Source organism: Chrysemys picta, chromosome 15 (genome assembly GCF_011386835.1).
Source record: "Chrysemys picta bellii isolate R12L10 chromosome 15, ASM1138683v2, whole genome shotgun sequence".
Classification (NCBI taxonomy): Eukaryota; Metazoa; Chordata; order Testudines; family Emydidae; genus Chrysemys; species Chrysemys picta.
Window position 1 is genome coordinate 1,699,887 of NC_088805.1, and position 143,111 is coordinate 1,842,997.

The 143,111-nt window shown below is 51.6% G+C and overlaps 1 protein-coding gene across 1 annotated transcript; it reads right to left on the reverse strand.

The window, feature by feature from the left end:
• Window positions 1-38,120: 38,120 nt before the first annotated feature.
• CABP7 (calcium binding protein 7) lies at window positions 38,121-113,793 on the reverse strand. The gene is made up of 5 exons (XM_005278821.4): window positions 113,101-113,793; window positions 57,861-58,004; window positions 46,759-46,871; window positions 44,562-44,715; window positions 38,121-39,667 (listed from the first exon to the last, which is right to left on the reverse strand). Exons 1-5 carry the CDS (start codon window positions 113,207-113,209, stop codon window positions 39,540-39,542), a joined length of 648 nt encoding a protein of 215 aa, XP_005278878.1. The 5' UTR covers window positions 113,210-113,793; the 3' UTR covers window positions 38,121-39,539.
• Window positions 113,794-143,111: the final 29,318 nt, after the last annotated feature.

Consider the following 143,111-nt stretch of genomic DNA (forward strand, 5'->3'; position numbering starts at 1 on the left):
TCTGTTGCCCAGCTGTGTGTGATGTATCACCATACCGGTAGGTGCTCAATATAAAAGGCAAAATGTGGCCTTGTACATAAAGCACATGTGCTGTCTGCTATGAATTGTTTGATTCACTGTGAAAGAGTCTCCCTTTTGTTCTCAGAAATGTATCACCTTAAATTTTACTCTCCCTTTTTATCCCCCACTCAGGTGCAAATGTTTCTATGTTCCCCCTATCATCTCCACCCCAGAGGTAATCGCAGATTAGAAGGCGAAAAAAACGCACTTGCAATGACATGTTTTCAGAATTCATGCAGTCCTCCTGCACTGATAGGGCACAGCTTAATGCATGCAGGCATTCAGTGGCAGAGTCAGGAAAGCATTAAGTGAGCGCAATGAGAAGAGGCAGGATGGAATGCTGAGGCTAATGGGGGAGCAAACGGACATGCTCAGGCGTCTGGTGGAGCTGCAGGAAAGCCAACAAGAGCACAGACCGCCTGCCCTCCTCCCCAAGTTTCATATCCTCCTCATCCAGACGCCCAAGAATGCGGGGAGGCTCCGGGCACCCAGCCACTCCACTCCAGAGGATGGCCCAAGCAACAGAAGGCTATCATTCAAACAGTTTTGAGTTGTAGTGTGGCTACAGTAAGCAATGTGGCCTTGTCCTTCCCTCCTCCCGCACCCCACCCTACCCCACCCGGGCTATCTTATCAGTTATCTTCCTTTTTTTTTTAATTAATAAAGAAAGAATGCATGGTTTCAAAACAATAGTGTCTTTATTTCCTTTGCCAGCTCTGATCAAAGGGGGGAAGGTGGTTGGCTTACAAGGAGTTAAAATCAACAAAGGGGGCAGGTTTGCATCAAGGAGAAAAACACACAACTGTCACAGCGAAGCCTGGGCAGTCATGAAACTAGTTTTCAAAGCTCTCTGATGCGCAGTGCACCCTGCTGTGCTCTTCTAATCACCCTGGTGTCTGGCTGCTCAAAATTGGCCAGGCAATTTGCCTCAACCTCCCACCCTGCCATAAATGTCTCCCCCTTACTCTCACAGATATTATGGAGCACATAGCAAGCAGTAATAACAATGGGAATATTGGTTGCGCTGAGGTCTAATCTAGTCAGCAAACAGTGCCAGCGCGCTTTTAAATGTCCAAAGGCACATTGTACCACCATTCTGCACTTGCTCAGCCTATAGTTGAACTGCTCCTTACTACTGTCCAGGCTGCCTGTATATGGCTTCATGCGCCATGGGAGCAAGGGGCAGGCTGGGTCTCCAACTATTGTCATTTCAAAATCCCCAATGGTAATTTTCTGGTCTGGGAAGTAAGTCCCTTCTTGCAGCTGCTCAGATAGCCCAGAGTTCCTAAAGATGCGAGCGTCATGCACCTTTCCCGGCCATCCCATGTTGATGTTGGTGAAACGTCCCTTGTGATCCACCAGTGCTTGCAGCACCATTGAGAAGTACCCCTTGCGGTTTACGTACTGGTTGGCAAGGTGGTCCGGTGCCAAGATAGGGATATGGGTTCCGTCTATCGCCCCACCACAGTTAGGGAACCCCATTGCAGCAAAGCCATCCACTATGGCCTGCACATTTCCCAGAGTCACTACCCTTGATATCGGCAGCTCTTTGATTGTGTTGGCTACTTGGATCACAGCAGCCCCCACAGTAGATTTGCCCACTCCAAATTGATTCCCGACTGACCGGTAGCAGTCAGGCGTTGCAAGCTTCCACAGGGCTATCGCCACTCGCTTCTCAACTGTCAGGGCAGCTCTCATCTTGGTATTCCTGCGCTTCAGGACGGGGGAAAGCAACTCACAGAGTTCCAGGAAAGTGGCCTTATGCATGTGAAAGTTTCGCAGCCACGGGGAATCATCCCATACCTGCAACACTATGCAGTCCCACCAGTCTGTGTTTGTTTGCCAGGCCCAGAATCGGCGTTCCACTGTATCAACCAGCCCCAGTGCCGCCATGATGTCACAATTGCCACACCCCGTGCTTTCAGGCAGGGCCGCCCAGAGGGGGGGGGCAAGTGGGGCAATTTGCCCCAGGCCCCGCAGGGTCCCCCACTAGAATATAGTATTCTATAGTATTGCAACTTTTTTTTATGGAAGGGGCCCCCGAAATTGCTTTGCCCCAGGCCCCCTGAATCCTCTGGGCGGCCCTGCTTTCAGGAACGTCGGTGTCCATGTCCTCCTCACAATCGTCCTCGTGCTGCCTCTTATGAAATAGATATTCAAGCCTGTCTGTAAAGGTCTATACTTTAAGAATGTAGGTGTATGTTTTCATTTAGCTAGTTCTAGAGGTATAAAGGAAAGAATCTGTGATAGGGCCTTCTCCCACTGGGACAGTCTGAGGCCCTGTTCTTAGGCCAAGGCCTTTGGCTAAGCAGCAGAGGCAGCCATAAGCTGGGAAGTGAACGGTCACATCCTCACATTCCAACTAGTCCCATGGAAATAAGGTGCTCTGGGGCTGTTAGACAGGTGATCCGATCTATCACCTCCAGAGAAAGGGAAGAGCCTAGAATATGTAAAAGAAAATTTCGTTTGATAGTTTTCTGTCTGGTAAGAACTCACTTATCAATAGATACCGCTGGGAAACCCTTATGTCTGTATAGATCAGGGGTCGGCAATGTTCGGCACGCAGCTCGCCAGGGTAAGCACCCTAGCGGGCCGGGCCAGTTTATTTACCTGCTGACGTGGCAGGTTCAGCCAATCGCGGCCCCCACTGGTCGCGGTTCGCTGTCCCGGGCCAATGGGGGCCGCAGGAAGCGGCATGGGCCGAGCCATGTGCACAGCCCGGGACGGCGAACTGCGGCCAGTGGGGGCCGCGATCGGCCAAACCTGCCGCGTCAGCAGGTAAATAAACTGGCCCAGCCCGCTAGGGTGCTTACCCTGGCGAGCCGCGTGCCGAACGTTGCCGACCCCTGGTATAGATGTAGTTGTGAAATCCTCACTTCTGTATTGTTTTGTCATTATAGTTCCCACTTTGCTATGTTTATTTGCACGGTCTCTGTCTGGTTCTGTGATTGTTTCTGGCTGCTGTATAATTAATTTTGCTGGGTGTAAACTAATGAAGGTGGTGGGATATAATTGGTTAGCTAATCATGTTACAATGTGTTAGGATTGGTTAGGTAAATTTTAGTAGAATGATTGGTTAAGGTATAGCTAAGAATATTACTATATAAATTAGGGGCAAACAGGAAGTAAGTTGGGATTCGAAGATAAGGAAAAAGGAACTTGTATTTAAGCTTGCTGGAAGTTCACCCCAATAAACATCGGATTGTTTGTACCTTCGGACTTCGGGTATTGTTGCTCTCTGTTCATGCGAGAAGGCCCAGGGAAGTGGGAGAGTGAAGGAATAAGCTCTCTAACACTGCCGTCTCTTAGCCAGATTCTGCACATAGTGCAGTATAATGCGTGAGGTGTTTACAATGCTCGCAACAGCAGCGGTGAGCTGAGCGGGCTCCATGCTTGCCGTGCTATGGCATCTGCACGGGTAACCCAGGAAAAAAGGCGTGAAATGATTGTTTGCAGTTGCTTTCATGGAAGGAGGGAGGGGAGACTGACGACGAGTACGCAAAACCACCCACGACAATGTTTTTGCCCCATCAGGCATTGGGAGCTTAACCCAGAATTCCAATGGGCAGCGGAGACTGCGGGAACTGTGGGATAGCTTCGATGCTAGCCACAGTAGTGAGGGCGCACTCCGCCGACTTAATGTGCTTAGTAGGAACATACACAATTGACTGTATAAAATCGATTTCTAAAAACCGACTTCTATAAAATCGACCTAATTTCGTAGTGTAGACATACCCTAAGATAGCTGGAAGAGATGGTTAATGGGATATACCTAAAACAAGGCCTAACAGAGTCTGCCCAAAAAGTAGTACCATGTCAGCGGTGTGTTCCATGGAATATTGGGGAACAGAAATTCAAATATTGGACCTGCTGTAGTCTATAGCAATTTGTCCTGTAAAACTAGCATTACGGAGTTCCTATTGTAACACAGATTTGGAAATTTCCTTTGAGTTGTTAGTTAAATAATAACCCATTATGGAGTTTCCTCTTTTGTGTATAAACTGAGCATCCTGTAAGGAGAATGATATTAAACTTAAAATCTTTAAATAATGCCTTAATTGTAAAACCCAGGAAACCTGCTGCATGGTCTGATGTGGTGATAACGCCAATTTCTGTAAATTCCACATGGTCAAGAAGTCCTTGGAATGGTCAAGGGAGATCTATTCTTGTATTTGGTTGGGTAGAATTAGAGTTAAAGGCAAAGTTCGTTCCTGTTGGGTGCATACATCTGCAGAAATCTTCTATAGTTGCCTGTAGCTCCTGTGATTTAGGTAGGTGACATTTGCAGAGAAGGTAGATGACTCCTTCTTGCCATCTCTATATAGCATTTATAGTCCCCAGCACAAATTACACATGAAGGGGAGAATCCTCCTATTTTCTGCAGGGTATCCCTGCTAAATGGATATTTACTGAGTGTGACATTCACCCCTTTGCAAAGGCCCATGTACTACTCACACCCTATTATAGTGGAGTGGAAGCACTGCTATAGTTAAGGTTGAGACTTGTTTACTGTTTAACAGCCAGTTTTATTAAGTGCCCTAAAACCCACGTGCTCATTTGGATTTTCTTGAAAACTGCTTTGCCTCCTGGGGGACTGAGCTAGGCTTAGTGGTCCAAATCTGGGGTTGTTTGAGCAACAGATTCCTGAGATACTGCCCTCCTAAAAAGTCAGGAGAGCTCAAATTTTATTTAAGTAGGACATAAGTGCTGCATAAATCTTGCACAGATGTGAATGCCACCCTCTCATAGATTCTGCCACTGGTGTTATATTCTTGGGAAAGTTCCTAACTTCTCCTGGGGATGTGAAGGTGGACTTCTGGCCACTGAGGAATATTTCTAGAGTAGTTGGATATAGCCAAGTGAATCTAGCAGACTGAAGGCTCTACCTGATCTCTGAATTTCACCCGCTGTGGCTGGGCATCAGTGGAGTTATCTGGAAATATAAACATGCTGTGACTACCTACCAGGGGTGATCAGTGAGGATTAACCTGGGCCTTGTTGCCCTAAAAGCAAGAGCATTTTTCAGGGCTGCCTTGGATGCAGCAGCAGCTCCCTGACCTCTACCTTCCCTGGGAGGTGGCAGAGAAGTCTTAGGGCAGCAATGTGTGGTGGTGGTGGGGAGGAGTAAGTACTGCCCAGTCCCAGGCAAAGAAGTGCAAGGCTGGGGGGAAGCAGGGAAATATGGCTTCTTGCACAAGGATGAACCAATCCCATAGTGGATTCACTGTGATGGGGTCGCTTATGAGAGTGACTGATACAAGTTTTTGTATAGAAACCCTGTCGGTAGAGGATCCTTTTTGGAACATTACAAATACTTTCAACACTTAATTTATTTGAAATATTTAATGATGGGAGATTACAGAACCTGCTGCTCTCTCAGGACACTGGTTACTGGTTTGCTGCCCATTAGTTAACATTGATGAGTTATTTCATGCTTACTTGTGACTATGCCGTCAGTTCTTTTATTGTAGTACTACAAAATGTATGAGTTTACTCATATATAATGACAGAGCATATTTCTCATCTGCTGTTCCATACAATGTACAATTCTCCTTTTTGTCTGAGCCCCCCTCTCCTGTCATATTCCTCTGCATCCTGTTCAGCTACATTCAGAAAGCAGGAGTTAATGTAAGTTCTTTAATATGTATAGCTGTAACTCATCAACTTCAAAAAGTAATAGAAGTTCTATGTGAGAGTGTGACTCATAATGCATTGATTAGGTCAGTGGTTCTCAAATCATTTACCATCTGCCCTTCTTTTATCAAAGGAAATAAACTAGGAGGGAGAGATGGTAATAGGGAATTGACGGCAGTTCCCCTCTCTCAGGGGTGAGCTGCCAGGAAGAGGCGTGCATTTATGTGTGCATTAAAGATTGACTTTTCAACCTGAAATTCTCACATGCACACTGGCAGAGGGGAGTTAAAAAGTCAAACGACAGACTAAAAAACAGATTTGGTGGGTTTTTAAAAAAAATCTTGTGATTCGGAGGGGCCAATCTCATCGTTTTGGGGGTCTGATTCATGGTTTCTGATCTCTTAAGGTTGGCCTTGTGACGTTGTGCAGTCGATATGGTTTTATAAAAATATGATAAGTGAATATAATGTAACTGGAATATGCTTCATGCAAAAGATCTCTTGTAAGGTATCATTACAAAGCTTATAATCTACTGAGTGTGATCATCCTATTTGTAATAATGTACCACTCTTGTATCTAAAACTAGAAATATGAAATATAACTCTGAGGGCCTATTGTAATTATGCAAAGTGTGGGCCATTAATGGTGCTTTGGAATCTTGATGACTCCCATTAACCAGGACCATTGTCTGCAGATGGCTGTGTTTTACCTGTGAGTCTTCCTGTATACATGTGTGCTGGCAAGTAGGCAATGAAGTCTTGCAGTGACATGTGATCATGTCACCTGAACTGGAATCCATCTTTAACCTGGTGTCTTTCCATTGAGGAGGAGGGGGTAGGAACCCAAAGAGGGACAAAGGGTTCCCGCCTTATGCAAAAGATATATAAAGGGGTGGAACAGAACAAAGGGGGAGAGAGGAGCCATCATAAAGAATCCCCTAGCTACCACCTGAGCTGGAACAAGAGCTGTACCAGGAGAAAGAATTGTGCCCAGGCCTGGAAGGTGTCCAGTCTGATATATATATAAAAAAAAAAACTTACTGAAGATTATCTGTATTCAGTTTGATTAGACATAGATTTGCACATTTTATTTTATTTTGCTTGGTGACGTACGTTGTTCTGTCTGTTACTACTTGGAACCACTTAAATCCTACTTTCTGTATTTAATAAAACCAATTTTTACTTATTAATTAACTCAGAGTATGTATTAATACCTGGGGGAGCAAACAACTGTGCATATCTATCTATCGTGTTATAGAGGGTGAACAATTTATGAGTTTACTCTGCATAAGCTTTATACAGGATAAAACGGATTTATTTGGGTTTAGACCCCATTGGGAGTTGGGCATCTGAGTGCTAAAGACAAGCACACTTCTGTGAGCTCTTTTCAGGTAAACCTGCAGCTTTGGGGCAAGTGATTCAGACCCTGGGTCTGTGTTGGAGCAGACGGGAGTGTCTGGCTCAGCAAGACAGGGTGCTGGAGTCCTGAGCTGGCAGGGAAAACAGGATCAGAGGTCGTCTTAGCACATCGGGTGGCAGCTCCCAAGGGGGTTTCTGTGATCCAATCTGTCACTGGCCATACTATGATTCTGTGCATGCTCAGTTTTATCCAGCTATTTTTAAAGCACAGAGGGACTCCATGGACTGAAAGAAGAGGGCTTTCCTTCAGTCCCTTCTGGTAGCCCAGTCACTCTGAGATTTTCGCTTCCTCTTCAGTTCTCAAATTGATCATCCAGTTGGCTGCCAGTTCTGTTTCCTCTGCCATTTCTCCTGTTGATTATCTCTCTGCATTGATTCAGCTCACAGGGTAGCAATCTGTTTTTCCATTTTCTGGTACTTCTGCTATCACAGAGCTCATCTTTTCTAACTTCTTGTCTGCTTGAGCTTCCAGTTTGGCAAATGGAGAGTCCAAAATAGTTGTAAGGCTGGTAATTTCTACTACGGTTTTCATGGCTGGCTGAGATGTAGCTAGTTCATTATTAGCATTTAGTTTTGTTGAGACAGCCCCTAGGTGCCCTAGTCCTGGACCAGGGCCCCATCGTGCAAGGTGCTGTACAAACACAGGGCAGAAAGTTTCTGACTCGAGTAGCTCACTATCTAAGTTCATCCTAAATGGCTCCATTATTTTAATGTGCTTTGTTTTTCCCTGTTTTGGAAGTTTCTGCCTGATGTTGCTTGTGTTTGTGTGAAATGCCAGCAATAACAAAGCCCTATCTAGCCAAAGGGCAAATAGGACACTGTCATGCCTAGAAAAGGGGGGTGGGAGAAGAGAAAATGCCACCTTAGAAACCACAGGACCCCAGAAAACTATCTAAATAGTCACCAGTTACTGTAGATCAGTATCAGATATCACTTGACATCATCTTCAGTATCACTGGGTAATTTGTGTGTCATTGACATAAGAACAGCCAGACTGGGTCAGACCAAAGGTCCATCTAGCCCAGTATCCTGTCTTCTGACAGTGGCCAATGCCAGGTGCCCCAGAGGGAATGAACAGAACAGGGAATCATCAAATGATCCATCCTCTGTCACCAGGGCCAGATTAAGGCAGGGGGTTTAGGGACTACAGCCCAGGGCCCCAGCTCATGGGGGGCCCCACAAAAAGCAATCACAGGCAGCGATCTCCAACTCCGGGCTGCTAAAAGTCCCGTGGTGCAGCAGGGCGCTCAGGCAGGTTGCCTGCATGCTGTGGCCCCACGCTGCTCCCGGAAGTGGCTGGCTGCTAGCATGGCTCTGTGGCCCTGGCGGGGGGGAGGCGGCTCTGCGCGCTGCCCCCTCTGGCCTCCACCACTTAGACAGATGATGGCATGCTGGCTGCGCTCTTTTTTGTTGTTTTATTTAGTTCTTGTTTGGGACTTGCCCACTTTCCAGCCGCCGTTGGCAGGACAGCTCTGCTGATGCCCCTGAATCCTGACCTGCAGTAGCACCTCGTGCTCTTCCAGTCCTGAGCCTCCTATAGCTCTGCCAGTGCTCTTCAATCCTAGCCTGCAGCCACTCTTGCTATGACACTCCAGGGCTCCCTGCACAGCACTACTAATGCCCCTAAGTGCGGATCTGCACCCTGGCCCTGAGTCCCGCTGTGTCTTCCAGTGCATCCCAATCCTCCCACTGTTCCAATCTGGAGCCCCGAAATCTCTGCCAATGTACCTCAGTCCGGGTCTGTAGCACCATGGCCCCTCAGGCCAGTCCCACGGCTGTGCTAATGCCCCTCTGTTGTAAAGGGTTAATCCCTCCTTTACCTGTAAAGGGTTAAGAAGCTCAAATAACCTGGTTGGCACCTGACCAAAAGGACCAATAAGGGAAAAAGATACTTTCAAATCTGTGGGGGGAGGTTTTGCTTTGTGCTCCCTTTGTTGTTCTCTCCAGGACAGAGACGGACCAGGGCAGGAAAAACCATCTCCTAAAACCCTGCCTGAAATAAGCATCCAAAATTACAAAAATTGTAAATAATAGCAAGAAAATGTGTTAGATTATCTTTTGTTTTAGCTTGTGAATTTTCCCTAGGCTAAGAGGAAGATTTATTCCTATTTTTTGTAACTTTGAAGTTTTTCCTAGAGGGGAATCCTCTGTGTTTTAAATCTTATTATCCTGTAAAATTACCTTCCATCCTAATTTTACAGAGGTGCTTCTTTTACTTTTTTTTCTTTATAATAAAGTTCTGCTTTAAAAAATCTGATTGGTTTTTATTGTCCTAAAAACACAAGGGTCTAGTCTGTGCTCACCTTGTTTACCTATTTGGTTGGTAGATTATTCTCAAGCCTCCCCATGGAAGGGGGTGAAGGGGCTTCGGGGGATATTTTGGGGAAACAAGAACTCCAAGTGGTCCTTTTCCTGAATCTTTGTCTAACTCACTTGGTGGTGGCAGCAATACTGTCCAAGAACAAGAAAAAAGTTGTGCCTTGGGGAAGTTTTAACCTAAGCTGGTAAAAATAAGCTTGGGGGGGTCTTTCATGTGGGTCCCCACATCAGTACCCTATAGTTCAAGGTGGGGAGGAAACCCTGACACCCTCTGTGCTGCCTGGTACCATCCCCTGCTATTCCAATGAGTACACTGCCCCAGCTGAGCCCTGAGACACCCAGGGCTGGCTCTTGATTTTTTGCCACCCCAAGCAAAAAAAAAACAAAAAAACCTCCGAGATCACAACTGCCGAACCCCCCCCCCTCTGAGAGCGCCCGGAATGTCGCCCCTGAAATTGTGCTGCCCCAAGCACATGCTTGGTTTGATGGTGCCTAGAGCCAGTCCTGGAGACACCAATCTTCCAAAGACCCTGTTTCCTCTGGTGCACTGGACTGATGCCTAGATCCAGACCCTTCACTTGATCAGCTGGCAGTTGATTTTTGCACCGTGTATTTCCAGTGTGTTGTGCTTCCCTTGTCTTTCCTCTTTGATATTTTAATGGTGATTCCAATCATGAACTATACATGGAGAACACAGGGAGGTGGAATTAACACTTAAAATTATGTTCACTGCTTGTAGAGTTTGCCTTAGTTTTATTTATTATTTTAATCTATTTTCCATTAAAATGCCTTTGGGGTGGGGGTTAGGGGAAGATGATGCATTAGGCTGCAATCGGAAGTCCCTGTGGAGTGTCTGTAGAAATGCCATTTTCAAGTATTTTACATAAACGAGACATTCTTTTCATTTGTGAAACACTCTAGCTCTGTTTCAGTACACATTTGCTGGGAGACTATCTGCAAGCAGTTCTATACAAAAGGCACTGGGACAGATTCTGGTTAGCCTGGTGTCAATCTGGAGGGGCTCAATGGGACAGCTACAAAGGCCCCGATTCAGCAAAGCACGTAAGCAGGTACTTATCTTTAATCACATGCTTCAGTTCCAGGCAATTAAGCCTGTTTCAGTGTTTCTCCAAACAGAGATGGGCGTGCTCCTGTGCAAAGTTAAGCACAGGCTTAGGTGCTTTGCTGGACTGGGGCCTAGTTCTGGGGTAACTTAATGTAGGGTGACCACACGTCCGGATTTTCCCGGACATGTCCGGCTTTTGGGGCTCAAATCCCCGTCCGGGGGGAAATCCCCAAAAGCCGGGCATGTCCGGGAAAATCGGAAGGGCTCGGTGGTGCTCGGCCGGGGCCTATTTGGCTGGTGTCGGGGCCGGTGCGGGGCCGGGGGCATGGTGCCGGGCCGGGGTCCAGGAGCCAGGCGCGCGGTGCCGGGCCGGGAACCAGGGGTGCAGGGCCGGGCCGGGTCGGGCCGGGCGCGGGGCTGGGCGGGGAGCCGGGGGCGCGGTGCCGGGCCGGGGGCCGGTCCGGGAGCCGGGGGTCCGGGCCCGCGGGGCCGGGAGCCGGTCCGGGAGCCGGGGTCGCGGGGCCGGGGAGCCAGTCCGGGCCCGCGGGGCCGGGGAGCCAGGCCCACGGGGCCGGGAGCCGGGGAGCCAGGCCCGCGGGGCCGGGAGCCGGGGGGTGCGCCGGGTCGGGCCGGGGACCGGCAGTGCTGGGCGGGCCGGGCGTGCTCGGCCGGGGCCGGCACCCCAGGGCCCGAGCCAACCCAGGCTGGAGCCGCCGGGGGGCCAGCCTGGGCCGCGCCTCCTCCCCCCACACTCCCCCATACCTGCTTCAGGCTTCTCGCGAATCAAATGTTCGCGGGAAGCAGGGGAGGGGGCGGAGACTTTGGGGAGGGGGCGGAGTTGGTGAGGGGTGTGGGCGGGGCTGGGGGCGGGGCCGGGGCGGGGCCGGGCCCCCATGGAGTGTCCTCCATTTGGAGGCACAAAATATGGTAACCCTACTTAATTGGGCTTGATCCTCAGCTGCAAACAAAGGTGAGCTTGGCACAGCTATGAGAGATGCAGTACTGGTCCCTGGTGTAATTTAGAGCAGCATCAGGATTGCTCTACATTATGCCCAGCTGACCAAGGGACCATTTCAGCAGGGAATGGCTGGAATACAGAGGCAATACAGCTTCGCCTATCTTTTGCCCCAGGCGGCTGGGACAAGAATAAAAAAATAGAAATTAAGAAGGGGGAAGGGATAGCTCAGTGGTTGAGCATTGACCTGCTAAACCCAGGATTGTGAGTTCAGTCCTTGAGGGGGGCCATTTAGGGATCTAGGGCAAAATCAGTACTTGGTCCTGCTAGTGAAGGCAGGGGCTGGACTCAATGACCTTTCAAGGTCCCTTCCAGTTCTAGGAGATAATTAAGATATCCTAATAATAAGAATGGCATAGAATGGGCTATCTTGATGTTAAGCCAGCTGGGGATTTGGGTGATCCTTCACAATATCTAGTAGGTTTGTATTTTCTATTCCTTTAACCTTGCATTCCCCCCCACCCTTCCCTCTCTCTCTCTTAAAAATCAATATGTTTATTTCTTTATGTCCCAGTTAACAGCCCTGGCAGTCTCCTTAGCACGTTGTTCCTCTGCCCACAGAGACGGGCCTCAGTGATTTCTCAACACTCCGACTAGAACATTTCCATTTGTCTTTTTAAAGATATTATTATTTTCTAGAAGCTGATAAGAGGCCTGTGAAGGGAATTATCTGTTCCACTGACACAGGTTCTTTTGACTTTATTAGTATCATTCAGCGCTGCCTTCTTAAGCTGCAGAGCCAACCAGCAGCTCTCACAGAAGCAGTTTGGGGCAGATGGGTCTGTCTCAGAGCAACTCCATTGCTTCACTAATGTGATGAATTTCCAGATCCTAGCTGCAGTTGTGCTGAAATATTATGCTTTGAATATTGTGGCCTGATATCAAGGCCTTGCAGGTCAGATTCCCTACAGAGGAGCAATCAGTGCTGTGGAGTCTGGTTCTATTCTTAGAGAAATTTGTGCATTTACAGTATATACACCAGTCCTTGAACAGCGGTGGGCAAACAGCACACAGGTGATCACTTGGTTTGTGTAGGAGGGCCGGACTCACCCCTGCGGCACCTCCTGCTGATCATCCAGGGAATTAGCTCACCAGCCTCTGGAGCACCATCTGCAGGCCAGTGATCCGCCTTGTCCTCTTCTGTACTGGCCCCTGTGTCCCTCCCAGGGCCCCTTGCTCTGGGTACTGCCCCCTGGCAATACCCACACATGCTGGGTCTCCCCTCTGTGGGGAACCCCCACCCACTATCCCCACCTTGTTTCAGCACTAGGCCACTGCCAGTCACAAACTAGCCCCCACTCCCTGGGGCAGACTGCAGCATAGGCCACTCATCACTGGCAAGATTGGGTTTGGACCTGCTGCCTTGGCCTAGCCCTGGGCTGCCCTCTGCAACCCCCAGTACCCCTTGGCCTATTACCAGGCTGCAGCCCAAGGCTCTCCAGACTGGAGCTCCCCAGCTCCTCAGCCTTTCCCCAGCCCTGCTCCACTACAGGTACCCTGTGTCTAACTCCCTGCAGCCAGGCCTGTCTCTCTCTGAAAGCAGAGAGAGACTCTAGTGAGCACCTGGCTCCCAGCCTCTTATATAGGCCAGCTGAGGCCTGATTGGGGCGTGGCCCAGCTGCAGCTGCTTCCCCAATCAGCCACCAGCCTTCTCCCAGGGCTGTTTCAGGCCCTTCCAGGCAGGAGCTGGTGTCCACCCTGCTGCAGAGCGTGCTCAGTGTTCTCTTGCTGCCTTTCTGGCTGGAGCTCTCCTTCCTTCTCCTCCTCTCCACCTGCCCTGTTGGCTGGAGCTCCTTCTCCCTTACTCCCTGGGCTGCTGGCTAGAGTGTTCCTTCCCTGAACTGCTGTCGCTGCCACTGAGCGAAGGGCCTTGCCGGCCAGCCCCCCCTCCCCACCATCTCTGGAGGGAGAAGCCAGGACTTCACCATCACCACTACCACCTGTGGGGGGGGTCCTTCCTGCCTGGCTGCCAGGGTTGCTGCTGCTGCCGCTGCTGCGTGTGTCCTGGGGAGCTGCTGGAGCCTGGAGGTGGAGGAAGAGGACTACAAAGACCATTGGCTGCTGGGGGAGCGCCCAGGACTCTGGAGACCACAGTGGAGGGGGCCATTCAGGACAGTAATTTTTGAACTGTGCTCTAGTGGTGGGGGTCTAGACTGTGTTTGTGGGGACACAGGGGGTGTGGCGTGGAGCCCGTGGGTACATTGCATCTACCGTTGCCGGCTGGGGAAGTTGTGGCAGCACCGGAGGATGCTGCCATCCATTCTCCGCGGTCCCTCCTCGCGGAGGCCCCCGTTGAAGCCCCTCCTGTCCCCTTGCCATCTGTATCGGCTGTGCTGCCCGAGGGAAGTGTTGCCTCAGGTGCTAGCGGAGAAGGCCCTGGGGTGGTGGGAGGAGAGCTCCCTTCTATTTATGAGGAGATCGAGGCCCTGGGTCTGACCCCGGTCACCCAGGGGGAGGACGACCCTCTGCCAGCGGGCCTCGATCTGGCCGACCTCACCCCAACCCCCCCTTCTCCGTCTCCTGTTCCCCTGACCGCTGCTCCTGCCTTAGAGGAACCCCTGGACTCTTTGACCTGCCCGGCTGCGGGTGACACCTCGCTGATGGCCGCCGAGCCTGTTCAGGCAACGGCCGGTGCCTCGCGGCCGGGACCCGAGTTACCAGGGGTATCCCTTGTTGGCGTGGGGCAACCGAGTTCCTTCCCGGGTGTGGGCCCCGTTGCAGATTGTTCACCTCCTGCTGCCATGGCTGTTCCATCTGCCGTAGAGCCTGAGCCCGGCATCCCTGGGGACCCCCTCCCTAACCCTCAGACCCCTGGGCTCGACCGAGAGGAGCTACCTTCCAGCTGTCCAGCTCCTGGGGCCCAGGATCCCACCTCTGGCCCTCTTCCCGACCCTACTCCTGCCCCCCGGCCCTACCCCTACTCCTGACCCCGGCCCTATCCTCTCCACCTCCCACGATGCCATTACCGCCTCTGGGGATGTCTCTTTCTCTTTCCCAGAGGGTGACCCCCAGAGAGCGGCCTTTGTGTTCCCCAGTCCCGACCCACTAGGGGCTGCTGTCCTCCCTCCGCCGCCGCCCCCCATTAAGCCGGGGTCTGAGGCGGACCGTGTGGCGCCGGTCCATCGGGCGCCACGTTGAGGGTCCGCCCCTTGCCTGCCCGTCTCAGTGGGCCACGAGGCCGTGCCAGGGGCCCCAACGGGGGATGATCTGAAGCCAGTGACCCCACCCCCCCATACGCTGCGAGAAGAGCTGCGGGAGTTTTTAGAAGATGTGCGTGGCTCCCGCAATAAGGTGTCGCTCGCTCTCCAGCGATGAGGGGATTTCCACCAGATCCTCCGGGCCGCGAGGGCCCTCATGGGGGAGGGTAAAAGGACCGGGAAGCAGGGTGCTGCGGCTTACCAGCGGGTCCGCAGCTTCCGTGACTCCTTGCTCACCTTTGGGGTGGGTCACGGTTTGCTGCGCGGCCCAATGGGGGCCGTGAGCGTCCCTGCCAGCGAGGATCCCCCCCAGCCCTCCTCATGCCACCTATCACTTTTGCAACATTGAACATCCGGGGCTGTAGGGTGGGTCTCCGCAGGTGCCAGGTGCTCTCCTTCCTTCGGGAAGGGGGGTACTCTGTGGTTTTCTGCAGGAGACCCACACGGATCCAGCCGCCGAAGACAGCTGGCGGCTGGAGTGGGGGGACAGGGTCTATTTTAGCCATCTCACAGTTCGTACGGCTGGAGTGGCGACCCTGTTCTCTCCCGACCTATGGCCCGAGGTGCTGGGGGTCGCCGAGGTTGTGCCGGGCCGCTTGCTGCACCTCCGGGTCCGTATGGAGGGGCTTGTGGTCAATCTTGTCAACGTCTATGCCCCGACATCGGGCCCGGAGCGGCTGCCTTTTTATTAGCAGGCATCCGCCTTCCTCGGCTCCTTGGATCCTCGTGAGTGCCTGGTCCTGGGCGGGGACTTCAACGCTACCCTCGAGGAGCGGGACCGCTCTGGGACCGAGCAGTGCCCGGCCGCCACGGACGTCCTCCGGGAGATTGTGGAACGTCACTCCCTGGTGGACGTCTGGCGCGACCACCACCCGGACGACGTCTCCACGTTCACCTACATCCGGGTGGAAGCCCATCGGTCGTGCCACTCCCGGTTGGACCGCATTTACTTGTCACGTCTCCATCTCTCACGGGCCCACTCCTCCGACGTGCGTCCGGCCCCCTTTTCAGCTCACCATTTAGTCACCGTGACGGCCTCTCTATGTGCGGAGAGGCCGGGGCCGGCCTATTGGCACTTTAACAATAGCTTGTTGGAGGATGTGGGCTTCGTGGCGTCCTTCCGGGAGTTCTGGCTGGTCTGGCGAGGGCAGCGGCGTGCCTTTCCCTCGGCGCGGCGATGGTGGGACCTAGGAAAGGTGTGCGCCCGGCTCTTCTGCCGCGATTACACCCGGGGCGCCAGCCGACGGAGGGATGTGGCGATAGAGCAGTTGGAACGGGAGGTCTTGGAGCTAGAGAGGCGTCGGCCGCCAGCCATGAGGATCCATCCCTTTGCGGAGCGTGCTGGGAGAAGCGGGAGGAGCTCCGGGCCCTCGACGATCATCGGGCCCGGGGTGCTTTTGTTCGATCCCGCATCCGCCTCCTTCGGGAGATGGATCGCAACTCCCGCTTCTTCTATGCCCTGGAGAAAAGGAGGGGGGCCAAGAAGCACGTCACCTGCCTTCTAGCAGAGGACGGCACCCCCCTTACGGATCCGGTGGAGATGTGCCAGAGGGCCAGGGCCTTCTACGCACACCTTTTCTCCCCGGATCTGACCGACCCTACCGCTTGCAGAGTGCTCTGGGACGGACTCCCAACGGTCAGCGCGGGCGACCGGGACCGGCTGGAGTCGCCTCTCTCCCTGGCCGAGTTCTCGGAAGCCCTCCGCCGCATGCCAACCAATAAATCTCCGGGCATGGACGGGCTGACCGTGGAGTTCTACCGCGTGTTCTGGGACGTCCTCGGCCCGGACCTAGTCACCGTCTGGGCCGAGGCCTCGCGGAGCGGGGTCCTCCCTCTTTCGTGCAGGCGAGCCGTGCTCGCCTTATTCATAGAATCATAGAATCATAGAATATCAGGGTTGGAAGGGACCTCAAGACGTCATCTAGTCCAACCCCCTGCTCAAAGCAGGACCAATTCCCAACTAAATCATCCCAGCCAAGGCTTTGTCAAGCCGGGCCTTAAAAACCTCCAAGGAAAGAGACTCCACCACCTCCCTAGGAAACGCATTCCAGTGTTTCACCATCCTCCTAGTGAAATAGATTTTCCTAATATCCAACCTGGACCTCCCCCACTGCAACTTGAGACCATTGCTCCTTGTTCTGTCATCTGCCACCACTGAGAACAGCCGAGCTCCATCCTCTTTGGAACCCCCCTTCAGGTAGTTGAAGGCTGCTATCAAATCCCCCCCTCATTCTTCTCTTCTGGAGACTAAACAATCCCAGTTCCCTCAGCCGCTCCTCATAAGTCATGTGCTCCAGACCCCTAATCATTTTTGTTGCCCTCCGTTGGATTCTTTCCAATTTTTCCACATCCTTCTTGTAGTGTGGGGCCCAAAACTGGACACAGTATTCCAGATGAGGCCTCACCAATGTCGAATGAAGGGGAACGATCACGTTCCTCGATCTGCTGGCAATGCCCCTACTTATACAGCCCAAAATGCCGTTAGCCTTCTTGGCAACAAGAGCACACTGTTGACTCATATCCAGCTTCTCGTCCACTGTGACCCCTAGGTCCTTTTCTGCAGAACTGCTACCTAGCCATTCGGTCCCTAGTCTGTAGCAGTGCATGGGATTCTTCTGTCCTAAGTGCAGGACTCTGCACTTGTCCTTGTTGAACCTCATCAGGTTTTTTTTGGTCCAATCCTCTAATTTGTCTAGGTCCCTCTGTATCCGATCCCTACCCTTTAGTTTATCTACCACGCCTCCTAGTTTAGTGTCATCTGCAAACTTGCTGAGAGTGCAGTCCACACCATCCTCCAGATCATTAATAAAAATATTAAACAAAACCGACCCTTGGGGCACTCCGCTTGAAACTGGCTGCCAGCTAGACATGGAGCCATTGATCACTACCCGTTGAGCCCGACGATCTAGCCAGCTTTCTATCCACCTTACAGTCCATTCATCCAGCCCATACTTCTTTAACTTGGTGGCAAGAATACTGTGGGAGACCGTATCAAAAGCTTTGCTAAAGTCAAGGAATAACACATCCACTGCTTTCCCCTCATCCACAGAGCCAGTTATCTCATCATAGAAGGCAATTAGGTTAGTCAGGCACGACTTCCCCTTCGTGAATCCATGCTGACTGTTCCTGATCACTTTCTTCTCCTCTAAATGTTTCCTAATTGATTCCTTGAGGACCTGCTCCATGATTTTTCCAGGGACTGAGGTGAGGCTGACTGGCCTGTAGTTCCCCGGATCCTCCTTCCCTTTTTTAAAGATGGGCACTACATTCGCCTTTTTCCAGTCATATTGCTGAAGAAGGGGGACCTCCGCGACTTACGGAATTGGCGTCCCGTCTCACTCCTCAGCACGGACTACAAAATCGTAGCCAAGGCCATCTCGCTGCGGCTGGGGTCCGTGCTGGAGGACGTGATCCACCCAGACCAGACCTACACCGTCCCGGGCCGTAGCATCTTTGATAACCTCTACCTGGTCTGGGATCTTTCGGAAGTTGGGTGTAGGGATGGTCCGTCGTTCGCCCTCCTGTCCCTGGATCAGGAGAAGGCGTTCGACAGGGTGGACCACAGGTATCTCCTGGGCACTCTGCAAGTGTTAGGCTTCGGACCCCAGTTTGTGGGTTTTCTCCAGGTGCTGTACACTTCCGCAGAGTGTCTGGTCAGGCTCAACTGGACTCTGACCGAGCCGGTCAGCTTCGGGCGGGGAGTGCGGCAGGGGTGCCCCCTCTCGGGCCAGCTGTACGCTCTGGCGATCGAGCCCTTCCTCTGTCTCCTCTGCAGGAGGTTGACGGGGTTGGTGCTTCGGGAGCCGGAGCTGCAGCTGGTCCTGTCGGCGTACGCCGACTATGTGCTCCTCGTGGTCCAGGACCCGGGCGACGTGGCGCGGGTGGAGGCTTGCCAGACCGTGTACTCGGCGGCCTCCTCCGCCCGGGTCAACTGGGTCAAGAGCTCTGGCCTGGTGGTATGGGCCGGGTGGCAGGCGAGCTCCCTCCCACCCGCGCTTCAGGCCATCCGGTGGAGCGCGGGTCCGCTGCTCTATCTCGGCGTTTACCTTTCTGCCACGCATCCGTCTCCGCCGGAGAACTGGCAAGGTTTACAGGGCAGGGTGATGGAGCGGCTCCGGAAATGGACAGGACTACTCCGGTGCCTCTCCCTTCGCGGGAGGGCACTGGTACTCAATCAACTAGTCCTGTCCATGCTCTGGTACCTTCTCAACACCCTGGTCCCAGCTCTGGGCTTCCTGGCCGACCTCCGGAGGGTGATTCTGGAGTTCTTTTGGCCAGGACTGCACTGGGTCTCTGTGGGGGTCCTCCATCTGCCCCTGGAGGAGGGAGGGCAGGCCTGAAGTGCCTCCGCACTCAGGTCCATTTCTTCCACCTCCAGGCCCTGCAGAGGCTCCTTTATGGTGCAGGTAGTCCGGTGTGGAGAGTACTGGCGCACGCCTTCCTGCGCCGCTTCCAAGGGCTCCGATACGACCGGCAGCTCTTTTATCTCGATCCGAGAGGTCTTCCGCGAGACCTCTCCGGGCTGCCGGTCTTCTACCAGGACCTCTTCCGGACCTGGAAACTGTTCTCAGCGACCAGGTCCGTGGCGGCCACCCTGGGGGCAGATCTCCTCGCGGAGCCCCTGCTACACAACCCCCTGCTTCATGTGCAGGTGGCGGAGTCCCCCGCGGTGCGCCAGAGGTTGGTCCTGGCAGACGTCACCAGAGTCGGAGACCTCCTGGACTACGACCGGGGAGTCTGGCTGGATCCCCTGATGCTCGCTCGGCGCATGGGGCTCTCCAGGCCTTGTACTCCCCTGCGCGTACTTCAGGATGTGAGGGCCACTTTGCTGCTCGGGTCTACCTCGACCAGGTCCTGCACGAGGGCACGCCCCGCCCACCCTCCAGCCCCTGGTCCTCCGGACCTTTTTATCGGGCCCCTGCCCCGTGGACCCAACCGGCCTCCCCGCCCCTTCTCCGTGAGCCGGCTGCACGACTTGCAGCCAGTTCATTTCCTGACTGCGCCAAGGAAACATCTATACACGCTCATGCTCCACACTTTTCACTTCCTCACCCTCGTGTCCCACCCCGATAGGAAGTGGTGGGACCACCTGCAACCTGTCGAGGGTGAGATGCCCCAGTGGGCCAGCCTCTATTCCACCCTGGTCCCGAGGCCCGCCGGAGATATCAGCTGGCAGCTCCTTCATGGGGCCGTGAGCACGGGCGTGTACTTGGCACGGTTTACCCCTGTCCCAGACAGCTGTCCTTTCTGTGGCGTGAGGGAGACCCTGGTCCACGTTTACTTAGAGTGTGCCAGGTTGCAGCCCCTACACCGTCTCCTCACCAACATTATGTTGCGGTTTTGGTTGCACTTTCCCCCTCTCCTTCTCATTTATGCACTCCCCATCCGTGGCCCCACAAAGTCACGGGACCTCCTGGTCAACTTCCTCTTGGCCCTGGCTAAACAGGCCATCTATAAAACCAGGGAGAGGAGGTTGGCCGATGGAGGTTCCTGTGACTGTGGGGCCTGTTTCCGATCCTCTGTCCGTTCACGTATCCGGGCAGAGTTCCTCTGGGCGGCGTCCACTGGCTCCCTTGACGCCTTTGAGGAGCAGTGGGCGCTGTCCGGAGTTCTCTGCTCGGTGTCCCCGTCAGGTTCCCTTCTTTTGACCCTTTGACCGCACTCCTGTCCCTGTTTTTTCCATTAGTTGCCCCCCCATAATCATTTGGGTTTTAGGCCCTGTGGGTCCTCCCCTTAGGCTGGGGGCGGAAATCCTTTAGCAACTTCGCCCGCCCACTTCCTGGAACCCAATATGTATAGTTTGGTAATCTCAGCCCAAATTTGAGTGGTACTGTGACCCTGTGCAACGGAGGGAGAGCTGGACTAAATGTGAGTGGTGTTGTGACTCCATGCACCAGTCAAAATAGCACTCGCTGTGTCACGATGGAGGGCAGCCAGGTCAAATTTGAGCGAGTGGCGTTGTGACCTGGCGCACAGTGTCAGGATGCCACTCAAATTGCATAATTATAAAAGTTGTGGTGTCTGCTAAAATTTGCAGCTTCTGAAACAAAATCGTGAGCCCACAATTTTCTTACAGCCTCAATGCTCAGATAATAATCCTTCCCTTCCTCTAGCCCTATCTGTCTGAGGATCTCAAAATCATGCAGGCATGCAGCCTCCTAAGTCCCAGTAGGAAAGTGGGACTCCTCATTGTGTTTCATAGGGCAGGGTTGCCAGGGGAGGAGTTGCCTATTGCCTTGCTCATTGGGTAGCTCGTCCACTTGGAGTCTTCTATGTGTGAGATGGGAGGGGAACACCAGACACAATCCCCCCCCCCCCCCCCCGGTCCCTGCGGTGGTAGGATCTGGCCCCTGTGATGAGAATCACCTTCAATCAGTGACCCCAGGAGAAACCAATTCCAATGAGCAGCTGTTGTCTTGGAGGCTAATAAAAGAGGTTGTTGTCTGGGGGACAGCGGGGGGTTCTCCAGTGCTGCCCCCTCCATGACTTCCTGGGATGCAGCTCTGTGGAGCCAGGATGGAATAATAGCCTGCTATTGCCTTTTCTCCATGGCCAGGAGCAAGATTTATTGAACCAAGAAGGAATTTTGACCAAGGGGAAGCTGGGTTTCACATTTACTCAGAGGCCGAATGTATCTCGATAGTGACTGAAAGGAGCAGCAATCTCTGAATGGGGGCAGCGGTTCCATTGGAAATGTTAATGGACAGAAAGCCGTTAGTTTGTCTGTGTGAGCCGGGAGACATTTTGTCGGAGGGCGTGTCGGGCAATGCAATGAGTGTGATGGCTTCACCTGAAAACGTGTTATGCTGCACCCTTGGGTGGGTTATTGGCAGCCGGCATTGGCCCTCTGACCTCTGGAGCTAAACCCACGGGCCTCTACTGCCTGAGCTAAAAGACCCACCTGTGTTAGCCAAGGCGGCCCCTCAGCCTGGATATATGACCCAGCCACCACTAGAAGGGGAGAGAGTGGATCAGAAAGGCCCAGTGTGTGCCTGAGGGGCACAGGCTGTGGGAGAATTTGTGCAGCAGGAAGGAACAATTCCCTCCTGGAGCTCCCAGGTGCAAAGAGGGAGAAGGTGCTGATGTGTGATCCAATTGGCAGCTGGCCAGCTCTGGGGCTCTTTGGGGGGTGCTTAGTGTTCCTTGGGGTGTTAGGACGGAGCAGAGTCCTGCACTCAGGGGAGGGATTGCTGTTCTGCCTGGATCCTGCTCTCTGTACCTGCCCCAGCCTCAGGCACCTTCTTGCTCTGGTGCAATAGGTGATGGGTCAGAGGCTCTGCTTCTGTAGTGGTCCAAAGACTATCATGGACTAGTGCAGTGCTACTGCAGAGCTCTGCTCGCAGTCTCAAGACAGCGGTTATTGCTGGGGATGAAGTGCGGATGAGAGCTGGTGTCATGTGCAATCCACGAGACTGACCCGCTGCAACAAGGCCCTGGATCACGGTGGCAGGGCTGCCTGGGGTTCTGTGGCAAGCTGGGCATTCTCAGCATTGGGGGAATCCTCAGGTACCTTGAAACGATGCTCCAAAGTGCACGGGGGCTGGGGGCTGGAGGGGGGAGGAGAGGGCAGATCTAGAACCCTGCCCCAGCCAGCCAGGCGGGAAACAGATGGAGCAGGAGGCTAGATGGGCTCCAGAAGGTAAGAGGGAATTATCACATATACAAATGGATCCAGCCAGGTGCTCATCATATGTTCTTTTGCATCCCTTCTCATGCCCTGCACCTGCATGGCTCCCTGGCAGGCAGAGTGAGGACAGCAGAAGAGGCTGAAGCCCTGTCTTGCAGGGAGTAGGGCGATGATTGCAGGAGAGGAAGGCTGCCCTGTGGTGCTCCCTGGCTGCACAGGTCCCTAGCCCTCTTCTTGAGGGGTTTCAGGAGCTCCATCCTGGTTACATCTTGGATCCCTTTCCAGGCAGATGTAGAACCATGGTGGGAAGGGGTGACTAGAACCTGAAAGTACTGAGGTCAGTAGAGCAGTGCAGAGTGCGTGTGTGAGCATACATGTTTGTGTGCATATGTGTGAAAGTGTGTCTGTGTAGGTGTGTGTGTGTGTGTGTGTGTGTGTGTATAGGTATCTGTGTGTATGTCTGTGTACGTGTGTCTGTAGGTGTGCATGTGTCTGGGTGTGTGTGTGTTTATACCACAATCTGTCTTCGAACCAGAATGGAACTAGAGGCAAGCACATCTCAGGGTACCTGGTATAGTGGTTTGTGGGGGAGATGGTCCTTGGTTCCATCCACATGGATTCGCACGTCCCATGCTGCTCTGTGGATTTTGGATTCAAACAAACTCAGAATCATAGAGTGAAACTGTGCTGATGCTGTGGAGTCCAGCAGGTTTGGTTTTTGCGGCTGAGAAGGTGCCAGTGGCCTCCTAGGATTTGTATCTCTGCCCCAGCTCTGGGATGTGGGGCAGGGGTGGGTGTCAATGAACCTCACAGCGCAGAGATTACATGGGGGTAGTGGGGAGGATAAGGGTCTGTGCACAGGGCTGGATTAATTTTTTGTGGGCCTGGCGCCAAACATATTTGTGGGCCCCCATGGGGCAAGGTGCAGGGGGGCGGGATGGTCAGTCTCCAGCGTGAAGAGCGAGCTGGGGGCAATGTTCAATATCTTCATTAATGATCTGGAGGAGGGCATGGACTGCACCCTCAGCAAGTTTGCAGATGACACTAAACTGGGAGGAGTGGTAGATACGCTGGATGGTAGGGATAGGATACAGAGGGACCTAGACAAATTAGAGGATTGGGCCAAAAGAAATCTGATGAGGTTCAACAAGGACAAGTGCAGAGTCCTGCACTTAGGACGGAAGAATCCCATGAACTGCTACAGACTAGGGACCGAGTGGCTAGGTAGCAGTTCTGCAGAAAAGGACCTAGGGGTCACAGTGGGTGAGAAGCTGGATATGAGTCAACAGTGTGCCCTTGCTGCCAAGAAGGCTAACGGCATTTTGGGCTGTATACGTAGGGGCATTGCCAGCAGATCGAGGGACGTGATCATTCCCCTCTATTCGACATTGGTGAGGCCTCATCTGGAGTACTGTGTCCAGTTTTGGGCCCCACACTACAAGAAGGATGTGGAAAAATTGGAAAGAGTCCAGCAGAGGGCAACAAAAATGATTAGGGGGCTGGAACCAGTGGCGTAGCCAGGATCTAAGAGCAGGGGGAGCAAACATAAAAAAGGCACCCCCCCCTTGGCGGCTCCTCCTCCGGCCGCTCCGCGCCCCGCCCCCTTGGCTGGCTCCTCCAGCTGTGCCGCCCCCCCATTTGGCTGCCAGCCGCCATGCTGCTCCCCCCTTGCTTCTCCGGCCACGAGCCGCCCCCCCCCCCCCGCGACCCCCTCACCCTCCGGCAGCAGAGCTTCACCAGCAGCGACTTGGGCACGATCTTGGCCACGAACACCTGCTGGCTCTCCAGCTTCATGATCTCTAGTAATAAATGGTGAAGCCACCCTTGCCCAGGAAGCGCCCGTGCATGTAGCTGCGGCGGGTGCGCGGAGCCACCAGCACTCCTGGCACGGGGGGCAGGGCCCCAGGGTGTTTCTGGGGCAGGCCTGGCCCTTGCACTGTGTCCGTGTCAGGTGCAGCCTCACTGCCAAGTTTCCCCCCTGCCCCCACTTCCCCCATCCCCTTCTCTTCCCCATCCCATGCCCTTCGTCACTGCTCCGTCTCCTCCCCAGGCTTGGGGGGCAGGGGGAAACCGCACCCCAGCATGAGCCGGCAGAGCGGGTTGGGGCCAGGTCACTCCACTTCCTGCCGCCCGGTGAGTGCAGGGTGGCCCCAGACCGCTCCGCTCTGCTCCCCTGGCTCCCAGCATTGGGACTTGTGGGGCAGGGGGGAACCACCACCCATCACTTACCAGCGGTGTGGCTGGGAGCCAGCGGAGCGGAGCAGGCTGGGGCTGGGTTGCTCCACTTCCCGCCACCGGTGAGGGCAGGGTCAGGTCTGACCCCTGCTGCAGTCCTCAGGGGAAGGGGCAGAGTGGGGACGGGGCTGGGACAGAGCAGGGATGGGAAGAGGCAGGACAGGGGAGGGGGAGGGGCAGGGGCAGGAGCAGCTTTCTGGGCCAACTCAGTTGGCCGGGGGATCGGGCCCCTTCTGACTCTGGGCCTGGCACAGTACAGTAAACCCGGTACTGTCTCTGCAGGTGGGAGATTAGACCCTATAGCACCAGTCGCTAGCTCAAGTAGCCTGGGCATTGCCGTCAGACCAGGGAGCTAAAGCTCCTCCCTGTGCTCCGCCCTGACCTCACTCCAACCAGCTGGAAATGCTGAAGCAGAGACTCACTGAAACCTGCGTCCTGAAATCCATCAACTGAGGCAGAGGGGCTGAGCCAGCGAACCCACGGCAGCTGCTCCCGTGACCTCTCCTACAGCCAGGGCTGGCTCCAGGCACCAGGCAACCAAGCACATGCTTGGGGCGGCACCTGGTAAGGGGCGGCGGGGGGAGCGTGGCGCGGCATTCCGGGGGGGGCGCTCCGGTGGCGTGGCGCTTGGCGGGGGGGGGGCGGGTTCCGGCGGCGTGGCGCTCGGCGGGGGGGGGGGCGGTGCTGGGGGGGTTCCGGCGGCGCTCGGCGGGTGGGGGGCGGGCTCCAGCGGTGCGGCGCTCAGTGGGGGGGGCGGCGGGCTCCGGCGGCGCGGCGCGGCACTCGGCGGGGGGGCGGGGCTCGGGGGGGCGGCGCTTTTTTTGCTGCTTGGGGCAGCAAAAAAGTTAGAGCCGGCCCTGCCTACAGCTATTGAGCCATTCGTCGTGCTGAGGCCTGGGCAGCCAAGCCAGGGAGCACACGGACAGAGGTCTGAGGCTTGGCACAGCCCAGCAATCCAGAGCTGCTCAGCAGGTGTTAAAATGAGTGGGATCATGCGGGAGGTCAGGTCACCTCCGCTCCCGCCCCTGACTGGCAGGGAGCTCTACTCCCCCAGAACTCCTCCTACTCCCTTAAAGCTGCCCTGGCTGGTGGGATGGCCAGGGCAGAGTTTCTTGGTGGAGTGACCCTGGCAGCTGCTGCTGACCTGTGGAGGGGGGGGGGGGTGATGGCCTGGTGAAGGGGGAGACCACCTGAAAGCTGTTCAACCGTCTGGGCAGGAGATGTAAAGTAATGCATATTGGAAAAAATAACCCCAACTATACATACAATGTGATGGGGGCTAATTTAGCTATGAGTCAGGAAAAAGATCTTGGAGTCATCGTGGACAGTTCTCTGAAGATGGCCGCGCAGTGTGCAGAGGCGGTCAAAAAAGCAAACAGGATGTTAGGAATCATTAAAAAGGGGATAGAGAATAAGACTGAGAATATATTATTGCCCTTATATAAGTCGATGGTATGCTCACATCTCGAATACTGCATACAGATGTGGTCTCCTCATCTCGAAAAAGATATACTGGCACTAGAAAAGGTTCAGAAAAGGGCAACTAAAATGATTAGGGGTTTGGAACGGGTCCCATATGAGGAGAGATGAAAGAGGTTAGGACTCTTCTGCTTGGAAAAGAGGAGACTAAGGGGGGATATGATAGAGGTATATAAAATCATGAGTGATGTGGAGAAAATGGATAAGGAAAAGTTATTTACTTATTCCCATAATACAAGAACTAGGGGTCACCAAATGAAATTAATAGGCAGCAGGTTTAAAACAAATAAAAGGAAGTTCTTCTTCACGCAGTGCACAGTCAACTTGTGGAACTCCTTACCTGAGGAGGTTGTGAAGGCTAGGACTATAACAGCGTTTAAAAGAGAACTGGATAAATTCATGGTGGTTAAGTCCATTAGTGGCTATTAGCCAGGATGGGTAAGGAATGGTGTCCCTAGCCTCTGTTTGTCAGAGGATGGAGATGGATGGCAGGAGAGAGATCACTTGATCATTGCCTGTTAGGTCCACTCCCTCTGGGGCACCTGGCATTGGCCACTGTCAGTAGACAGGATACTGGGCTAGATGGACCTTTGGTCTGACACGGTACTGCCGTTCTTATGTTCTTATGCATTGGTCTATCAGTACCCAACTGAGCTAGGGACAGGATGGCCCCAGAGAAGTCATGGGACTAGGCAGCCAGCCCCCAAGGCAGCCTCTCCTAACACCAGCCCTGTCTGGGCATGGAACTGAGCTAAGAGTCTCTCTCAGGTTGCCTTGCCCCTGATTTTTCTTGATCATTTTTGATCATGCGTTGACTCCAGGGTTAGCCTCCTGCCCGGAGCCAGGATTTAGTCATTAGCATTGGCAAATGCTCCCTCTCTCTAGTGGTTTGCGCTGCCTGTTCTTCGGATTTAGTACTTTGTAAGGCAAATAACCCTAAAATCCTAATAGAATGTCAACAGAAAATGCCAGGGCACAGGATCAATAGAGGAACAGCCAAAGTACAGACACTAAGGGTTTAACCCTCTCACTGCTGCTCCTCGATGGGGAATGAACAATCAGTGGAATGCCCGGCAGCAGATGTGTTCTGACCGGAGCTCACCTGGCTTGATAAGCAACACAGCAGGTTGGGTGCACCTGGACAAACTTAAGACATTTGGGAGCACATTTGAGTTCCTGTGTTCAGAGCAGCAGAAAAGTAAGGGAGGAGACAACATTTATTTTAACTAGATCAAATGACTCCCGTTTCATAGTGAATGTTATTCCAGGGGTGTGTACCCTACCAGTGAGAGCCCTGGAGACACAGCGTGGGCAGCACAGAATCCAGGCACGGGCAGCCTGGCTCAGAGCCAGAGTCCATCGAGTCCAGCATCCTGTTTCTGACCGTGTCAGCACCATGTGCTTTAGAAGAAGGTGCAAACTCCCTGCAGGCACAGCAGATGTTGGACAATCCGCCCCCACATTAGGGTCACCCTGTTCATTAGAGATTGATCCTGAAGCACCAGGTTTAATAGCCCTGCCAGCATTTGTTGTGATAAATGCAGCAATGCACGATTCCCACACGTCGTCCCCCATCAACACACCTCAGCCTTGAGCTGGAGCGGTACAACAGGAGAAGTGAGAGGGGAGTTCAGCCTCTGTGACCCTTGGGCTTTCTGCTGCCTGTTGTGATGGAGTGAGCTGGTCTGAGACCTACAAGCTCATCTCACCCAGTCACTCAGATGGTGGATAGCTCAGCTTTTGCTCACTGATGATCTGCTTGGAATCAAACGGACAGTGTAAAGCTTCCTGTCACTGAGACCTGGCCCACTGAGCTATCCCTCTCGTCCTTACACCACTGAAAGAGAGAATTTCCATGGCGCCTTCAGCTAGTTCCTAAACAACCCAGAGTGCCCTTGATGGGCTGAGTCGAGGAATTTTGCAGCTACAGCTAAACTCTGACCCTTGGAAACACATGGTGCTTTTTATAGTTCAGGCTCTTCTGCTTTTGGAAACCATTTCTTGCTTCCTCTCTTTCTTCTGGTGAAGTGGAGCCAATTTTCTATGTAAGGGTAAAATCTGCAGCTGGAGGGAAAATTAGCAAGACCTAATGAACCACATAGCTGGGATGCTGCACAAGAAAGTAACAGCTAATCAAAGGACCACACACTGCTGTCTTCCCTGGGGACGATTGAGGGCAATATAGGGGAAATAGCACCCCTGAAAGCCTGTTGCAAGAATGGTCCTGGATAATGGAATCTAACTATGGTACTTATATCATAGAATATCAGGGTTGGAAGGGACCTCGAGGTCATCTAGTCCAACCCCCTGCTCAAAGCAGGACCAATTCCCAACTAAATCATCCCAGCCAGGGCTTTGTCAAGCCGGGCCGTAAAAACCTCCAAGGAAGGAGACTCCACCACCTCCCTAGGTAATGCATTCCAGTGTTTCACCACCCTCCTAGTGAAATAGTTTTTCCTAATATCCAACCCGGACCTCCCGCACTGCAACTTGAGACCATTGCTCCTTGTTCTGTCATCGGCCACCACTGAGAACAGCCGAGCTCCATCCTCTTTGGAACCCCGCTTCAGGTAATTGAAGGCTGCTATCAAATCCCCCCTCATTCTTCTCTTCTGGAGACTAAACAATCCCAGTTCCCTCAGCCTCTCCTCATAAGTCATGTGCTCCAGACCCCTAATCATTTTTGTTGCCCTCCACTGGACTCTTTCCAATTTTTCCACATCCTTCTTGTAGTGTGGGGCCCAAAACTGGACACAGTATTCCAGATGAGGCCTCACCAATGTCGAATAAAGGGGAACGATCACGTTCCTCGATCTGCTGGCAATGCCCCTACTTATACAGCCCAAAATGCCGTTAGCCTTCTTGGCAACAAGAGCACACTGACTCATATCCAGCTTCTCATCCACTGTGACCCCTAGGTCCTTTTCTGCAGAACTGCTACCTAGCCATTCGGTCCCTAGTCTGTAGCAGTGCATGGGATTCTTCCGTCCTAAGTGCGGGACTCTGCACTTGTCCTTGTTGAACCTCATCAGGTTTTTTTTTGGCCCAATCCTCTAATTTGTCTAGGTCCCTCTGTATCCGATCCCTACCCTCTAGTGTATCTACCACGCCTCCTAGTTTAGTGTCATCTGCAAACTTGCTGAGAGTGCAGTCCACACCATCCTCCAGAAAGCTGGCTAGATCGTCGGGCTCAACGGGTAGTGATCAATGGCTCCATGTCTAGTTGGCAGCCAGTTTCAAGCGGAGTGCCCCAAGGGTCGGTCCTGGGGCTGGTTTTGTTTAATATCTTTATTAATCATAGAATCATAGAATATCAGGGTTGGAAGAGACCTCAGGAGGTCATCTAGTCCAATCCCCTGCTCAAAGCAGGACCAATCCCCAGACAGATTTTTGCCCCAGATCCCTAAATGGCCCCCTCAAGGATTGAACTCACAGCGCTGGATTTAGCAGGCCCATGCTCAAACCACTGAGCTATCCCTCCTTCTTCCCTTTTTTAAAGATGGGCACTACATTAGCCTTTTTCCAGTCATCTGGGACCTCCCCCGATCGCCATGAGTTTTCAAAAATAATGGCTAATGGCTCTGCAATCTCATCCGCCAACTCCTTTAGCACCCTTGGATGCAGCGCATCTGGCCCCATGGACTTGTGCTCATCCAGCTTTTCTAAATAGTCCCGAACCACTTCTTTCTCCACAGAGGGTTGGTCACCTTCTCCCCATACTGTACTGCCCAGTGCAGCAATCTGGGAGCTGACCTTGTTCGTGAAGACAGAGGCAAAAAAATCATTGAGTACATTAGCTTTTTCCACATCCTCGGTCACTAGGTTGCCTCCCTCATTCAGTAAGGGGCCCACACTTTCCTTGACTTTCTTCTTGTTGCTAACATACCTGAAGAAACCCTTCTTGTTACTCTTAACATCTCTTGCTAACTGCAACTCCAGGTGTGATTTGACCTTCCTGATTTCACTCCTGCATGCCTCAGCAATATTTTTATACTCCTCCCTGGTCATTTGTCCAATCTTCCACTTCTTGTAAGCTTCTTTTTTGCGTTTAAGATCAGCAAGGATTTCACTGTTTAGCCAAGCTGGTTGCCTGCCATATTTACTATTCTTTCTACACATCGGGATGGTTTGTTCCTGCAACCGCAATAAGGATTCTTTAAAACACAGCCAGCTCTCCTGGACCCCTTTGCCCTTCATGTTATTCTCCCAGGGGATCCTGCCCATCTGTTCCCTGAGGGAGTCAAAGTCTGCTTTTCTGAAGTCCAGGGTCCGTATTCTGCTGCTCTCTTTTCTTCCTTGTGTCAGGATCCTGAACTCGACCATCTCATGGTCACTGCCTCCCAGGTTCCCATCCACTTTTGCTTCCCCTACTAATTCTTCCCTGTTTGTGAGCAGCAGGTCAAGAAAAGCTCTGCCCCTAGTTGGTTCCTCCAGCACTTGCACCAGGAAATTGTCCCCTACATGTTCCAAAAACTTCCTGGATTGTCTGTGCACCGCTGTATTGCTCTCCCAGCAGATATCAGGGTGATTAAAGTCTCCCATGAGAACCAGGGCCTGCGATCTAACAACTTCTGCTAGTTCCCAGAAGAAAGCCTCGTCCACCTCATCCCCCTGGTCTGGTGGTCTATAGCAGACTCCGACCATGACATCACCCTTGTTGCTCACACTTCTCAACTTTATCCAGAGACTCTCAGGTTTTTCTGCAGTTTCATACCGGAGCTCTGAGCAGTCATACTCCTCTCTTACATAAAATGCAACTCCGCCACCTTTTCTGCCCTGCCTGTCCTTCCTGAACAGTTTATATCCATCCATGACAGTACTCCAGTCATGTGAGTTATCCCACCAAGTTCTGTTATTCCAATCACATCATAGTTTCCTGACTGTGCCAGGACTTCCAGTTCTCCCTGCTTGTTTCCCAGGCTTCTTGCATTTGTGTATAGGCACTTAAGATAACTCATCGATCGTCCCTCTTTCTCTCTCTTATATGTCCTCTACTCCCTGTGATGGGTTCGACTCACCACTGCAGCGCCTCCTGATGGTGTTCCTGGAGATTAGCTCTGTATGCCAGTGTGCCCTCCTCTAGTGGCATCTGCCACCGTCACTTAGAATCATAGAATATTAGGGTTGGAAGAGCCCTCAGGAGGTCATCTAGTCTAATCCCCTGCTCAAAGCAGGACCAACACCAACATCCCAGCCTGGCCTTTGTCAAGCCGGCTTGACAAAGCCCTGGCTGGGATGATTTAGCTGGGAATTGGTCCTGCTTTGAGCAGGGGGTTGGACTAGATGACCTCTTGAGGTCCCTTCCAATCCTGAGATTCTATGATTCTATGATGCCGGGCCTGAAAAACCTCTAAGGATGGAGATTCCATCACCTCCCTAGGTAACGCATTCCAGTGCTTCACCACCCTCCTAGTGAAATACTGTTTCCTAATATCCAACCTAGACCTCCCCCACTGCAACTTGAGACCATTGTCCCTTGTTCTGCCATCTGCTACCACTGAGAACAGCCGAGCTCCATCCTCTTTGGAACCCCCCTTCAGGTAGTTGAAGGCTGCTATCAAATCCCCCCCTCACTCTTCGCTTCTGCAGACTAAATAACCTCAGTTCCTTCAGCCTCTCCTCATAAGTCATGTGCCTCAGCCCCCTAATCATTTTCGTTGCCCTCCGTTGGACTCTCTCCAATTTGTCCACAACCCTTCTGTAGAGGGGGGGACCAAAACTGGATGCAAGACTCCAGGTGTGGCCTTACCAGTACCGAATAGAGGGGAATAATCACTTCCTTCCATCTGCTGGCAATGCTCCTACTAATACAGCCCAATATGCCATTGGCCTTCTTGGCAACACGGGCACACTGCTGACTCATATCCAGCTTCTCGTCCACTGTAACCCCTAGGTTCTTTTCTGCAGAACTGCTGCTTAGCCAGTCGGTCCCCAGCTTGTAGCGGTGAATGGGATTCTTCCTTCCTAAGTGTAGGACTCTGCACTTGTCCTTGTTGAACTGCATCAGATTTCTTTTGGCCCAATCCTCCAATTTGTCTAGGTCACTCTGGACCCTATCCCTACCCTCCAGCATATCTACCTCTCCCCTCAGTTTAGTGTCATCTGCGAACTTGTTGAGGGTGCAATTCATCTCATCATCCAAATCATTAAAGATTTTGAACAAAACCGGCCCTAGGACCGACCCTGGGGGCACTCCACTTGATGCCAGCTGCTGATCACTACCCGTTGAGCCCAACAATCTAGCCAGCTTTCTATCCACCTTATAGTCCATTCATCCAACCCATACTTTTTTAACTTGCTGGCAAGAATACTGTGGGAGACTATCAAAAGCTTTGCTAAAGTCAAGATATCACATCCCTTGCTTTCCCCATATCCATAGAGCCAGTTATCTCATCATAGAAGGCAATCAGGTTGGTCAGGCATGACTTGCCCTTGGTGAATCCATGTTGACTGTTCCTGATCACCTTCCTCTCCTCCAAGTGCTTCAAAATGGATTCCTTGAGGACCTGCTCCATGATTTTGCCAGGGACTGAAGTGAAGCTGACCGATCTGTAGTTCCCAGGGTTCTCTTTCTTCCTTTTTAAAAATATGGGCACTATATTTGCCTTTTTCCAATCGTCCGGACCTCCCCCGATCACCACAAATTTTCCAAAGATAATGGCCAATGGCTCTGCAATCACATCAGCCAACTCCCTCAGCACCCTTGGATGCATTAGATCTGGACCCATGGACTTGTGCACGTCCAGCTTTTCTAAATAGTCCTTAACCTGTTCTTTCACCACTGAGGACTACTCACCTCCTCCCCATATTGTGTTGCCCAGTGCAACAGTTTAGGAGCTGACCTTGTCTGTGAAGACCGAGGCAAAAGAAGCATTGAGTACTTCAGCTTTTTCCACATCATCTGTCACTAGGTTGCCTCCCCCATTCAGTAAGGGTCCCACACTTTCCCTGACCTTCTTCTTGTTGCTAACATACCTGTAGAAAGCAACAGAGGGTACTGTGGCACCTTTAAGACTAACAGAAGTATTGGGAGCATAAGCTTTCGTGGGTAAGAACCTCACTTCTTCAGATGCAAATAATGGAAATCTTACCTTAAGGTAAGCCATCTTACAGCAAAAAAACTTCAGGACCAGACTGCAAAGAGAAACTGCTGAGCTCCAGTTCATTTGCAAATTTGACACCATCAGATCAGGATTAAACAAAGACTGTGAATGGCTATCCAACTACAGAAGCAGTTTCTCCTCCCTTAGTGTTCACACCTCAACTGCTAGCAGAGCACCTCACCCTCCCTGATTGAACTAACCTCATTATCTCCATACTGATTTATACCTGCCTCTGGAGATTTCCATTACTTGCATCTGAAGAAGTGAGGTTCTTACCCACGAAAGCTTATGCTCCCAATACTTCTGTTAGTCTTAACGGTGCCACAGGACCCTCTGTTGCTTTTTACAGATTCAGACTAACACGGCTACCCCTCTGATACTTGATACCTGTAGAAAGCATTCTTGTTACCCTTCACTTCCCTTGCTAGGTGCAACTCCAATTGTGCCTTGGTCTTCCTGATTACACCCCTGCATGCTCTAGCAATATTTTTATACTCCTCCCTAGTCATCTGTCCAAATTTCCACTTCTTGTAAGCATCCTTTTTGAGTATAAGCTCACCGAAGATTTAATTGTCTTCTGGTCGCCTGCCATATTTGCTATTCTTTCCGCGCATCGGGATGGTTTGTTCCTGCACCCTCAATAAGGCTTCTTTAAAATACAGCCAGCTCTCCTGGACTCCTTTCCCCCTCTTCTGCTCCAGGGACCCACGTCCAGGGCCGGCTCCAGGTTTTTTGCCGCCCCAAGCAAAAAAAAAAAGGGGGCCAGAGTGCTGCTGCCAGAGCAAAAAAACAAAACAAAAACGACTGCCACCCCTTGAAAAGTGCCGCACCAAGCACATGCTTGGAACGCTGGTGCCTAGAGCCGGCCCTGCCCACGTCACTCCCAGGACTGCAGCGTTGTCTTCACAACGTGAACTGTGTCACACTCTGTTTCCCCCACTTGGGCCCTCTCACAATTCTGGGTCCTGGTCCAGGGACTCTGAAGATGGCCTCCACTTGCTCTGTCCCCTCCGACTCCTCTGTAGATCTTCCTGGGCCATTTCCCCAGTACCTTCTTTGCCCTTGCCTCAGGGCCTCAGCCTGCAGATCCCTACAGGCGGCCAGGAACTGTCTTTATCTCCCTGGGTCTCTGCCTGCAGCACTGCTCTGTCCAGGGTGCTTGCTGCCCTCCACCTGCAAGGCAGCCAGTCCACCTCCCTCCTCAAGCTCCAGTGAGTGACTGAAATTTATATGGGCTCTTCTTATATGGGCCAGCCCAGCTCTGATTGGCTGCTCCTATAAGCCCTTCTGTGATTGGCTGCCTCTTGCGCAGCCTCCCTAGGCCTCTATTAACCCTTGAGATTCCAGTGTGGGGCAGGTGCTCCATCACACTCCCATAATACCTGAGTGCCTCAGACTCTTTGCTGTGCTTACCCTTGCGACATCATGTGAGGGAGGGAAGTCTCCCCAGTCTATTCCTGGGGAACTGAGGCCAGAGAGATTAAGTGACTTGTCCCAGGGCACACAGGGAGTCTGGGTGGGGGCATGGATCAGTGTTCACATCACGCTCCCTGTCAGTACCCAGCCCCAGCCGGGACAGCTAATGACCCAACCAGCGGGCCAAATTCGGTGATTAAGCCTGGTCACGTGCCACCTGAGCCATGTTGCTCATACACTAAGAAGTAGACAGGGAATTGAATCCAGCTTTCTTAATTATTATCTCTCGATTAATACCCTAACCACTGGGCCACCATATATTATTACTGGGGAAGCTGGCCATAGAGGCTCTTGGAGATCTCAAAGGGGCTGTTTGACACATGTGTGTGTCTAACTGGGGTTCTCCCTCTGTGTCCATTTGCCCCCAGGTGGGATGTTTGCCCCTCTGATCCTTCTAAGGAACCCTCTTTCTTCTAACCCAGGAATTCTCCCACAATAGTGCATGTAAAACATAGTAAAAGAACCAAAAAAGTGCCACCATGGCTAAACAACAAAGTAAAAGAAGCAGTGAGAGGCAAAAAGGGCATCATTTAAAAAGTGGAAGTTAAATGCTGTTGAGGAAAATAGAAAGGAGCATGAACTCTGGCAAATGAAGTGTAAACATGTAATTAGGAAGGCCAAAAAAGAATTTGAAGAACAGCTAGCCAAAGACTCAAAAAATACCAGCAAAAATATTTTTTAACTACATCAGAAGCAGGAAGTCTGCTAAACAACCAGTGGGGTCACTGGCCAATCAAGATGATACTCAAGGAAGATAAGACAATTGCGGAGAAACGAAATGAATTCTTTGCATTGGTTTGGAACAAACTGATAAATTAAACAGTAATAAGTCACCAGGACCAGATGGTATTCACCCAAGAGTTCTGAAGGAACTCAAATGTGAAATTGCAGAACTATTAACTGTGATATAAATAAATTAATGGAGATATCCCATCTCCTAGAACTGGAAGGGACCTTGAAAGGTCATTGAGTCCAGCCCCTGCCTTCACTAGCAGGACCAAGTACTGATTTTTGCCCCAGATCCCTAAGTGCTCCCCTCAAGGATTAAACTCACAACCCTGGGTTTAGCAGGCCAATGCTCAAACCACTGAGCTATCCCTCCCCCCCTCTAATCTATCATTTAAATCAGCTTCTGTACCAGATGACTGGAGGATAGCTAATGTGACGCCAATTTTTAAAACGGGCTCCAGAGGTGATCCTGGCAAATATAGGCCGGTAAGCCTGACTTCAGTACTGGGCAAACTGGTTGAAACTATAGTATAGTAAAGAAAAGAATTATCAGACACAGAGATGAACATGATTTGTTGGGGAAGAATAAACATGTTTTCTGTAAAGGGAAATCATGTCTCACCAATGTACTAGAATTCTTTGAGGGGGTCAACAAGCATGTGGACAAGGGTGATCCAGTGGATATAATGTACTTAGATTTTCAGAAAGCCTTTGACAAGGTCCCTCACCAAAGGCTCTTAAGCAAAATAAGCTGTCATGGGATAAGAGGGAAGGTGCTCTCATAGATCAGTAACTGGTTAAAAGATAGGAAACAAAGGGTAGGAATAAATGGTCAGTTTTCAGAATGGAGAGAGGTAAATAGTGGTGTCCCCCAGGGGTCTGTACTGGGACCAGTACTGTTCAACATATTCATAAGGATCTGGAAAAAGGGGTAAACAGTGAGATGGCAAAATTTGCAGATGATACAAAACTTCTCAAGATAGTTAAGTCCAAAGCAGACTGCAAAGAGTTACAAAGGGATCTCACAAAACTTAATTCTCTGAAAACATCCACGCAATGTGCTGCGGCAGTCAAAAAAAAAGCAAACAGAATGTTGGGAATCATTAAGAAAGAGGTAGATAACAAGACAGAAAATATCATATTGCCTCTATATAAATCCATGATATGCTCACATCTTGAATACTATGTGCAGGTCTGGTCACCCCAACTCAAAAAAGATATATTGGAATAGAAAAAGATACAGAAAAGGGCAATAAAAATGATTAGGGGTATGGAACGGCTTCTGTATGAGGAGAGATTAACAAGACTGGGACTTTTCAGCTTGGAAAAGATGACTAAGGGGCAGGGTGACCAGATGTCCTGTTTTTAAAGGGACAGTCCCATTTTTTGGGACTTTTTTTTATATAGGTGCCTATTACCCCTCACCCCCTGTCCCGTTTTTTCATGATTGCTATCTGGTAACCCTACTAAGGGGGGTGGGGGTATGATAGAGGCCTATAAAATCATGACTGGTGTAGAGAAATTAAATAAGGAAGTGTTATTTACTCCTTCTCATAACACAAGAACTAGGGGTCACCAAATGAAATTATGGTGGGGCAGGTCTCTGGCCTGTGCTACACACAGGGCTGGCTCCAGCTTTTTTGCCGCCCCAAGCAGCGAAGCAACAAGAAATTTTTTTTAAAAAAGCCGCGATTGGTGGCACTTCGGCGACAACTCTACCGCGCTGCTTCATTCTTTGTAGACAATTAGGAAGCGGGTCCTTCCCTCCGAGAGGGACTGAGGGAACCGCCGCCAAATTGCTGCCAAAGACACCTGCTTCCTTCGCTGGTGCCTGGAGCCGGCACCGGCTACACAGGAGGTCAGATTAGATGATCACAATGGGCCCTTCTGGCCTTGGAATCTCTGCATCTAAGTTACTTAGCTGCTGCCACCATTAGCCATAACTTGCCTGGGCAGGATGGAAGCTGCTCCCAGTTCCTCGCTGATGCTGTGGTCTGGGTTATATTTTTCTGCCAGCCCCCAGATCTGCGCACACGAAGCCCACGTGGGTCAGGATCCTGGGTCTATGGGAGGTCTTTTGGGAGTGGCAATGAGAAGAGCACAGTGTGGCCAATGCAGCTTTGAAGGTTGTATGTGAAATGATGGCCATATATTCCAGCCTATGGCATGGCGCTGGGTGTCTCTGGGCTGGGCATGAGCGGAAACCAGCCTCACTGGTGCTGCCTGAAGAGTTTGTCTTAAGGGAACATTGTTTTCCAAGGTGGTGTCTCTAAAGACACCTGCCAGTTACATAGAGCCACAGCTAACTCCAGCCCACCCACCCTGGGTACACCCACCTCCCTCTGAACCCAGCCATGCCCTTACCCCATTCACCCCATGTCCCACCCACCTCCCTTTGCAATCACCCCCAGCACTTAGTCACCCCAACACACCCCTCAGCTCCACCCACTTCCCTTTGTAACCACTCAGACTTGACCTACCTGTACCCAGCCCCTCCCCACTCCCCACCCAACACACCCTGTACCCCCCGACACACCCATGACTCCCACCTATAGCTCCAGCACCAGCCACCCTCATTTCCCAGCCCCCACCCCTCACTCACCTGGGGCTGCACATGGCCCCCTTGTGTCCCATAGAGAGGCTGCCGGGGTGCTGGGGTCCAGTCCTGCCCCAGCACCTTGCAGGATTTGTCCCAGGTCAGGATCGCTCCCAATCACAGCTGGACCTGGCCACACTCAGATCAGTTTATAAATTCCATTTTTATTTGGATTGAACATAAAAAAAAAAAAAAGGAAACCCAAACCCACACTGGTCTGATGCTACATCCAGGCTGTAGAGGTGTGAGTGCATGTGGTGGTCAGGGACGGACACGGGGAGGGAGCACACAGAGGTGACATGGGACGAGAGGGCTGTGTCAGGAAGGCAGTTCAGAAGTGGCTCTCCAGACAGGACACAGAGGGGCTGAGAGCTGAGGCAGCCCCCCTCTTAAAGAGGGGTGGTAATGTGATCAAGGACAGACTATGGCCAGCTACATTCCGCAATGGATGACTATCTTTGGGGCCCAGAGGGTTACTGGGCTAATAACCCAGCTGTTATACAGCACTTTTAATCAGGGGAAGCATCATTATCTCCATTTTACAGCTGGGGAAACTGAGGCACAGAGACTTACTTAAGTTCACCCAGTAGGCCAGTGACATAGCTGGGAATAGAACCCAAGTCCCAGTCCATTGGTCTGTCCACTAGGCCACACTGGAAGATGGGGGCAATTGGGCATAGTCTATAGGACAGTCCCAGAGGGGGCTGAACAGGCCAAAAGCAGATGAGTCACGCATAGTGTGAACTCCCTCAGCGAGCCTGGATGCCCCTTTCTGATAGGGAGCTTTATCCACACCCTGGCACGAGCAGCTAGGGAATGTCTCACATGTGGATTTTCTGGTGGCAATGGGGCCTGAGTTGCAGTACAGACTGAGTGTAAAACCTGACGATTCCTGCAGCCTGTCTTTGCCAATGCCCCCACACCCAGGGCCATATATAACAGGCTTCCTGATGACAACAGCACACAGCTGGGGTGAAAAGTGTGTGGTTTCTGGGACATGTGGAGATGGTTATGGGGAGATGGTGCTACAGCTAGTGGTGGAATCCAGCCCTTGTTATTGAGGTCCATGCAATGCCCAAATCTCAAATAGAAAATCTCGATGAGTGTGTATTGCTTACGGGATGATTTGGTTTATCATAAATATAGAGATATAGAATATATTATATATCTGATAGGCCTCTAATCTCCGGTTATAAAAGCACACGCTATTGCATCACTCAGACTGAGGGGGGGACTCCATGCACGGTACATGCACTTTTGTTTTAATCTAAATGTTCCGCAAACAGCCATGCGAGTCCAGGTGACCTCTCTTGCCCCGAGGCGAGTGGGAGCCGCCCCAGGGGAACCCATGCGCTCAGCAGACACGATGGCCCCATCTCCTGGAAGGGCGCTCCCAGCGGAGGAGGGGAAGGGCGGATGTGGGTGAGGAGTTGGTGGGTGTGCACAGGACACGTTCCATGGAGGAATAATTTGGTTTTTTCCTCCCCTCTTTGTGTATATATTCTATAATATATATATATATATATATATATATATTTATATATGTCTGTCTTTGTTCTTCTGGTAAGCAGTCTGTCTGTCTGGGCTACTTCATCCCGCTCCTCAGCACCTGATTGGCAGCAATCAGCATGACGCTGATGATGAAAGCGATGGCGAAGGCGCAGATGAGGCTCTTCCGGACGCACGTCTGTCGGATTTGCTGGTTCGAGCAGGCTGTGGGGGGGAGGGGGAGTAGAGAGAGGAAGGGGAGATGCAGGTTAGTTTGGTGTCCTCTGTCACTCCCCTAGTCCCAGGCTCATCTGAAAGATTCACCCACACCCTTCACACACAGTGACTTCAGGTAGCCTTCTGCTTCCTTCCATTTGCTCTCCCTGCTTGCAGCCCTTCTGGCTAGGAAGTTTCTGTCCTGGCATCCCCTTCCTGGGATACCGCAGGTGCGGGAGTCACTGTGCAGGCTCCCTCCTCGATGCCCTGGCATGGTGCTTTGCCACTTAGCATGCAGAGCGGCAGCGGCCCTCAAAGCACCCAAGTGGCCTCCTGCTGCATTAAAATTCCGAGCAGCCCAGAGCCAGAGTCACTTTCTTAATTAAAATTTTAAAAAAAGGAGTAATAGGGCTCAGTCTCTCTAGATGGCGCAGTCCCTGGTTCCTCAGGGAGAGGCATTGGGCAGCGTGTCAGCGCCTTTCCTCACCCAGAAGGCCTGTGATGTTGGGTACTCGCAAAAGTCACCATGTACTAGATGCACAAAGATCCCAGTGGTCTCTGCAGTGGATGAGGGTAGAGACTGTACTGCTTTTACTGAATCATAGCCTTTGTGGGGCAACAACATCCACAGGCCATGTGGGTGTGGAACCCGGTGATCTCCACCAGCCACATGTGCATGGAATGTGGTGATCGCCAGTGTGTGGGGATGCTGTATGGTAATATTTGTGACCTCTGTGGTTTACATGTGACTAGACAGGGTGACGTGTCTGAAACATGAAGTATATATGGGTAGATGTGTGTAGAATACGGGGAGCTCAGAAGCTTCTATGTGTACATGCCCAGAATGTGATGACTTGACAGTCTCTTGGGTGTACTGGGGAATAGGGCGTGGACAGGGGAGCCGCATATTAATCAGCCATATTTGTTGGCCTCACATTGAGAGCAGTAGCCAATCAGTGCAGAGGAATTTACTGCAGCTAATCAGAGCAGATATATTTGCATAATTGTAATCTATCTACTCAAGAAAGTACAAAGCCCTACACTGTGATTGCCTAACAATACTGTGATTGTCAGCCAATCAGAACACTGGGATTTGCATACTGTACCGTGACTGATAAATAACTCTATAGTCATACAACTCAGAACTCCTCAGCCAATCAGAGTGCAGGGAATCCCCTAATGAGAGAGGAGTGTACAGTTAGAAATCAGTAAGTGCACTTTGATTCCCTTAGGCAATTACATTGCTGCATGATAAGACCTTACGTTACCCATTATCAAAATGCAGCCATCTCTGGGGCGGAACAGGCCAGCTGTCCTTCTAGACATTAGCTTCTGCCATGGCCCCTCTTATTTGTCTCCTCTCTAAACTAAACAGCCCAAGATCCTTTCAATCTCTCCTTATATGGGATTTTCTCCAGGGCTGCAATCATTTTTGTCATTCCCTGTGCTGACAGGCTGTATACCTTGTCCTGGCTCTGAAAGGGGGATGTGAGCCTGGGAGACCAATTACCTTGCCTGGCTGCACCTGGAGGGTGGACCAGGCCTTATTAAGGGAGAAGCCTAGCTGGGGAAGAGCTGGGTGATGACTATAAAGACAGGAAGCCTGCAGCAGCAGGGGGGCCTGCAGGGAGTGAGGGAAAGGAATTTAGCAGTCTAGGACCAGAGATTGGTGAGACTGTGGGGAACAGGATGGCTCCTGCAGGCTGATGAGGAAGCCTGGTGGGGAACCTGGAAGACACAGGTCTGGACCCAAAAGCAGGCACTGGACCTCTGGGGAGAAGCCCTAGATGGTGTGCAGTGTTACAAAGAGCCCAGAGAGGTGCTGGAGCAGAGGCTTATGACAGCAGGGAGGCAGTGGAAGGTGTTTGAAGGGGGTATTGTGGGGCCCCTTGATGTTGCTATTTAAAAGCCAAACGGCCTTCCAGGAGTCTGGGGCTAGACAGACCCCTGGAAAATCTTGTATTTTAAGTGTGTTAAAGAAGTAAAATTTGGTTCTGTCAGTATTTTGCTGTGATTTCTATAAAGGATGAAAACAGCTCTGCTGCTGTTGCTCTGCTTAGCATGGATTAACCTGGGACCTCTCTCTGCCTTCCTGGAAACAATTTGGGATCTCTTGAAGAGCGGTTGTGGGTGGGGGGGCAAACATCCCCTCTGCCTTGGCGGTGCTGGTCCTGGTCCAGAGGGCGGATGTGAAAAGGCCACTCAACTCAGACTGCACAAAACCTGCCTGTAGCTCAGAGCGCTGGGCAAAGCCAAGGACCCCCACCCACGCATGGCTTGACCGTCTCATGCTCCCGGGTTGCCCTCTGACCTGAGAGGGGGGAGTCGGGCCGGGGGGGCGGGGGGGCTTGGAGAGGGACAGCCCAGAGTCCCATGGAGGATGGGAAGTCCCGTATTAGCTCATGATGCATCACAACAAGCCCACTGGCCTGCTCCCTGCTTCTCCAGACAACTCTGTAGGGGCAAGGTAGCTGATGAGGGCAGGTGACAGGGGAACAGGGACTGCAAGTATGGCTTGCTCCTTACCATGGTCTGGCTGCAGGGCTGGCCCCCAACATTTTGGCACCTGAGGCGGGGAGCTCAAATGACGCCCCCATGCCCCCTCGCTTAGGCCAAAACTTTGAAAGGTCTCAATTCTGCCTTCTTCCTGATCTACTTCTCCCATGGTACTGCTCTGCTGCCAACCCCAATAAAGGAGAACTAACAACTTAAAATGCCTTGTTCAAAAATTTTAAGTAACACTTAACTTTCAAACGCTTGAACAGCAAATGTAACTTTTCTTATCTGCATAGTAAACACTGGCATTTTTATCTGTTTGAATAATCAAAGTGGTGCTTTCCGTGCCTTCTTGGTTGCAAAGATTTGAACTGTTTCCTGCTGAAGGTCCACAGTCTGGGCCAGCTCATGCTCTACTGAGATGGTTGCAAGGCCGACCAGCCTCTCCTGTGTCATTGTGGAGTGTAGATGTGTTTTTATTAACTTCAGCTTGGAGAAGCTGCGTTCTCCATTGGCAACTGTTACAGGAAGGGTTAGAAGTATGTGCAGAGCAACAAAAGCATTTGGAAAGAGGGTGGTCATCTTATTTGTGCACGTATATTCCAGAACAGGCTTTGGAGTTGATCCTGCTGGAATGTATCTTGAAAGGGCTTTCAGTTCATCACCTAAATCACTCGCATCAATATCGCGCAGGTCATCATGTGTCAGCACTGTCTCTAGTGCCCTGCATTGCTGGTGTAGGTCTTCTTCAGGTATAGTGAGGAGTTTTGGAATATCATATACAACATCCCAAATATACTGCTGTGTTCCTTGAGCTGCATGAAACGTTCTTCAACTGAGTGTATCACACAATCTAGCACCTGGTTAAAGAATTCAACTTTGAATTGTTGTTTGGGGTCCCTTATGGGATTATCCCGTGCCTCGTAATCAAAATGTCTTCTTCTTTGGTGACTCTTGTATTCTTGAATGGGTGGGAAAATAGCTTCAGTGTGAAGTTCCTCTGCCAACTTCTGTGCACTCTTCAGAATGTTTTGAAATCCCTCATCTGACCGGTAAAACTGTAGGTATGACTTTGCTTTGTCCAGTTGTTCCATTGCTCCAGATATATCAAGGTCAATACCTTGGAGTCTCTTACTTACAACATTTATTTCAAACAGTATGTCATGCCACAACATTAAGCCACACAGAAATTTGAAGTTATGTATGTTTCTGGTGATTCCATTTCCCTCTGCCAGTGTTCTCCCATGAACAGTTCCTGTCATAGCATTATCCTCCATACTGGCAACTATGGCATCATCTATCTTCCCAATTTGGTGTTTGATAGGTTTTATCGCCTCTACTCAACTTTCCCATCGTGTGGCACTCAGTGGTTTCAGTGTCAGAGAGGATGTTCCCAGATGTTGCTTCAAAATTTGCCATCAATGAATTGATGCAGAGAAAAATACATAGATGCTTTGAATTACATTAAAAAATTCAGCAGCCTCGGTAGAAACTGATGCTGCATCACTGACCACCAAGTTCAATGAATGAGAACTGCATGGGACAAAAAAAACTCGAGGGTTTAACCACTCACATCCTCACTGGGGCCGGAAGGCTCAGCGTGAACATTTGTGTCTATATATCTCAGGAGAGCTCCTTCCTGCTTAGATAGAAAAGCTTCCTTTGCTTTCTTTCTTTTTCAGAGGGGCGTTTTCTTCTTTCACTCATGACTGCGGTTCTGTGCCAGCTATAGTGGCTCTCAACACTCAATTGAAGGGGACAAATAAGCAGGCTGGTAGCAGGGCCTGAGTGAGGGAAGATATCAGCGTCTTAAGGGCCTAACTGGCTCCTACTACTTCAGTTGACTGCCTGTTCTCCTCAAGTGGGTTCAGGGAAGCAGCAGGAAACAGGAAGGTCCCTGAGAAGCTGGTGTGAATCAGTCCACGCTCCTGGGAGTGCTAGAGAGGTACGTAAGAGGCTCCTCCTCCTCTCTTTCCCTGCAGCTCCTGCTGCTTTCTGTTATTCTCTCTCACCTTTTCGCCTGCCTGCCTATGTCTCTTGTGCCTCCTTTCTCCAGCACAGCACTCCACCATCTCTGTGCATCTGGAGCAGAGAGAATACATATGCACCCACAGCAGACACAATTTTCTACACTCTGGGTCCTAGTGGCGCCCTCCCACAGTCTGGCACCTGAGGTGGCTGCCTCAGTTCGCCTCATGGTAAGGCCAGCCCTGTCTGGCTGCTCCAAGCAGCACCAGAGATGGACAGCAAGCCCCTGGATGCTGATTGTAAGCTCCTTGGGGCAGTGTCGAGTTCTGTGTCTGTATGGAGCCTAGGACCGTGAGCTTGGGCCACGCTCCTAGGCGCTATGGTACCAATAGTGAGCGGCAGTGCCTGGGGCTGCCAGGGCTGGGGAAGGGTCACTTACGCTCCACATCGACGGGGCACTCCTCGGCATTGCCCATGTGGCTTTCCTCCTCCGTCATGATGATGTTCTCAATGTCCTTCATGGACAGGTGTTCGCAGAAGGTGTCGTAGAGCAACCGCTTCAGCTCATCCACCGTCAGCTTCTGCATGTCGCACTGCGGCAAGGGGAAGCAGCACACAGACCCCTCAGGGGGGGATTGCAAGAACCGCCCCATGTTCATGTGATCTCCCCTGGGCATCATGTGACTTCCAGCTGTGTGTCATGGGGAGCAGCGCCTGGCACGGCTGTCACTGATCAGTCACCACCACACACCTCCGGTCACGCAGGCCGCAGCACAGCAGCTACTGATCTCACACGGGGCACAGGACTGGCATGTTGCCAGCTGCCCCCAGAGAGCACAGGCCTGGCACCGTGGTCCCCGAAACCTAGCCGTCATGCAGCACGTGTGGTATCATGGCTGTCATGTGACCTCACCATTGAGGGCAGGGACACATTGACCCCCGTGCTGGCAGTAGGGAGGAAGGGGAGCCAGGGGAGGCCCACAGTGTGGTTGACAAGCATGATGGCAATGTCACAGATAGGCAGCTGCCCTGCCAGAGTGATGGCTGGAGCAAAGACTAGACTGTTGTGCCCTAGTCACACTGACACCAGGAGCTCTTTGCTCCTATAGGGCTGGAGTCACGAGTCAGGGGCCCTGAGTCCAGTTTTCCCATCAGGATCCTGACTGTCTCCTTTTTAAGAGTTGAAGCACAAAAAGGAAAACCCCCCAACCAGGAAAATGAAACTAAGCCCTACCCTGGGTTCTGCAGTGTGAGCGTGCAGCAGGTGTGATGTGTCCAAGGAGGGCTGATGAGCCACCCAGAGGAGAGGCTCCTGGAGATGCTAAAGATGGGCGAATTGGGCTCCTGGGGAGCAGTGCAAATCAGAAAGAGGCCAGGCTGTACCCTGCTGTAACCCCACTGAGACTAACAGGGCTGGGCCAAAGGCAGGGTTGATCCAGAGGCAGCAAGTGACAGCTGCTCATGTCAAAACAAAGCTAAGTAACATTAAAGAAGATGCTCCCCTAAGGTGTTTCTCTCGTGAGCAAGGGAGGAGTGGGCATGAGGCAAGCCCGTGGCTTGCTCCTTCACTTTTCTGGTGTACAGAAAGTAGATCTGGCTTTCCAGAAAGGAGGCATGGTCAAGGCCAACTCCCTCCCACCCCCAAATCCCTTCCAAGAACAGCAAGTGGGGTTTTCAGTAGACACAGGTGCTGGATGGGGTGGGAAATAGGGTCACTGCTGGAGGGGTGGGACGGTGTATGGGAAGGGTGGGCTCATTGATGGGGGGGCGTGTGGTGGAGGGAGGAGGTCAGTGCTCTTGGGGGGGGGGCTCTCTGGCTGGGCTTGTGGCAATTGTCATTGCAACGTCTGTGAAACACAACCTGTGCTGCCTAGTGTCACCACTAGGGACTCCCTAAGACCAGGCGTGGACAGGGCAGTCATGGCAGAGTCTGCTGAGCACGCTGCAGTGACACAGGGCGCATCTGGGGTGTGGACGATGCGCTGACAATGGCCACTAGTGGATGGTGTATGCACTGGAGTGCTGGCTGTTGAGTGTCCAAGGCAGTTACACACCTTGCTGGGGTACAAGGCTGCGGTGTGTCCGTGCTGCACCACAGGCAGGGTAGGAGCAGTGGGGTCAGCACAGGTTCCCTGGGGAGTCACATGAGCATTCCTTGGGCATGTCAGTTGTTACCTCTCCTGCCTCCGCCTGCGTTCCCTTTAACCGCTCCTCTCCCCCTCAGGCTGGCTGCTTATCTGATCGCACTGACCCCATCAGCTGCCCCTTGGTGCTATTTGGAATAGAGAGGGTCCACGTTGGAGCCTGCTGTGGCTGGTGCAGGCAGTGGCTGTTTGCTGGGGCCCCCGTAAATGAGGAACTCACACGGGTGCTGTCCTACCAGAGCCTCTTCTCTGTATGGTGCATCTGCCCGGCCCCCACCCTGACCCCCCAACACTGACTGCTCCTTCCATGGCAGATTCCCAGGGGCCTGGGGGGAGAACAGGGAGCAGTCTGTACCTCTTGGCCTGGAGTAACTTTGGGATCTGCTCTCCCTCTATGTCCATGATTCCCCCACCCCAGGTTTGGGGATCTCAAGAGGAGGTGTCAGGGCGAAGAGAGGGTGTGGAGAGGGCCACGGATGAGGCACCAGTTACCTTCCAGAAGACGGTGTCGAAGTCTGTGCCATGGAACTTCTTGGGGATCCCTGAGGTGGAGAGCTTGGGCCCCAGCAACGTCACAAACTCCTCAAAATCCACCTGCCCATCCCCTGGGAAAGAAAGAGGCACGAGTTACCTCCCCCGGGTGCTCTGTCTTCTCTCCCCCTTTGGTGCCCTGTGTATACGGTTTCCAGCCAAACCCAAACTGGAACATTGTTTTCAAATAAAAGTCGAATTTCCTTCTGAGAACATCGACAAAATGATTTCCCCATGTTGTCAAACTGGGGGGGGGGGGAGGGAAGGGCTCCCCTGTTTTCTGACCCATGCTAATGGTTTGCCCTGGGGGGTGGCAATCACGGACCCCCTGGGGCTGCTGATCCAGGGGCTCCATGTCTGGCATGGGTATGTGGCCAGTGTGATTTGCTGGGCGTGGGGAATCCTGCCCATTCCCCAGGCCTTGCTAGAGAGATCCACCCCTCCGCCCCCTCTGTGCTGCCTCTTCCCATCAACCACCAGCAGGGGGCACCAGCACTAGAGGGCCTGTGGAAAGACGGGAACGGGCCAAATCCCTCCCTAGCCTCTCCTCTCCTCCCACAAGTCCTATGGGACCCAATAGTCAGGGCCGGTGCAAGGAAGTTTCGCGCCCTAGGAGAAACTTCCACCTTGCACCCCCCTGCCCCCCAGCTAACCCTGCCCCCCCGCGGCAGCTAACCCAGCCCCCCACCCGGGGAGCCCGCCACCTCCCCGGTCCAGGGAGTCCCCCCCTGCAGCAGCTACCCCCCCATCCGCGGCAGCTAACCCCGCCCGGGGAGACCCCCCCCCCAGAAGCTAACTCCGCCCGAGGAGCCCGTCTCCACAGCAGCTAACCCCACCTGAGGAGACCCCCCCCCCACGGAAGCTAACCCCGCCCGGGGAGCCCGCCTCCACAGCAGCTAACCGCACCTGGGGAGACTCTCCTCTCCCCCGCGGCAGCTAACCCCGTCCGGGGAGCCCCCCCTCTGCAGCAGCTAACCCTGCCTGGGGAGACTCTCCCCCACGGCAGCTAACCCTGCCTGGGGAGCCCGCCTCAGCTCACCTCCTCGCCTGAGCGGGCTTTTAGGTGCCCCCAACCACTAGGCGGCTGCCTAGTTTGCCTAAATGGTTGCACCGGCCCTGCCAATAGCTATGGAAGAAGAACTGAAGAGGAGAGAGACAGAGGGTGGTAAAGGGAGAATGGGATAAAAGGAACTTGTAAGAGAATCAGGTGTGGGGGCAGGGGAGACTGGTCCTGAGCAGAGCGAGATACCGGGGTATGTGGAGACAAGGGCCTGATTTGCATTGCCCAACACCTAGAACTGTGCAAAGGGGCATGAAATGCTCCCGGTCAGATTGAGTAGCTTTTCCCACCCGCTCTGTGCTGGTGTCGGTGAGAATCAGGCCCAGGGAGGGGAGCAGTGGAGATGGGGACTGGCAGAAAGGCAGCAGAGCGTGGTCTAAAGAAAAGAGGCTGAACTTGGATGAAAGAGTGAGGAGCTCAGGGCTCAATGGCCAACAAGCACTCTGCAGGGGCAGCCCGGGGCTGTGAGGCAGGCGCACAGTCGGAGACAGGGGCAGTGAGATTCGAGTGGGTGAGAGGTTGGCACAGTTTGAACAGAAAGGTTCATTTTCAATGAAAAACTGACACTTTCCCCAAAATGACTAGTTTTTTCAAGAAAAATCATCAACACTGTCAAAATATTATTTGTGCTGTGGTAGTGCCTCAGAACCCTGGCCCTGGCCTGGCGTCTGTTGCGCTAGGCACTGTACACACCCAGAACAAAGGGGCCGTCCCTGCCCCAAGAGCTTACCATCTGATGTAAATCTTCTGGGATTTATTTTCAAAAAAGCTCCTGCCCTTCCCTCCTCCTTGATATTTTGGGTTGAAATGTTTTACCAAAGGTTAATTTTTTGATAACCATTTCTGTGGTGTTTTCAATATTCAATTTTAAATAAGTAAATACAAAATTTTGCATAGATGAAAAATGGGTCAGTTTTGAACCCTTCAGACAGCTTTGAAGTTCTGACCGGGCCGGAGCTCTGCCCAGTGGCTTTTGTGCCCCCTCTCCCCCCGTCCCTGCCCAGTGGCTTTTGTGCCCGTCCCCCCCCCCCGTCCCCCTGGCTCAAAGGACGCTGTGAGTGGGTAATGCTCTGTTGCACAGTTCACACAGCTGGGTTGGCTGCTTGTGCCAAACCCTGATTTCCAAATGCAGCCCTGTTAATGGGCCAGATACAGTCTCTGGGCTGGTGCTGGGGAATCCCCCGCTGATCAACACAGCACAGAGCATCCATGCTGCGTGAGGACATGCCATTGCATAGCCGGGAGGGGCGGGCGACACGGGGGACAGAGGCAGGGATAGTGTGAGCCACATGGGCACTATGGATTAAGCCATCGGCACCAAGAGAGGACCTGACCAGTCAGTGTGAGCCTGGGCTCCGCCTATCATGTGGCTCAAAGGGGAAGCGAGGAGGAGAGAGCGTGATGCAGAGGAGATGTAAAGAGATGACAGGCAGAAAGATGGGAGGGAAATAGAATGGAGTGAAGGAGAGAGAGACAGCTAGGACAGAGAAAAAAGAAGAGAGAACAATCCGAGTGAGAGAGACATGAGCAGAGGAGATAGGGAACGATCTCAGCCAGAGATGACCCTCTGCTCATCTTGTGAGAACAATTGATCACCAGCCTCTTTTTAATAACCCTTAACATATTTGAAGAATGTTATCAGGTTCCCCCCTCAGTCCTCTTTTCTCCAGACTAAACATAGTCCTTTTTTTAACCTTCCCTCACATGTCAGGTTTTCTAAACCTTTGATCATTTCTGTAGCTCTCTTATCTGCCTGTACTTTAGACATTTCCTAGGACACAGACACTGGGTCAGATTGGCACAGACCCTGGGTTTTTCCGCCTTCCTCTGGTGCGTGGGGCATGGATCACTTGCAGGTTTAAACTAGTGTAAATGGGGAATTCTCTGTAACCTGAAGTCTTTAAACCATGATGTGAGGATGTCAGTAACTCAGCCAGAGGTTAGGGGTCTGTTACAGCAGTGGGTGGGTGGGGTTCTGTGGCCTGCAATATGCAGGTGGCCAGATTTAGGTGATCATGATGGTCCCTTCTGGCCTTAAAGTCTGAGTCTAAGAGTCATGGTAACTGTGCAAAAGCCTCTGATTGGCTCTTCCTCCGCTGCCCCAGAGCAAGCAGGTATGGAGGTCCCATTAGGGAAATGTGCTCCTGGGCTCACGCAGCAGGAAGGCCAATACTCTGGAGACTAGTGGGCAGTGAGACAGGGCCGCAGCCTCCTTCTGGGACTTGCTAATACCCATCCCAGAGATCTGGGGCCTGTGCCAGCAAAGCCAGCAGCCTCTGGGTAATTATTAGGGGAAGGGATGCCAGCATTAATTCTCTCCTTTATGCTGATAACTTCCTTCAGCTGTCACTGAGAGAGTAGGGCCCTCTCCACAACTGCAGCACGCCAGCAGGATCAGACACTAAGAGGACACTCAGAGACAAAAAACTCAAAGGTCACAGGGCTCCCTGAACTGTTGCCAGCAAAGGACAACAAGAAACTCTGATCCCACCTCATTGCTAAGGTTCTGAGACACAAGGAAAGGGCTGAGCTGGAGAGCAGAGCCTGGGGCAGATGGTGTGCTTCTGGGACAATGCCGCTGGTGAGCTGGGGATCAGAACCTGGGGAGTGGTTATCAGGGAAGATGGGACATCTGAGCTCTGGGGATGCTGCAGGAGGAGCGCTACTACAAGGGGATGGGAAGCTGGAGCACCAGTATGTTTAACCAGTCCAGAAAGGAAAGATGTTAGCTAACAAGGCCGAGTCTCTTCTAGGAACAGAGTGGTATTTAAAACTACACCCCTCCCCATTGTAGCAACCTGCATGGAACTTGGAGGGAGGAGCACAGGGTGCAGGAGGGAAGAGTGTGAGGATGCCCCACGAAGTCAGTCTGTGTTCACGTGGCTGGAATGCTCTTTCTAAATCGTCCTTTTAGTAAAGAGCCAGTTTAGTTTTCTGAGTTTGGAGTTCTCGCGTGCTATTACACGGCATGCAATACATGAAACATGAGTGACATATTTGCCTCCCCCTGCCTCTGCCATAGTTGAACATGGTCTGGCTGCTGGTGTGAAGGGAACCCTTCAATCCCTGTACAAGCCCAATTGGGCTGGAAACAGAACACCCCAAATGCAGGGAGTTCAATTTCCAAACCTATCTCAGGGGGCCAGGATCATCCCCAGGCTGTGGGAGGGGGTATCAGGCTTGGCAGGCCAGGTGCCACGCTTTCTGAGCGTGCTCCTCTTCCACATGGAATGAGGGATAGCTCAGTGGTTTGAGCATTGGCCTGCTAAACCCAGGGTTGTGAGTTCAATCCTTGAGGGGGGCATTTAGGGAGCTGGGGCAAAAATCTATCTGGGGGTTGGACTAGATGACCTCCTGAGGTCCCTTCCAACCCTGGTATTCTATGGTTGGGAAGCCTTTAAAGAGGCGGGAGGGGAGGGGGGTGTGTTGGAGATGGCGCTGCTGCTCTCCCTGGAATCAGGTGTCTGTCCTACACCAGTAGGTCTAGCTCTCCAGTGCTCAAGGAGCCATGCATTACCATGAACAAAGCTTTGTGACAAGTCTGCCCTGCAGGACAAAGAACTGGGGGGCTGGCTTGGGAGGCCTTTGGAGGGGGCCTGTGTGAAATGAGTTGGGATCTCACAAAACCACCTCCACAACTTGTTGATGGCATTCTGAGCAGAGAGAGCAAGGAGAGAATGATGTTTGGAGACTGAACTTCCTTCTCTCCCAGGACTGGACCCCTACAGGGTAGGGCTGACCCACATTGGTGGGGCAGAGCAGTGGGGTGCTTGCCCTGCATTTGTCTGTGCTGTACCTTTCCTGTGGATAAAAAGAACTTTGGTCTCCAGTGCTGGCACTACAAATTAATAAGGGAGGGAGATGGTGACCTGGCAGCCTTGCCTGAAGGGCTTTTAAAAGTTAAGAACCCCTCACCCCATCCAATACATTAACATGCAATTAACATGCTGTTTCTGGTCCCAGATCAGTAAAAGAGCAACAGGTGCAGATTTTAAAGTGATTTTTTAAAGTGATTTTAAAGTGTAGACCCGCCTCTGACCTCCATTACTCTGTGGCCATCTGTACAGTGGAGCTGCTCCAGATTATACCCATGTCAGCGAGACCAGAGTCCAGCCCATTGTGTGGAAAAACAAAGGGACTGGTTCTGTCCCTTCCCCCAGCTTCCAAATGCTGCTGTGCTGATGCATAGGGGATGAAACTATGCAGCAATGGGCTGGGGGAAAGGCCTGCAGTGCCGGCATGGTGTAGAGTTGCCATAACCAGCCTTATGCAGTGCCCATTGCAAGCCCTGGCACAGAGGGAGCATCTCCATAGCTCACAGCTCTATAAGGATTTGGCACTGCTGCAGGCACTGCATAGGCAGCGCTTGGGAGGGTTCCATAAATTAGAGCACCCCTTGGGCTGCTCTAATTTCTGATGGGGGCCACAGAGCCCCTGGAGCAGCCCAGAATCTCAAAGCCATCTTGGATGCCCCTTCTGAAGGCCTAGCACAGACTCTCATCCCAAGTCCCTCCTTTATTTCCTTGACATGGTGTGTGTAGTGAGTCGGTGTGGCTCCCCTCCTGCCCGGAAGAGGGAGCCCACGTGCAGGCACCAGAGTGGGTGGGACCACCACCGCCTGTCCCCGCCCCCCGGAAGTCAAGGGGCGGGACAGGAAGTATAAAGGCCGGCCGCCAGAGCTCAGTTGGCGGCCAGCCACCACAGGGAGCAGACGTGCGGTCGGGAGCTCCCGGCCAGGAGACCGTCGAAGACCGAGGCCTGGACCCTAGCTGGCCTGAGCTACCCCGGGCCCGCTACGAGGAGGAGCCGCCGGAGCCCGTTCATGCCCGCCACTGGGAGAATCCCTGGGAACCGCACCCCACTAACCCTGAGGGTGAGACTGGACCCGAACCCCTTTGCCCCTGCTGCTATCCAGAGGAGCCGCCTGAGGACCATTGGCCGGACTTCCCGGCAGAGCTACCGGACTTGCCGCCGAGCCCGGGCAGAGAGGAGCCCATGCAGATGGACTGGCCCGATCCCGGCGCGACGAACGAGGTAGGCTTTGAGGGGGATCATGGAAGCAGCCCGGGGGTAGCCGACCCCGGTCCGGCTGTAACCGAGTGTGAGCCTATGTCAGTGTGTTGCGGTCTGGATACCCCACTGACCAGCAGCGGCAGCAACCGCTGTTAGGGCCCCGGGCTGGAACGCAGTGGAGTGGGTGGGCCTACGTTCCCCCCTGCCACCCTCCGCACGGGTGGCAGGCTTCCCCCTCACCCAACGCTCGGCTACGGAAGCCTAGGCATGCCTTACCTGAACTGTTTATCCGCTCAGCCCCTGCAAACAAGGGCCTGAGCCTAACTGTGTTCGCCCCGCCCTGATCCAGGGCCTGGGCTTTGAACTATCTGCCCGCTCAGCCCCTGCAACAAGGGCCTGAGCCTAACTGTGTTTGCCCCGCCCTGATCCAGGGCCTGGGCTCTGAACTGTCTGCTCGTTCAGCCCCTGCAAACAAGGGCCTGAGCCTAACTGTGTTTGCCCCGCCCTGATCCAGGGCCTGGGCTTTGAACTATTTGCCTGCTCAGCCCCTGCAAACAAGGGTCTGAGCTAACTGTGTTTGCCCCGCCCTGATCCAGGGCCTGGGCTCCTGAACTGCTTGCTCGCTCAGCCCCCTGCAGTCAAGGGCCTGAGCTTTAACTGTGGTTGCTCCGACTCTGCACCAAAGAGCCGGAGTTTTGGGACTAACTGACTGCTTGTTCCCACAGTAGTGAGTCGGTGTGGCTCCTCTCTCACCCGGAAGGGTCGAGCCCCGGCTAGGACCTACTACAGTGTGGTATATGTGCAATAGACACACGTCTCTCTAGCAGCATGTTCCCTGCAGTCTTTATGTTGCTGTTGGTCTTGGTAACGTTATCACCTCTTGCAAGGAAACAAATCCAGCAGCTCTGGATCTCAGGCCTAAGGCTCTCCAATCCCCTCCAGCTCTCACTGGGCTACATGGCACCGTCTGGGATCACACCGCGCCCACGAGACTGCACTGACAGAAGCACAGCTGATCAAAGCCAGTGCAGCAGAGCTGGGCTGGGGCAGTGATGCCTAGCTCTTCCCAGCCTTTGAGAAACAGGCTGCAAATTAGTTGTCACACCAGGTCGTTAAATTCCACTAAACCAGGGGTCGGCAACCTTTCAGAAGTGGTGTGCCGAGTCTTCATTTAATTTAAGGTTTCATGTGCCAGTAATACATTTTAACATTTTTAGAAGGTCTCTTTCTATAAGTCTATAATATATAACTAAACTATTGTTGTATGTAAAGTAAATAAGATTTTTAAAATATTTAAGAAGCTTCATTTAAAATTAAATTAAAATGCAGAGCCCCCCGGGCCTGTGGCCGGGACTCGGGCAGTGTGAGTGCCACTGAAAATCAGCTCGCGCGCCGCCTTCAGCACGCGTGCCATAGGTTGCCTACCCCTGCACTAAACGAAGCTCATAGGTCATCACAGCCGCCATGATCATTATGATGATTAATATTTATACTATGTGTTTATAGTGCATCGTAGAGTACCCAGCTCCTTACAGACACAGAGGCAAAGATATTCTCTACCCCTCCTAACACAGATGAGAGAAGCGATGGCCCAGGAGGAGAGGGAGGGGGAAGTATTTTTGGAAGAGGTGGGTTTTAGGGAGAGACTTGAAGGAGGTGAGAGGTTCATCCTATTGGGATCCAGGAAGGATCTGCTAAAGGACCTCCCCCCAGCCTAAGAGGAGGATCTACAGGACCTGGAAGCCAAGCGATTCCGGGGGACAACGAATGAAATAACAGGGACAGGAGTGCGGTCAAAGAGTCAAACAAAGGGAACCTGACGGGGAGGTGAGAGGCCCTGCCAGGGCTACAGGGCAGCAAGGTGGAAGGTGAGCAGGAAGACGAGGGGATTGGGAGGAGAGCTGGGAGTGGCTGGGAAAGCAGAAGACAACCTCAGAAATGTAGGAGGTGCTACAGGGCTTGGGAGAGCTGAGTCTGTTGCACTAAAGGGAGCTGATGAGGGTTTCTGGGAAGGATGAGGGTGGCCTTAGAGGCAGCATGGTAAATAGTCTGGAAGGGAGGAGGACACAGTGAGACTGGGAGGGAGGGCAAAGGCCGCCATAAAACAAGCCCAGACTCATGCCACAGAGCTCTCTGGTGCCAGGGGTTCTGATAACAAACAGTTAGATAAGGGAAAGTGATGGATCCTTCATGGCAAAAGAGACAGGACTTAACTGTAATGAGTTCAAGGGAATTCTTTTACAAGGCTGCTGGGCACAGACACCCCCTGGAGTTCTCTCTGGTTCTGCAGCTCCCAGCCTGCACTGCCCAGGTTCGCCACACAGGGTCTCCCTATGTTCTGGCCTGGACTCTCCAGTCACAGAAGGGGCAGCTGACTTCACTACAGGTCCGGTTTGAGATGTGTGGGAGGGAGTGATGGTGTGAAGGGAAACGGAGATCAAACTGCACTCTGGTTCCAATGTTACGCTGGCTGACTCCCTAATGGACACAGTCCACATGCATGCACACAGATATCTGCATTTTCCCCTCATCCTTGTTACCAAGAGCACTTTAGATGATTAAACCTGAAAGGGTTTATTGAAATCTAATTTATTGTTCACTGTTCATGTTGCTCATTTTTTCACTGCACTCAGCTTTGACAGTGAAACGACTGTAGGCTGGTCAATTTCATTTCCTGGTTCTGGGGATGAATATAGCACTGTGATGTTTAGGTTCCCCATTCTGCAGGGGAAGGTGTGCATTTAAAACTGCTTTCAGTTAAAAAAAAAAAAAAAAAAAAACCCTGCAGGACTCAGCAGGGGTTTGAACCCTAAGCCTTCAGATCCACAGTACAGTGCTCCATCACTTGAACTAAAGGAACAATATCATTACCTGGTAGCAGTAGTAGGCTACTTTTCCTGTGATGGACACATCCCGGAAGGCACTGCGGTACACACATTGCCACATCTTACACAAATTTTTCTATTCCTATTAGGATTTTGTAAATCCTGTTGTAAAAATCTAAATATTGAGCCTATAACTAGAATAATAGAATCTCAGGGTTGGAAGGGACCTCAGGAGGTCATCTAGTCCCACCCCCTGATCAAAGCAGGACCAGCCCCAACTAAATCATCCCAGCCAGGGCTTTGTCAAGCCGGGCCTTAAAAACCTCTAAGGATGGAGATTCCACCACCTCCCTAGGTAACCCATTCCAGTGCTTCACCACCCTCCTAGTGAAAAAGTTTTTCCTAATATCCAACCTAGACCTCCCCCACTGCAACTTGAGACCATTGCTCCTTGTTCTGTCATCTGCTACCACTGAGAACTAGCTGCCGTCCACCTCTTTAACAAATGTTTAAAATGTAAAAGGGCAAGAAGGATCAGGAGTTTGCAATGAGGAGATGGCAGCAAAAATGGAAAATAACTAGAGAAAATGAGAAGCCCCTGGAATATGGATCAGCTGCATTTCCTTTCCCACTGGCTCAGGTACTCCAAGACAAGAGCTGGCGAGCTGACAGCATAGCTCCATCTCCGCTGCGGCAGAGGGCAGAGGCAGCGTGAGTGGCTGCGGAGGAAGGCAGCTCTGGCAGCACGTCCATCCCATACTCAGACAGCTGCAGTCACACTCACACACCTGAGCGTATTTCATTGAGCTGTCACCTTTTACAGCAGAGAGATTATATCCATTCTCAAAGAAAATAGTCTCTTTAGCTGGTGACATCAAATCTGTTATAGCTTTGGCAATGCGGCTTGCATTAGAGTCACGCCAGCGAGACAGCGGAGCGCAGGAAGACAGAGAATGGAGCAGCGTAGGAGAGATGGAGAGAAGGAGAAAGATAAGGGAGGAGGAGAATGCTAAGGGGTACGATTCTCCGCTGCACGATATGTGTCAATGAGAGTTACTCGGGGGGATATGAGGGACCCTGAGAGATGGCCAGAGAGCCATGAGACATGGAGGGATGGAGCCAGTGAATGAGCGGGAGAAAGTGAAAGATGAAGAGGTGGCAGGTGAGGGAGCTGGAGAGAAACCCAAAATGAGAAAGACAATGTGAAAGAAAGCTAGCCGGAAAGAGACAGCAAAAGATGGGAGAGAGATGACAGCAATGGTAGGAGAGGGAGTGAGGAATTCAGTGGAGAGAGCATAGGGACACTCTGGCAGAGAGGGGTTTGCTTGGGGCAGTGTGATTGTGATAGTTTGGGGGCATGGGGAGCAGGCTGAGCTGGGTAGACGACGACCCCATTCAGGGGCGCTGGAACAATTTGTATAGTGGGGGTGCTGAGAGCCCTTGAACCAAACTGTAAACCCTGGATATGATGGAAACCACTTCCAGCCAGGGGGTGCAGCAGCCTCCCCAGCATCCCTAGTTCCAGCCCCTATAACCCCATTTCTGTTATCTGTGACTCTCCTTGCTGGCTGAGATGCTGCAGGTACCCAGACCCCAGCGAGGCAGTGAGAAGTCCTGCCCTGATAGGGAATCAGAATGGGCCACCCAGGAGGGCTTTCGTGGCCCTGCCATCTCTGCTCCTCTGGGCTGGAGTCACCCCACGGACACAGGAAGATATGGAGTGTGTGTGGGACAGCATCCAGGAAGGGGGGAGTCACCTCCAGGGGGCAGGCAGTATTTCTGCCTTCCCCCTCCCTGGGAGGGCATCCCCCAGCCTCCCTGGCCACACCCACTCCCAGTCCAGCCATGCTCACTCTTGGGGAAGTGCTGGCCTCTTGTGACAGCCCTGGTTTGCTGCTTCCCCCACTGGGCTTTCTGCTTTGCACACCAGGCCCATGCCTAGCCCCATGTACTGACAGCAGGGGCGCTGGGGACCAGCGGGGGAGGGGCTGAAAGAGGGAGAGAGGATGGAGTAGGAAGGAATGTGGGAGAAGTCCCAGGGGAATGAGGGAGCTCTCTGCTGTGCCCCCGCAGGCCTGTCACAGGGATGGGTCCCAGGAAGGTCCTAGGGTCTGAGGGGCAGCGCTACGCCCAGGGGCAGAAGGGACAGAAGAGGTAAGACTTACCATCCATGTCCAGCCGCTGGATGATGACCTCCAGCTCCACCTCATTGGGCATGTAGCCCAGGGAGCGCATGGCCGTGCCCAGCTCCTGCTTAGAGATGAAGCCATTCCCATCCCGGTCGAACACTTTGAAGGCTTCCCGGATCTCTGTGGAGAGGGAGGGGAGTGAGTGAGTCTGTCAGCTGGGTTGCCCCGTCACCCACCTGAGCCCTGGGGCATTGACTCCCAGGGGGTAGTACAGACAGGGGTCCGATTCTCCCCACCCCCTTGGCATGGTAGTGATTCTCACTGGGAATGTCTGCTGTCCTGTAGGGATGGGATCTTCAGCTGGAAATATGCTGCTTAAACTCACAGCATTGTCTGTCGAGAGTCCTTTTCTGGCGCCAGTCCCTGAGCACCTCATGATCTCTAACATGTTTATCCTCACATGTTCCCAGGAGGCAGAGCAGAGCTATTATCCCCAGTGCACAGATGAGAAACTGAGGCACAGAGAGACCAAAGCCCAGAGCCTCTAAGGTATTTAGATGCCTAATTCCCATGGTAATCAATGGGAATTAGGTGCCTAAATACCTGTTTGTTGAAAAATAACCAATCTTAAAAATAGCTTTTACAGGCATGATTTTACTGGCTCTGGCTTAATGACGTTGTTACAGTGATGTCTGGAGCGCGGCTCATTCCCTGGTGTTTCAGCATGTTCACTATAGCGTGCCCACGAGCTGCAGCCCTTTGAAAGCGTCTTGTTGCTGTTTAATGGATTCATTTCTAATAACCATGGAGTGGAGCCATCCCTGTTGTGTCCGCACCCTGGGTATTTACTGAGTTCTGAGTGAGCACGTGTCTAAAAAGGGTTATATGAATGTTCCAACTGGGAACATCACACGCCCCCTGGATTTGGGGGAACCTCTCACTCCAGACCCAGTTGCTTGAGTTGCAGGGAACAAGATAGAAAAATTCTACCAATTTAGAATCATAGGGCTAGGAGGGACCACAAGGGTTATCTAGTCTAATCCCCTGCCAAGATACAGGAGTTGTGTCAAAGGCATGGTCTACACTGGTGGGGGGAGGGATCGACCTAAGATACGCAACTTCAGCTACAAGAATAGAGTAGCTGAAGTCAACGTAACTTAGGTCGACTTATCTCACATCCTCACGGCGCAGGGTCGACTGCCGCCGTTCCCCCGTCGACTCCGCTTCCGCCTCTTGCCACGGTGGACTACAGGAGTGGACAGCAGAGTGATTGGGGATCGATTTATCATGTCTACACTAGACACAATAAATTGATCCCCGATAGATCGATCACTACCCGCTGATCCGGCGGGTAGTGCAGATGTACCCTAAACCATCCCAGACAGATGCTATCCAGCCTCCTTTTGAAAGCCTTCAGGGAAGGAGCTTCCATGACCAACCTGGGCGTCTGTTCCATTGTCCTGCTGTTCTTACAGGTAGGGAGTTTTTCCTGAGATTTCATCTAAATCTGCACTGCTGTAGTTTGAACCCATCGCCTTTTGTTTTGCCCTCTGTGGCAAAAAAGGACAACTATTCTCCATCTTTTTTATGGCAGCCTTTCAAGTATTTGAAGACTGCTATAATGTCCCCCCCTTAATCTCCTCTTTTCCAAACTAGATGTAAGCATGGTCTGCTGAATTCTTCCCTGACAGCTAGGTGGGAGGGAGAGAGACTTCAAGAGCAAACTGTATTTACATGAACACACCTACTCTGCTTAGTTATCTGCTGTATTGCTCAAAGTGATCAACTTTGGCTGGTGTTGGGTTACAAATCATCTTAGTACTGAATGCAGGGGTAATGAAATGCTGTTACCAATGTTGGCATTATTGTGAATAAAGGGGGGAGGGATAGCTCAGTGGTTTGAGCATTGGTCTGCTAAACACAGGGTTGTAAATTCAATCCTTTAGGGGGTCATTTGGGGCAAAAAATCTGTCTGGGGATTGGTCCTGCTTTGAGGTCCCTTCTAATCCTGATATTCTATGAACTGTGCTTAACCTGTCCTAAATGAGAGGGTGACCCTCAGCTGAAAGGACCTCATTAAGCCAGGGGCTCAAATGCCAGAGGTCTGTGGAAGTAAAAGGGGTGAGGACAGGTGTTCTAGCCAGGAGGTGTGTGGCACCTCCACTAGGGTCCTTTCCAGACTGGTTTAACCTATTCCTCCCCACTGTTCAAATAAAGAGCTATATAAGCTTCATTAGGAGCCTCTTTACTATTTTAAATAATCAGTCAGAACTGAAATCACTTGAGGTGGAGCAGTTTCTGCCCACCCTGCAAAGAGTTCAAAATTATTAAGCCCTGGTCTACACTACGAGTTTAGGTCGACTTTAGCAGGGTTAAATCGAATTAAGCCTGGACACGTCCACACAACGAAGCCCTTTCTTTCGATTTAAAGGGCCCTTTAAACCGGTTTCTTTACTCCACCTCTGAGGGGATTAGCGCTAAAATGGGCCTTTGCGGGTCAGATTTGGGGTAGTGTGGATGGAATTCGACGTTATTGGCCTCCAGGAGCTATCCCACAGTGCTTCATTGTGACCGCTCTGGACAGCACTCTCAACTCAGATGCACTAACCAGGTAGACAGGAAAAGCCCCGCAAACTTTTGAATTTCATTTCCTGTTTGCCCAGTGTGGAGAGCACAGGTGACCACGCAGAGCTCATCAGCACAGGTAACCATGATGGAGTCCCAGGATCACAAAAGAGCTCCAGCATGGACAGAACGGGAGGTATGGGATCTGCTCGCCATATGGGGAGACGAATCAGTGCTAGCTGAACTCCGTAGCAGTAAACGAAATGGCAAAATATTAGAAAAGGTCTCAAAGGCCATGAAGGACAGAGGCCATAACAGGGACGCACAGCAGTGCCGCGTGAAAATTAAGGAGCTAAGGCAAGCCTACCACAAAGCCAGAGAGGCAAACGGAAGGGCTGGGGCAGAGCCGCAGACATGCCGCTTCTACACGGAGCTGCATGCCATTCTAGGGGGTGCAGCCACCACTACCCCAACCTTGTGCTTTGACTCCGTCAATGGAGAAACATGCAACAGGGAAGCGGGTTTGGGGTACATGGAAGATGATGATGATGACAATGAAGATAGCTCACAGCAAGGAAGCGGAGAAACCGGTTTCCCCAACAGCCAGGATATGTTTATCACCCTGGACCTGGAACCAGTAACCCCCGAACTCACCCAAGGCGTGCTCCCAGACCCTGAGGGCACACAAGGGACCTCTGGTGAGCGTACCTTTGTAAATATTACACATGGTTTAAAAGCAAGCGTGTTTAATGATTAATTTGCCCTGGCAATCGTGGCCAGTACAGCTACTGGAAAGGTCTGTTAACATGTATGGGGATGGAGCGGAAATCCTCCAGGGACATCTCCAGAAAGCTCTCCTTCATGTACTCCCAAAGCCTTTGCAAAAGGTGTCTGGGGAGGGCTGCCTTATCCCGTCCGCCACAGTAGGACACTTTACCACGCCAGGCCAGTAGCATGTAGTCTGGAACCATTGCATAACAAAGCATGGCAGCGTATGGTCCTGGTGTTTACTGGCATGCAGACAACATCCATTCCTTATCTCTTTGTTATCCTCAGGAGAGTGATATCATTCACGGTCACCTGGTTGAAATGGGGTGATTTTATTAAGGGGGCATTCAGAGGTGCCCGTTCCTGCTCGGCTGAACAGAAATGTTCCCTGCTGTTAGCCACGAGGTGGGGGTGGGGAGGGGTGAAGGGATCATCCCAGAGAATTGTGTGTGTGTGTGTGTGTGGGGGGGGGGTAGTTGGGTTTGTGCTGTACGTTAACCCGGAAACCCCAGCCCCTCCTTTTACATTGCAAACCCATTTTAAATGGCCAACCCAACGGGTGCTTGGTATGGGAAATGAGGGCGCTACTGTTTGAAACCATTCCCACATGTTATGAGGGTTAAAAAAGCCAAAAGACTGTGTCTTACCATGGCTGCCTGCAAGCCAAATTCTGTTGCCTAGCACCATGTGCGTGATCTCTCACACCAAACCGGCAGGCCCTCAATATAAGAGGAAAAATGCGACCTTGTAACGAAAGCACATGTGCTGTGTAATGTGAACAGCAAAATTTAACGTGAAAGAGTGTACCCATTGTTCTCTAAAATGTGTCTTTTTTAACCACCTCTCCCTTGGCCTCCACCAGCTGCAAATGTTTCTCCTTCGCAGAGGCTAGCAAAGATTAGAAGGAGAAAACAGCAGACTCGGGATGATATTTTCACGGAGCTCCAGATGTCCTCCCACGCTGAAAGAGCACAGCAGAATGCGTGGAGGCAGTCAATGTCAGACTATAGAAAAGCACAATATGAACGAGAGGAGAGGTGGCGGGCTGAATCGTGGAATGAAGAAAGCAAGTGGCGGGCTGAAGATGATAGGTGGCGTCAGCTTGCAGACAGAAGGCAAGAGTCGATGCTCTGGCTGCTGGAGCATCAAACTGATATGCTCCAGCGTATGGTTGAGCTGCAGGAAAGGCAACAGGAGCAGAGACTGCCGCTACAGCTCCTGTGTAACCAACAGCCCTCCTCCCCAAGCCCCATTGCCTCCTCACCCAGACGCCCAAGAACACGGTGGGAAGGCCTCCGGCCACCCAGTCACTCCACCCCAGATGATTGCCCGAGCATCGGAAGGCTGGCCTTCAATAAGTGTTAAAGTTTTAAACTGCAGTGTGTCGTTTTCCTTCCCTCTCCTCTACCCCTATTGGGCTACCTTGGCAATTATCCCCCAAGTTGTGTGATGAATTAATAAAGAATGCATGAATGTGAAGTAACAATGACTTTATTGCCTCTGCAAGCGGTGCTCGAAGGGGGGAGGGGAGGGTGAGGTGGTTCGTTTACAGGGAAGTAGAGTGAACTGGGTGGGGGGGGCGGAGGGTTCATCAAGGAGAAACAAACAGAAGTTTCATACCGTAGCCTGGCCAGTCACAAAACTCGTTTTCAAAGCTTCTCTGATGCGCACCGCGCTCTGCTGTACTCTTTTAACCGCCTGGTGTCTGGCTGCGCGTAATCAGCGGCCAGGCGATTTGCCTCAACCTCCCACCCCGCCATAAATGTCTCCCCCTTACTCTCACAGATATTGTGGAGTGCACAGCAAGCAGCAATAACAATGGGGATATTCTTTTCGCTGAGGTCTGAGCGAGTCAGTAAGCTGCGCCAGCGCACTTTTAAACGTCCAAATGCACATTCCACCACCATTCGGCACTTGCTCAGCCTGTAGTTGAACAGGTCCTGACTACTGTCCAGGCTGCCTGTGTACGGCTTCATGAGCCATGGCATTAAGGGGTAGGCTGGGTCCCCAAGGATCACGATAGGCATTTCAACATCCCCAACGGTTATTTTCTGGTCCGGGAAGAAAGTCCCTTCCTCCAGCTTTTGAACAAGACCAGAGTTCCTGAAGACACGAGCATCATGTACCTTTCCCGGCCATCCCACGTTGATGTTGGTGAAACGTCCCCTGTGATCCACCAGGGCTTGCAGCAGCATTGAAAAGTACCCCTTGCGGTTTATGTACTCGGTGGCTTGGTGCTCCGGTGACAAGATAGGGATATGGGTTCCATCTATCGCCCCACCACAGTTTGGGAATCCCATTGCAGCAAAGCCATCCACTATGGCCTGCACGTTTCCCAGAGTCACTACCCTTGATATCAGCAGGTCTTTGATTGCCCTGGCAACTTGGATCACAGCGGCCCCCACAGTAGATTTGCCCACTCCAAATTGATTCCCGACTGACCGGTAGCTGTCTGGCGTTGCAAGCTTCCACAGGGCTATCACCACTCGCTTCTCAACTGTGAGGGCTGCTCTCATCCTGGTATTCTGGCACTTCAGGGCAGGGGAAAGCAAGTCACAAAGTTCCATGAAAGTGCCCTTACGCATGCGAAAGTTTCGCAGCCACTGGGAATTGTCCCAGACCTGCAACACGATGCGGTCCCACCAGTCTGTGCTTGTTTCCCGGGCCCAGAATTGGTGTTCCACGGCTATAACCTGCCCCATTAACACCATGATTTGCACATTGCTGGGGCCCGTACCTTGTGTGAGGGCTGTGTCCATGTCAATTTCCTCATCACTCTCGTTGCCGCGCTGCAATCACCTCATCGGCTGGTCCTGGTTTTGCTTTGGCATGTCCTGGCTCTGCATATACTCCAGGACAATGCTCGTGGTGTTCATAGTGCTCATAATTGCCGCGATGATCTGAGCGGGCTCCATGATCCCAGTGCTATGGCGTCTGGTCTGAAAAAAGGTGCGAAACTGACGGAGGGAGGGGCGACTGACAACATTGCATACAGGTACAGGGAATTAAAATCAACAAAGGTGGCTGTGCATCAGGGAGAAACACAAACAACTGTCACACAGCATGGCCCCCCCAAAGATTGAACTCAAAACCCTGGGTTTAGCAGGCTGTTGATTTCACAGAGGGAGGGGGAAGCAAATGAATACATCTATTTTTTACATCTTAAGCTGGCAGCCAACGGTGCAGCATGACTGATAGCCCTCGGCATCTTCTGGGTGCTTAGCAGAAGATACTGTATTACGACTGCTAACCATCATCGTCAAGACGGTTCAATAGGACTGCCGGCAGGACTGAGTCTCCAGGAGACAAAACATGTCTGCCCAAGTGCCTATGATTGAATTGGAGTACAACAACAATGAATACCAGTCGTAATTCACCATCTACTGCCAAAAGGCAAGGAGCTGCTGCTGTGTAGCAATGCAGCCCCAGATCTGCCAGCACCCAGATAGCCGATGACGGCTACTAGTCATATTGCACCGTCTACTGCCAAAAGGCAATTAGCTGCTGTTGTGTAGCAATGCAGTACCACGTCTGCCGGCACCCAGATGACATATGGTGAGCTGAGCTGAGCTGAGCGGGCTCCATGCTTGCCGTGGTATGTTGTCTGCACAGGTAACCCAGGTAAAAAGGCGCGAATCGATTGTCTGCCGTTGCTCTGACGGAGGGGGAGGGGCCTGACGGCATGTACCCAGAACCCCCCGTGACACTGTTTTGCATCATCAGGCATTGGGATCTCAACCCAGAATTCCAATGGGTGGCGGAGACTGCGGGAACTGTGGGATAGCTACCCACAGTGCAACGCTCCGGAAGGCGACGCTAGCCTTGGTATTGTGGACGCGGTCCGCCAGCTTCATGCACTTAGAGCATTTTATGTGGGGACACACACAATCGACTGTATAAAACCGATATCTATAAAACCGGCTTCTACAAATTCGACCTAATTTCGTAGTGTAGACACACCCTCAGAGACTGATGTGCAGAGGTCACAGCAGAGAGGCAAGTAGCAGCAGAAGGTGACTCACAGTCAGCTAGTGAATGAGTGGCTGGTGAGGCAGCAGGATCCAGGACTGGTGGGACAGCCAGGGTAGAGGAACCGCAGCCGGCAGATTCTGAAGCAAGCAAGGTACCTTCTCCCCCAGGTGGGAGGCGAACTCACACAGATGTACCTCTAAACCCTGGCGTCCTCACTGACCGAAGGACAACCACTGTGAGTGGGGTATGGTGAGGGAGCAGAGAGGGGCTCAGAAAAGGAACTTTTGCTTGTTGGACTCAAGAACATGAGGCAGAAGGCACAGCCCCATGCACTCTGGGGTGGGTGTCCTGCTCACAGCTTTATGATTATGAATCCTGCTTTTGGCATTTTCCCTAATTAATGTTGCGTGACTTCCCTCCTTTCATTAAAAGTTTCTTTTCTACACTCAGACTCTGTGCTTGTGAGTGGGGAAGTATTGCCTCTTAGAGATCCCTGTGGAACCCCATTTGTGACCTCTGTCCAATCCGACATCATTCCATGAATAGTTACTCTTTGTTTGCAGTTGTTTAACCAATTATGTATACACTTAATGGTAGTTCTGCCGAGCCTGAATTTCTCCAGCTTACTTATCAGAATGTCATGTGGGGACTGTGTCAAAACTCCCATGGGTGTTTATTTGTTGATTTTAGAGGGGATGTGTCTGAAAACAGGGCTTATAAGTGAACTGGATTGCATAATACTTGAAAGTTACAGAGGGCTTCTTGGGTCTGATCTCTCAACTGCACTGTGCTTTAGAATGGGTCCCTAATCTAGAGATTATAAAGCTCTTTTACTCAGCGGCAGCAGTGGCATTATCCCCATTCTTCAGATGGGGAAACTGAGGCACAGAGAGGGGAGGTGACTTGCCCAAGGTCTCTCAGTAGGCCATGTCTACACTCAGCAGCACTGTAGCGTAGATGCTTCCTGTAGTGATGGAAGGGTTTTTTCTGTCAATGTAGTTAATGCACCTCCCCAAGCGGTGGTAGCTGGGTCAGCAGGAGAATTCTTCCGTCGACCAAGCCACATCTACACCGGGGGTTAGTTTGGCTTAACTATGGTGCTTCACACCCCTGGGCACCATAACCATGTTGACTTATCTTTTAAGTGTGGAGCAGGCCTAAGGCAGTGGCAGACCTGGGAGCTGAACTCAGTCCTCATGACATCAAGTCAAGCACTGGACTACAGCACTTTTATGTCTAGCCCTTGGGTTTTAGACAGGACTTTGTAACAGGATCTATTCTGTGTTGTAAGCAGGGCCTCAGGCCATGGCTACCCTAGTGAGCTTACAGCAGTGCAGCTGCACTGATGCGGCTATAAATGCTCTGTGTAGCCACTCTAATCCTGTTGGCTTAATTACTCCACCCACAGCGAGCGGCGGTACCGTAAATCACCATAAATTACGTCACACCCCTGAGCGACATAACTTATATTGACTTAAGCTATAGTGTAGCAATAGCCAAAGGCAGCAGCAAAGTTTTCCTGTGTCATGTGACAGACCCAGGTCCAGCAGGACCCATCATTTCAACAGGCAATGTCAAAGACAAGAGTTCGCAGATTGGAGGAAGCTGGCATTTAGCTGGCGGGTGAGCACGACACCCCTCCTCCCCTGCTGTCACGCAGGCGATTAAGTCTGTAGGCATCTCTGTGTCTTTACATAACTATCTGCCTCACCATCGCACCAGCCGCTTTCTGGGCATTCGCCTGTAATTATATCTCTGCTTCGCATTACCGTTCTGCAAATTAATCACCGCGATTACTTCCTCGTCTATAGCAGGGACCTGCCCAAACAATTGCCAGGGAATCCGCTAAAGAGCAGGGACTGCTGAGCTGCTCTGTGTGCGCCGTGTGGGTAAGCAGTGAAAGGTCTGGTCACATACTGCATTGGCTCCCTACATGCCTCCCTCCAGCTGACCCCCTGGCACCTCACCCAGGCCAATCCCACGGGGGCTGGTCACTGCAGATACATGCGACCCTTTCCCTCCTCAGTATGTCAGATCATGGCCATTCTGTTCTGGCTACACGGACTCCTCTAGACTGGGCAAGGCTGTAGCTGCCTGCCATTCTGGGGGTGTTCTTGAGAAGATCTGGTGATTTGTGTGTCCCAAAGGGGCTGGTTTTCACATGGTACATGGGCTCTATGGGAGGGAATCCACAGCTGCAATCACCCCCTTCCTGTATGCGGCTCCCTCACCTGAGCCCTCTGATGTGCTGATCCTACCTTCACTGCCTCTCACTCCCTGTCCCCCTTCATGCCCCCAGCCCTCCCAGGATCTTCCTTCCTTCCCGTCCCTCCCTACTCTCCTTTACTCGGTCCCCTTTCTCTGCTCCCTGCCCTCGTTACCTCCTGCGGTCACCTGCATGCTCCTATCTCACCTTCCCCCCATCCCTACTGGTCCTGCCTCCGTCCCCTCTCTTGTCACACCTGCTCTCCCCTTCCCAAAGCCCTCTCTCCCTGCCCCACGCTGCATCCAAGCCCCAGCTCCTCCTCCTGCACACACTTAGCTTAGCAGAGGCTGGCACGCTTGGCCTCCCGTTCGCCTGGCAGCACTGACATCCAGAATGTGGGTTCTTCAAATGTCTCAGCCCCTGCACCAGGCCCACAGCTCGAGGGCCACCGGCTGCTTCTCCATGCTTTAGTGCCCGGCTCCCTCCATAGTGAAATGCCCCCTACAGGAAAGTGACACTGGTGAAGGAGGCAGTGACTCTCCAGGGCCACCAGGAGCCTCATCCTGAGGATCTCCCTTTGGAGAAGCTTCTCTGCAGGCCCCTTAGAACCCCAGGCACGCGCTGGCACGGCCAATGCACACGCGCTGGCACGGCCAATGCACACGCGCTGGCACGGCCAATGCACACGCGCTGGCACGGCCAATGCACATGCGCGGCTGTAATTCCCCTCAATTGCTGGTTCCATAACCATAAATGTCGATAAGAAGAATTGTACCAGGTTCTCAGGCAAAGAGATTCTGAAACCAGCCTACACTGCAAGGTCTTTTGTGTTAACTCCTTCAGCTCTGGATTACAACAGAGAATCTGGGCTCCCCTGACACTGAGACACAACTGCCCTCCCTCTGCTATATCACAGCACAGCACCCGGGAACCCCAGCACTGAGAGACGACTGCATCTCCGCTGCTATATCACAGCACCCGGGAACCCCGGCACTGAGAGACGACTGCATCTCCGCTGCTATATCACAGCACCCGGGAACCCCGGCACTGAGAGACGACTGCACCATGTGAAAAGGAGAACTGTTAGCCCAATTTTACAGATGGGAAATGAAGCCCATAGAGACTTGCCCATGGTCATCCAGTCTGTGGCAGTCTGGAAGGAACCCAGATTTCCTGAGCCCCAGGCCAGCTCCTTTGCCTCAGATCAACCTTCCTCTATTTCATTTCTTTCACTGTGTGGCTTTTTCATAGAGAGAAGAAAAATGTAAGGAAGAAAAAGAACAGAACAGATACATCAGGTGAGAAATTGGCCATTTGAAATAAATAGGAACATTAAACATGAATTAGAAATCATGTAATGTGAGGGTTTTTTGCTCTCCCTCTTTCAAGTGAATGTAGAGCTGGCAAATGATACCAGATTGACAGACCTGAAATCTCTTTAGTCACAGAACAGTACAGTCTGGACAATGATGAGGCGATTTTCCTACCATCAGTGTGCCACACAACCGTGATGTGGAAGGACTAAGCCTAGGGATGGAAGGGCACCATGAATACATAATTTGTCATCCCCTTATAATAGGCAGCCACTACTGCTAAGTGAATTAGTTCAAAGAGTTATTCCATTACTGACATTAATTCTTTGAAGAGTCCTAGAAAACTGGACCGGTACGAGAAGTTTGGAGAAAAGTAAACATGGTACTGGTCTTCATTCTGGTGAACAAAGAATGATCCTGACAATTACTAGATTGCAATGGCCAGTCTCACTGCAATCACAGGTAAAGTAAACAGTGCAAATATGCAGATGAAAAGAAAAATCACTAAAAACAGAGGAAAGAAGAGCTATGAGCAATTAATTAATGGGTTATAAAGAAACAAATCTTGCCATGTAAGCTTGATTGTTTTTTTAAATAGAATTGTAAAATTAGCTGATGACAAGAATGCAGTGCATATAATACAGCAGGGTTTTAGGGAAGTGTTTTATACAGCGGCTCATGAAATCTTATCCATAAAATTAATGTCATTTGGCTTGTATGGGAGCACTGATTAGAAACTTAGCTGAAGGACTGCAGGCAAAAGGTAAATGGCATTGTTTAGAGCTATGGAGAGGTGTGGGAGGGGGTACTGACAGAGATCAGTGCAGGGGCTGGTCTTCTTTAACACCTTTGCGAATGATCTGGAAAAAGTGAGTAGACAACAGGGAATCATTCCCACTCTGCATATAAACAGAAGGCTCCAGGGATGAAGGATTTGTACCTCCCCTACTCGGGCTGGGCAGTCAGATTAGCACTTGGTCTTTGCTGTTCCTTCATACAACAGCACTTGAGTGTTTAATGTTCAATGAGCCAAATTCAGAGAGTTGTCTCAATTGGTGTAAATTATACACTGAAGGGACTGGGAGAAGATATAAATGACGGTGTCTTAGAGTTCATTCCGAGCTGGTTGGCAAGTGGGCACTATCTTCTGCAAAACATTTAAAATGAACTGCAACATCTTTCATTTTTTCCCTAAACTTTTCTCTCAGGTTTTCTGACAGAAGGCAGAAAGCCGAAAATGTGTCAGTTTTTAATGGTTTTTGGTTTCCAAAAACTGAAACATTTTTGGTTTTGTTTTTTTCATACAAAAAAATCCTGAACATTTTGAAAGAAACAAAATTTTTCACAAAGCATTTTGTTGAAAGAAAAGACCACTTTTTGTCAGAACAAAATGTCTGAACGAAAAATTTTGATCAGCTGCGGTTCATTATCCTATAATGATCCATTCCCGGAGTCACAGGGTTCTAGGCCACTCTGACCTCCTGTATATCACAGGGCTTTACATTTCACCCAAGTACCCCTGCGTCGATTGGATTCTGAGTTTGGCCCATTGTGTCTAATCAAACCAAAAACGAAATATCTCCCTGCGCATTGAGTTAGTCAAATCTGGCACCATGGAACTCCCTGCTGCAGGGTATTATGGCAGCAGGTAACTTGTATGTTATTACAAAATGGACTAGGCCCATCTGCGAATGGGAATGGCACCTTCACTTACACTGGGTAGGACAAAAAGACAAGGGATCTCAACCCTTGTGTTCACAGCATAGGCATATCACCAGGTATGATCAGGAGGAAATTCCCCAGGGTGTAACTGTTCCCCACTGAGATGATTTATGGGGTTTTACAGCTTTCTCTGAAGCATCTGGTATTGTCCACTATCAGACACAAGATCCTAGTCTAGATTCATATATTTTAAGGCCATGTCATCTCATCTGACCTCCTGCATAACACAGGCCAGAGAATTCACCCTGTGATTCCAGAATCAAGCCCATAACTTCTGGCTCAGCTGCAGTGTGTCTGTTAGAAAGATTTCACATGATGGAGAATCCACCACATCCGTAGCTCGGGAAGTCATTCCAATGGTTAATCACAATATTGGCATTATGGGATGACACTTGTTTGTGACCCCGTGATTGAGAACCCGGGGACTCGATGGCCCATTGGTCTAGTCTGATGTGTTCCTTCTTATGGTTTTCTTTTGCTCTCCAGAAACATCCGTGCCGCACTCTCCTTTGAAGGGCACGTCTACGCTGCAGCTGGGAGCGAGCCTCCCAATCCGACTAGACAGACATGGGCTAGCTCTGCTCAAGCTAGCATGCTAAAAATAGTAGTGTGGATCTTGTACCAAAGGCAGGCATAGATTAGCCACCCGCATCCAAGCCCACCTGCCCCCTTCGGTCCATACTCAGATGGTTAACCCATGCTGCAACATCCCCACTGCTGTTTTTAGCACATGAATTCGAGCATAGCTAGTGCGTGTCTGTGCGCTTGGAGGCTGGCTCGGAGCTTCAGGGCAAACATGACCTAAGGGACTTCTCATTGACATCCCTGATCAGCCTCCCAGAACCAACTGAGGGCTGGGAGCCAGGCAGCCTCCTTTCAGGAATTCATGCCCTTCTTGCAGGAAATAGTCACTGACATACTATGGGCAGCCAGGCCCCCCTGTGCCTCTGAACTAGTAAGAGAGAGGGGAGAACATCTTGCGAGCCCCACTGACCGCTTGTCAGCATCTCCTTCGATGAGGGGTCTCTCCCACCCTCCCCCCGCACTAATGAAACCATTGCTCTCTGTGAAAGACCCCACAAACTGCTGCCCACAGGCTGACCTCCCTTAGCTAAGTAAGCGCCTGGAGAAGCCTGCAAAACTCCCGGCTCCAGTGCCACCTGCCAGTGGCCTGGAGCCATCTCAGTCAGCACTCAGGCCAGGGCAGCATGGGACAGACAGCACTTGTGACTCTGGGGCATGGCCACTTCTTGTCCATAGAATCCATATTCATTTAAAAGTGTTGACCATCCAGTACTGCTGCCTGGCTCCATGAAGGGATGAGTGGAAAGGCCCTGAAATAACTCAGAACTTTCCCCTCCTACCAAACCCAGGGGGCTGCTCTGGACAACTGTTCCTCCCCCTCCAGAGCCCTCACCTGAGCCTCAACCCTCTCCCCATGCTCTTCAGCATCTACAGGAAGTCACTGGGGAACTGGTGAGGCCATCTGGGCTGCACTGCCAGCTGTAGACAGCTGTAGGTCTCCACTCTGGCAGATGTGACCAGCCCCTGGACAAAGAACCGCTGGTGAATGCCACACCCAGGTGAGATGGAGGCGATGCTGCTATGAAGAGGGAAGTGCCATGAAGATCTCTCTTCTTCCATAACTTCCCCCACAATCGAGGGCACTTATCTGCTGAGTGTAAAATCAGCCGCAGCCTTGGGCAGCACAAACTGCCCCCCTCCGACTGTGACTAGCCATCCGATCATGCCCTGTCCTGTCTGACACAGACCTGGCCACGGTGAGGACATTCAGGACCTCCCGGCTCCATTAGTGTGCTTCAGCTGCCAGGATGGAGCTGCACGCCCTGGGAACGTGCTGCCTGGTGCCTGAGCCCTGAGCACTTCACCCCAGCGCTGCAACCCATTGAACAGAGTCCAGCACAGGACCCTGCTGTCCCAGCCCTCAATGGAACAGGCCCTGTTGCCTGAGAGACGCTTCTCCCTCCATGAGCACAATGTCCCACAACAGCTAGGTTCCTCTGGGACCCTGACACTGACTCCAAAGTGGGAGGTTCATGAATGCAGGAGACAGAACTCTCATGGGAACTGGGCGTAGGCTATGGAACCAAGCCCTGCAACAAACCCCATTGCCAACTCTGTCCACATATCTATTCAAGGAACACCATCATAGGACCATCATCAGCCACGCCATCAGGGGCTCGTTCACCTGCACATCTACCAATGTGATATATGGCATCATGTGCCAGCAATGCCCCTCTGCCATGTACATTGGCCAAACCGGACAGTCTCTACGCAAAATAATAAATGGACACAAATCAGACATCAAGAATTGTAACATTTAAAAACCAGTTGGAGAACACTTCTATCTCCCTGGACACTCAATAACAGACTTAAAAGTGGCAGTTCTTCAACAAAAAAACTTCAAAAACAGACTCCAGCGAGAAACTGCAGAACTGGACACCATCAAATTAGGTCTGAATAAAGACTGGGCGTGGATGGGTCACTACAAAAAGTAATTTCCCCCTGCTGATACTCACACCTTCTTATCAACTGTTGGAAATGGCCGACGTCCACCTTGATTGCACTGGCCTCATTAGCACTACAAAAGTAATTTCCCCTCTCTTGATATTTACCCCTTCTTGTCAACTGTTGAGAATAGGCCACTTCCACCTTAATTGAATTGGCCTCTTTAGCATTGACCCCACACTTGGTAAGACAACTCCCATCTTTTCATGTGCTGTTTATATATTACTGTATTTTCCCCTCCATGCATCTGATGAAGTGGGTTTTAGCCCACGAAAGCTTATGCCCAACTAAATGTGTTAGTCTCTAAGGTGCCACAAGGACTCGTTGTTATTACTGGATCAGAGCTCACAATTCTGCAACAATCCCCCCAAGGAACAGAGCCCTTTTTAAAATCCTTTCCTCTTCTGCAAAGCTCTGCTCCCCTTCCCAGGAAATCATCCAATGGCAGCTCCATGCCTTCCAAAGCAGGAAAGCATGGGAATCAACACTGTGTGCAACGCACAAGTCCCAAGAAGGGGGGGAAGGGAGAGCTGTTTCCTTGGGCTTGGCCAATCCAAGCGCTGTGTGTATGGGTGTGATTTATGCCCTGCCTACTAGAAAGGGGAGACATCAACAGGAAGGTCCCAATAAACACTGAGAGACAGATAAATCTTTGGTGCACCGAGCTGCAGGGCTGAGAAAGGCCTTGATAAATCAGGAGCTGTGTGCGGGGGAAGTGCATGAGTGTGTATACGGCTCCGTGCTCACAGATGTCATGGGCTGCCTGTGTGTCTCACGTTGGCCCCTCCTAGCCAGCCTGCTGCCCCAGGGGCCCAACATCACTGCACTCATGCAAAGAAAGGCACAAGCTGCTGCAGTGAAAAGGAGTGCAAATCCCAGCACCGAGGTACGCTGCCATGCTCCAAGCAAGCCCAGGGCAGCATGCTCCCCAGCACTCAGGGCCAGGCTCCGCCCATGGGCCAGCACAGGTGGCAAATGGAAAAGAACGGCTGCTCAATGCAAATTGCCAGCAACTTTCCATGAGCATCAGACAGGATCAATGGAAAGCTGCCCAAGGTGACCGTAAAGTGTCTTCAGAGATGTGTACAGATGTATGCAGGGCTACCAGCAGCAAGGTCCTGTATATCCAAGTCCGGGCAGTGAAAGCCACTGAACCAAGCCACACAGCTGTTGTTACTGATCACCATCATTAGTTGTTATGATTATAGCCTTGTGATTCTTGCGTAACCCGTCTGCCCACTCGAATTGGCAGCAACAAGGGCCAAATTAAATATCTAGGGGTTTCGCTTCAACAATACCACACAAAACCAGCCCAAGCCCCACCCAGTAGCCTGGGACAATTACGCACCAGCCCTGGGCGCATCTAAGAGGCAATAGTTCCCCTCTCGCAAGCACAGAGTCTGAGTGCAGAAAATAAACTTTTAATAAAAGGAGGGAAGTAACCCGGCATTCATTTGGGGAAACACTGCAAACGGGGTTCATAAGCATAAACCATGAGCAAAAGACCCACCCCTATGTAAGCTGGGCAGTGTCCTTTGCTGTCAGGTTCTTAAGTCCACAACCAAAAGTCCCATTAATGTGCCCGTCCCTTCTCTGCACCCCACTCATAGTTGTTGCCCTTGGTCAGTGCAGACCCAGAGTCCGGAGGTGCATCTGCAGAATTCACCTTCTGCTCTGGGTGGAGGTGGTAAGAAGGCATTTTATTCACTCCGCTGCCCAGGCACTCACTCACCACTCCTCTTTGCTGGCTACCCAATCACTACACCTCTCTACCACAGAATCATAGAATCATAGAATATCAGGGTTGGAAGGGACCTCAGGAGGTCATCTAGTCCAACCCCCTGCACAAAGCAGGACCAATTCCCAACTAAATCATCCAGCCAGGGCTTTGTCAAGCCTGACCTTAAAAATCTCTAAGGATGGAGATTCCACCACCTCCCTAGGTAACCCATTCCAGTGCTTCTCCACCCTCTTAGTGAAAAAGTTTTTTCTAATATCCAACCTAAATCTCCCCCACTGCAACTTGAGACCATTGCTCCTTGTTCTGTCATCTGCTCCTACTGAGAACAGTCTAGATCCATGGCCGGCTTTAGGCCGATTCGCCCGATTCCCAGGAATCAGGCCCTGCGCCTAAGAGGGCCCCGCGCACTCACCCCGGCGGCGGTCGTCTTCGGGGGCCCTGCTCCCCTGGCCAGACCTCCGGCCGGAGCACAGCAGCCCCGCACTCCCGCCCGGACCGCTGGCCCGGAGCGCAACAGCCCCGCGGCCCCCCCTCCCACAGCCGGCAATCGAAGTGCCGCCCCAGGAATCGGGCCCCGCACTTGCTAACGCCGGCCCTGTCTAGATCCATCCTCTTTGAAACCCCCTTTCAGGTAGTCAAAAGCAGCTATCAAATCCCCCCTCATTCTCTACTGCAAACTAAATAATCTCAGTTCCCTCAGCCTCTGCTCGTAAGTCATATTCTCCAGCCCCCTAATCATTTTCGTTGCCCTCCGCTGGACTCTTTCCAATTTTTCCACATCCTTCTTGTAGTGTGGAGCCCAAAACTGGACACAGTATTCCAGATGAGGCCTCACCAATGTCGAATAGAGGGGAATGATCACGTCCCTGGATCTGCTGGCAATGCTCCGACTTATACAGCCCAAAATGCCGTTAGCCTTCTTGGCCACAAGGGCACATTGTTGACTCATATCCAGCTTCTCGTCCACTATCACCCCCAGCTCCTTTTCTGCAGAACTGCTGCCTAGCCACCCAGTCCCTAGTCTGTAGCAGTGCATGGGATTCTTCCGTCCTACGTGCAGGACTCTGCATTTGTTCGTGTTGAACGTCATCACGTTTCTTTTGGCCCAATCCTCTAATTTGTCTAGGCCCCTCAGTATCCTATCGTTACCCTCCAGCGTATCTACCACTCCTCCCAGTTTAATGTCATCTGCAAACTTGCTGAGAGTTCAGTCCACACCATCCTCCAGATCATTAATGAAGATATTGAACAAAACCGGTCCCAGGACTGACCCTTGGGGCACTCCGCTTGATACCGGCTGCAAACTAGACATAGAGCCATTGATCACTACCCATTGAGCCCGACAATCTAGCCAGCTTTCTATCCACCTTATAGTCCATTAATCCAGCCCATACTTCTTTAACTTGCCAGCAAGAATACTGTGGGAGACTGTATCAAAAGCTTTGCTAAAGTCAAGGAATAACACATCCACTGCTTTCCCCTCATCCACAGAGCCAGTTATCTCCTCATAGAAGGCAATTAGGTTAGTCAGGTACGACGTGCCCTTGGTGAATTCATGCTGACTGTTCCTGATCACTTTCCTCTCCTTTAAGTGCTTCAGAATTGATTCCTTGAGGACATGCTCCATGATTTTTCTAGGGACTGAGGTGAGGCTGACTGGCCTGTAGTTCCCCGGATCCTCCTTCTTCCCTTTTTTAAAGATGGGCACTACATTAGCCTTTTTCCAGTCATCTGGGACCTCCCCTGCTTGCCATGAGTTTTCAAAAATAATCGCTAATGGCTCTGCAATCTCACCCGCCAACTCCTTTAGCACCCTCGAATGCAGCGCATCCGGCCCCATGGACTTGTGCTCATCCAGCTTTTCTAAATAGTCCCGAACCACTTCTTTCTCCACAGAGGGCCGGTCACCTCCTCCCCATCCTGTGCTGCCCAGTGCAGCAGTCTGGGAGCTGACCTTGTTTGTGAAGACATAGGCAAAAAAAGCATTGAGTACATTAGTTTTTTCCACAACCTCTGTCACTAGGTTGCCTCCCTCATTCAGTAAGGGGCCCACACTTTCCTTGACTTTCTTCTTCTTGCTAACATACCTGTAGAAACCCTTCTTGTTACTCTTAACATCTCTTGCTAGCTGTAACTCCAAGTGTGATTTGGCCTTCCTGATTTCACTCCTGCATGCCTGAGCAATATTTTTATACTCCTCCCTGGTCATTTGCCCAATCTTTCACTTCTTGTAAGCCACCCTCCTTTGCCAGTCTGGCCACTGGCTCACTGATCCACTAGGATATCTACAGGTCCCACTACTTAACACAGCTCTCAGAGATTTCAGCTGTTAGTGGGGGAACCTCACTGCTGGAGCATAGAGGGCAGTCTCTTGCACAAGAGACACTGTGCCAAAACAAATCTAATACTTACACCTAAATATCAAGTGACAAAGAGTCCTGTGGCACTTTATAGACTAAAAGATGCATTGGAGCATACGCTTTCGTGGGTGAATACCCACTTCATCAGATGCAACACCCATAAAAGCTTATGCTCCAATACATCTGTTAATCTGTAAGGTGCCACAGGACTCTTTGTCACTTTTTACAGATCCAGACTAACACAGCTACTCCTCTGATACCTAAATATCAGTGATTTCAGCTATACAACACATAACAAAACTCTCAATTGAATCTAAATGAGCTCTGTTATTACACAGCAGAGAAAAGGACATCTACCAAACTTCAGCACTAACAGGCACAAATATTTGTCACCCCCTTTCTCAATTGATAGGGCATTGGAACCCATGTCCTCTGCCTAGCGAGTGCCATTTAGTTGAGGGTGAGTCCCTCCATTGGGCTACACCAAGTACAGTTCTGCTGCCCTTGAGTCACACAACAAGGATAACAATCCTTTATTACTCCTTTATTACCCCAATAACAAGGGGGGGGGGAATCCAACACCAGGCAGGGTGGGTGTGTCCATGCAAACGAGATCAACTCCTGAAGCCCTCTTCCACAGCTCATCACTAGATGTCAGGGGAGAGCTCATTCAGACTCTGCTTACACTTGAAGATAAACACCCTGAACACCTTCCTGATCCCCTGCATCTCATTCTTCCTGAGGGGATCCGCCCTGGCGAAGGTGCCCTCAACAAAGCAGACAAGATCGTCCAGCAACTGGTAAAGAAGTGGCTGTTCCTTCCCCAAAGTACCATCAACAACAGTCTACATCACCCACAGGCACAGCGGCGCCAACATCCCCTGCATGGGCAACCCGTGCGAGGTTGTGGTGATCACCCATGCCTTCTGTCTGCTGATGTGTCCCAACGCGACAGTAAGGAACATCGCAGTGAACGCCCTGCATGACGTGACAAAGAAGCAGATCGGCAGAGCCCCCTCCAACCAAGACATCATCACCTTCTTGAGCGGCTCCCTGGATGGTGAATTCGGACAGGACGGGGGCGACATTGCTTCACTGTGGTCCTGCGCTCGCAACACCATGTGTCACCTGGGGAAGTGCGTTGGCTGCCACTGGGAGTGGTATGAGGAGCACCAGGAGCTGAGAGTCCTGGTGCCGCAGATCAGGATCAGGTCTGATGACAACACCATCGTTATCCCGAGCACCAGGGGCATGCTGGAGAGGACCCTGAAGGCAGCCATAAACTCACTATAGGTGGAAACCCTGAGGCATAAACAGGACCAGGGTAAAGCCTTCGAGTTGACCAGCAAGTGGGACGCCAGCAACCACTTCCTTGCCGGGGGCGGCTTCACCCTTTTCGCCAATTGGCGGTTCATCCACCGTGCCCGGCTCAACTGCGTCCCGCTCAACGGAGCCGTCCGCCATGGGAACCGAGACAAATGTTGCAGGAAGTGCGGCTACTCAACAAGACCCTGCCCCACGTCCTGTGCAGCTGCAAGCCCCACTCCAGAGCCTGGCAGCTGCACCACAACGCCATCCAGAGCCACCTGGTGAAAGCCATCGCACCGCACCTGGGGGAGGTCACCGTGAACTGCGCCATCCCTGGTACCGACAGCCAGCTGCGACCTGACGTTGTCGTCACCAAGGCCCAGAAAAAGATCATCCTCGTCGACGTCACTGTCTCCTTTGAGAACAGGACCCCGGCCTTTCGTGAAGCCCGAGCTCATAAACTGGAAACGCACAGCCCCCTGGCTGACACCCTGAGAGCGAAGGGCTACGAGGTGCAGCTGGACGCCCTGATCGTTGGAGCCCTGGGCGCGTGGGACCCCTGCAATGAGCGTGTGCTGAGGACCTGCAGGATCGGTCGATGCTACGCACGGTTCATGCGGCGCCTCATGGTCTCAGACACCATCCGATGGTCCAGGGACATCTACACCGAACACATCACCGGCCCCCGATAGTACCAGGAGGCGTGAGCCAGAGCGACATTGTGCATCGAACACAAGAAAGGGACCGAGAGACATTTTCCGTTGGACCATATGAACTGGAACCATAAACTCACTGAACGTTAAATCTCACCAAATGAGGGTCAATCCATCCTCATCATCATATTCACTCATTATACTCCACACCTGAACGTAGCCATCATATGAACAACACACCCTCATATCTCAATGTCTGTACTTTGACCTGTCAATCTTTTATCCCCACTTGGGGATATTGCAGATTATATATTCCTTACGCCATCTGATCCTAAACCGAACTTCGTACCCCTTGATAATCTGTACATTATTCCCTGATAACCAGAATCTTCTACGCTTAAACTCTGTACTGTTCACCTTTTTTAAACACCATCTTAATAAAATATTTACGCAGCCCTATAGCTCTGCAAGGCTTGTGTCTGAGTGCAGTCCTCCCCTCCTTCCACCCCCGAGTGTTTGCTGCTGTTGTTTCTGTCCCAGTGGGTTTTTCCGTGTCAGTTTCTGACTGGAATACTCTACTGTATTGCAAAGAACGCACTGCACTTACAGGCAGCAGGCCTTTGATCTGAGGTTCCCAATGCACCCTACCCTAAAGTCATTAATGAATTAATTGCAAGATGAAAGCACTAAGTGATGTAAGCAGGTATTATTATGCTACATATAATAGTATGGGTGTGTAACTGTGTGTATATGAGAGAGAGAGACTCATCTATCTAGAGAATATTTGCGCATATATAGGTATATATATATGATATGCAAACTAGATACAATCAGCTTAGGCTTGAATAGGGACTGGGAATGGCTGAGCCATTACAAACATGGAATCTATCTCCCCTTGTAAGTATTCTCACACTTCTTATCAAACTGTCTGTACTGGGCTATCTTGATTATCACTTCAAAAGCTTTTTTTCTCTTAATTAATTGGCCTCTCAGAGTTGGTGAGACAACTCCCACCTCTTCATGCTCTCTGTATGTGTGTATATATATCTCCTCAATATATGTTCCATTCTATGCATCCGAAGAAGTGGGCTGTAGCCCACGAAAGCTTATGCTCAAATAAATTTGTTAGTCTCTAAGGTAGGGTTACCATTCGTCCGGATTCTCCTGGACATGTCCGGCTTTTTGAGTTTAAAAATAGCATCCGGGGGGAATTTGTAAATGTCCGGATTTCCTCCCCCATGCACGGCTGACAGGGCAGCCAGCCAGATCGAGTCACTTGCACGGGGCTCCGGCAGCCAGAGCCCCTCCTCCACTTCCCCTTCCTCTCCCCTGCAGCTTCAAATCACTCCCCCTCCTCTCTCTCCCCCCCTCCTCCTCCCCTTCCCTGTATTCGCAGATCGCCGGCCATTCGCATCGGGCCTCCAGCAGTCTGGAGCTCGTCCCCTTCCCCTGCTGCCCAGCGCGCCACTCCGCAGCACTCTGCGAGGGCAGGAACTGGGCTATGTGCTCCGTGGGGGAGCGCGGCAGTGTGTCGGGCTCGGCGTGGAGCCTGACACGCTGTTCTGAGTGGCACGGTAAGGGGGCCAGGGGGTCAGAGAAAGGGCAGGGAGGTTCTGGAGGGGGCAGTCAAGAGACAGGGAGCAGGGGGAGGGTTGGATGGGTCAGGAGTTCTGGCGGGGGCTGTCAGGGGGCGGGGATGGGGTGAGGGAACGGAGCAGTCAGGGGTCAGGGAGCAGCGGGGTTTAGATGTGTCGGGAGTTCTGGGGAGGGGGTCTGTCAGGGGGCGGGGAGTGGTTGGATGGGGTGTGGGAGTCTTAGGGGTCTGTCAGAGGGTGGGGGTGTGGATAAGGTTTTGGGCAGTCAGGGGACAGGTAGGGGGTAGGGTCCTAGGGGGGCAGTTAGGATGGGGGGGTCTCAGGAGGGGGCAGTCAGGGGACAAGAAGCAGGGAGGCTTAGGTAGGGGGTTGGGTCCTGGGGGGCAGTTAGGATGGGGGGGGGGTCCCAGGAGGGGGCAGTCAGGGGACAAGGAGTGGGGGGGGTTGGGAGTTCTGAGGGGGCAGTCAGGGGGCGGGAAGTGGGAGGGGCAGGGGCGGGGCTAGGGCAGGGCTCCCACCATCCTCTTTTTTGATTGTTGAAATATGGTAACCCTATCTAAGGTGCCACAAGTACTCCTGTTCTTTTTGCACATATATAGCACTTCTTATCCATAGAGCACACAGTGTTTAACAAGAGTGTAGGTAGTATTACTGCAGTTTTACAAATGGGGGCGGGGAGTGACTTGTTCAGGGCCACAAAATGGCAGACCTGGGAGCAGAACACATTGTTTTGACAAAAAGTGTTTCTCAACCAAAATGAACATTTTTGCAGAACATTTTGCTGTGGTTGAAATTGTCCATTTTCTCAGTGACAAGCTGGAAACAGAATTGTTTCTTGTAAAATGTTTGGGATTTTGGCAAAAGGTTCAGCTGTTGGGTAAACATTTGTGACTCTTAGGTTTAGGAAACAGATCATTTGTTTTTTACCCAAATGCAAAAAGTGTTTTTGAAAAGTGAAAAAAATGTCATTTGCCTTTCAGTTTCAGTTTCAGTTTTTGATTTAATAAACAAAAGACAACAACCCAGTGTTTAAAAAATGTCCTGTGAAAAATAATTGGGATTTTTGGACTAGCTCTAACTTTGGTGCTTTTGAAAAAATCTTACCCTGGGCCTATGGTGCTGTGTTTTTGATTTTACAGTGTGGCAAGCACCTCCCACGGAGTTTGGCAGCCCCGCTGTGGGGAAGGGAAGCACAGGTTGAATCAGGACAGAGGAGAGGGAATGGTAGGAGAGATAGAGGGGTCTGCGGCCTTGGCTACACTGGCGCTGTACAGCGCTGCAACTTGCTGCGCTCAGGGGTATGAAAACGCCCCCCCCCCCCCCGAGCGCAGCGAGTGCAGCGCTGTAAAGCACCAGTGTAATCAGAGCCTGCAGCGCTGCAAGCTATTCCCCTCGGAGAGGTGGAGTACATACAGCGCTGAGAGAGAGCTCTCACAGCACTGGTGGCGCGACTACACTTGTGCTTCACAGCGCTGGGAAGTCCCAAGTGTAGCCAAGGCCTGCATGCGAAGAGGAGAAGGGAGGGAATGAAAATATTAAGGGATTTGCTGAGCAGGACAGAAGGGGATTGGCTCTAGAATGTGACAAGGCCCCATTTCAGAGGTGAATGCTGTCATGCCCTGTGGTTTATGTTATGTAGCTATGGAACTGTCAGGGCTTTATTTTCACTATACTAGGCCTTTAAAGTCCTAAGGAGCCTGCCTATCAGGGCATTTTATGGGGCAGAGACCATGCAGCATCTTACACACCAGCCAAGGAATTTTCACTTTTGTTCCTTCTTGCTGCTATTTCTAAGCATGGCAGAATTTACTTTTGAGTTTTTGTTGACAGATCATATCAATATTTCTTTTTAAGCATTCCCCTCCCAATCTTTATTGATTTGAATTTTCACGGTTGTAGGAGAGAGACATCTGACAATGGAGTGGGTCAGACAATTATTTTACGACAATAGATGTTGAGTTTCAGAAAGTGAAAACTTTATAACCATTGAAACACAAATTGTCAATATCACATGTCAATAGATACAAAGTAAATAGTCTTCAAACCCTAAGAAGTTCTCAAACAGCATTTTTCGCTCCTTGCCTATCTGTACATTTTGTTTATTATCAATGACAATATTTTTTGTCAGTTTGCACATGTGTGGTGAAATCCATGTTGACCGACATTTACCAATAAAAACATAATCCTTCCAAGCTTAGTTATTTTCCACCATTGCCTGTAAAATAAAGATTACAGGCTGAAAATACCCATTTACTCTTTGTGTGTGGCGAAAGGTAATGGATTAACGGTGGTGGCTTTGCTGGCCAGAAACCCATGAGCTCTGAGCTGAGATGGAGCCTATCTAGTCTTGAGGGCATCCTGTTCTGGTGACGATAATTTCCTTCTTTACATCACCAGGGAAGACTGCAGGCACACCGCCCTGGTAATGTGATAGGCCAGATGACCCACTTTGTTTTCCCCTCTCTAACAGCTGGGATCCTAAGGCTATTTGCATAGTCCATCCTTTTTCTACCATGACTACTTATTAATTATTAATTATCATTATCTCTTTTTGACCCAAGTGGTTAGCCAAAATTTGGGCTCCTGCAGGTTGTGTCCATAAGGTGGAGAAATTGGAGGTGGAATAAGTTATGTCTTTGATGCAATCCTTTTCCCAGAGAATGTACAAAGTCCTGTTTCGCTCATTACAGGAGGAATCAAACAGCAGCAGACAGTTTCTCTGCTCATAGAGCCAAGCCTATTTTAGCCAGCACTCTGCCCCAAAGCTCTCTCCTTTAGCTTTTTCTCAGGCTCACACGGCCAGTGCTTCTGTGGCTATGTCTGGTGCTTCCTTGCTGACTTTGCTGTCACCTGCTGCGGTGTTTCTCCTGCTTCTCTCTCTTACACACACTCGGCTAAAATAATACTTTTGTTTTGGTGGAGGGATAGCTCAGTGGTTTGAGCTTTGGCCTGCTAAACCCAGGGTTGTGAGTTCAATCCGTGAGGGGGCCATTTAGGGACCTGGGGCAAAAGTCTGTCTGGGGATTGGTCCTTCTTTGAGCAGGGGGTTGGTCTAGATGACCTCCTGAGGTCCCTTCCAACCCTGAGATTCTATGATTCTAATACCCAGCAGAGCCCCTCTGCCCACGTAGTTCAAAGTACTGAGTGACCTTATAAGTGTCTTTGCTGTGGGAGGAGGCTTCTATTGTTTCAGCTACCTGGTTCCATAAAGGAGCTGAATGGTTTCTTACAGCTCCCTTACGGGAAAGGTGGTGGTTGCACCCCCAGTGTCCGTGAGGTTTAACCCAGCCCATACCATGATTAATAATTATTTGTATTATGGTAGCACTTAGAGTCCTGAGTGAGATCAGGGCCCCATTGTGCTAGGGGTTGTACAGACACATAGTAATAAACAGTCCCTGGCTTGAAGAGCTTAGAATCCAAGCAGACAAGGTAGATGGAGAAAAGTTTTCCTCAAGGTCACACAGCAGATTAGTGGTCAAATGGGGAGTAGCACGCAGGCCCCCTGACATGCAGTCTGGTGCCCTAACCACTACACTACACTGCCTGTCACCATAGGTGCTGGAACTGCGGGGGCTGCCGCACCCTCTGGCGTGAAGTGGTTTCCATCATATCCAGGGTTTACAGTTTGGTTCAATGGCTCCCAGCTCCCCCCATCATACAAATGGTTCTAGCCCCCCGGGCTGTCACTCAGTGGCTGATCTGTTCTTGCTGCAATTTGGCTCTTGCTCGGCCTGAAATGGTTTTGATCAGCTCTCTTTGCAATGAATGAACCTAGAGTCAGTTTAACAGAGATAGGAAATGAGTTAATAGCAATGTTAATAAAGGGAACAACTTTCAAGAGGGCTTGCACTCAGGCACTTTGAAATACAAGGTAGGTCCTTTCTTCACTAGGCTATAACACTTGGGAGAGGTGAAGGAGGAATTTCAATTACCTTATACCTATCTTCTATGCGATAGGTATAAGGTAATTTCTGGCTACTGAAGGGCTTCAGTGTTGGACAAGTGGGCAATAGAAACAGAGAATGAGGGCTTTTTTTTTTTTTTGAAAGAAGATAAGGTAATAAAGGCTGTACATTTAAAATAAAATGTGCTCCCTAATTCACACTAAGAATGCAGAATGCCTCCAGTCAGGCCCTGGCCCCTGACTGGGACCCCTTGATATCACAGTAATACAAATAAACAATTCCTAACTCTTCGCTGGTACTCTCCAGGCATAGCTCCAGGTTTAGACTCTAAGACTTTGGGCCAAAAATGGTCATTGAGTATTTGTTTGTACTCCACCAAGCACACTGAGCTCTGACCTAGCTGTAGTTGTCTGGTGCTAGTGCAGTGTAACTGTTGAATAGTAAGAATAATAACAACTAATGAACAATAATAATGAAGTACTTTATGCCCTTTGAGAATGTAACTTTATATCTCGTACGTGTTTTGCATCTTTAATACATATGTGAGACAGTGAACAAACTTTTCAATAGTTTAGCTAGACACGTCTCCAACCATAGACCACCCGCTAGAATCTTGCTGTGTCTGTGATGTTACAGAAATCAGGTCTGTGCAGACTTTGCAGACAAATGAATTCCCACTGCTTATTGCCAGAGCACATGGCCGCTCACTCAGCCCGTTTGGGGGATACGAAGTGGCATTGCTGCTCTTTGTCTAACCTGGCTTTGAGCAATCACTGCATCTCAGGACACTAAAGTTCCCTGCAGAAGAAGTGTTAAGGGGAACAAGCCCTGATGTGCAAAGTTAGACTTTTGGGCCAAGAGCTGCAAAGGCATCTAGGTGCCTAACTCCCATGGGAGCTGGGCCCTGGTTTGCAGTATCCTGCAGCCATCCCCACCAGATTACTGACCACACCAGAACTTCAAGACAAATCAAGAAGAGACTATGCCCCTCCCAACCTGCTCCAGTGACCAAGAGAATCCATTCCAGGGCTGCACTGAGCCCCATGCACACTGGGGCAGGAGGAGGTTGGGTTTTAGTCAGTGCGGACTGGATGCCTGTGCAATGTAGATGTGACCAAGGCAACTTGCTATGGAGCCCAGGAACTAGCACTGAGGTGCTCTGGTACCTGCAGACACAGCGTGTTGTTTGTAGACTCTACCACTGGCTTCTCCTCTGTTGTGCCCCATACCTGCAGCCCATGCAGTGCCCACTGGTCTCAGACTCTGGCCATGCTGTGTCATCGGGGCAGAGCAGGAGCAAGGCTTTGAACCCCTGCTTTGGGGTCAGTTGGATTTTGTCAGCTTGCATCACTGGCCTGATCCTGCCCACCACACGCAGACAGACAGACAGACAGACAGACAGAGAAGACAGGTCCCTGAATCCTAGCAAACAGCAGCTGGTTTTCATCCTCTGCTGGCTCCTCACACGTAAGAGGGGCAGGATTGGAGCTTTATTTTTGTATAATGTCGATGGATATTTTTAAGCTTTTTTATTTCAATCAGTGTAAATGTTCACCGTTGAGGACATTCTGGGGAGGGGGTCAGACAATAGTGTGTGTCAGACAGTAGTTTAATGCCAGTAGATGCTGAGATTCAGAAAGCTAAAGCTTTATAACCGTACAGCAGAAATTGTCAACATCACATGCAAAATACACAAAGTCAATCTCCTCAAATCAAGCCCTAAGACGTTCTCAAGCAGCATTTCTTACTGTGCCTCTCTGTAAATCTCAGTTATTATTGATGGAAACATCTTTGCACTGATTTGCGTGTGTGCGGTGAAATCGACATTTCCCGATAAAAGTCTGATCCTTCCAAGCCTCCTTATATGCCATGAAACCTGAGTTCGAAGAGCCTCTCTAAGGCTCCCAGTCCCTGTCAGTCATAGCCTCCGAGCTGCCCAGAGCAGCTTCCAGCTGCACCAGCCTAGCATGGCCCCTAGTGACCTGGGGGCTCCCTGTTAGCAGTACTGGCTGAGCCGCTGCCTACAGGCTAGGCGCATACAGGTTTGAGCCCAGACTCTGATTACAATGCGGGTGCACACACAGCAAGTCTGGCCTTAGGCTGGAGGCTGCAACCTGGTTAAGTTCTGTTCTACTTAGAGGATACGAGTGGCTCCCACAGCCGTATGCATGTTACGTACCACTGGCAGGCCTAGACAACCTAGGCGTGTACTGTGCCAAGGGCCCAGTTTGTGGGGGTGGGAGTCAAGCTGAGCTCTGGTGTGCTGCCCAGGTTTAGCCCCACAGCCCCTCCATCACGGGGCACGGGGGCAAACATGGGGTCAAAATTAGCGCATAGCAGTTACAGCACTGCTTGGGTTTGGCCCTGCAGAGGGTGCAGGGCACCAAAATACATTATAAAACAATGCCAGTTTATTCAGCCTCCCTCCTTGTTAACCCTTTTTTCGCTCCGGTCACCCTCCCAAGCACCTTTCTAGTTTTTGCCTCCTGGAGATGCTGGTTCAATTGTCTTTACATCCCTTTCATTTGGTGCAGACTCTGCCCCCGAAAGCAAACCATGCAAAGAGAGGGATCAGGATAGCACAACAGAGCTGTATGCATGCATGGGTGTGTGTCGTGTTAACCCTTTAAGCCACACTCTTGTCCCCTCTTTTGGCCCAGAACAATCTCAAACCAAGACCTATTCACACAGTGCAGCCAAGAGGATCTGAGCACCATCACTACCAGGAGGCATTGGAGATCGATTGAGCATGTGATTCGGATGGAAACTGATCCTATTACCAGAATAGTGATTAGATGGACATCTGAAGGCAAGCGAAAACGAGGCCGCCTGAAAACAACCTGGCGAAGATCTGTGGAAGCCGAGCTGAGTAACCTGGGGCACAGCTGGGAACCATTGAAAGACTTGCCAGAAACAGACAGGAGTGGAGGAGCTTCGTTGCTGCCCTAAACGCCAGAGGCGTAATGGGAACATGATGATGATGATGTTGTCCCATCTGCACCAATGGTCTGCGAGAACCCAGGCTCATTTGTTTTCACCATAATGAAGAGCCCATTTGTACATGGGAATTTTGATCAATCAAAGAATTAAGGTCCCCTAATGTAAATTTCTTTTGCAAAAAAAAGCTCTTTCTCTCCTTAAAGTCTCCAGGCCCCACTGCAAGCATTTCAATCCCACAAAGTGATTTATTCTGGGAGATCCCCATGGTAAATCAGTTGCTCACTCACTGCCTTCCAGATGTCATGTTTGTTCAGTCAAAACCAGTCTCTGTCTCTCCTCCTGGCGCCTGTCTCCATGTGCTTGCTGAGCCGAGCAGTCACAGGGGAAGTCCCACATCCCTTGTCCATCCACGCAGTGTCTAACTCATCCGTGAGTGGTGGGTGGCAGAGATCCCCTTCCTCTCTCCTCTGCTGCTCTCATTGCTTGGGAGGGAATAATTGCAGCAGAGACCGGCTCATCTCCTGGGGAAGAGTCTTGTCCCCTCCAGCCATGTGGGGAGAATGGAGGGTTCCAGGAGGACATGAGATCTCTTGTGTGGGGCCACTAGGTTCCTGCAGTGATGGTGGAGTGTTAATTCCCACTGGTGTCCATCAGACAGTGGTGTCTGTCTCACTCTCCTGAGTGGATGAGCTCAGATCCATCAGTGATGACTTTGGGACCAGCTCCAGAGCAGAGCAATGGCTGTACCCTTCCACCAGAGCCGGCCTCTGTGCCCATCTTCTCTGCTCTCACACAGAGCTCAGAGACACCCCCTGTAGTTTAGTCGCAGTGCTTCTACAGACTCCTGCAGCCCTACTATTCACACAGCCTCAGCTTAACTACCCCTTCTCCCCAGGGCGGGGGATGGAAATGGCTATGTGCTAATTAGCTCCTTAGGTACCCAGCCCCACTCTGATCTGGTAATCAGGAGCCCCCTCCTTCTGCAGGCCCAGAGCACTGGATCAGTGGCTGATTCCCAGCACTCCATCACACCCACCTTGCTGAGAGCGATCCGCAACTCGGGGCAGGGGAGCTTGCAAAGGTGGGGCAGCCTTTGTCTCTGCTCAGAGTCCCAGGAATCCCAGGGACAAAGGGCAGGCTTGGAGACCTGCAGGATCCCCAGAGGGAAGGTGGGAACTCTGGCCTCCCTCAGATACAGGGTTGGGCTCAGGGCCTGGGCTTGGAGAACTGGAAGGTGCTGGGTGATTAGAGAAGAAAAGGAAGGAAGGAAGGAAGGAAAGAGATTCTGGCAAGTCCCAGCTGGTAAATCTAGTCTCAGTAAATGAACCAAACAAATAGTGAAGGGGAAACAATCATAGTTAGCAATCTTGTGTTATTTACTCTCTGATTTGCAGCAGCACCCCCCGGCCTCCGTAGCTGGGCCAGCTGCTCAATGTGGCGGTTGGAGTCCTGCCAGTGCCTGGGGGGCTCAGCCCGGTGTGACTCCGTGTCCAGTTTCTGAGCTGGCTCCTCCGGTGTGTCTGTGCACCCATAGTCTGGGAGGAGAGCAGGGTTTCTGTGTCCATTTATCCCTGGGCTGGAGTCGGGCTGGGCTTGGGCCTGTGTTTGCTGGAAGGACAGATGGGGCAGGGGAGATAGAAACACCAGGCCAGATATGAAGGGGACCCTGAGCAATGGCTCGCACCTTCCCCTCCCTACTTTCCCTGGGCTGCTGGCCATGGAGTGTCCTCGTTCTGCCCTGGAGGGTCCCTGCCTCCAGCACCTGGGCCTGATCTTTTTCGCCATCAGGTCTCTCTTTGAAAGCAATTGTAAGCCCAGGAACCACAACAGTAGGGAACAGCTTTGCATCCCCGCATAGGGTTGCCAACTTTCTACTTGCACAAAACCAAACACCCTTGCTCCACCCCCGCCCCACCCCTCCTCTGAGACCTCACCCCTTCTCTGGGCCCCCACCCCACTCCATCCCCCCCTCCCTCTGTTGCTCACTCTCCTCACCCTCACTCATTTTCACAGGGCTGGCTCAGTGGGTTGGGGGGGGGGTGAGGGCTCCAGCTGGGGGTATGGGCTCTAGGGTGAGGCTGGGGATGAGGGGTTCAGAGTACAGGAGGGGGTTCCAGGCTAGGGCTGAGGGGTTTGGAGTATGGAAGGGGCTCTGGGCTGGGGCAGGGAGGTGGGGTGCAGGAGGGGGGTGAGGGCTCCGGCCGAGGGTGCAGGCTCTGGGCTGGGGGCTAGGGATGAGGGGTTTGGGGTGCAGGAGGGTGCTCTGGGCTGGGACTGAGGGGTTCAGAGGGCAGGAGGGGGATCAAGGCTGGGGCAGGAGGTTGGGGTGCACGGGGGCATTCAGGGGTGCAGGCTCCAGGCGGCACTTACCTCAGGCAGCTCCCAGAAGCAGCAGTATGTCCTCACTCCGGTTCCTACATGGATCCACGCGCTGCCACCCCCACAGACGCCACCCCCGCAGCTCCCATTGGCCGTGGTTCCTGGCCAATGGGAGCTATGGAACTGGTGCTTGGTGCGGGGGCAGAGCACGGAGCCCCCTGGCTGCCCCTACACCTAGGAGCCGGAGGGGGGACATGCCGCTGCTTCTGGGAGCCACGTGGAGCCAACACAGGCAGGGAGCCTGCCTTAGCCCTGCTGCGCTGCTGACCAGACTTTTAACGGCCCGGTCAGCAATGCTGACTGGAGCCGCCAGGATCCCTTTTCGACTGGGCGTTCCAGTCGAATACCGGGCACCTGGCAACCCTATCCCAGCGGGGAGCAGCTGCTCTGCATCACCCCCAGCCTTTCCCATGCCCCTGTGCCCACTTGCACCCATGCTCTGACATCTTTCCTGTCTCTGATAGCCTGGCAGACCCTCCATCCCCACTGTGCAGCATCACAGGCAGACAGCCCATGAGGCAGCCTTTAGCGCATATTGGCTCTGGCCTTTGAAGGTGAGGGATGAAGACCATCTACCTGTGGGGCTGGGGCTAATATCAAAGGACTCCTGCTGGCCTGAGTGTACAAAGCTCACTCACAGGTGGCAGATGGGGCATGCAGGGAGGGGGGAAAGGGGGCCCTGCAGCCAGACAAGGGAGGAGGAAAGCAGGGAGTGTTTGGGAGCCCAAGGGGAATCATGAGGGGGAAATGGCCAATAGGGCCAGCCTCACCATGGATCACAGGGGAGCTCACCCAGGAGTGAACTAGGCCCTGCAGGTGAGCTGGGCCGAGACGCGGATGTGCCAGGCACATCACATAAACTGGCAACTATGCAAAGAGTATCTGGAGAGTTGTTCTCTGCACACACAGATGGCATGGGTGGGCACTGCTCTGAGGGCACTCACACTGCTGGTCCTGGGTGCCCACCAGCTCCTCCTTCACTGTGTGAATCACCTGTGTCTCTGAGCAAAAAACCCTGAGGTGATCAGTCCCCGTCCCCCCTTCCTCAGCCCCTCCCTGTCTTCCAACACTAGACCTGAGCGCTGCCTAGGGTCACCACTTCATAGATCCGACTCTTCCCATCCCCCCCTGACTGGGGCTGCCCCAGGACCCCCCACTACTAGCTGGACTGTAGGCCTCCACAGCTGTCCCATTAGCAGAGAGAGGGAAGTACAGGTGTAAGCAGAGTCAGAATGAGCTCTCTCCTGACATCTGGTGGTGAGCTGTGGAAAAGGACTTCAGGGGCTGATTTCGTTTGCATGGGCACACCCACCCTGCCTAGCATGATCGGACTGCTTGCCCAAATGGTCACTTTGGCTGCTGTGGGATCCCCAGTCTCTTTGTTATTGGGTCAGGAGTAATAAAGTGTTGTTATCCTGGTTAGTTGAATCAAGGACAGTAGAACTGTACTTGGCATTTTCTGACTGGGGGACTCACCCTCAACTAAGCAACACTCACTAGGCAGGGGACATGGGCTCCAAAGCCCAGGAAGGGACAGATAGGGATTTATATTAGACTATGTGGGTTCTGTTGTAGGGTCCTAAATGTCTTGCTTTGTTTACTGTGTAATAACAGAACTAAGTTTGACTTAATTAGGAGTCTTGTTATATGCTGCTGCAGCATTGAAATCACCAATACTTTGGTCTAAGTATTAGACTACTTTAGGCTAGTGGTTCTGATGCAAGAAGGCTATCCAGGTGCACTAGCAGTGAGGCTCCCCTACTAACAGCTGAAATCACTGAGAGCTGCGTTAAGTGGAGGGTAGCCTAAAGTCACATTGGTGAGTAGCTAGCAGGATGGCTGATGGAAAGCAGAATGGCTAGCAGAAAGGCACGGCTAGCTAGGCAGCTGGTGGAGGGATGCGGCTAGCAGAACCCCACCAAGAGGCGTGGCAGTCGGCCATCAAGGGCTGGAGCAGCAGAGAGTGTAAGGTGCCTCCATACCTCCCCCCGCTTCCACCCAGGCTGGGAGGTGAACTCTGCAGATGAACTTCTGAACTCTGGGGCTCCACTGACCAAGGACAGCAGCTGTGGGTTGGGTGACTTTTGGGTTGCTGGACTTAAGACCCGGAGGGGAAAAGGACACTGCCAAACTTACTTGGGGGTGGGTCTTTTGCTCATGGTTTGTGTTATGAATCCTGTTTGTGGTGATTCCCCAAAATAATGCTGCATTGTTTCCCTCCTTTATTAAAAGGCTTTTGCTACACTCAGACTCTGTGCTTGCGAGAGGGGAAGTATTGTCTCTTAGAGGCGCCCAGGAGGGTGGTATGTAATTGTCCCAGGTCACTGTGTGGGGGCTCGAGCCGGTTTCGCATTGTGTTATTGAAAATGAACCCCTAGATACTGAATCCGGCCCTTGTTGCTGCCGGCTCTGATGGGCAGGAGGGTCACACAGGCATCAGGCATGGAGGGGGAGAGACCAAGTTGCCTTAAGCCTCCCCTCAGCTCCTGGCTCATTTGGATGCCTGTAGCTGGGTGACCTTGGGCAAGTCACCTTGCTGTTCAGTGCCTCAGTTTCTCCATCTGTACAATGGAGATCATGATCCTGACCTCCTCTGTACGGTGTGTGGAGACTGATCAATGAAAAGTGCTGTCAGGAATTAGTGATGATTATTATTAAAGTAAAGGCACCAGGAGGGCGCACATTTGAGAACGTCTGGAGCTGGAGAGGCAAAGTTTGGATCCACATCCGGATTTGTAGGGCAGATTGGGTCCTGCTGTGTCCTAATGGACAAAGCAAAGGGCTGGGAGTCAGGACAGCTGGGTTCCACTCTCAGTTCTGCTACTGACTCAATGCATGATCCTAGGCAAGTCATGCTTTCTCTTTACCTCAGTTTCTCCATCTCTAGAATGGGGCTAATGCTACTGCTCCTCCTTTGCAAAGAGCATTCTGCTATATAGATGAAAAGCATCTTCTCAGGGCAAAGCACAGTTATTTTGAAACCACCTGTCTCTAATAGTTTTGGGGTGTCTGTGCCTTGGGGGTGTATCTCCCATTACAGAGAGAGGCACGAACTGTACAATTTGAATCCAGATCCACTATTGAATCTGGATTCTACACCCTAAGGGTGTCCAGGGAGGTCCTGGATTTAAGGTTCTGATTGGACTCTTCTCCATTTCCAACCACCAATGGCCACTATGGAGACAACAGACAAAGAGGCCCCAGCTTGTTTTCCACACCAGGAAGATTTGGTGGATCCCACCCCCAAAGGGAGAGACAGTGCAGAGAAATGGTCTCGGTGGGAGAGGATGAAGCAACGGAGGAGAGAGAAATATGGTGTAGCCCCCAGCTGTGGGTTAGAGTCCCAGTGGGGCCATGCAGGCTGCGGGAGGAACCAGGCCTAGGTAACATTGTGAGCGTGATCCTGATCCCGCCCAGGCCAATGGGAAAAGTCCCATTAGTTCAACGGGAGGAGGATCAGGCTCAAGTAGCCCTGGTGGGCCAGCCTTTATTCTACCTTAGTCCCACAGCCTGCCGGGGACATTGGTGGCGGTTCCTTCACGGAGCCGTGAGCACAGGCATGTACCTGGCGCGGTTCACCCCTATTCCCAAGGCCTGGCCATTCTGCGGCATGAGGGAGACCCTGGCGCACGCCTATCTCGAGTGCGCCAGGTTGCAGCCCCTGTTCCGGCTCCTCCAGAATCTCTTGTTGGGGTTCTGGCTGCACTTTTCCCCACACCTGTTCATTTACGCACACCCTATCCGTGGCCCCACCAAGTCGTGAGACCTCCTCGTCAACCTCCTCCTGGCTTTAGCCAAACTTACCATCTACAATACCAGGGAGAGGATGTTGGACGAGGGGGTACTCTGCGACTGTGGGGCCTATTTCCTTAACTCCCTGGTCTCAGGTCTCCGGGCAGAGTTCCACTGGGCAGCATCCGCTGGCTCCCTCGACACCTTTGAGGAGCAGTGGGTACTGTCCGGGGTTCTCTGCTTGGTGTCCCCATCCGGCACCCTGATTTTGAACCTTTGACCGTCACTCCACTCCCTGTTTTTTCATTAGTTGTCCCAAGGATTTAGTTGGTTCCTGGGTCCAGTGGTCCTCCCGCTAGGCTGGGGGAACACCTCCCAGTTGTTTCCAATAAGGGCTCAAGTAACATCAGCCCTCACTCTGCAATTAGGGTTACCACCTGTTAAATGCAAAACCCCCAGAACCCATCCCCCGCCAAGGCAAGCCCACCGCAACCCCAACCACAAGGCAACTTCGCAACCCCGCCTTTAACAGCTACTTACAGGATCTAGCGAGAGAACACAGATAGCTAAGCCAGATACCATTGCACGGCTCCTCACTCCGTATGACCCAACCCCTCTTACACACATCTGCGCCGTGCGCTTGCAGACACCTGCTGTATTTTCAACAGGTGTGATCTGTTACTGCTTAAACTGCAGAAGTGGGAACACTGCAGCATCTTTAGCTGGAAAAAGAAACTTTTACCATGAGCTATCCCAGCGTATTGGGAGAACAATGCAAATCTTTAGCCCCATGTAAAAAAACCCAGCAGACTGAGATTAAATTATTTTTCTGGCAACTGGCAAATACATAAAAAAACTAGCCAGGCCAGTCAAAAAGCAGCCAGATGGTAACCCTATCTGCAATATCCAAAGAATCCAGCTTGACATACCAGATCCCAGGCCCATGGGGGAAGGGTGGGGAGAGCGGGGCCCGGCGCGCTGCTCATGGGGATAATGCCAACAATACAAAGAACAGAAACGTGCCTATCTCATGTATACAAGGCAAATAGACAGACACCTCCATGTTGACATCAAACAGCAAATTCTTTACTGTTTTTATGTCAGATAAGCTTAAAACATGATGAACCTGTCACTGTGGAGTTATAGTGCCTGAGATAATGGGGTGACAGCAAGTCCTCATATTCTGTATATGGGGATCTTTCAATCACGTGCACAGGTACACACTGCCATAGGTGCCAACGCTGTGGGTGCTGGAGCATGGGAAAAAAATAGTGGGCCCTCAGCACCCACCAGCCACTGCGGATCAGCCGCTTGATGGTGGACGGGAGGAGCATGGAAAGGGGCAGGGTTGGAAGAGGTGGGGCAGGGCCTCAGGGAAGGGGGCGGAGTGGGGGCGGAGTAAGGGTGGGATCTTGGGGGAAGGGGTGGAGTGGGGGCGGGGCCTTGTGACAGCGGGGTGGAGCACCCACCTGGAAAGAAGGAAGTTGGTGCCTGTGTACACTACAGTAGGGATCTCACAAACATACATATACGCCCCACTATGGGGGCTCTCTTTTACACTCTTTCTCTCTCCCATGAGTGTGTGTGTCTGTCACACACAGTCCTTCTTTTTAAACAATCTACATCCATTCACTCTGACTCTGTAATCTCTATACCCCAACTCAGCCTTTATCAGACTGATTTCCCGCATTTTCTCCTGTTTGCATCCCTCATTCCTTCCTCTCTCTCCCTTCCCATGTCTCTCATGTTCCATCTCCTGCTTTCTCTTTTCCTCCATTCCCTTGTCAGTCATTTCCCCATTTCCCTACTCCCCCTTTCCTGTCCCTCCATTTCTCCCTCCACTCTGTCTTCTTTATAGCCCACCATTCCTCTCTTCACCCTCCTCTCTTCCTAACACTCCCACCATTCCCCTCTGTCTTTCCCTCTCCTTTCTCCATCCCTTCTTTCTCTGTCTTTGCTCCCTGCCTGCCTCTAGGGGAATGTGCTTGTGATATCTGGCCTGACCTCCGTAAGAGCCAACGGCTTGGTGCTGTCAGACTGGGGGAGCTGTACTTGAAAAGAGCTGATCAGCCTGAGCTTCTGAGCGGCTCCCCCTCAAGTGCACAGGGCAGGCTGGCCCAGCTTGCCACACTTTCACATTTTAAAGACACCAACCACATGGGAGAGTCTGTGGCGGGAGGGGATGACAGGAGGGGTGGGGAGTAGAGATTCCCTTCCCTTTCCTTCCTCATTGTGTTGATACCCTCCTCCAGTGCAAGTAATGTCTTAGTCTGTGAATCGTCTATGATGAGGAGCTGTCTCTGGCTGCAGTGTAGTATTACTCTTCCAAGGTGCGCAGATGGCATTAAGATGCAAGCACATGGCAGAGTTCTGTGTACATATCACCTTTCAAGGGTGCTAGCGTTAAAATTCAGACTCTGAATTGCCAGTGTTTGGTTTTTGACCAGAAAGTCCAGTCGAAAAGGGGACCTGGCAGTGTCCGGTCAGCACATCCGTCCTGCCTGGCCCCTGAGCTCCTGGCTGGTGAGAAGAGAGCAAGCTCTGAGCATGCCAGCAAGGCTGCAGGAAGGAAGGGGGCAGCCCGCTACCTGTGGGGCGCAGATGTTGGGAGAGGGGCTGTTTGGAAAGCAGACCCTGGTCCCACTCCACTTGCCTGGAACTGGCTGCAGAGGGGCCCAGGCTTGGCACGTTCTGTGGGGCCGCTTCCCCTAAAGGGCCGGGCTGGGCTGCCAATCCTGGCTCCATACACGACGAGATCACCACCCAGGCAGAAATTGGCAGGCTCGGGGCCTTTACAGCCAGCCCGCCGGAGCCGCAGCTGAGGTAGCCCGGGAACCGGGGCCTCAAGAGCCCCTCACCGTGGGATGCGGAGGAACCAGGAACAGAGGCTCATTAAACCCCTTGGGAGAAGCGGGGAGACCCCAGAATCAATATTTCTGTGTAAGTTTTCTGAAGCCAGCCAGGGAGAGTGGGTCGCAGCTGCCAGGGGGGTGGCTACAAACAATGGGGCAAGTTCCACAGGTGGAAGCAAGCAGCTCCCTCCTCCCAGTTCCACGGACCCAGATGAGCAGGGGATGCCTGGGCATGTTTGGGACTGTCCCTTATCTCAGTCCTGGGGGCCTGGAGCAGCTGGTGTGGGGGAGCTGGGAGTCAGGACTCCTGGGTTCTCTCCCTGGCTCTGGGAGGGGAGTGGGAGCCAGTGGGTTAGAGCAGGGGGGCTGGGACTCAGGGCTCCTGATCTCCATTCCTGGCTTAGAGAGGAGAATGGTGTTTTGTGCTTAGAGTGGGGCGGGGGGAGCTGGAAGTCAGGACTAGTGGGTTTTATCCCTGGGCCCTGGCTCTGGGATGGGAGTGAGGGCTGGAAGCTAGGACTCCTGGGTTCTATTCCCAGCTGCTCCACAGACTTCTTGTGTGACTTGAGTGAGTAGCTTATGGAGAGAGCCTCCCTCCCTGCATCTAACTGGTGGGGTGGGGAGAGTATGGTGGTCCCCGAGCTGGGCGCAGTGCGTGGGGGACAGAGAGGAGTGAGCGGAGGGTGGGATCTTGGGGGAGGGAGCAGGGGGCGGGGCCTCAGGGGAGGGGGCAGAGCAGGGGTGTCCAGTTTTCAGAAATTGGAAAGTTGGCAACTTTAATTCAGAGTTAAGGTTGCTCTGCCATAACAACACAGAATCACACTCAAATAACCTCAACAACCTTAACTCTGCCCCTGCAGTGGGGTGACAATGCAATGCAACATTCTCAGATTGATTTGGAAGCTATTGCCTAATGTTAGATTCCCCTGGGGTTTAAGGAGGCCTGTGGGCTCAGCTTGCTGTCTGTAAAGGAAAGAAGACAGGAGAGAGATGGGGAAATAGTTTACTTGATTTATACCTGAGCTGCCCAGGTCTTGCTCATGAACATCTGGCCTGGGAGCATGCTAGACACTGTTTGCTGTTGGCAAATAGCAGTATCATAATGGACATGACCAAAGTCTGTGATTAATAACATGTAAGGTGGGGGAGGAATGGCCTTATAATTCAGTTCTACCTTGATGTACAGCTCAGCCAGGAACTTGCCTGCTTAAATCTGGTGCTGAGGGAATACCTTTAATAATGCAAGACACCTGAAAAAATGATGTAGCTGTCTGTGATTGAATTAAGAACACACAACGCTTGAACTCCTACCTCTCGAAAGTGGAGCAGAGTGCTCGGAAATGAAAAGTGCTTTCCCCGCTGTGTGTGGTGACAGCGTGTATGAAGCGAGTAACTTGGATGTGTGCATAAAAGGTGAATCTGCACTGGAGTGCCTTTTCATGTAGGTTTGTTACAGCCCAATTCCTGCTCTAGTATCACAACCGCTTTGCTTACTCTTCCTAAAGACTGTTGAGAGAGAGAGAGATCTTTCTTCCTTTTTCTGGCAAGGTGGCTGCAGCCTTTGGCTGGTTTGCCTGGAAAAGACCTGCTCCTCCAGGGAGTTCTCAGACTGTTCTGACGTCCAACCAGCTGGTCAGTCACCCAGCTTCTGATGGGGAAGTTACTTGGCAAAGGATGGTGGATCTGCTGGAACCAGTGGCTGGTCTGGAGACTGATGTGGGATGATGAGAGTTCATGAGCCTTGTTCCTGTGGTATCTGGGGCACTGGGCCACAGAGAAGAAAGTACTTAGAGTGGGAAAAGTAGCTTGGGAACTGTGCTAGAGGGTAGATCCATTAGCCTCTGCATGGATCACATCCTCTGCCATTCCCAACCGCATAACTTCTCCATGGCAACTCTAGGCATTGCGTACCTAGCAAGGCAGCGTGACGTACGGGTTTAACATACCCTGCTTCTTTCAATGCAATTCAGCAGCTGGAGACAAGGAAGAGAAGCCAGCAATGACAGCTGCCATCTTGGCTGACATACCTGGGATTGGACTAGGACTCTCTAGACCGGGGGGGGCGGGCAAACTTTTTGGCCCGAGGGCCTCATAGGGGTTGCAAAACTGTATGGAGCGCTGGGTACGGAAGTCTGTGCCTCCCCAAACAGCCTGACCCCCGCCCCCTAGCCACCCCATCCCACATCCCACCCCCTGACTGCCCCCCTCAGAACTCCCAACCCATCCAACCCCCCCTGCTCCTTGTCCCCTGACCGCACCCTCCCGGGACCCCCTGCCCCTAACCACCCCCTGGGACCCCACCCCCTATTCAACCCCCCCGCTTCCTGACTGCTCTGACCCCTATCCACACCCCCGCCCCCTGACAGGCCCCCTGGGACTCCCATGCCTATCCAACCCCCGCACCCATTCCCCATCCCCTGACCGCCCCCCCCAGAACCTCCACCCCATCCAACTGCCCCCTGCCCCCTGACTGACCCCCAGGATGCCCCGCTCCCTGCCCCCTTACCATGTCAGAGCCAGCCACGCCACCGCACTGCCCGGCAGAAGCGGCGGGCCAGAGCACTGGCAGCGTGGCGTGCTGAGGCTGTGGGGGAGGGGGGAGAGCAAGGGAGGGGTCGGGGTCTAGCCTCCCCGGCCAGGAGCTCAGGGGTTGGGCAGGATGGTCCGGCGGGCTGTAGTTTGCCCACCTCTGCTCTAGAGCTAAACACATGAGCTGCTACAGATTGAACGAAAGAGCCACATCTCCACAGCTGCTGACTGAGACACTCATAACCTCTGCAGATCAGCACAGGGGGCGACCTGTAATACACCCACCAGTAGGTTACATGAGCACCATGTGAGCAGCCAGCTCTCCATAGACCAGCAGTAAGAGCTGCCTGGATCACGGTTTGGAATCCCCTATTCGAGGCCGGCTGCTTTATGGGCTCAGCGGCCCCCCTTTTTTAGTCCACGGGGACGGACAGTCGTTATAAAGCTGTGTGCTTCAGGCATAAACCAACTTCTAACGAACGGGTCAGGAGGGGACTTCCTTTAGAGGCAGGCGATGGCATAACTACCTTCCTCGGAAGCAGCTGGTAACAGCCAGTGTTGGGGCCAGGAGCCTGCTCCGGTCTCTTCGATGGCAGCTCCTGTGTCTGAGGCAGTATTTTAGTGGCCTGGTATCTGGTGTTTGGCCAGGGAGGGTGCCGTGCCTTTGATATGGGGATATTCTCGGGTCTCCCTTAGGGTACATGGCAACTGGGGAAAAGCCTCCCCCAGACAGCTCGACAATTGCTTTCCCTGGGGGATTTTAGATGCCTGCTGCGCTGGCAGACAGAATGAGGAAATCAGAAGGATTAAGGTCATTCAAAATATATTTAAGGGCAGTTTGAAGCTGAGGAGCTGTGGGATGTTTGGGGGATCTTGATTTGACAGGAGATGGGGCTTTTCCGTTTTGGGGAGCGGAATCATGTAGTTCAGTAGATAATCATTGCTACTGATATTACAGCAACCCTTAGGGGCCACATGTAGGATCAGGGCCACGCTGTGCCGGGCGCTGCACATACCCCTGGTAAGAGACAATCCCTGCCCGAAGAGCTTGTAGTCTCCATATACAAGACAGACAAAGTGTGGGAGGGAAAGGAGAGGTGCTAGGACTTGCCTGAGTTCATGTGGTAGAGGAAAGAATAGAATCCTGGGCTCTTGATTCCTAGTTTAGGGCTCTATGCACTAGACTGTACGACCTCCAGCAGAAAAGATACCATGGTGATAGGACATTGTGCCTGCAGCCCATAGCATTCCCGGATCCTTGTTTGGTTGGCAGGGGGCACTGGAGATAGAATATTGTGCTAATGATTTAGTGCTGAGAGAGGTTCAGATGTGACAAGGTAATAATCTAGTCTTACCTAACAGGCCCTAGGACTTCCCTGAGTGAATTCCAGGTTGAAGAAGAGCAGATCTCAGAAAAACAGCCCATCTGGATTTAAAAATTGCCAGTGATGGAGAATCTGCCACATCTTTGGGTGAATTGTTCCAATGGTTTATTACCCTCACTGTCAAAAATGGTGCTTATTTCAAGGCTGAATTTTGTCTAGCTTCAGTGCCCAACCATTGGATCTTTTGAGTGCTAGACTGAAGAGGCCTCTGTTATCAAATGTCTGTTTCTACGAAGGATTTTTTTTTCTAGAGCAGGAGGCAGATTGGGAGCCTCCTAGATGGAGAGGTGGGAGCTGACCCTGTGGAGCTCAGTGGTCACTACAGTAATTTTCAGGACATTTGTATGGAGCATTGTTTAATAGTTTGCTGGGAATTGGGAGGCTCTTTGCTCCAGGCTGAGCAGGGAGTAAACAGGGAGGTTTAGGTGAAGAAGGGGATGGGTTCAATACTGGAAGGGAAAGGTGGAATCATCAATATTTGCTTAGGACCAAAGGACAAGAGACTGCTGCATCCTGAAGTGGGGTTTCCTTTCTCTGTGACATCACAATGTGTTGTCCTGGAAACAGTGATCTCACAAAGCCGCATTATGACATCACTGCTGGGTCAAGCAGTAGGAGCGGAAAGAGAGAGAGAAATTAAAAGAAAGGGAGAGACAGAGAGAAGAGTGAACAAATGTGAGCAGAGGCCAATCTGCCATGAAGCAAGAGGTAGGAGAGAGAGAGGCACAAGACAGGGACATGCGGATAAGAGAGAAAAGTGAATTAGTGAAAGAGACTGTTCATGAGAGTGCATGAGAGAGACACTTGTGCAAGCAGCTGCTCCTTGGGTGATTAGCGGGGGATTGTTAGAGTCCATCTACACGGCAATAAAACCTGTGACAGGACCACGGCTGGCCTGGCTCAGCTGACTCGGGCTCTGGCAGTGGGGTTATAAAATTGCAGTGTAGACGGTTGGGCTCAGGGACTCCACGAGGGGAGAGGGTTCCGGAGCCCGAACGTCTGCACTGCTATTTTTTGACCCGCAGCCAGAGCCCCCTGAGCCTGTCAGCTGAGCCCGGCTCGGGGCCGTGGTGCCCTGGGGTTCTTGTCGCAGTGTGGATGTACAATGGAAGGCTGGGCCAGGAACAGGAATCTGTCTGAAGTGAGTGTTTATGAGTGAGGGAAAAGCCATTCATCACCTGAGGTTCACACCTGACCCCTTCAATGCCTCTGGTTCCCCTTAACCCACCTCTGCAGCCATTCCTGGCCCCTCCCTCCCTTCGTGGGTTGTTCCACATCCTCTTTCTTGAACCTCCAGGGGGGCGAGGGAGGTGGGAACAGCTAAGCTCTCACCATTGGCATGTCTCTGACTGAACGGATGGGAGAAGCAGGTCAGAGTGATTGGGCCTCTGCTCCAGGGTGGGATACAGACGGCAGTAAAATCTGATTCTCCTCCCACAAGAGCTAGTGATGGGCAGGGCCGGCTTTAGGCCGATTCCCCCGAATCGGACCTCGCGCCCAGTGGTGAGCTGGAGCTGGTTCCCAAGCTCCGGCAGCTGTCCACCCCGCCCCCAGCCCCAGCTCACCTCCCCCTCCTCCCCTGAATGCTCCACCCCCCTTCTCCTCCCCCTCCCCTGCTTCCCACGAATCAGATGTTCATGCGGGAAGCCTGGAAACAAGCAGCGGCAGGTAAGCTGGGGTGGGGGTGGGGGGCGCGAGGAGGGCTCCAGGGAGGCGCAGCCCAGTCCGGCTCCAGTCGAGCGGCTCCGGCCCGGCCCCAGCCAAGCGGCTCCGGCCCCGCAGCATCTGCAATTCTGTTTCTTCTGGGACAGGGACAGTGGTAATTAGTGACCAAAAGGCCCCTTTAAAGCAAAGGATCATTTATCTAGAACAAGAGCACTCTAGAGAGAACAGACCTTAAACACAAACCAGCCTCAAGGCACTGCCTGCTGTTCCCTACGGCGTCTCTCTCTCTTTGTACCAGCCTGCCTAGCTAGCAACTTCTGGAGTGCCGCAGCCCCCCCCCCCAACTTCTAGGAACCAAAATGCTCTTTTAATTGTGTGCAGCCCTTTGATCTGATAGGTCCCAGCACTGCAAACACCACGTGTTGGAGACAAGATGCAGGATCTTTCAAGCTAGCACCTGGACCCCATCGTCTTCCTAATGTGCACCTAAATGTTCTTAGCTGGCAAGCCACTGAGTTACTTCCCTGGTTGTTAGAATCATAGGGTTAGAAGGGACCACAAGGACCATCTGTTCTCCCCACAGTCCTGGTAGAAGGTGGATCAGACTCACACAGGAAAGCTTTATAACCCACTATAAAATAGTTTCCCTTTGCTGACCTGGTCACACACAGTGTTCATAAAACGACTGCAGATTATTACATCTCGGCTCCACTTCTGTCACAACTGGCATCTGGCACCACCAGCCCGGGTGTGTTAGCAGTCGCAGCCCCCTCAGCTACACAGCCAGATGGGGACCATAGGATCACAATGGCCAGTAGCCTTAGTTCCTAAGCTGGAGACGGGAGCGTCACTAGCCCTTTAAGAGGGAAGAGGCCAATGCACCTGTGACTGGTCAGCTGACTCCCCAGTTAGGTTTAAAAGAGAACACCTGGGCTTGGCTACAGAAGGAGGAGATGTTGAAGAGGTGCTAGGGACAGGTAGTAGCAGGAAAGAACTGGCGAGAGTTGTTTGGGAGAGCACTACAGGAGACTTGCTAGAGACAGCTGAACTGCAGCGGAGCGGCTGGGGAGTGCTGCCCAGAGCTGGGGACCCGATGAGCAGCAGGCTGGGGCTGTGGCAAAAGGGGCCGCTCCAGCGCCATCAGGGGAAGCAGAGTTCAGCAGCAAGAGAGTGGATTTGGGAGGGATGTGCCCTGAGCAGGGGTAGGACTCCCTGCCTGGGGAGTGGGACACTGCGGAGCTCTCCTGGGGACACCTGACTGGGGGCTGTGGAGACTGGTTGCTCTCAGGTTGGGGGTTTGGCTAGTGGGGGCCCTGCATCAGGAATGGGAACACAGTGCTGCTGTTGATGTGGGGGTCTGGAGGTAGTGCCCCTGCAGAGACAATGGAAAAGTAGTTGTACCTTTGTATGTTTATGGTGGGTGTGTCAAGAATGGCTTTGCTACAAAGGTTTGGGGAACTACTGCCCTGGTGTACCTGAACAGATTATGCACAGAGAAGGGACTTTGTAATGGACAATGAGAGATTGTTCCTTTCATGGGGAAATTGAGGCAGGCAGACTTGTTGGTCTGCCACTGGAGTGTGTGCAAAGGAGGCTGCCTACAGGTAGCAAGCTCTTTCCTGGGAAGAATGGAAATAACAGTGGGAGCCAATGGGAGTCCTGGTGGGGTGGAGCTAAAAAGCAGGTGGTGCCCTAAGTTGGCACCAAAAACCAAGGGGTTGCTTTGGACAATTTGATGATAGAGGTCATTTTCCCCAAGGTTACATGCAGTCGCTGTGCTGTGCACTGCTGAGCTCCAAAGGGCAGGTTTTTAAAGATAAGCCTGGTCTTAGCTAACTCAGGGCATCGATGGCAGGGTGAGGATTGGAACTCGAACCCACGCCGGCGCATGCCACATCCTAGCTCCGTCAACAGCGGCCAGGCAGCCAGCGCTAGCCCCACCCTCTTGCTCTCCACCTCTGCTCTGGGCTCCATTAGGCTCAGCTTTCACCCTCCCTCCGGCTGGATGGTACCTGACTTCCTAAGCACCCCATTGAGCTCAGTGGGTCTCCTCATGGGGGGAGGGGCTCCATGGAGACAGCAAGGGGACCTGAATCAGGGCCCTAGGCGGTGAGTTGCCAAGGGGCCTGTGCAGTGCTGAGTCTAGCAGTGTCACCACTGAAATGCTTGTTGTTAATAACGAATCACGAAGAACGCTGGAGGCCCTGCTCTGGGACAGCAGCTCCCGTTAGCCTCTGTGGGGGCTAGCAATGTCAGTGAGTGAATACAGCCCCAGGGGCTACTGGCCCCTAGTCACACTGCCTCAGCTGTGTGCAGGTGTTTCTCCTGCTCTCTCCTTAGCAATTCCCAGGGCTGGGCCCAGCAATTGCTGGGGAGGGGAGAGAGACACACCGTCCACATTGGTAGCCTGAACCTTCAGAATTGGGACCTACCTTTAGGTTTGAAATGTTGGCTTTGACCCCTGTGTGCCTCAATCCCCCCATCTGAAATATGGCACTAATACTTCCCCACCTCCCTGGGGGTTGTGAGGATTAATTAGCTGATGTCTGTAAGTAACTTGAAGATGCCAAGTGTAATGATCTGAGCTTCATTAAAATGATTGATCATTTCCTTTGTGCTGCTGGTGTGCCTGGCACTTCGACATAAGAGAAGGCACCGTCTCTGTCACTGATTTGTACTGTGTGTCCTGGCCCCTCTGCCTCTATGCCTGCTCCTAACTCATCCATATGCAACAGTTTGCCGATGCCAAGGAGCTGAGGCCTAATTGAATTGATCCTGCTGATGTATTTATATCAACAAATGGCTGCTACAAAACACAAAGTCAAACAGCGAGACCAGGCAGGCGGGAGTGTCCATGAACCTGGATTATCTGCTTCTTCCCCGTGTGCTATGGTGGTGAGGGCTGTATAAGAACTAGACTAGAATAGAAATTCTACTCGGTTACCCTCCCGCGGAGTTGGAAAACATCTGGCAAAGGGAAATCACCACAGTACAGATCTTTGTTCCCCTGCTAGTGGCTGGACACATAGTGTTATCGGTGTCTTCTACTGCCACCAAGTCAGTGGGCCTGCACCTTTAGCTCTAGCAGTAGAGGCTCATACTTTTAATTGAGAGGTCCTAGGTTCAGGTCCCTCAGGTGACCCCTTCAGGGGGTCATTGTCAGAAGTGCCCCGTGCTGGGATTTGGACCTGTAACTCTCAGGACAAGATTTCCTAGCCAGGGAGAGTGTTTAATCCAGGGGTGGGCAAACTTTTTGGCCTGAGGGCCACATCTGGGAATAGAAATTGTATGGCAGCCCACAAATGCTCCCAAAATTGGGGTTTGGATGTGGGAGGGGCTGAGGGCTGTGGTTGGGGGTGCAAGCTCTGGGGTTAGGCCAGAAATGATGAGTTCAGGGTATGGGAGGGGGCTCTGGTCTGGGGAGTGGGGTGCAGGGGAGGTGAGGGCTCTGACTGGGGGTGTGGACTCTGGTGGGACTGGGATCAGGGGTTTGGGGTGCAGGAAGGTGCTCTAGGCTAGGACCAAGGGGTTTGGAGGGCAGGAGGGGGATCAGGGCTGCAGCAGGGCAGGCTGCAACCAATGGGAGCTGCAGAGGCTGTGCTTGGGGTGCAGAGCGGAGGCCCCTGGCTGCCCCTATGCATAGGAGGTGGAGCGGGGCCATGCTGCTGCTTTTGGGAGCAACATGGAGTGGCCCCTGACCCTGCTCCTTGGCTGGAGTGTGGCAAGTCCCAGACCCCGCTCCCCAATGGGAGCTCAAGGGCCGGATTAAAATGGCTGGTGGGCCAGATCCGGCCCATGGGCTGTAGCTTGCCCACCCTTGGAATCCCTGCTAACTCAGGAGCTATGCGGTGAGTCTGATTTAAACACAAACGTCCTTCATAGCATGGTTCCAAGGAGCTGATGTGTTGTGCCAAGGGGCCTCTCAGTGGCCGGAATGTCCTGATTGCTGTGAGAACACTGCCCTGAGCAGCCCATTGTCTTCTGCGCTGGCACCTTCCCTCCTTGCAGAGCCTGAGGATGTCCTGCCACCCCTGAGCTAAGGAGCAAGTCCCCCCAAAGAAAGGGGTGTCCTACCCAAACACTGAGAGATTGCCGTGCAGATGGGAGCATGTCCAGGCAGAGGAACACCAGGGAGTTGGTAATGTTCCCCACTCCTCCAGCTCAGGGCACCCCAGCAGCCACCACCAAGCTGTTGTCTGATAAATGCCTACGCCTTCCAATACCCTGGCATTTAGTTCACTTAGGAACATAGGCAGGTCTACCTAGTTCTGTTTTCTCTCTCCATCAGTGGCCAGCACAATGTGTTTCAGCAGAAGGTGTAAGAACCCAGTAGTAGCAGGTATGGGATAATCTGACCCCATGTTAGATTTGACCCTGGTCTGTAATAGTCACAGATCAGCTTAAGCCCTGAAGCACCAGGTTTTATCTTTCTTCCACAATTGTTATAATTAGTTAGGATAACTTTGCATATTCTCACTGTCCATATACATGCCCAATCCCTTTTTGACTCATGCTATAAATTCTTGGCCTTGACTGTTTCCAGTGGCAGTGAGTTCCACAGTCTGAATATGCATTGTGTGAAAATTGCTTGGTTTTGACCCCTACCCCCATCTCATTGTTTGTCCCCTTGTTCTTGTGTTAGGAAACAGAGAACAAACGCACCAAATCTCCCTTCTCTAGCCAGGTTTCAGAGTAGCAGCCATGTTAGTCTGTATCCGCAAAAAGAACAGGAGTACTTGTGCCACCTTAGAGTAACAAATTTATTAGAGCATAAGCTTTCATGGGCTACTGCATCCGAAGAAGTGGGCTGTAGCCCACGAAAGCTTATGCTCAAATAAATGTTAGTCTCTAAGGTGCCACAAGTACTCCTGTTCTTCTCCAGCCAGTCACTATTACATAGACTCTGGTCCCCCTTATTCCTCTCCTGTCTAAAGGAAATGATTCCAGTCTTACAATCTCTTCTAAGATAAATACTCTGATCTGGGACCCCTTTAGGAGGAGGAATTTAATCAGTGCCCTGGTGTGAACTGGCCGGGGTGGCTCCTTTCATTGCTGATTTAAAAGAAGGAAAGGTGATGTGAGGGGCAGCGCTGTCTAGTAGGTTGAGCACGGGGCTGGGTGGAGCTAGATGCCCAAAGCACCAGCGGTTCCATTCCTGGTTCTGTCAATGGCCTGCTGGGTGACCTTGAGCAAGTCACTTCATATCATGTGCCTCGGTTTCCCCATCTGTAACACAGGGATAACACTTGCTGCCCTCACAGGGGAGGCCTGGCTTATGATTCCGCCAGGATATGGAAATGGGGGATTAGGTTTGCGAAGCCAACCAGGGGTTTTAGAGACACAACCCCCATGACAAGGACTAGGAGCTGGTGGCTAGTCAGAAAGCTTGCCCGTAAAGCGCATTGGGCTGTGCGAGGTGGGGCAGCACTGGGGTAGTCATGGAATTCGGCCATAAAGAAAGATTGGGGACAGCAAAGGAAGGGCTCTAAGGTAGGTGACTTTTGGATCTGTGAAGCCACGTTCCTGCCTGGATGGGCTGGTTTGAAAGCTCTCTGCCCAGTGCAGGGCTCCAGAGAGGGGCACAGGTGGGGAAGGGAGGCTGTACTGAAAGAGGGGTAGAGCAGGGAATGTGGGGCATAGGTCATACCTGAAGGGAGAGGGTCAATCAGGGACTGCATGCAGGAGGGGTAGAGGGCATGGGACCAGGAAGTGAGGTTCTATTGCATATGGGAGGGCTTAGACAGGACAGCTGCTCTGAAGCAATGGTTCAGCCTCACCTTGGCTGCTGCATTCAGCCTGGCCCCTCCACTCCAGAAGGATGAGCAGAGAAGACGCTGCAGTGGAAATGTTCAGAGGTGTCTGGGATGGGGGTGGGTGGGGGTGGGGAATATGTCTGAGGAGACAAGGCTGTTTAGGTGGGAAAGGCAGAGAGGGGGAAGAGACAGGACAGAGGGCCAGATAATGAGGGATGGCGGTGACATGGCTGGCTGAGAGCATCTGGCCACCCCCTCCCCTGGGGACAGTGAAAAGGAAATGTATGTGTTTCACAAAAATGTGACTGACCTGGGGCAGGATGGGAGACTGCCTCAGGGTTAGGCATTAATCTATGCAGAGACACTGTGAATGCTGTTAACTCCTCCAAATTACAGTAGCAGCTAGAGACCTTAGCCATGATCCAGGCCCCATTGTGCTCGGCACTGTGCAGTTAGATCCATTCCTTGCCCTGGAGAAGTTACAGTCCAAATAGAGAAGAGACAGGGAGCATCCCAAGGTCCAAGGAGGCTAAGTGACTTATCCAAGGTCATGCAGGGGGTCAGTGGCAGAGATGAGAATTGAGTCCAGATCTCCTGAGTCCCAGCTGGGAGCCTTAACTATGGGATTGTCCTTCCTTGCAGTCTAATTTTGAGACCATGCACCAAACTCTTCCTCATAGAAGCCCCCTGGCTTCAGCAGGCTTCTAGCACGGAGGCATTTGACCCCAGTGGTTCAGCTGCTGTATTCCTGGGTTGTTGGGCTCCTGCTCCATTTAAAGAGGGAGATTGGAAGTGAAAGGAGCAGAGATGGAGCGGAGAGAAAGAAATGGGGGTGAGCAGGAAGCAAGAATCAAAGGCAGAGTGTGAGCTTAGGAGCGGCAAGGAGGAACAGGAGAAGCAGCCTGGATAGCATATGGCTCCCACGCTAACGTAGAGTGCAGGCTCTCTTCAGAGTGAAACACAGGTTTCTACAAAACCCAAATTGCACTAGAACATGAACCCAGGTTAAGGTGACACAGAAAGACCCAGGCTTCCCAAGCACCAGGGAACCTCACCACTTTCTGCAAAGATCACGAACCCCTAAACTCCACATCTAGCATTCCCCATCTACTTCTGTGCAGGTGAGGCCAGGCTGGGGGAGCAGCAAAGAATGCACCTCAGCACAGCATAATGAGATGGGTTATGGGGGCTTCGCATCAGGCATTGAACAGCCCTGGAGACTCGACACCATACGGATGGAGCCATCAGCCGGTTGGACTGCATGGACCATCGGTCTGGTCCAGTACAGCGGAGAGATGGGACATTGCTCTAGAGGGTCCAAATGGTCTGTGCCAAGCAGTTCTATGTTCCTCAAGTCCCATGATTCAGGGAGGGAATGGGCAAGTTGTACCATATCCACAAAAGAGCAGGGGGAGACTTTAGAAGGTGGAGGGGAGGATCATTTTCATGAGGGAAGAGAGAGAGAGGGCTCTGAAGTTCCTGGCACTCCAGCTCCTGACGTGCCTATGGTGATCCAGCTGCTCAGGAATCCTCCAATGCCAAGCTTGCCAGCAGCCTGGTAGGGACAGAGCAGGGAACAAGCTTCATGGGTGTCACCTGCCCCATTGCTTCCCTGAGTGAAATCAAACAGCCCGGAGGAACCTTGCTATTGGTTGGGATGTTTTCTCCTTTAGGGGCTGCCTATGCTGCATGTGCAGGCATCCCCGAGTTAGCTTGCTAAAAATAACAGCGTAGCCATGGTGTGGCAGGCGCTGGCATGGGTGAGGTGCCCAAGTATGTCCCTAGGGTCGCAGGTGGGATTGTACTGGGCAGCTCGGCTGTGCTGCTGCCTGTGCCATCCTGGCTACACTGCTGGTGTTTAGTGAGCTAGCTGGGATGTGCCAGCCCATGCTGCAGTGTGGCCATCCTCCATGCAGGTTGCAGACCTGGCCAGCGCATGGCAATTTGTTCTGTGACAACACTTGTGGTTTTGAGATGTGCCTGTTCCACATGGGAATGAAACTAAAACCTAACCAATGTTTTCGCAAAGCGGGTTTGTGTTGAAACATCTCTTCTGCACTTGAAAAGCACTGGCTGTCCATTCTGCCTGCTCTCTTCCTCTCTCTGAACAGAGGTGAGCAGAGCATCTCTGGGCTACAGATAGCTTCCTATTCAAATCTACCTTGAGACCAGGATGCCTGGGGAACGCTGTGGCCATATGTCCGCGAAAAGATCGTTCTGACCAGCCCTAGGATTTAGCACCGGGGAGAGTACCTGGGGGAAGCGGGGGGCTCTCCAGCCACAGGACAGAGAATAGCAGGGCCAGCTTCTCTGCACCCAACCTCACCCCTGTGCCTCAAGCCTACCCTGCCCACTTCTGGGGTACCTCAGTCTCTGTGATCCTATTGGTACTTGGCCCCTGTGCTCAATCTGTCTGCAAGGAGCTGGGGATGTTTCTGCCTGGTGCACACCTGTTCACCAGGCATTAAACTGAGATCCCCCCCAACTCATTGCACATAAGACATCCAAAGGGGACGTTTCAATATCAGCTGTGTGGGCATAGCAGGGTTTACAGGGGCAGAAGCACCACTTCCTGCCAGGCATTTCTGGGCAGGTTGGGTTCAAGCAGCAGGGGGGAGGGTGGTTTGCCTGCAAACTAGCCCTTGGCAGAGGTGGTGAAGGAGGTGCCAGCTGGGGGTGTGTGAGTAGGAATGGGATGGAGAAAGCTTTATAGGGCCCCTACGCTCGGTGCTTGCTCCCTCCTGTGTCTGCTTTGGAAATCGGAGGAAGAGAATCCCTGTTGGAATTAACAGTGGGAGAGCAACGGAAAACACAGCCACTGCGACCCAGCTGTTCTCGTGACAGGAAAGCAAGAGTCGCTCACCTTGTATCCTGACACGTTGTGATAGGAAAGCAACAGTCATGTTGCATTGTGATGGGAAAGCAAGAGTTGTGCTAGGACAGCCCCAGGCGGTCCTGTCATATTATACTAGTTAAAGAAAAGCAAAAGCCACTCTCATCATATCCTGACAGAATAGAAGAGCAGGAGCTGTTCATGTCATACGATAGAAAAGTAACAGTCACTCAGCTTATGTTGTGATTATAACAACAGCTTGTCAGTGTACTAGTGTGACAAAATGTTACACAAACACAGCTCACTGTGCTTGTGGTGTTATAGAAAAGCAACACATAAGCAACAGTTACTCATGTCTTATTCTGATACTTTATATCACAATGTATTTCTATCAGGAGGTAGCCCTGTTAGTCTGTATCCACAATAACAACAAGGAGTCTGGTGGCACCTTAAAGGCTAACAGATTTATTTGGGCATAAGCTTTCTTCACCTGAAGAAGTGGATTTTTTACCCATGAACGCTTATGCCCAAATAAATCTGTTAGTCTTTAAGGTGCCACCAGACTCCTTGTTGTTGTGATATAAAAGCACGAGTTGTGAGAAAGCAACAGCCATTTATAATTATACTGTGACGGTGTTCTACAAAAACAAGCCACGGGGGTCAGAGGCAGGAGCGCCACCGGCTTTTCTGCCGCCCTAGGCAGCGGAAGGACCCGCCGCCGAAATACCGCCGCGGTCGCTGCCCCCCAAATTGTAGTGCCCTAGGTGACTGCCTAGGTCGCCTAATGGGTTGCGCCGGCCCTGGTCAGAGGGTGATAGAAAGGTAAAAGCTGCTTATGACATAGTGGGATTGGAAAAAAAAAGGCAAGACACACCCCTGTCCTAAGATTGTGACACAATGTGCTAAGACAGCGCCAATCACCCCTGCTGTACAATTGTGATATACTGTGCTAGGCCTGCAACAATGGCTAATGACCTATGAGCGTGACCCACACCACCCTGGAGCAATGACAATTGCCCAGGCCCTGTGAGTGTGACCTACGTGGTGCTGCAACCACAATGATCGCCTGTGAGTGAGACCCACGCCATGCTGCAACCACAATGATTGTTCGTGCCCTGTGAGTGTGATCCACGCCGTACTGGGACAGTGAGGATCGGCCGTGCCCTGTGAGTGTGATCCACGCTGTACTGGGACAGTGAGGATCGGCCGTGCCCTGTGAGTGTGACCCATGCTGTGCTGGGACAGTGAGGATTGGCCGTGCCCTGTGAGTGTGACCCACGCTGTACTGGGACAGTGAGGATTGGCCGTGCCCTGTGAGTGTGACCCACGCCGTACTGGGACAGTGAGGATTGGCCGTGCCCTGTGAGTGTGATCCATGCCATACTGGGACAGTGAGGATCGGCCGTGCCCTGTGAGTGTGACCCATGCTGTGCTGGGAAATAGGGTGACCAGACTGCAAATGTGAAAAATCAGGACAGGGGTGGGGGGGTAATAGAAGCCTATATAAGAAAAAGACCCCAAAATCGGGACTGCCCCTATAAAATCGGGACACTTAGTCACCCTACTGGAACAGCAACAATTGCCCAGGCCCTGGGAGTGTGACCCAGGCCGCGCTGGGACAGCGCGGACCGACCGTGCCCTGTCACGGTGCCATTGTAGCAGCGGATCGATCGCTTGTTGCATGCGGCGCCCCACACCGAGAGCCCGGCTCCCCCGCCCCTCCCGGTTTGCGCCTCCTGCCTTGACAGCGCTTGCCCCGCACTGCCCGCAGCCGGGCGCATGGGGAGCGTGGCGGGGCTGCTTGGCTGGCGTGAGTCCGCACGGATCGAGCGGAATGCCAATGGCGGTGGCTGGCAGCCGGCGCCCGGGGCTGCAGGGCTCCCCTGCCCGCCGCGTGCCGCGGCTCGTCCCGCTTCCGCACTGGCACAGGGACAGCGGCTCCCGGCCTCTCCGGGCCCGCGCAGCGCGCCCAGCAGGGAGGCGGCTGGGTGGGGGGATCAAGTTGGAACCGCAGAGCAGCCCTGGGGCGGGGGGTGATTCCCCGGCCCCTGAGCAGTCCCCCCCCCGCCCATGATGGGAGGTCACCTCTGCTCTAGCGCTTGGCCCCCGCCCGTTGCTCCCCTTTCCTCCGCACCGGGGCTGCCCCCCCCTCCAGCCCTCTGGCGTTGGGGCGCTAATTCCTGGCACACTTGTCTGCCCCCCTGCTCCTCCTCCGCCGCGGGCACGTCCCTCCCTCCCCCGCCTGCTGGGCAGCTCGCTTGGCTCGCCCCACGGCCCATCCACGCCGGCCCCGAGTGGGACCCCCCAGCAGCCATCAATGCCCGGAGCCCCGGCCGCGCTCCGCAGGGCTGGCTCTGACGATCGCAGCGGACACGTCCCGGCCCCAGCCACTGACCGCTGCCAAACTCCGGCCGCGACTCGCTCCCAGGAAACAGGTGCTCCCCTCCCCCACCCTGTGCGGCTGCCGGGCGAAGTAACCCCGCAAAGGGAGGGAGCCCCGAGCTGCAGCCCCCGCAGCCCCTCTGCAGATCGCCGTACCGGGCTCCCCGCCGCCCCGCGGTCACTCACCCTCCAGCTCGTCCTCGGGGATCTCGACGGGGTGCTGCTCCGCGAGGATGTTGGGGACGGTGTAGATGCCCCGGTACATGAGCGCCGCGGTCACTGGGTGGAACGGCATGGTGGGAGCGGCCCGGATCCCCCGCTGGACCCCCCGCTCTCATCCGAGGCGCCCTGGCGGGGCCGGAGCGTGGGACCGGAGAGAGGGCTCCCCCCGCACCCGCCGGCCCGCGAGTCCTCCTGCCCCTCTCCGGCAAAGGCTGTGGCTGGCGAGCGGCTCCGGGCTGGCGGCGGGAGAGATGACAGCCTCGCTGACCGCCCTGCGCCCCTCCACACACACGGCTCGGGTCCCCCCGCCAAACCACGGGGCAAAATGGTCCCGCAGGCGGCTCGTTCCCGTCAAACCCAGCTCCCCATCCCGGCAGCCCCGGCCTCGGCTGCTCCCCGCGGCTCTCAGGCAGGCAGCAGGACACAGCTGGGCATCCTCCCTAGTGTTTCACCCTGGGAGTCTCAGGAGCAAGGATCCCATCTAGCCCCTGCCCAGAGGCCTCTGGGGGGCTGGCATAGCTTCGGGCCAGGTGCCGCAGGGGGGGCAGCATGGGCTGCCCCCACCCCTCCGTGCGCTAAGTTTCCCCAGCAGGAGTTCAGCCCTAGACTTGCTCTGGCAACCTCTCTCTCCAGTCTGTGCGGTGCCTGCCTCTGGCTGGCTCACGGCGCGCACATGCTCCCCCCACCGCCAAGCAAGTGAACATCTGAGCGGCCACCGCGAAACGAAGCACCGAAACCACCTGCAGGAAGCGGGAGGAAGGCCAGGGTGCACTGGCCTCTCATACCAGGCTTAGGCTGACCCCATCCCTGGAGAGGTCACTAGCTAGTGCTCCCTGGCCTTGGCTTCCTAGACTCTGTTCAGCGCAGTTCCCACAAGGTCTAGGTGCCCTCTTGCCCTGGGTCGGACCAGGCTGCCTGAGTCTGTCTTTAAACCTGGCTCCCTTTGCACGTCTCTGCAGCTGGAGCAGACAGGGGGTTTCTTGTGCCATGAGGCATCGCACCAGACGGCCTCTAGAGCCTGTCGTTGGTTGCCCGGAGCCAGGGAGTCTTTTTGTGGCAGCAAAGGAGGCTCAGAGCTCTGCCCTGGGCACTACTGGAGCGTGCCTGTTAGCACCTGGGAGAGGCCTGTGTGTAGGGAGTCACCCTGTGCAGGGCTGTGCGGGGAACACAAATACATTCCAGCAGGTGCTTCTGTGTCGAGCAGGGCCGAGTGCCCATCTCTCAGTCTCATCCTGCTGTTAATGTTTCCCCTATGTTCTCCCCAGCCAAATAGGTCACACATATCTCAAGTGTGCAGGACATGTGTGCTAGGACCCCCATCACACTGTGAATGTGGACAAGCTGTGCAGTGAGGAAGGCTAAGAACCTAGGACGGGATCAGAGGGTCCTGTGGCACCTTTAAGACTAACAGAAGTATTGGAACATAAGCTTTCATGGGTGAATGCCCACTTCATCAGACTAGGACGGGATCAGACCATCTAGCCCAGTCTCCTGTCCCCAACAGAGGTCTGTTCCAGATGCTTTGGAGGAAGTGGTGAGAAATGGGGCGTTGTGGAATGTGCATGAAGATATTTCAGTCGGATCAGTCTCACTGGCTTGCCAGGGACTGGCTGGCTCCAGGGGCCCGGCAATGGGAGGCCGAGCCCGCGCAGTTCTGTTCTGTTCTAATAGGAGCTTATGCTGTGCTCGTCACTGTAGTATCAGAGCATCTCCCAGTCGGGCGTTAAGCACTGTGACTAACACCTGTCACAAGTTTGTTCTCTCCTCCTTGCGCCAGGGGGACAAGCATGTGCAGGATGACATGGTCAATGAAACGCGTCCTGCCCCTGACGCGGAAGGTGGTGAGGTTTGGGGTGGCTCTTAGTTCCTTGGGGAGTTCATTCTACAGTCCCCATCCTGGAGCTTTAGGGCTTTTAGGTGCCCTGTTCCCAGGTTATGGAGCACCTTGAAGATCAGGACTGAGAGCTTGAACTCAGTTCAATATTCGATGGGAAGCCGGTGTAGGGAGCAGAGGACAGGTGATGTTGCAGAGGAGATGCACTGCAGCAGTAACTGCACGTCGTTACCACCTGATAGCAACTGGGTGGCTGGTGTGAAACGAGTTTGCCGGGTCTCAGTCCAGCCGCTTGTGGGTCCGTATTGTAATAGCTACCACCACAAATGGCCCCCTCCCTTGTGACAGTCCTGACAGAGAGACCAGGGATTGAATAATTTCCCCTTTCTCTGCATCATGGGGCATGGGTCACTTGCAGGTTTCAACTAGTAAGGGGTGATTCTCTGTAACATGGAGTCTTTAAATCAGGATTTGAAGACTTCAGTAACTCAGCCAAAGGTTATGGTCTGTTACAGGAGTGGGTGGGTGAGGTTCAGTGGCCTGCAGTGCACAGGAGGTCAGACAAGATGGTCATGATAGCCCTTCTGGCCTTAAAGTCTGTGAGTCTAAGTCATGGAGACTGTTCCCATCTCATCCAAGCAGTGAGAAGAGCAGCACATGGGCGGTGCACTATATGTGGGGGCGGGGAATTGAGTTTGGCTTGTTCAGATTGTGGGCTGAAGCTCCAGGCGGAGACTCCAACCCCATATCTGTCTGTGAAGTGCCATAGCACACTCCTAACCAATCCCTGGCTCATTGCCGCTGCTTGTGCAGAGCCACAGAGGAATTTAAACTGGCTGCCACCTTTCCCCGGCCCAATGGCTGTTAAATGGTTTCTCACTGGGGATGTGTTGGTCTGGGTCCCCAGGCCAGTGGCATTTCCTGCCATGGGCCTTATGCGCTGTATTTATGGGCACAGCTTTCACCATAGAATCATAGACTATCAGGGTTGGAAGGGACCCCAGGAGGTATCTAGTCCAACCCCCTGCTCAAAGCAGGACCAATTCCCAACTAAATCATCCCAGCCAGGGCTTTGTCAAGCCGGGCCTTAAAAACCTCTAAGGAAGGAGATCCACCACCTCCCTAGGTAACGCATTCCAGTGTTTCACCACCCTCCTAGTGAAAAAGTTTTTCTTAATATCCAACCTAAACGGCCCCCATTGCAACTTGAGATCATTACTCCTTGGTCTGTCATCTGGTACCACTGAGAACCGTCTAGATCCATCCTCTTTGGAACCCCCTTTCAGGTAGTTGAAAGCAGCTATCAAATCCCCCCTCATTCTTCTCTTCTGCAGACTAAACAATCCCAGTTCCCGCAGCCTCTCTTCATAAGTCTTGTGATCCAGCCACCTAATCATTTTTGTTGCTCTCCGCTGGACTCTTTCCAATTTTTCCACATCCTTCTTGTAGTGTGGGGCCCAAAACTGGACACAGTACTCCAGATGTGGTCTCACCAATGGCGAATAAAGGGGAACAATCACATCCCTCAATCTACTGGCAATGCCCCTACTTATACAGCCCAAAATGCCGTTAGCCTTCTTGGCAACAAGGGTACACTGTCGACTCATATCCAGCTTCTTGTCCACTGTAACCCCTAGGTCCTTTTCTGCAGAACTGCTGCCTAGCCACTCGGTCCCTAGTCTGTAGCAGTGCATGGGATTCTTCCGTCCTAAGTGAAGGACTCTGCATTTGTCCTTGCTGAACCTCATCAGGTTTCTTTTGGCCCAATCCTCTAATATGTGTAGGTCCTTCTGTATCCTATCCCTACCCTCTCCAGTGTATCTACCACTCCTCCCAGTTTAGTGTCATCTGCAAACTTGCTGAGAGTGCAGTCCACGCCATCCTCCAGATCATTAATGAAGATATTGAACAAAACCGGCCCCAGGACCGACCCTTGGGGCACTCCGCTTGATACCGGCTGCCAACTAGACATGGAGCCGTTGATCACTACCCGTTGAGCCTGATGATCTAGCCAGCTTTCTATCCATCTTATAGTCCATTCTTCCAGCCCACACTTCTTGAACTTGCTGGCAAGAATACTGTGGGAGACTGTATCAAAAGCTTTGCTGAAGTCAAGGAATCCACTGCTTTCCCCTCATCCACAGACCCAGTTATCTCCTCATAGAAGGCAATTAAGTTAGTCAGGCATGACTTGCCCTTGGTGAATCCATGCTGACTGTTCCTGATCACTTTCCTCTCCTCTAAGTGCTTCAGAATTGATTCTTTGAGGACCTGCTCCATGATTTTTCCAGGGACTGAGGTGAGGCCAACTGGCCTGTAGTTCCCCGGATCCTCCTTCTTCCCTTTTTTAAAGATGGGCACTACATTAGCCTTTTTCCAGTCATCCGGGACCTCCCCTAATCGCCATGAGTTTTCAAAGATAACGGCCAGTGGCTCTGCAATCACATCCGCCAACTCCTTTAGCACCCTCGGATGCAGTGCATCCAGCTCATGGACGTGTGCTCATTCAGCTTTTCTAAATATCCTGAACCACTTCTTTCTCCACAGAGGGCTGGTCACCTTCTCCCCATGCTGTACTGCCCAGTGCAGCAATCTGGGAGCTGACCTTGCTTGTGACGACAGAAGCAAAAAAAGCACTGAGTACATTAGCTTTTTCCACATCCTCGGTCACTAGGTTGCCTCCCTCATTCAGTAAAGGGCCCACACTTTCCTTGACTTTCTTCTTGTTGCTAACATACCTGAAGAAACCCTTCTTGTTTCTCTTAACATCTCTTGCTAGCTGCAACTCCAAGTGTGATTTGGCCTTCCTGATTTCACTCCTGCACGCCTGAGCAATATTTTTATACTCCTCCCTGGTCATTTGTCCAATCTTCCACTTCTTGTAACCTTCTTTTTTGTATTTAAGATCAGCAAGGATTTCACTATTAAGCCAAGCTGGTGGCCTGCCATATTTACTATTCTTTCTACACATCGGGATGGTTTGTTCCTGCAACCGCAATAAGGATTCTTTAAAATAAAGCCAGCTCTCCTGGACTCCTTTCCCCCTCATGTTATTCTCCCAGGGGATCCTGCCCATCAGTTCCCTGAGGGAGTCAAAGTCTGCTTTTCTGAAGTCCAGAGTCCATATTCTGCTGCTCTCCTTTCTTCCTTGTGTAAGGATCCTGAACTCGACCATCTCATGGTCACTGCCTCTCAGGTTCCCATCCACTTTTGCTTCCCCTACTAATTCTTCCCGGTTTGTGAGCAGCAGGTCAAGAAGAGCTCTGCCCCTAGTTGGTTCCTCCAGCACTTGCACCAGGAAATTGTCCCCTATACTTTCTGGATTGTCTGTGCACCGCTGTATTGCTCCCTCAGCAGATATCAGGGTGATTAAAGTCTCCCATGAGAACCAGGGCCTGCGATCTAGCAACTTCTGTTAGTTGCCGGAAGAAAGCCTCGTCCACCTCATCCCCCTGGTCTGGTGGTCTATAGCAGACTCCGACCACGACATCACCCTTGTTGCTCACACTTCTTAACTTTATCCAGAGACTCTCAGGTTTTTCTGCAGTTTCATACCGGAGCTCTGAGCAGTCATACTCCTCTCTTACATACAATGCAACTCCCCCACCTTTTCTGCCCTGCCTGTCTTTCCTGAACAGTTTATATCCATCCATGACAGTACTCCAGTCATGTGAGTTATCCCACCAAGTCTCTGTTATTCCAAGCGCATCATAGTTCCCTGACTGTGCCAGGACTTCCAGTTCTCCCTGCTTGTTTCCCAGGCTTCTTCCATTTGTGTATAGGCACTTAAGATAACTCATGGATCATCCCTCTTTCTCAGTATGAGACAGGAGTCCTCCCCTCTTGCGCTCTCCTGCTCGTGCTTCCTCCTGGTATCCCATTTCCCCACTTACCTCAGGGCTTTGGTCTCCTTCCCCTGGTGAACCTAGTTTAAAGCCCTCCTCACTAGGTTAGCCAGCCTGCTTGCGAAGATGTTCTTCCCTTTCTTCCTTAGGTGGAGCCCGTCTCTGCCTAGCACTCCTCCTTCTTGGAACACCATCCCATGGTCAAAGAATCCAAAGCCTTCTCTCCGACACCACCTGCGTAGCCATTCATTGACTTCCATGATTCGACGGTCTCTACCCAGGCCTTTTCCCTGCACAGGGTGGATGGACAAGAACACCACTTGCGCCTCAAACTCCTTTATCCTTCTTCCCAGAGCCACATAGTCTGCAGTGATCCGCTCAAGGTCATTCTTGGCAGTATCATTGGTGCCCACGTGGAGAAGCAGGAAGGGGTAGCAATCCGAGGGCTTGATGAGTCTCAGCAGTCTCTCCGTCACATCGGGAATCCTAGCTCCTGGCAAGCAACAGACCTCTCGGTTTTCCCGGTCGGGGCGGCAGATAGATGACTCAGTCCCCCTGAGGAGGGAGTCCCCGACCACCACCACCCGCCTCCTTCTCTTAGGAGCAGTGGTTGTGGAACCCCCATCCCTAGGACAGTGCATCTCATGCCTTCCAATCGGTGGAGTCTCCTTCTGCTCCCTTCCCTCAGATGTATCATCAAGTCCACTCTCCGCATTAGTACCTGTGGAGAGAACATGAAAACGGTTGCTCACGTGTATCTCCATTGCTGGTACATGGACGTTCCTCTTTCTTCTTCTGGAGGTGACATGCTGCCAAATTTCTTCACCATCCCTCTGTCCCCGCTGTGCAGCCTGCTCTGATTCTTCAGAACGTTGTGCCTGTAGAATCATATCCTTACGTCCGTCCAGGAAATCTTCATTTTCTCGTATGCAACGCAGGGTCGATACTTGTTTCTTCAGCCCTCGAACCTTCTCTTCCAGTATGGAGACCAGCTTGCACTTTGTACAGACAAAGTCGCTTCTGTCCTGTGGAAGAAAGACAAACATGGCACAACCTGTGCAAGTTACAACAGCTGAACACTCACCTTCTATATTACCTTCCTTCTAAGAGCGTCCTCAGCTGTTGCAGTAACTACTCAGAGAAGCCCGCAAGATAAAAGCCTCAGTGGGCTTTCCGCAGGCGAACTCCCTCTGTTAGCCTCGGCTGTTCCCTGCTCAGCTGGTTCGCTGCTGACTGCCTTTTTATAATAGTCAGGCCCACTCAAGGCCCACCTGGAACAAAGCACTCCCAATTCACACTTTTCAAACAAACAATCAAGCACACGGTCAAACTGACAAACTGTCCCCACAACACTCAGATCCTGTTGTCCTTCTCTAACCTCTTTCTGGCTAGGAGCTCAAAGCACTTTACAAACATTCCCCAAACCTCACACAGCCCCTCCCTGCCTGCATGGTTGGATCAGTACCAGTGTCCCCACTGTATGTAAGAGGAAACTGAGGCAGAGGGAGCAGACACAGCTTGCCCAAGGTCACAGGGTTGAGCCTAAGCCTCCTGACTCCCACATCTCAGCTTTAGCCACAAGCTCCTCCTTTGTTTCTCGCAGCTGCTATGGCTTTAGTAGCCAGGTACTGTGATACAGCGTGACTATAACGAGCCAAGGACACCCACAGTGAGTAACACCAGCCACTGCTGGTGCAGCCAGTGGCCACGGATCACCCATCAAACTGTCAATGGGGCAGTGGGTAGGGGGATGCATTCTCAGGCTCTGAGCAGTAGAACTGAATGATCAACAGCAGCCTCCCAGGCCTTCTTAATGGGGAATATTTGCCAGCAAGCCACCCTGTGCCAATAGTCACTGACAAGAGTGTGCAGCTTCGGCAGGCCGTGAGTAAAAACGTAGCCAGATGTATGGGGACTGTAGGGGTTAATGCAGCAAACAGGCCCCCCCCAGCTCCTCTCCCAGGCAGTGTGAGGGGTGCAGGGCTCATGCAGAATCACTGGAGCTTTCCCTAGTGCAGGACGGTTTGGGTTCACCCATAGCTCTGCGACAGAAGGTGTAAGGTGATGAGTCACTCCTGTACTAGGCTTCAGCCAATCCACAAGCCAGGAACTGATCATATGACTCCCAGACCAGGTATATAAGCCTCACAGGTGGCCTAGCCACTCAGTCTGTCCCTCCAGGGTTTGGAGCTCACTCCGGCCTGACGGTGGCAACAGACTCCCCAAGACCCAGCCTGTTCCAGCCTCATTTCAAGCCTGCCCTGGGCTCCTGACTGGCTCTGACCAACAGGCATTACTGCTCCAGCTCTGATCGCTAGGCATGACCATCACCCTCACAGTTTCTGACAGAAGGGTTTGTACTCTGAATTTGCAACACCAGATCAAGCCACTGGTCTGCTCAGTCCTTCTGGTCTCTCCCCTCCTGCTGAAATGAATCTGATCAGTGGTGATTTGCCTTCCTTTCATGCTGGGTCAGCCCACTCCTCCATTCAACAGGGTATCCCTGCTCCAGCTGTTGTATGTATCAGACCATCCAGCCATCTCACCTGCTAACCTCACCTTCAGCTCTACTAGGCAAGACCATAAATCCAGCTATGTCCATTGTCCTGGTTCTGGCAATGGTCCATCTTGGACAAACAAGTTCCTGTTGCGCCTTCCATTTCTGGTCAGGGGGTTTAATAGCCCTTGGCTGCACAGGGGGGGCAGTGGGATTTTCTAGTCCCTTGTAGATCCAGCTGTGGTATCTAGCCCTCCTGCAGCAGAGAGTTCTGCAGGTCAATTGTACCCCAGGTGAAGGAGACTCTCTTTGTATTGGTTTAAGTGTCCTGCCCTTTGATTTCATTGAGTGACCGCCCCCCCCCCCCCCGTATCACAGCACAGGGCACAAAAGGAAGAGGGCAGGTCTGTTTAAACTGTGCCCTTCACACGGCCTGACCCTGTCCAGCTGCACTCAATGGCTGTTTTGCCATTGACTTCAGTGACAATCCCTTAGTCAGGGTCTTAGTCTGGGATAATTTAATCAAGTCCCCTGGAAAGGCCTGACCCTGTGTGGTTCTGAGCACCCTCATCTCCTGTTAACTTCACTGGGAACTGAAGGTGCTCAGTAGTTGGCAGGATGTGTCCCTAACTCCTTTTTCCAGGCTAACTAATTCAAGTCATTCCTCAACTGCTGTGTCCTAAATCCCAGCTCCATTCCAAACCCCTGTAACTAGTACCCAGCAAGGCCTGGTGCTTTGCCTTCAGGACAATCAGTGCTGGGCGTGGGGCTGGGTGCTAACAAGGGGCCTGGTTCTGCTCTCACTGTGGGGTGACGCCAGTGCCATTCTCTGGCTTTTGCTGGAGCTATTGGCCGCGGTGGAAGGGAGAGAAGAATTCTGTTCAATCCTTCATTATGAACATCAAAAAGACCTCAGAATAAAGACATCCATTTGCAGGATGGTTCTCCCTCCCCTTGATCCCCTCAGTTTGGGGTGCATCGTCTGAGCCCTGCGTATCCAATCTGCATCTGTGTTAAAATCAGTAATTTTCAGTGGAAAAATAGCCCGCAGCAGCAAAAAGGAGCTACTGATTAAAGCCATCCTGGCACAGAAACGCTTTTCAATTATTCCTTTCTTCCTCCCAAGCACTGATTACATTTTGCAACTTATTCCTCACTTTGTCACTGATTAATCACAGCGCTGCTTGCTTAACAGGAGAGGCAACCTATCAGATACTCTGCTATGGAGACGTGGGGTGAGGTTTGGCAGGACACTGGTGCGAGGAAGCTCGTGCCACTGGCATCTCACTTTGGTGTGGATGCACACTGTTTCGTGGAAGTATAAAATCATAGATGTGTAGGGCTGGAAGGGACCTCGAGAGGTCATCTATTCAGCCTGCTGCGCGGAGACAGGACCAAATCAACCGAGACCAGCCCTGACAGGGGTTTGTCCAGCTTGTTCATAAAAACCTCCAGTGATGGGGATTCCACAGCATCCCTTGGAAGCTTGTTCCAGAACTTAACTGCTCTAATAGAGGTTTTCCTAATATCTAACCTAAATCTTCCTTGCTGCAGATTAAACCCATTACTTCTTGTCCTACCTTCAGTGGACATGGAGAACAATTGGTCACTGCCTGGCCTCTTTATAACAACCCCTTTAATTTGTAAAGACTATCAAGTCCTCCTTTGGTCTTCTTTTCTCAAGAATAAACACCCCCAGTTTTTAAACCTTTCTTCATAGGGCAGGTTTTCTAAACCTTTTATCATTGCTGTTCTTTTCTGGACTCTCTCCAATGTATCCACATCTTTCCTTAAGTGTGACACCCAGAATTGGACACAATACTGCATCTGAGGCCTCACCAGTGCCAAATAGAGCAGGACAATTACCTCCCAGGTCTTACATATGACACTCCTGTTAATACAGCCCGGAATGATATTCACCTTTTTCACAACTGCATCACACCAGGGACTCACAATCAATTTGTGATCCACTCTAACCCCCCGATCCTTCTCGGCAGTACTGCTGCGTAGCCAGTTATTCTTCATTTTGTAGCTGTGCATTTAATTTTTCCTTCCTAAGTGAAGCACTTTGCACTTGTCTTTATTGAATTTAATCTGGTTGATTTCAGACCAGTTCTCTAATTTGTCCAGGTCATTTTGCATTCTAATCCTGACCTCTAAAGTGCTCGCAAACCCTCCCAGCTTAGTGTCATCCACATATTTTATAAGCATGCGCTCCACTGTCCAAGTCATTAATGAAGATATTGAATCATGCCGGATCCAGGACTGACCCTGTGGGACCCCACTAGATACACCCTCCCAGTCTGACAGTGAACCATTGATAACTACTCTAAGATCTTTCAACCACTTGTGCACTCTCCTTATAGTAATGTCATCTAGACCACATTTCCCTCATTTGCTTATGAGAATGTCATGTGGGACTGTGTCAAAAGCATTACTAAAATCATGATCTAGCACATCTAGTGCTTTCCCTCTGTCACTAGGCCAGTAACCCTGACAGAACAAGGAGCAATGGTCTCAAGTTGCGGTGGGGGAGGTCCAGGTTGGATATCAGGAAAAACTATTTCACTAGGAGGGTGGTGAAACACTGGAATGCGTTACCTAGGGAGGTGGTGGAGTCTCCTTCCTTGGAGGTTTTTAAGGCCCGGCTTGACAAAGCCCTGGCTGGGATGATTTAGCTGGGAATTGGTCCTGCTTTGAGCAGGGGGTTGGACTAGATGACCTCTTGAGGTCCCTTCCAACTCTGATATTCTAACCCTGTCAAAGAAGGGAGTTAGGTTGGTTTGGTATGATTGTTCTTGACAAATCCACGCTGGCTATTCCTTATAACCCTTTTATCCTCTAGGTGTTTAAAATTGATTGTTTCGTTATCTGTTGCAGTATTTTCCCAGGTATCGAAGTTAGGCTGACTGGTCTATAATTCCCCAGGTCCACATTGTGCCCTCTTTTAACGACAGGTACTATATTAGCCCTTCTCCCGTCCCCTGGGAGTTCTCAAAGATTTTTTGCTAACAGTTCTGAGATTGCTTCAGTTAATTCCTTATGTACCATAAATGAATTTCATCAGGCCCTGCTGACTTGAATACATCTTATCTAAATATTCTTTAACTGGTTCGTTCCCTATTTTGGCTTGCATTCCTTCCCCCTTGTTAGGTTTCAGAGTAGCAGCCGTGTTAGTCTGTATCCGCAAAAAGAACAAGAGTACTTGTGGCACCTTAGAGACTAACAAATTTATTAGAGCATAAGCTTTCGTGGACTACAGCCCACTTCTTCAGATGCATATAGAGTGGAATAAATATTGAGGAGATATATATACACACATACAGAGAGCATCTCTGCATTTATTCCACAAGGTGCCACAAGTACTCCTGTTCTCTTTCCCCTTTGTTGTTAATAATAGTTGTGTTGATTATCTGGTCACCATTAACCCTTTTAGTGAAGACTGAAGCAAAATAGGCATTATACATCTCAGCCTTCTTATCATCATTTATTAGCTCTCCTTAGAAGATTAGAAGACCTACACTTGCCTTCATCTTTCTCTTGTTCCTAATGTATTTAAAGAACCTCTTATTGCCTTTTATGTCCCTGGCTAGGTGTAACACATTTTGTGCCTTGGCCTGTCTGATTTTGTCCCTACCTGCTTGTGCTATTCTTTTGTACTCCTTCTTAGGAACTTGTCCATGTTTCCACTTTTGTAGATTCCTTTTGGATTGTCAGGTCATTAAAGAGCTCCTGATGGAGCCATATTGGTCTCTTACTATTCTTCTTCAAGTGATTGTTCATGTGCATTCCACAGCAGGTGTGCGTGCTCACCACATGCACCGCTGTCGGAAGTTTTTCCCCTAGCAGTACCCGTAGGGGAGCGTCCCTAGCAAACCCTAGAGTGGTGCCTCCATGACACAGTATAAGGAGCGCTGCACGCTCCCCCCACCCTCAGTTCCTTCTTGCCGCCAGTGAAGGTGCATCGGAACTGCTCTGCTCCAGCTTGGCTGTAGCTTATCCCCAGAACTCTTGTTTGTTCAGTGTATGTGACCTGTAGTTAGTACTCAATTAGTTATAGTTTAGTTTAGTTTAGTGTGCCCGGGCCGGGGTATGCCCCGCGCCCTGGGTTTTAAGTCGTGTGACACTTGTAGGCAACCGATGCCAGTGAGTGAATAGGGGCATGAATACCCGTACACCCACCTTGCCCCTAACTCCCTGATGGTCGAGTCGGTCAACCACAGGGAGCAGCAGGGCCAACCAGCCCCTACTCCGAAAAATAAAGATTCAAGGAGTCTGGACTCATTTGGAAGGAAAATGGGGTGATAGATGGCATTCATATTCCAATTTTGGCACTGGACCACCTTGCAACAGACTACATCAATAGGAAAGGGGTACTTCTCCATGGTGTTGCAGGCGCTTGTGGATCACCGTGGGTGTTTTACTGACATCAACATGGGGTGGTCTGGAAAGGTGCATGATGCACCTATCTTCAGGAACACTGGCCTGTACAGAAAGTTGCAAGCGGGGATGTTGATATGCCCATATCAGGGGGTAGCCGTGTTAGTCTGTATCCACAAAAACATCAAGGAGTCGGGTGGCACCTTAAAGATGCTGAAGAAGTGGGTTTTTTACCCACGAAAGCTTATGCCCAAATAAATCTGTTAGTCTTTAAGGTGTCACCGGACTCCTTGTTGATATGCCCATAGTGATCCTGGGAGACCCAGCATATCCCTTAATGCCATGGCTCATGAAACCTTACACAGGAAACCTGGACAGCAGTCACGAGTGGTTCAACAATAGTCTGAGTAGGGGCAGGATGACCATGGAATGTGTGTTTGGCAGATTAAAGGCACACTGGCAATGCCTTTATGGCAGGTTAGACCTCAATGAGGATAATATTCCCATGGTCATAGCTGTGTGTTGTATGTTGCACAGTATTTGTAAAGGTGGAGTGAAAAGTTTGCTTAGGGGTGGACTGCTGATGCAGAACGCTTGGCTGCTGATTTTGAGCAGCCAGAAACCAGGACTATTAGAGGGGCACAATGGGGGGCAATTCGAATCAGGGAGGCTTTGAGGCAACACTTTGAAAATGAAAACCAGTAATGTATGTACTATGCTCAGGACTGCAATGCTTAATGGAATTGAATTTTGCTTGGAAGTACTTGTGATTTTTGTGGCCGAGGATTCCAGTAAGCAAATGGTTAAACTGCTTGTGTATGTCTTGCTGCCACCTGTTATCACAATTTGTAGGAAAAACACACACACGTGCGCACACACACACGCGCTTAGTGGAAAAGGAGGTACCAGTGAAGGGCTGACTTTCAGAGCTGTGCATAAGTCCAGCTATCATTTGAAAAGATGTCCATGGGCATGGAGTGAATGGAAAAGCGAGAAGTCCTGAAAAGCAGAAAGGAATGCATGAGTGGAGTTTCAGGAGGGCATGGGAAAGAGTTCTGAATGTGCTGAAGGGGAGGGTGGGCACGCATCCGCTGTCTGGAGTATTATGAGGGACTTCAGCATCTCAGTTTGCTCCTCCATAACTTTAATAATCCTCTCAGTAGCATCCTTAATGAAGGCCTCATTTTCTTTTCTGTCCTGCCTTTCGATTTCCCTTCACTCCCTGCGTTCCCTCTTTTCTGCATCTGAGTATTGCAGCGGCTCCTGGAACATGTCCTCCTTGCGCCGTCTTGGGCACTTTCTTATCTGGGAGGTGCTCCACCGGTGTGTCGGGGATGCCTCTGAAGGCCACATCTGCAGAAGGACAAGGAACAATAAACAGAAGCATGATTGTTAAGTACACACACAGCATTGAAACAATATAGTAAAATACACCTCTAATAACATACCAATCACTTTCTCACTGACCCTTGACTAGCACGCATGTCGGCAAACACCCCAAGCATGGTGAATTTACGCCGGGGTGGGGAGCATTGTACATGGAGAGAAAAGCAATATGAAAGAGTCATAGTGCAGTCGACTAATGACAATATTCTAAAATTTCCCACCCTTTTCCACAGGCAGGAATCATTGTAGCAGATAGGTCACTCCTGAGAGTAAGCAAGGAAGCAAGGGTGCATTTACTGCACACTTGCAGCTTCTGACCCGGTCCCTATGCTGCTCGCCTGTGTGCCGCTTTGGTCCTTGCACAAGTGATTGCAGAATGGCATGGGAAAGTGTCCCTCAATGGGAGAAGGAACAAAGCAGCTCTGCCAAGGAACCTTCGGCAGAGGATTGGCGAGTATCTCCAGGAAAGTTTCCTAGAGATCTCTCTGGAGGATTCCCTTGAAATCTTGGTGTGCATCAACACCCTGTTCCACCGCACTGCTTAGCTGCACAGGGGAATGTCCAGCACACAGAAACACAGCCAGCCTTGTATATTTCTATGCCCTCAACCCACCTCTGCACTTCACAAAGCAAAACTACTTTCCAGGGGTTTTCTCTCTTGCTTCTTGCTCGCCAGAGTGCAACTTCTGAGACTGGCTAGACACTTCTGGAGTGGAGAACAACTCCTGACTGGATGCACCACTGGATGACCCCGCCGTGGGCTCCACATCGTTGTCTATCTCCACCTCTTCGTCAATGACTTAGTCCTCTGAGGTAGGTCAACTTTCCGCCAGCTCCAGCCTCACCCAGGTATCCACAGGGCTCTTGGCAGTGGAGGTGGGAGTCGCCACCGAGCATAGTGTTCAACTTCTTACAGAAATGGCAGGTCTTTGGCACAGCCAGACCTGTCACAACCAGAGTGACGCTTTGCCTCTCTTGCTTTCTGCCTCAGCTCCTTGATCTTTGCACTGCTCTGCATCATGTCCCAGTCATAGCCCTTTTCGCACAAGCTGCACGAAATCTGCCTGAAGGTATCGAAATTCCCACAGCTGGAGCGCAGCTGGGACCAAGCAGGACCGCCTTTGCTGCGCGGAGCTGCCATGGTCAGCTGGGAAGATGTGATGTGAGCTCTCCACGCTGAGCAAACAGGAAGTGGAATTTCAAACATTCCTGGGCCTTTAAAGGGGGAAGGGTGGATGGTTGTTTACCTGGATACCGGGCAGCGGAGTTGGAACTGCTGACCAGAGTGGTCAGGATGGGCATTGTGGGACACCTCCTGGAGGCCAATTAAAGTGATAAAATCAAGTGTGGTGTCTACACTGGCACTTTATCGACAAAACTTTTGCGCAAAAAGCCCTATGTCTCTCGTCAAGATGATTTTTATTTTGTCACCAAAAGTGGCATTGCAGTGTATACACCTCCACTGTTTTTCTGCCAAAAGCTGCCTTTTGCCACCAAAACTCTGCAGTGTAGACAAGGCCTAATATTGTCTCCTGGAGAAACTGCTGGCTCTCCTGAACTCCTTTATCCCTTAGACTTTTTCCCCATGGAACCTAACCTACCAGTTCTGTGAGTCTGTTAAAGTCTGCTTCTTTCTAGTCCATTGTCCTTATTCTGCTACTGTCACTCGTTCTTTTCCTTAAAATCCATGAAATCGATCATTTCATGATCACTTTCACTCAACCTTCAGATTTACAACCAATTCCTCCCCCTTAGTCATACTCAAGTCTAAAATGGCCGTCTCCTGGCCACTGCCTCCACTCTCTGAAACAAACAGCTGTCCCCAATACATTCCAAGAACGTAATGGAAATTGTGTGTTTTGCCGTATTTCTTTTCCAACAGAAGTCTGGGTAGTTAACGTCTCCCATCACTACCAGCTCTTGTCTTTTGGATATTTCTGTTATTTAGTCTAGAAATACCGCATCTACCTTCTCTTCCTGATTTGGTGGTCTAGAGTAGACCCCCTACTATGCTGTCATCCCTATTTTTTCCTCTTTTTATCTTTATCCAGAGACTTTCAACTGGTCTGGCTCTTGCCCCTTTCTGGCCCTCAGAACAAGTGTAAACATTTTTGATGTATAATGCAACTCCGCCCCCCTTTTTTCTGTGCTTGTCCTCTCTGAACAAGCTGTAGCCTCTATGCCAATATTCCAGACATGAGATTTATCCAACCAAGTCTCTATGATGCCAGTTAAGTAATAATTTAGGTGATGTACTAACACTCCCAGTTCCTCCCTACTTTATGCATTTGTGTATAGCCAGCTAAGATGTTGGCTGCTTCCCTCACTGATTTTCCTCTTGTTGCTTCTTTGACCCTATTGTAATTTTCTATGTCCCTCCCCCTGTAACATCTAACCCTCTGTCATGCTGATGGCAGCAATGGTGACACAGGCAAGGCACTGCTGTGAAGAAGCCCCTGCTATTGGTATTACAGATGGCATGGGCAGGGCACTGCGAGGTGGGAGCTTGTATTGCTGGAGGCTCAGTGTCACCCCGTTGCTGGGAGCTCTGGGCCCCACACAGGCAGGGCACTGCAGGGTGGAAACTCGTTGCTGGACACTTGTGCTTTGGGAATCTCCAGAGGCCTGGGAAGCTGTCGGGTTTGAACACATGGCGATGCTGATCCTGGGGATGTCAGTGATTCTCTTTCCCTCTCCACCTTTTCCCATATCCCATTCACGCTTCCTCAACCTACAGTTCCCTGCCTCCTGTCCCCCCTCCCCCCAGTGTAAGCATTGCATTTCTCCAGGCTTGGCGTCGTCCCTACACAATGTCTCTTTGCCTTCTCCTCTCTCCCCTACCCCATCTAAAGTCTGTCCTATCCCTCTCCCCTGACCCCTTGGCTGATGCTCTGAATTCATGCAGGATCTCAGCAGCTCTGGGTCTTCCTCGGGTTGGAGATGCCTCAGATGGGACTGACCCTAGGGAGGCTCCAGAGGCCATGCAGGACTAGGAGAAGAGCTGCCAGACCTGCTGAGACCTCCAGGGGAAGGGAGATCTCTGGGGGGTGCATGGAGAGGCTGGTGTGGGGCAAGACACCCTGAGCTCTTTGTCAGGTGAGGTGTCTGCAGAGCTGATTGGAACATGACACCAGCTGGGTTCTGTTTGAGATTTTGGCCCCCTTTTTAGTTTGTATTAACTGATTTGCTTATCTCCTTTGGAGACTCAGCACTGGGCATCCCATGGCACTGCCCTGAGGAAGCTCACAGCAACACAACTCCAGCTGGCACCGACATGGCACTGCTGCCAGGAAGCTCACTACCAGCTCCCAGGGGCAAGTCACTGGCAAGGGCAGCAGACATGGCTGCTCTGGGCAGCGGGAGCTGGGGAGCAGTGTCAGAGGAGGGCATTATACATGGCTGTGCATGTGTGTGTGGTCTGTGGACTACAGCCTTGGGAAGCAACCTCAATAGCTTTTATACACTAACCAGGGTCGGCCTGGTCACAGTTTGGACAGGAGATCTGAGGGAAACCTCAGGGCTGTATAGAGTTGCCAGGCTTCCAGTTTTCAACTGGAATGCCCGGTCGAAAAGGGACCCTGGAGGCTCCGACTGGGCCATTAAAAGTCCTGTTGGTGGTGCAGCAGGGGGCTGGGGTAAGGCAGGCTCCCTGCCGGTCCTGGCTCTGCACAGCTCCCAGAGGCAGCTGGCATGTCCCTGCGGCCTCTAGGTGCAGGAGTGGCCAGGGAAGCTCCATGTGCTGCTCCCGTCCTGAGTGCCGGCTCTACAGCTCCCATTGGCTGTGGGGGCGGTGCCTGTGGGTGTGGGCAGCACGCACCACGCAGAGGAACCTGGTCACACCTCCGCCTAGGGGCCAGACATGCTGCCACTTCTGGGAGCCGCACAGAGCCATAGCAGGCAGGGAGCCTGCTTTAGCCCCGCTGTGCCACCGACCAAGAGCTGCCTGAGATAAGCACCACCCAGCCAGAGCCCGAACACCCACCTGCACCCTAAATCCCCTGCCCCAGGTCAGAACCCCCTCCCACACCCCAACTCCCTGCCACAGCCCACACCCCAAACCCTCTGCCACAGATCGGAAACCCCTCCCGCACTCTAGCTCCCTCCCAGAGCCCGCACCCCGCATCCCCTCCCTCACCCCTACCCCAGCCCTGAGCCCCCTCTCGGAGCCCGCACCTGCCCCAAACCCCTATCCTAGCCCTGAGCCCCCTCCCACACTCCAAACCCCTTGGCCCCACCCCAGAGCCCACACCCCCGGCCGAAGCTGCATCCAGCCAGAGCTTGCACTGTCTTCAGCCCAGGGTCCTTGCCTCCCCCTAAATCTCCTGCTCTCCTGTTCCGCACAGTGCAGGCAGGAGAATGCCAGTTGCCAGGCCAGAAGGTGGTGTGTTCAAGTCCTGCCCTTATAATAATAAGTGAATGCTTCTTGTCTGCAAAGTGCCTTGCAAACATGAATTAGCTGGGCTGTGACTTGAGCTCATCTCTCGTGTTGCCTCTGCAGGGTGAACTGGGTGCTGCCAGGTGCTGAGCCCCTCCGACCTGTGCTAAACCCCCTCCACTCCCTTTGAAGTTGAGGGTCACTCAACATCTCCTAGCATTGGCCCCCCTTAAAGATGTCATCCTCTGGAGGAGACTTTAAATAGGAGTCAGTGTGGAATATTTTATCTTCCAGCTCAGCAGAAGTGAGCAGCAGGGACCTCCATTTCAGGGGACTTGAAGATGCTGCTCTCAAAGAGCTTTACAAAAGAACTTCCTCCGTGCCACAGATGGGGAAACTGAGGCACAGAGTGGGGCTGTGGCTTGCCCAACGTCACCCAGCAGGTCAGCAGCAGAACCAGAAGTAACATTTCTCTTTTTTCCCACTCCAGTGCTCTAGCCCCAGTCCTCCCAAGAGCCTGTTAGACACTGCAAAGAGCTGGGCGTGAGTCTATGAACTCCCTCAGTACAAGAGTCCCTGGGTCCGATTCTCCTGATTTCTCCTTCAATGTCTTGGGATGTGCATTTCTTTGAGCTCACACCATCAGCGGCTTTTATCTTTGCACAATCACTACCCTATTTTGCTAGCCCCTTCATTCCTGAGTTCTTTTAACCACAACACCCTGCATTAATGGCTCCTAAGGAAGTTAACTTCCTGATTTCCAGATCGCTTTGGGTTGCTCCTCTGGTCTGAAATACGAGGACAGAGCTCGGACGTTGTGTCCTCTGGGCCAAACTGAGGCCCGGTGTAAGTGGGGTGAGTCCCTAGAGTGGCACAGGTATACACTTGCCCCTCTGAAGCCCTGTGATGGGGTGCACTTGTCCCCCACTGGCCAAGAAGGGGTTAACCCCACACTGCGCAGAGGAAGCCCTGGCCCCTCGCTGATGTTGGGCACGCTCCAACTGGAGCATTGGCATAAAAGGGAGTGATTCCGTTCAGTCTGGGTTGACTGCTGTGGAGGGAGGATGCACCTTGCAGGCTCCAGTCTGGGAGCTGCAGAAGGCCCTGACCATGGAAGCCAGAGGTGCTGAGACACAGGCAGACACCCAAGCAGCCATGGATGTCCAAATAAGGTTGTAGCTGCTGGGAGCTGCACACGCTGGGGAGCCCAGAGACCCTGGAGACGCCTGGGCCACTGCATCAGAGACACGGTAGGAAGTATCCCAGGGGGACTAGTCATTGTGCAGGGTGGCATCAGTGTGTTTCAGTCCCTCTGACTTGAACTTACTCGCCACTGCCAGGGCCTTGGGCTGGGACCCGGTGCAATAGGGAGGGCCCGGGTCCCCCTACTCCAGCTGTCACCCCCCCCTAGGTGGTGGCCCACTTCTCCGACTGGCCACTAGGCAATACAGACCTATAGAGAAAGGCAGCTTTGTTGACTCCGGCAAGTAGGCCACACAGCCCTGTGGCGAAGGGCAGCATATTGTCTCTGGCCATTGGACCACTCTGCCCAGAGGGAGAGGGCAGACATAGTGATGTTGGCCACCAGACCACCTAGCCCCGTGAGTCTGGGTGGCCTAATGGCCAAAGTCTATACAGCCTTACTGCCCTGAAGGTAAGGGTAGTCAGGCAGATGTAACTGTGGGGCTATAATGCCCTTGCCTAACACAAGGGGGAGAGTGCACTTCCCCCATGACAACCCCCCACATATTAAGTTGGCTGGTGGTGGGGCAGCTCTGCACATGGGCACCATGATGGCTTGGGACATCTCATGGCCAGATCCCCATCTCTAGGACAGGGCTCTCAGGCACTGGAGCGCTTGTCCCTGGGAGCAGAATCTCTTTGTTGGCACCAAATAGTATGACCAGAGCAGCTCTCCCCAAAGCAGAGCCATTCTGGGCTGGCCTTTCTCCCTCTGCTATTCTGAAGGCTCTAGCTCTGCTCGAGGGGTGTCAGCATGGGGACGTCCCCTTTGCCATGACAGCGCCTGACAGTCGTCAGCAACGAAGGATCATTGCTGAGGAGTTCCAGGCAGAAGGCTGCCCCTAGCTGGTCGGCGTTATCCAGAGACTGGTGGCTGGAGCTGCGTTAGTGCTCTGGTTAGGACTCAGACTTCCCACCTCCCCACACACACCATGAGCCAGTCTGACAGGCACTGCTGTGAGTCTGTCAGATGTACCCCATGCCAGGTGGCTTACCCTGGCAATCACAGAGAGGGCACTGGGCCAGCTATTGACCCCTAAGTGAGGAGATCTAGCAGCTGGCAACCCGGCTTCCCTCATGCAAGGATTAGGAAGCTTCCAGCACAGGCGAGACAAGGAGCAGGCTTCCTCTGGGGAGATGCTGCTATATTGGTCATGCAGACCATGGGGTGAATCCTGCTGCAGACAGACAGTGTGGTGCAATATAGTGATGCTCCAAGCCTGAGATTTGCAAAGGTGCCTAAAGGAGTGAGGTGCCTAATCCACTGGAATTCAGTGGGATTCAGGCACCCAAATCCCTTAAGCACTTCTGAACCATGAGAATGATTAAAGGCTCAGAAAACTTGCCTTATAGGGATAGGCTCCAGGAGCTCAAGCTGTTTAGCTTAACACAGAGCAGGTGAAGGGATGACTTGATCCCAGTCTGTAAATACCTACACGGGGAACAAATATTTAATATTGGGCTTTTCAGTCTCACAGACAAAGGTCTAACAAAGTCCCGTGGCTGGAAGTTGAAGCTAGACAAATTCAGACTGGAAATAAGGGGCAAATGTTGAACAGTGAGGGTAAGCCACCATTGAGTTGTGGGGGATTCTCCATCACTGGCCATTTTAAAATCAAAACTGGATGTCTTTTTCTAATAGATCTGCTTCAGTTCAAACAGGAATGATTTCAGGACTGGTCTCTGACCAGTGTGATACAGGAGCTCAGACTAGATGATCACAGTGGTCCCTTCTGGCCTTGGAATCTGTGAATCTAAGAAAATCCCAGCCCATGGGTCCCCAAAGTAATTGTGAGTTTCATAAATGTGCCAGAACCAGTATCAAAACCAAATTCTAGTGTCAGAGGGGTAGCCGTGTTAGTCTGAATCTGTAAAAAGCAACAGAGGGTCCTGTGGCACCTTTGAGACTAACAGAAGTATTGGGAGCATAAGCTTTCTTGGGTAAGAACCTCACTTCTTCAGATGCAAGTAATGGAAATCTCCAGAGGCAGGTATAAATCAGTGTGGAGATAACGAGGTTAGTTCAATCAGGGAGGGTGAGGTGCTCTGCTAGCAGTTGAGGTGTGAACACCAAGGGAGGAGAAACTGCTTCTGTAGTTGGATAGCCATTCACAGTCTTTGTTTAATCCTGATCTGATGGTGTCAAATTTGCAAATGAACTGGAGCTCAGCAGTTTCTCTTTGCAGTCTGGTCCTGAAGTTTTTTTGCTGTAAGATGGCTACCTTTACATCTGCTATTGTGTGGCCAGGGAGGTTGAAGTGTTCTCCTACAGGTTTTTGTATATTGCCATTCCTGATATCTGACTTGTGTCCATTTATCCTCTTGCGTTGTGACTGTCCAGTTTGGCCAATGTACATAGCAGAGGGGCATTGCTGGCAAATGATGGTGTATATAACATTGGTGGACGTGCAGGTGAATGAGCCGGTGATGTTGTAGCTGATCTGGGTAGGTCCTGTGATGGTGTTGCTGGTGTAGATAGGTGGGCAGAGTTGGCATCGAGGTTTGTTGCATGGGTTGGTTCCTGAGTTAGAGTTGTTATGGTGCGGTGCGTGGTTGCTGGTAAGAATATGCTTAAGGTTGGCAGGTTGTCTGTGGGCGAGGACTGGCCTGCCTCCCAAGGTCTGTGAAAGTGAGGGATCATTGTCCAGGATGGGTTGTAGATTACTGATGATACGTTGGAGAGGTTTAAGCTGAGGACTGTGGGTGATGGCCAGTGGAGTTCTGTTGGTTTCTCTTCTGGGCCTGTCTTGTAGCAGGAGGCTTCTGGGTACACGTCTGGCTCTGTTGATTTGTTTCTTTATTTCCTTGTGTGGGTATCGTAGTTTTGTGAATGCTTGATGAAGATCTTAAGTATGCTCACACTTCTTATCAAACTGTCTGTACTGGGCTATCTTGATTATCACTTCAAAAGTTTTTTTTCTCTTAATTAATTGGCCTCTCAGAGTTGGTAAGACAACTCCCACCTGTTTATGCTCTCTGTATGTGTGTATATATATCTCCTCAATATATGTTCCATTCTATATGCATCCGAAGAAGTGGGCTGTAGTCCACGAAAGCTTATGCTCTAATAAATTTGTTAGTCTCTAAGGTGCCACAAGTACTCCTGTTCTTTCTTTGAGCTAGATGGACCTTTGGTCTGACCCAGTAGGGCCATTCTTATGTTAAAACTGTGCTAGCACAGGAGAAATGAAAGGTGAAATTGACAAGAGGGCTTGGCCACTCAAATCTATCACCAGCCTCCAGGCAGATCTGTCTGTCTGTCAATCTATCTGCTGCCAACCCTACATGTCCAAATATCATTAATCTGCCCCCAAAATCATGAGATTGATTTAAAAATCACAGGATTAAAATATACATTTTTGGTTGTTTTATTTGCCTTCTCATGTTTGAACCTTTAGGACAGGGTTTTCAACCCTGAGAGGTATGCAGAGATCTTCCACGGGGATACATCAACTCATCAAAAAGCACTAGCAAAGTCAGTACAAACTAAAATTTCATACAGACAATGACTTTTTTATACTGCTCTATAGACTATATAGTGAAATGTAAGTACAATATTGATTGATTTTATAATGATATGGTGAAAAAGAGAATGTAAGTCATTTTTCAGTAGCAGTGACTGTGACACCTTTTCATATTTTTTATTTCTGATTTTGTAAGCCAGTAGTTTTTAAAAGAGGTTGGGATACATAAGACGAATCAGACTCCTGAAAGGGATACAGTGGTCTGGAAAGGTTGAAAGCCACTGCTTTAGGATACCCTTTGGACATGTTTTCAAGATTTTCTCCACAGCCATGAGGGCTGGAAACTTACTTTAAAAACAAAAAAACCTGAAACTCTCAAACTAACATAACTCCAAGAGATAAGAAAAACCCCAAATATAGTGAGACTTCCAAGAGTTGGCAACACATTTATCTTATCTATCTGATCTAATCACTATACATAGCCTTCTATATATTTCTGTCTTATTTTTTTACAAGACCACATTACCATGGTATCTAAGTACTAACTAGAATCATCTGCTTAGTCTATTTTCATTGTTCAAACTGAGAAGAAAAGAAAAAAGAAAACAAATAATGAGAAGGGAATTAGATTCTTAAAATCCCTCCAGCTTTAGTAATCCAAGGTGTTATTACCAAGAGAGGTGCAGACTTTTAAACATGTATTATTTTTAACCAGACAGGGTCCCCTTTAAACCATTGTTATTCAAGGGAAATTTAATTTGCAAAACAATGTATTTCTAGCTAAATGAGAACCTGGGCTGTGATTCCTGTTTGCAAGTCATTCTCCCCTGGCTCACAGCATGATCTGGGAATTCAATTAAAAATAAAGCAAATCCCATCACAGCAGACCCTGCCAGAGTCCAACAGCTCAGACCTCAAATGTTCTCAGCTTCCTTAAGCATCTAGAATTTGTGGGGGGATTCTACATTTGGTCTGGTGAATTTTCCCCTCCCTGCTGCTGTGCCTGGCTGTTTTGAAGCCTTAGCAAAGGTTCAGTCTGGGTTTGGTTCAAGGTTTCGATGGAAATTTGGAGGGGACAGTTCTTGTCTTTGCTATTAATGTTTGTCCATACACATGTCCAGGGAGGGGACAATATTAGCATGCCCCCTGGTCGGGAAGAGCCTATGCAGCCAACGTACAATACTCTCATTATCTTCAACAATTCAGGGGCAACGTTAATCCCTGGTGTCTTCCCAGACTTCAACTTATGGACTGTGGTCCTATTTGTTCTTGGTTGAAGGAAGGTCACTCTACCAGGACTTCCTGCCCCTCTTTAATGGAAGAGAGACTGCAGCTGGTGGATAACTGAGGAGTGCCTGGAACTGACCTTCTCATGAATGCAGGTGATCTTGCCGACTCTGGCTGATACAGCCATCTGGATTCCTTCCTCCCACCTTCCCCTGGAAACACTGCGGCTGAATAGAGGATGTGGACATTGTGCCTGGCAGGCAGCCTGTTCTAAGCCAGCTGCCTGAGTCAACCACCAGGATTCCTTCTCTTTCCTACACAGTGACTTGGCAATGTTCCGACATTGAACCCAGCTAGCCTTTGATTTGGCAAAATTCTCCTTGTCTCCATCAGCTGCTCCATAGCAAGTGGCAGGACAACCTCAGAAAAGAGGCTATTTGAAGCCAAACCCAACAACTGCCTCCGTCAACACTGGTTCGGTTTCGGTGACTTTCTTGGTAGGCACATATTTTAAGAATGGAAGACTAATGAATTTGGAAGCCAGGAATGCTGCTACATGGTGGCATGACAAGATTGCCAGTGATGGACATAAACTGAATATACTTTAGCACTGTGCCAGAGATCAATCCAGGTTCACTTGATTTGCAAGGAGACCATGTCTCTTTGGGATTTTCCATGATGATGATGGTCCGTATGTCAGGTCTTACAAATACCAGCGGGCATATGGTTTTATCAGGGATATCCCACTCCTTACTCCACTTCTGGAGTGTGGTTTTCATATGTGTTTTCTATGCATCCCCGATGAACACGCCTTGAACTGACCCTAATGAAGGTCAGTTCAAGACATGTTCATCCCCTTCCTTTGTGGGCCATGGGAAGAATGAGATTGCTTGCATTGCCTTCAACAGCCTCATAAAATGACCATAATCAAATCTCATGCTTCAGGGCTTCGGATAGTTGTCTGCAAGGGTCGGGAAGGATTTTTTTCACCTGAAGCCCAACTGACTGGCTATATTGTAGGGGATTTTTTCACCTTCCTCTGAAGCATCAGATATAGATCACAGCTGGAGATGGGACACTGGATGAGGTAGACCAGTGCTCTGAGATGCTGCAGAGAATCTGCTCTCTTAGATGTCTGGCTGATGTGTCATGTTCAGCACCAAACTGATCACCAGAACTGGAGTCGGGAAGAAATATTCCCTCAAGTCAGATTGGCAGGGACCATGTTTTTTTCACCTTCCTCTGCAGCGTGAAGCATGGATTGCCTGTTATGATCATCTGGGTATATCTCACTTAATGAATTCTCTGTCATTGTGCAGGGGCCTTGGGCATTGGTGACACTTTGGTGTCTCCTGTTCTCTGCTTGCAGCACACAACAGTCTTCTGAAGGCTGAAATATTTGAGTCTTACTAAAGTCCTTGAGCTCAATGTAGGGGTATTTGGGTGAAAGTTAATGGCCTGTGATATAGATGATCTAATGGTCCCTTCTGCCCTTACATTCTGAAGCTAAGACTGGGTTTGCACAGCACCTGGCACAAAGGGCCCCGCTTGTGGGCAGAATCTCCAGGTACTACTGTAATCGAAATGTGTAAATAATAATAAGGCCAATACAAAGTGAATTAACACTGGGTCCCTCCTGCATTTCTGAGCCAGGGAGCAGCCTCAGCCAGTTCAGGGAAGGAACCTCCAAGGAAACTCAAGCAGATAAAAAACAAACGCGACAGAAAGGGAAAAAACAGGCACGTGCCCACAGCCAGAGAGAGGTATGATACATATTAATAAATTTACTTTGTCCTTGACAAAGGAAACTGAGGGATGGACATGTGCAGAGACCTGTGAATTGCCCTGCTGGTGCTGGGTTGGCTTCTTCGATGACCTCTGATCACAGCGTCCAGAAGCCACCAGACTGTAGCTTGACGTTGGTCTTCTTTCCACACCCTTGGCTGCATGGTATCCAGCAGTAACTAAGAGAGGCCTGCCACTGTCTGCTGAGGCCTGCTAATAATCAGCACTGGGAACTTTGTGTGGGCTGGAGGTCCAGGCCAGGTAAGCACCAGCCATGGGCTTGAGCTGAAGCTTGGATCCAAAGAGGTCTGGATGTGATGTCCTGGTGAGAATCCATTTCACATAGATAAGCCTGAGTGGCCAAGTTTGGATCCAGCTGCAGATGCAAAGTTCAAGGGAATTTGGATAGGGATTCTGGTTTGTACCCATCTCGGATCAGCAATTTGGCTCATCAGAATCACACCAATGGAGGTGGGTGGTGTAAATAGGTGGCCCCCCATGCTAAGTGTTTGTTTCCGCAGAGCCCTAGCTTCCAGATGCAGCTGTCATAGAGTCATAGAATCTCAGGGTTGGAAGGGACCTCAGGAGGTCATCTAGTCCAACCCCCTGCTCAAAGCAGGACCAATTCCCAACTAAATCATCCCAGCCAGGGCTTTGTCAAGCCGGGACTTAAAAACCTCCAAGGAAGGAGATTCCACCACCTCCCTAGGTAACCCATTCCAGTGCTTCACCACCCTCCTAGTGAAATAGTGTTTCCTAATATCCAACCTAGACCTCCCCCACTGCAACTTGAGACCATTGCTCCTTGTTCTGTCATCTGCCCCCACTGAGAACAGCCGAGCTCTATCCTCAATGGAACCCCCCTTCAGGTAGTTGAAGGCTGCTATAAAATCCCCCCTCACTCTTCTCTTCTGCACACTAAACATGCCCAGTTCCCTCAGCCTCTCCTTGTAAGTCATGTGCTCCAGCCCCCTAATTCTTTTTGTTACCCTCCGCTGGACTCTCTCCAATTTGTCCACTTCCTTTCTATAGTGGGGGGCCCAAAACTGGACGCAATACTCCAGATGTGGCCTCACCAGTGCCAAATAGATCACTTCCCTTGATCTGCTGGCAATGCTCCTCGTACTGCAGCCCAATATGCTATTAGCCTTCTTGGCAACAAGGGCACACTGTTGACTCATATCCAGCTTCTCATCCACTGTAATCCCCAGAACCTTTTCTGCAGAACTTCTGCTTAGCCAGTCAGTCCCCAGCCTGTAGCGGCGCATGGGATTCTTCCTTCCTAAGTGCAGGACTCTGCACTTGTCCTTGTTGAACCTCATCAGATCTCTTTTGGCCCAATCCTCCAATTTGTCTAGGTCACTCTGGACCCTATCCCTACCCTACCCTACTTTTGGCAGTGCCCTGGCTCCAGGGGCTGATCAATGAATGAGTTTGCTAATCCGAGGATACCAAGATTGTAATGTTGGGAAACTCAGGTGAGTGGAGTTTCTGGGGAACTCGAAAGCATTGAAATTCTCTGTCTCTCAGTGCAGCCCGCTTGCACAGTTTCAACTTGAGCTCAGTTGTATTAAATGTGTGTTGCCTCTGGAACCTTAAAGTTAACCTGCCAAAGGACATTCTATATATTGGGTTGCACCCTTTTTTGCTTCTTTATAGTGGATAAAACCCCCAAAAGACTGAAAGTGATTGTTCAGAAAAAGTTCTGTCAGAAAATTCTTGACCAGTTTTAGAGGCAGAGAGCAGGGACCATAAAGGCACAGTATGTCGAAAATTAAGGCATGATCGTTACGAAGTTTAAAGAGACCACACAAGGACAATAGGAACCACTTGCAACTGCAGCTATCTCAGACACAGAAGATTGCTGCTACTACTTGCTTCAGAACACGGCCAGAAGTATCCCATGAACAGCATTTCCAGATGGTATTTTCAGTCCTGGCCAGTACCAGGAAGTGTGGAAGGAACTGTGAAATGAAATAGAATTCTTTGTAAAAGTAGAGCAGCACAAATGAGAATGAAATGGTGGTTTGATTTCATTTTAAATCTGAATTGATTTTTCATTCATTAATTATTAGTATTCCCTGCATTGTCTCAAAGCTGCAGGGAAAGATTGAGTTTGAATTGGGCTGGGTTAGTTCTTAGGAACGTGTAGGAACTTTAATAGTGGATCATATGAGTGGAATACCTAAGTTCAGTGTTCTGTTTCTGAGAGTGACCAGGACCCAGATCCCTGGGTTCATCGGGCTCCTGCCTCCAACTCAGCAGATACATTTACTTGGTGGATCACTCGCTCACCACGCAGCATGTCCTAGCCTAGCCTTGCCATGGCTGGTTCCTGCCTCTCCCAAAACAGGCCCTTCTTCTCCCCCTCAGCGTGCTCTAGGGGGTGGGCATTTCATGAGGACCCTCCTTTTCCATCAGACTAACTCTGCTTTCCCAGACTTATAATTTTTAACTATTTTGGAACCCTTCCCCCCTTTCTCTCAGACACTCCTCCTCCTCTGAGCAGGCATGCTGGCCTGGTGACCATCCAGGCATCTGCTATCATAGACCATCAGGGTTGGAAGGGACCTCAGGAGGTCATCTAGTTCAACCCCCTACTCAAAGTAGGACCACCCCCAACTAAATCATCCTAGCCAGGGCCTTAAAAACCTCTAAGGAAGGAGATTCCACCCAGGGCCGGCTCCAGCATTTCTGCCACCCCAAGCAAAAAAAAAAAAAGCTGCGATCAGTGGCGGCAGTTCAGCGGCAGGTCCTTCGCTCCTAGAGGGAGTGAGGGACCTGCCACCTCCGAATTGCCGCAGGTGCCGCTCCTCTCCCTTGGCCGCCCCCAAACACCTGCTTGTTAAGCTGGTGCCTGGAGCCGGCCCTGATTCCACCACCTCCCTAGGTAACCCATTCCAGTGCTTCACCACCCGCCTAGTGAAATAGTGTTTCCTAATATCCAACCTAGACCTCCCTGTGACGGGTTCGGTCACCTGATGTACTGAAACTACTTCTGAGCCCATTTTCTTTGCTAGTTTGGGACTCCAGAACCTTGCCTTGTTGAGCCATAAAACATATGGAGTGCAACGTCACACCCTCCTCCTGAACTTACTGCCAGAGACTTGGACGCTGTCCATGGTGGAGACAGTAAATGTAAAATCCCTGTTTGTGTCAGGTTACACACCCTCCCAGTACCTTTAAACCCTATGATGCCATTCATAGGTGTTCTTGCAAAGTTCTGGGTTCCTGGTCCCTGGTCCCTGGTTGGGGTGTAGTATTGCTAACAGAATGCAGATAGCAATATCTGTTAAAGTGTAGGTGTCTTGGCATTTAGCCATCAATGCCATGAGGCGGTGTGCCTTAGTTTCCCCTTTCACATAGCAGTGAAGGCCTGTTATGCTTTTGCTGCTGTGCCAAGCCTCCAGCCTGTTTACAGGTATAAGCTGAAAAGCAACAGGTTTGTGGTACTGTCTTGTTACCACCCCTAGCACATACAAAAGTTTTTTCCACAAATCAGGTATGTCACACATCTTCAAAGGGTTTGTTATTAGTATCAAGTCCTTTGTCTTTACTCATAGATGAAGTAGCAAAAGACCCAAGATTAACAGACAACTTATGACGGACAGACTTTGTTTACACAGCCTGGCTTGCCCAGTGTCCACTGCATTTCCCAATCCCTTTGTGTGCCATGGTAGGCACTCAGATGCAGATTCTCCTGCCTCTTTGGAGAAGGCTCTCAATTCAGGCATGTGTTTGGGGTCCTGGCAAGGAAAGGGTGCACTGCAACCATGCCTGCCCTCAGGCCTAATTTGATGGTGTACAGTTCGCAAATTAATTCCAGTTCTGCCGTTTCTCGTTGAAGTCTGTTTTTGAAGTTTTGTTGTTGTTAAAGAATTGCCACTTTGAGTAAAGACTGGGAGTGGATGGGTCACTACAAAAAGTAGTTTTTCCTCTG

Coding starts and splice junctions, on each gene's coding strand:
- CABP7 (XM_005278821.4), bottom strand. CDS start 113,209: ATGCCGTTCCACCCAGTGACCGCGGCGCTCATGTACCGGGGCATCTAC. Junction 58,005..113,100: donor CCCCGAGGACGAGCTGGAGG/GTGAGTGACCGC, acceptor CCCTCTCCACAG/AGATCCGGGAAGCCTTCAAA. Junction 46,872..57,860: donor CCAGCGGCTGGACATGGATG/GTAAGTCTTACC, acceptor TTTCTTTCCCAG/GGGATGGGCAGGTGGATTTT.